Source organism: Oryzias latipes, chromosome 1, assembly GCF_002234675.1.
Source record: "Oryzias latipes chromosome 1, ASM223467v1".
In the NCBI taxonomy this organism is placed as follows: Eukaryota; Metazoa; Chordata; class Actinopteri; order Beloniformes; family Adrianichthyidae; genus Oryzias; species Oryzias latipes.
Window position 1 is genome coordinate 29,658,420 of NC_019859.2, and position 111,588 is coordinate 29,770,007.

At 44.5% G+C, this 111,588-nt stretch overlaps 10 protein-coding genes and 1 long non-coding RNA gene across 17 annotated transcripts; 6 read left to right on the forward strand and 5 right to left on the reverse strand.

Moving 5' to 3' along the window:
- Positions 1 to 4,344: 4,344 nt before the first annotated feature.
- taf5 (TATA-box binding protein associated factor 5) lies at positions 4,345 to 9,541 on the forward strand. 2 transcript variants are annotated; one of them, XM_011479526.2, is made up of 11 exons: positions 4,345 to 4,900; positions 5,814 to 6,045; positions 6,121 to 6,436; positions 6,513 to 6,676; positions 7,184 to 7,319; positions 7,396 to 7,516; positions 7,605 to 7,734; positions 8,210 to 8,374; positions 8,450 to 8,627; positions 8,924 to 9,101; positions 9,169 to 9,541. In XM_011479526.2, exons 1-11 carry the CDS (start codon positions 4,489 to 4,491, stop codon positions 9,381 to 9,383), a joined length of 2,247 nt encoding a protein of 748 aa, XP_011477828.1. In that variant the 5' UTR covers positions 4,345 to 4,488; the 3' UTR covers positions 9,384 to 9,541. The 2 variants fall into 2 exon arrangements, with proteins under 2 accessions (XP_011477828.1, XP_011477836.1); XM_011479534.2 differs by having other exon boundaries at positions 5,817 to 6,045.
- atp5md (ATP synthase membrane subunit DAPIT) lies at positions 9,542 to 12,977 on the reverse strand. Its single transcript, XM_004066188.4, has 4 exons — positions 12,864 to 12,977; positions 11,561 to 11,666; positions 9,709 to 9,802; positions 9,542 to 9,634 (listed from the first exon to the last, which is right to left on the reverse strand). The coding sequence occupies exons 2-3, from the start codon at positions 11,645 to 11,647 to the stop codon at positions 9,713 to 9,715; spliced, it is 177 nt and encodes a 58-aa protein (XP_004066236.1). The 5' UTR covers positions 11,648 to 11,666; positions 12,864 to 12,977; the 3' UTR covers positions 9,542 to 9,634; positions 9,709 to 9,712.
- Positions 12,978 to 13,076: 99 nt separating this feature from the next.
- Positions 13,077 to 30,391, forward strand: pdcd11 (programmed cell death 11). Its single transcript, XM_004066242.4, has 36 exons — positions 13,077 to 13,137; positions 13,419 to 13,534; positions 14,211 to 14,345; positions 14,425 to 14,589; positions 14,678 to 14,836; positions 14,912 to 15,032; positions 15,172 to 15,347; positions 15,424 to 15,531; positions 17,024 to 17,236; positions 17,330 to 17,454; positions 17,529 to 17,589; positions 17,804 to 17,950; positions 18,031 to 18,282; positions 18,353 to 18,478; positions 18,560 to 18,754; positions 18,838 to 19,008; positions 19,091 to 19,304; positions 19,617 to 19,766; positions 20,596 to 20,708; positions 20,817 to 21,316; positions 21,394 to 21,456; positions 21,652 to 21,748; positions 21,828 to 21,917; positions 22,114 to 22,216; positions 22,298 to 22,475; positions 22,898 to 22,954; positions 23,022 to 23,144; positions 23,212 to 23,334; positions 23,411 to 23,579; positions 26,518 to 26,667; positions 26,745 to 26,888; positions 27,347 to 27,597; positions 28,098 to 28,266; positions 28,863 to 29,016; positions 29,084 to 29,249; positions 30,037 to 30,391. Exons 2-36 carry the CDS (start codon positions 13,430 to 13,432, stop codon positions 30,206 to 30,208), a joined length of 5,445 nt encoding a protein of 1,814 aa, XP_004066290.1. The 5' UTR covers positions 13,077 to 13,137; positions 13,419 to 13,429; the 3' UTR covers positions 30,209 to 30,391.
- LOC101162101 (RING finger protein 122) lies at positions 30,387 to 38,986 on the reverse strand. Its single transcript, XM_011479543.3, has 7 exons — positions 38,263 to 38,986; positions 37,829 to 38,107; positions 36,898 to 37,051; positions 32,585 to 32,627; positions 32,193 to 32,234; positions 31,530 to 31,612; positions 30,387 to 31,177 (listed from the first exon to the last, which is right to left on the reverse strand). Exons 2-7 carry the CDS (start codon positions 37,851 to 37,853, stop codon positions 31,057 to 31,059), a joined length of 468 nt encoding a protein of 155 aa, XP_011477845.1. The 5' UTR covers positions 37,854 to 38,107; positions 38,263 to 38,986; the 3' UTR covers positions 30,387 to 31,056.
- A 5,614-nt stretch (positions 38,987 to 44,600) lies between these two features.
- On the reverse strand, positions 44,601 to 58,302 carry calhm1 (calcium homeostasis modulator 1). Of its 2 annotated transcripts, XM_020705564.2 has the most exons (5): positions 58,215 to 58,302; positions 54,712 to 56,238; positions 53,793 to 54,147; positions 51,007 to 51,594; positions 44,601 to 46,846 (listed from the first exon to the last, which is right to left on the reverse strand). In XM_020705564.2, exons 4-5 carry the CDS (start codon positions 51,550 to 51,552, stop codon positions 46,337 to 46,339), a joined length of 1,056 nt encoding a protein of 351 aa, XP_020561223.1. In that variant the 5' UTR covers positions 51,553 to 51,594; positions 53,793 to 54,147; positions 54,712 to 56,238; positions 58,215 to 58,302; the 3' UTR covers positions 44,601 to 46,336. The 2 variants fall into 2 exon arrangements, with proteins under 2 accessions (XP_020561223.1, XP_020561230.1); XM_020705571.1 differs by lacking the exon at positions 53,793 to 54,147.
- Positions 57,202 to 60,170, forward strand: LOC101155331 (inositol 1,4,5-trisphosphate receptor-interacting protein). The gene is made up of 2 exons (XM_004066244.4): positions 57,202 to 58,017; positions 58,230 to 60,170. The coding sequence occupies exon 2, from the start codon at positions 58,242 to 58,244 to the stop codon at positions 60,117 to 60,119; it is 1,878 nt and encodes a 625-aa protein (XP_004066292.2). The 5' UTR covers positions 57,202 to 58,017; positions 58,230 to 58,241; the 3' UTR covers positions 60,120 to 60,170.
- Positions 60,171 to 73,537: 13,367 nt separating this feature from the next.
- LOC101162345 (ras-related protein Rab-40C) lies at positions 73,538 to 78,789 on the forward strand. Of its 3 annotated transcripts, none has more exons than XM_020705580.2 (7): positions 73,540 to 73,685; positions 73,869 to 74,196; positions 74,282 to 74,342; positions 74,419 to 74,479; positions 75,447 to 75,524; positions 75,605 to 75,827; positions 77,585 to 78,789. In XM_020705580.2, exons 2-7 carry the CDS (start codon positions 74,043 to 74,045, stop codon positions 77,878 to 77,880), a joined length of 873 nt encoding a protein of 290 aa, XP_020561239.1. In that variant the 5' UTR covers positions 73,540 to 73,685; positions 73,869 to 74,042; the 3' UTR covers positions 77,881 to 78,789. The 3 variants fall into 3 exon arrangements, with proteins under 3 accessions (XP_004066238.1, XP_020561239.1, XP_020561240.1); XM_020705581.2 differs by having other exon boundaries at positions 73,545 to 73,668; XM_004066190.4 differs by having other exon boundaries at positions 73,538 to 74,196.
- A 115-nt stretch (positions 78,790 to 78,904) lies between these two features.
- wfikkn1 (WAP, follistatin/kazal, immunoglobulin, kunitz and netrin domain containing 1) lies at positions 78,905 to 82,720 on the forward strand. The gene is made up of 2 exons (XM_004066245.4): positions 78,905 to 80,140; positions 80,381 to 82,720. Exons 1-2 carry the CDS (start codon positions 79,874 to 79,876, stop codon positions 81,926 to 81,928), a joined length of 1,815 nt encoding a protein of 604 aa, XP_004066293.2. The 5' UTR covers positions 78,905 to 79,873; the 3' UTR covers positions 81,929 to 82,720.
- Positions 81,926 to 88,327, reverse strand: mettl26 (methyltransferase like 26). The gene is made up of 6 exons (XM_004066192.4): positions 87,995 to 88,327; positions 87,390 to 87,552; positions 84,376 to 84,435; positions 84,229 to 84,296; positions 84,053 to 84,131; positions 81,926 to 83,962 (listed from the first exon to the last, which is right to left on the reverse strand). Exons 1-6 carry the CDS (start codon positions 88,186 to 88,188, stop codon positions 83,906 to 83,908), a joined length of 621 nt encoding a protein of 206 aa, XP_004066240.1. The 5' UTR covers positions 88,189 to 88,327; the 3' UTR covers positions 81,926 to 83,905.
- Positions 88,152 to 90,431, forward strand: LOC111948213. The gene is made up of 2 exons (XR_002874175.1): positions 88,152 to 88,248; positions 90,226 to 90,431. It is a non-coding gene; the product is annotated as an uncharacterized LOC111948213 (long non-coding RNA).
- On the reverse strand, positions 88,435 to 109,529 carry LOC101155829 (girdin). Of its 3 annotated transcripts, XM_011479581.3 has the most exons (28): positions 108,471 to 109,529; positions 108,307 to 108,398; positions 107,009 to 107,114; positions 104,890 to 104,959; positions 104,557 to 104,615; positions 104,368 to 104,451; positions 104,140 to 104,280; positions 103,852 to 104,030; positions 103,178 to 103,259; positions 102,174 to 102,332; positions 101,816 to 101,962; positions 100,253 to 100,397; positions 99,623 to 100,177; positions 99,344 to 99,549; positions 99,081 to 99,275; positions 98,543 to 98,673; positions 98,322 to 98,448; positions 98,081 to 98,245; positions 97,801 to 97,962; positions 97,448 to 97,725; positions 97,218 to 97,361; positions 96,955 to 97,141; positions 96,340 to 96,485; positions 92,286 to 92,378; positions 91,755 to 91,924; positions 91,006 to 91,086; positions 90,029 to 90,094; positions 88,435 to 89,777 (listed from the first exon to the last, which is right to left on the reverse strand). In XM_011479581.3, exons 1-28 carry the CDS (start codon positions 108,543 to 108,545, stop codon positions 88,801 to 88,803), a joined length of 5,022 nt encoding a protein of 1,673 aa, XP_011477883.1. In that variant the 5' UTR covers positions 108,546 to 109,529; the 3' UTR covers positions 88,435 to 88,800. The 3 variants fall into 3 exon arrangements, 2 of the variants coding, with proteins under 2 accessions (XP_011477883.1, XP_020561244.1); XM_020705585.2 differs by lacking the exon at positions 91,006 to 91,086 and having other exon boundaries at positions 88,442 to 89,777; XR_002290771.2 differs by lacking the exon at positions 88,435 to 89,777 and having other exon boundaries at positions 90,054 to 90,094; positions 91,006 to 91,256.
- Between the last annotated feature and the right edge of the window lie 2,059 nt (positions 109,530 to 111,588).

The window sequence follows — 111,588 nt, forward strand, 5'->3', positions numbered from 1 at the left end:
TGCACACAAGAAGAACACAAAGAATTATGGCCGTCCAGAAAAAGACAGACTTGGTTCCAGTACTTACCGTAATCCAACTAAAAGTTAATTACGGTTTGCACTAAAAGTTGGTGAACCTGAAGTCTTTTGGAACAACTTAGATTGACCATGGTGGATCAGACCACCATTAACTCACACTTTACAGGTCAGTTGTTATCTGTTTGTTAACCATCTACTAATTCCAGTGAAGCTTCACTAGAACAGCAAATGGGTTGAACAAGTTCAAGAAATTTAAAGTGAAATTTAAAACTTTAAAAAATTGTATCCACACTTTTTTCCACGCAAAGGCTTTTCTGTGTGTTGTATTTTACCAAAGGACCAAAAAAATGGAGGCAGCCTGACCAGTCAGGGCCCCCACGATTGCCTCAGTGAAGACCCTAACCCACCCAACCTCCAAGGTCCCACACCTATAGTGGACCCCACCTCCCACAGACAGCACCCAGGAGAAGGCCCGCAACACCACAGCCATGGAAAGTGAGCAACTGTAGGCCCCAAGAGGGTATTGCCAACATTTCAACTGCAAAAACTGAAAGATCCTTTGACATCTTAGTTCCGACATACTTTCCTAATTTAGGGATACAGAAAGAAAAACCAGTCGTTTTTGTTTCTGGATCTTTAGATCTATCTCTGTATGTATTGAAGCGCTGTGATTTCCTCCCATGGAGATAGAAATCAACTTGTATAGTTGGAAAAACCCAGAAAAGAGTGGCCAGGTACAAAAACTTCTTAACTAGGGCCTTATCATCAATCTTTGTTACTCTCGCCAATCTAGATAATTTCCAAGCTACACTTTTGTTATTCCTACTACCACTTTCCCAACAGGGAGCAATAGCTCTTCTAACCACGTGTTCTCCATCTGCACTACCCTGTGTTGTCACCCAATAATTAAGCAGCAGATGTTTAGATCGGAGATTCAACCAACGGCAGTTCCCCCGTTTCAACTTGTAACGACAAAGCAGGAGTTGTCCTCATAGCCCCAGCACATAGTCTCAACTCCTGATTTTGGATGACCTCTACCTTATGCAACAGTGTTTTGTAAGCTAAATTGTAAACAATAATTGCATCATAAATAGCTGACTTAATCATTGTAATATATATATGTTTCAAAGCCCGTGAACTAGCTCCCCACCCAGTGCCTTTCAAGCATCTCATTATATCCATGACTTCCTTACACTTCCCTCTTATACTATCAATGTTCTCTTTTTCGTATCAAATATACCTCCAAGATACCTAAAGCTATGCACTTGCTCCATTGCTTCTCCATATCATTTTAAGTTTACAAGAGTTTTCTGTTTCCCTGTAAAAAACATGCATTTTGTTTTAGCCACTAAATCTTGAAGTGCCAATCAGAGGACTAGTTTTCCACCTCCGTAAAAGCGTCTTGCACCTTTCTCTCCACATTAGAATAGTCTGTCCCCTCTTCCACAAGGCTGCGTCATCTGCAAATAATGCCTTCCCAAATTTACATCTGATGGAATTATAGATATCATAAGTCATAATTGAAAACAGCACAGGGCTAATCACACTTCCTCGCACGGTTCCATGATCCACTAAGTTTCTATTAGAAAAAGAGTTTGCTGTTCTGACTTGAGCATAGCTAGCAAATAAAAATCCCTTAATCCAATTATAACCCTTGTGCTATCTCAGATGACCCCACCCTTGCATTGACGTGTTCTCCCTACCATGACAAAGGTGGATAAAGGTGGAAAGATTTCATGTAATCCATGGACACCAGTGAAGATCACAACTCATTGAAGAAAAAAGGTTCAGCGCACTGTCTAGTGGGTCTAGATGACCCAACTCCCAATGTTAAAGTGCCTAGGATGGCGCAAGGGTTACATGTGTCCAGTTAGTCCTAACCTACCAAGTTTTATAAATATACCCTCTTTCCAAACCATGTCATGTGCCTTTCCTATGTCAAAAAATGCTGCAACCAAATATTCCTTATTTACTTGGGCTTTTCTAATGTCTGCTTCTAGGCAGACTACAGGGTCCCTTGTCCCTCAACCTTTCTTAAAACCATTCTGATATTGGGACAGTATTGTTTTACTTTCCAGGTACTAAGTCAGTCTCTCAGTTATTATTCTCTCCATTGTTTTGCAGACACGTGTGCTGTAAGTCTGTAATTTTCTGGGCTGCTTGGATCTTTTCCAGGTTTTAATATAGGAATAACCCCAGCATCTTTCCAAATACTCTGTAATTTAATTTCTCTCCAGACTCTGTTATACATATCCAATAACTTCAACTTCATTTGCCCACCTAAACACTTTAGCATAAAATAACTTACGCCATCCCTTCCTGGTAGTGTTATTCTTGATTTATGTAGTGCTAGATCCAGTTCAAAATATGTGAACAGAGCATCCATAGCTGTCAAATACGTGTTACCATCAACATCATTGTTGTGTCGTTCCCTATTTTCATCTCTCCTCTCTCTCCTGTATCTAGATAAATTCTCCTTACTTTGACTTCTCACAAAGGTTTTAGCCAATATTTCAGCTTTGTCCGCATTCATTATTGCCAAGTCATTACCCATCTTTAATACTGGGTATTGTTACTCCCTACTTATCCCTTCATTTTTCTAATAATTCCCCAAACTGCACTAACCGGTGTAGTTCAACCAATTATTTCACAAAAAAAACTCCAATACTCTCTTTTCACCTTTTTAATATCTCTTCTCACTTGCGTCCAAAGTCTCTTGTAGTTCAACAGGTTCTCATAGGTGTGCGTCTGTCTTAAGAGTTTCAAACCCTTATTTCGATTTTTAACTGCCGTCTTGCAATCTTCAGTTCACCATGGTATATTTCTCCTTGTCATAGTAGCTTTGCTCTTTAGAATTGTCCGTTTTGCTGCTGCAATTATTACATTTTCCACTTTTTCTTTCAAATTCTATAGAAATATTGTCCATACTGATGTTTGAGTGTTCCTCCTCACATATATGAGTAAATTCACACCCCAATTTGCTTTATGAAAAAGCCACCTGCCTTCCCTTTCATTAATTGATGGTTCTCTATCCCCACCAACCCTAGAGAAAAGAGGATAATGGTCACTCCCCATGTGCTGTCATGTAAAGCCCACTAACAACACCCTGCCAATACATTCCAAACACAAGTGAGATCTAGTGCTGACATGTTCCCTGTTTGTTCATCTATCCTTGTCCCTCCCCAATCAATGAGACAGACCAAGTATAAATCATCCATCATGTCCTCCAGTACCTCACCATTAGCATCTGTCACCTTCCCCCCCCATAAAGTGCTATTTGCATTAAATCCCCAGATAAGAAGACATGCCCATTTTTCCTTTGAGTTTTTCGTTTATTTTAAGGTTTTTGCTCTGATCGCTTATTTCCCTCTGACTTTTATTTGATCTTTATGTTTTCACTTTTATCCCTCTTTTCATTTGACTATTTTGTTTATGCTCTTGTTGCTTTCTTCTCTTTGGTTTTTCTGTTCTTTATGTTTGTGCTCTGATTGCTTTTTTCCCTTTGAATTATCCGTTGATCTTTCTCTGTTGATCTTTATGCTTTTACTTTGATCCCTTTTGTATTTTTTTCGTTTATCTTTGTGTTTTTTCTTTGATAGCTGTTTAGTTTAGTTTTGCTTTGATTGCTTTTTTAACCGTTGACTCTCTTTGAGCTCTATGTTTTTGCTTTGATCCATCTTTTCCGATTGAATTTCCCTTTTGATCTTTATATTCTTGCTTAGATTAAAATTTTCAGTTGATCTTTTTGTTCTTAATCTGAACGCTTTTTTCTCTTTTTTACTTTTCCTGGGATCTTAATAGTTTTGCTTTGATTGCTTTTTTACCCCATTTGTTTCTTTCTTTGATTTTCATGTTTTCGCTTTGATTCGTTTTTTTTTGTTTGTTTATTCTTTAATCTTTTATATAATTATTTAAAGTTAATTTCAATCACAGAGACAAAAAAAACTAGTTTGATCAGAGGAATTTACCCATTTTAATAAAAAATATTAACAACATTGTAATATCAGCTCAACAAAGGCTGTGTCATCTGATGATCTCATGAGCACAAAAGTAGGAAATTATTAAAACGTTTAGGACCTCAAATGTATTACTTCTAACTAGACCACTATTTTATTTTATTTTGTTTCCTTGTATGGATGTATCATTTTGTGTATTTCTTAAAAAAATGTAGTCTTGAAGAAAAAAATTTGCTCAAGTTTTTATCATATACAGTTCTATCAATTTTGGCCTTAAAAATTGTTTTGATTTTTTTCTAAATCATAGACACAGTTTGAATGATAAAATGTCAATAAAGGTTTATTTAAAAAAAAAAAAACAAGACAAAAAAAAAACCCGGAACCGCACGAGCCGTCCAGGAGGGGGCCGGGCTTCTCACACACATGTCACTCTGAGAACCAATCAGATTTGCTTATCTTGCGCAGTCAGTTCTTCTCGTTTTTCAACCTCGCACATGCGCACTTCATTCTGAAAATGGCGGCCGTGCAGGGTGGAATGGTCGACGAGAAAGAAGAAGTCGACATAAAAACCGAACCGCAGAGCGACGGGCTCATGAACACAAATGCGACCGACGGGCGACAGCTCTCTCCGTCCCCGAGCTCCAGCAGCTCGGCTGGGAGCACCAAAAGTGCGGCTGGGGCGCCGGAGGACCAGCAGACGCTGCTGGCGGTTCTACAGTTCCTGAGAAAGAACAAGCTGACGGAGTCCGTTGAAATTCTGCGGCGTGAGGCGGGACTGCCCGAGGATGCGCTGGACACAAAGGGGGCGGACTGCAGTGCGCCCAGCTCGGGCGGCACCGCTGGCGGCGTGGACGGCCTGGATGCGGGCTCTCTGCTCAGCCGGGTGGCCGTGTCTTCCTCCGCTGGAACTCCGGCGCCGACCAAAGGTATGACGCTCCAAGCGGGACTCAGCCCGTCCACCGGAACTTTGTTCGCTCCTCATAAAGCGCGCGCAACAGTTGTAAAAGAATCGAAAAGACACGTTTAGAAGCTGCAAAAAGAACGTAAATTACACACACTGACAAACAAATGTGGACAAAACTTGATCGCAACATACGTCCCGGGGAAGCAGAGAGGTGGTCAAACTGAGAATCCAAATTAACAAGAACACAAACTAAAACCATGAATCTTTTTAAGTAATAAATATAAATAAGTCTAAATACTTTATACAAATATTTGTGTCTGTCACTGTTCGTTTTGGTCTACAGCTGACCTGATACAGTTTAGTGTTGCACACAAATAATCAGATCAATTGAGGTGATCAGGATCACACACACAGCAGAATATCCTGTGATGAAGTGCTTTAACAAGGTTCACACTTCTCAGTCATCTGACAACTTCCAGCATTTTCACACATTTGATTTTGTCTGTTTTTTACATTCAGAGATGTGGCTACTCAGAAGACAGGACAAAGCCTCATTGTTATTTAATGATAAATAAATGAAGATGGCAAAAGCAGATTTAGCAGATTGAAGAGCTCCAACTTTGAGACTATAGATGGGATTCATTAGATTCCAGAAAACCTGAAGTCTTTATGCACACATGATGTCAACAAACCCTGAGAATGGACTGTAAACCAGGTGATCGTTTTCCTGAAATATGTCAGAGTTGCTATCAGGTAAACGGGTTTGATTCTTAGACATCACCTTCAATTTCAATCCCAGTTTAGATGAGTTCATCCTGGCTTTACCGTTGAAACCAGGTAAGCTGCAGATCCAGCAACAGGTCCATAGTTGAAGGGTCTGTGAGTCTTTCTGGGCTGCTTCGCGGTGGGGGTTCATCACCTCTGGATTCTCTCAGCAGCAGTCGCAGACGATCAGCCCGACGTCAGTGTGGTGCTGTCAGCCTACAGCCAGCAGGGAGACCCGGCTCTCTACAAAGTTTACTACAGCGACCTGAAGAAGTTCATCGAGTCGGTGTTGGACTGCCACCGGGCAGAGCTGTCGCAGGTCTTCTACCCGCTCTTTGTCCACATGTACCTGGAGCTGGTGTACAACAATCATGAGAGTGAAGCCAAGGCCTTCTTTGAAAAGTAAGTCCCTTTAAGGTTTACGTTAAAAAAGTACGCCCTGCTCCGCGCGCCTTCTCGTCACGGCCTCGTCCGCAGGTTCAGCGGGGATCAGGAGTGCTACTACGAAGACGACCTCCGGGTTTTATCCAGCCTCACCAAGAAAGAGCACATGAGAGGCAACGAGACGCTGCTGGACTTCCGCACCAGCAAGTTCGTCCTGCGCATCTCCCGTGACTCCTACCAGCTGCTGAAGAGGCACCTGCAGGAGCGCCAGAACAATCAGATCTGGAACATCATCCAGGAGCACCTGTACATCGACATCTTCGACGGCATGCCCCGCAGCAAGAGCCAGATAGACGCCATGTCAGGCAGCTTAGCAGGAGAGGCCAAGCGGGAGGCCAACAAAGCCAAGGTGAGGGAAGTTCCCGACAGATTTAGCACGTTCCTCTGTAATCCCGTGAGAACAATGCCATCTGTTCTGGCTGCAGGTTTATTATGGGCTGCTGAAAGAACCAGAGATTGAAGTGCCCCTGGATGATGAAGATGAAGAGGCGGAGAACGAAGAGGGCAAGCCGAAGAAGAAGAAGCCAAAGAAGGACAGCATGGGTTCCAAGAGCAAGAAGCAAGATCCCAACGCTCCGTTGCAGAACAGGTGAGGTTCTGCGGTCAGCAGAGCAGAGCTTCTGCATCTTCAGGAGCTTCCGCCACAGGCAGGCTCTTCCTCTTTCTGTGGGAGAGCAGCTTTAACGTTTCCCAGGACGTTTCATCTGCTTCTGGATTATTCTGGTTTGTGTTTGGATGGCTTTAGTTTCTAGAAAAGCCCCGTCAGCTCCGTCCCCCTCTTACTGCTCACGGTGGGGCAAATAAGCTGCTGTTGAGGCGGGAATCCGTCTGAATGGCAGGTGTTACAGGACAGAGCTTAGAAAGTCTGAAAACATCAGTGAAAGCGGGGCTTTTGAGCTCTGAGGGCTTGTTTGGTTCACCTGCAGAGTTTCCCCTGTAGACAGTCTGTCACATGTGCACGTGTCCTGGCTGGACGATGTCACAGCTCCTAAACCGAAAACATTTCTGAAACATCCGTTTGTGCTTATTAGATTTCCAGAGTTTTCTTGCAGTCATTTCCTTTGAAAGTCTTGAGTAATCAACTTTTCATGGTCAGGATACCTCTGCCAGAACTGAAGGACTCTGACAAGCTGGACAAAATCATGTACATGAAGGAATCCACAAAAAGAATCCGTCTGGGACGGGAGAACCTGCCCTCCATCTGCTTCTACACCTTCCTCAACGCGTACCAGGTAAGCGGCGCCCACCGGCCGTTGTCTGACGGCTGCCGGTTCTCGTTGAGCTTTAGACTCCGTTGGACTTGTTCAGGGTCTGACCGCGGTGGACTTCACGGACGACTCCAGCCTGATAGCAGGAGGCTTTGCCGACTCCACGGTTCGGGTGTGGAGTGTGACGCCAAAAAAGCTGCGCAAGGTCAAGTCTGCAGCAGGTGGGTGTTGGGCGCAAACACAGGACAACGCCAGCGGGTGAATCATGCCGATACTTAACGGTTCTTCTTTTTGTTTCACCCCCTCAAGACTTGAATTTGATTGACAAAGAGTCAGACGATGTTCTAGAGAGGATCATGGATGAGAAGACGGCCAGCGAGTCGAAGATTCTGTACGGACACAGCGGCCCGGTGTACGGCATCAGCTTCAGCCCAGACAGGTACCACAGAACCGGCGCTCCTGACAGAACCGGCGCTCCTGACAGAGCCGGGCTTCAAAGTGTTCAACCATTTCAACTAACTGTGACTAGGATTCATGAGAGATCGTAAACGGATTTCCATCTCCTGCATGGCTGCTTGTTTTGCAGCAGAGTTTATTCCAGCTGTTCCATTTCCCTCTGTTTGAATCAATTACGTTTTTTATAAGCAGGAAAAACTGGTTTAGTAACAGAAATAGAAAACGTAGATGACCCTCCGAGGAGGAGGGTCTAAGAGCAGAGACGCCCACTTTAGTTTAGCTATCAGCTATTGGGTTTTATGACTGATTTTCTATTAGTGAAAACCCCTCGAGACAACTGTGTTGTAATAAAACTGAACTAATTTTTAGTGAGGTTACACCGAGCTGTAAATAGTCTGACCCAGTGCTGCATTGAAGTGGTTCCCTTTGTCCTGAGATGAGGTGCTCATGTCTTTCAGAAACTACCTGCTGTCCTGTTCTGAGGACGGCACGGTCCGGCTGTGGAGTCTCCTCACCTTCACGTGTCTAGTGGGCTACAAAGGCCACAACTACCCAGTGTGGGACACTCAGTTTTCCCCGTATGGGTACTACTTTGTCTCTGGGGGTCATGACCGGGTGGCTCGGTAAGCTAGCGCACAGAGGTAACGGGACGCTCCCGTCAAACAGCTCTTCACACTCACGAATCTCGTCTCCCTCAGACTCTGGGCGACGGATCACTACCAGCCCCTGCGGATATTTGCCGGTCACTTGGCTGATGTCACCTGCACCCGTTTCCACCCCAACTCCAACTACGTGGTTACAGGCTCGTCTGACCGCACCATCCGGCTCTGGGATGTCCTGACGGGGAACTGTGTCCGGATCTTCACCGGTCACAAGGTCAGCAGGGCTCCGTTTTCTGCAGAAGCAGAGTGAGCTTCGTCTTCTCAATGAGAGTTGATGGACTTGAGCAAACTTCTCTCCACAAAATGTTTCCTTTGCTGGGCAGCTTTAGTCTGTTACCCAGGATCAGAGCAGACCCCCCACCTGCTCCTCCACGTCTGCCGCCTTCTGATCCAGGCGGACAGCAGCTGGAACACAGCCGGGGGGGGCAGACGGAGGAGCAGGGCATCCTGTGTCCATCCTGCATGAACCTTCAGACGTTCCTCAGAAATCCACCTCAGCTCTGTTTTCAGGGTCCCATCCACACTCTGGCTTTCTCTCCCAACGGGAAGTTCTTGGCCTCGGGGGCGACTGACGGCAGAGTTCTTCTGTGGGACATCGGTCATGGGCTGATGGTTTCAGAGCTCAAAGGCCACACGGATACGGTCTATGCCCTCAGGTTCAGCAGGGATGGAGAAATCCTGGCCTCTGGTGGGTGTTCCTCAGCTGCCGCTGGTGTGCCGCGGCTGCAGAGACTCACTGCTCTTCTGACTTCCAGGTTCGATGGACAACACGGTCCGCCTTTGGGATGCAGCGAAGGCGTTCGATGATTTAGAGACTGACGACTTCACAGCTGCCACAGGACACATCCACCTGCAGGACAACTCCCAGGAGCTTCTGCTGGGGACATACATGAGCAAATCCACGCCTGTGGTCCACCTCCACTTCACTCGCAGGAACCTGCTTCTGGCTGCAGGATCTTATGCTGCATGAGGCGGCGGGTCGCCTGCAGCAGTTCTGGAGACTCACCCAGTGGGCTGAAGACCCTTTTTAGAAATCACTGCCATGGCTGCAGCTGAGCGGCTGACGGCTCTTCTGTATCATAGTATTTTTTACGGGTGGACACTGTAAATAAAACATGTTTTCTAGGATCTGGATAGAATGCTTCTTTATTTATTCAACACAGAGAAATCATATTTTCACACAAGCACGTCCAGCTGCTCTCCACTCCCAGATGTTTGAACCTGTCAGGGAAGAACATCTGGAGTTAATGTGATGGAGCTGCGAGCAGGACAGCGGATCATCAGAGAAAACTCACATGGCTATTTTTCTGTGACGGCCGCCTGTTTCTTGGGTTTCAGTTTGAAGAAAAGGACGATGGCTGCGATGCTGGCGTACGTGGCCAACACGCACTGAAACGAGGAGACATGACAGACGTTACAAGAAGAAAACATCCCTCCTTTCTTTTCATTCAAATCTATGTAATGTCTCAGAGTTTGACCGTTCCCACAGCTGCATAAATGACTAAACAGAGCAAAGATACGACTGCGCTCTACAATGAAACTAAATGCCTGAAGAAAGACGGCAAAGCGTACACTTCATGCTGCGTCATGCAAACACAATCTGTGCTGCAGCATCAGAAAGCCCCAAACCTTCAATCTAGAATCTTAAATTGTAGCAGTAAATCAGGAAGTTCATCTGCAGAACTCTGGACTACAAAACACGACTTTTATGGCATCAAAGTACGTCTTTGTGTTTTTGGAGCTACTCGCTCTTTGCCCTTTCAGTCTTTGGGGGCTGTAAGCTTTTGTGGGACAGGTCCTATTCAGGACGGATAGTCCAGTGTCTCCTCTGCTGAAGGACACAATCCTGACCAAAAATATCTGCACCCAACACTCCTCTCAGATCATTTATGCCAGATTATCACAGATCCATCTGCGGTGTGGAGTCTGTCTTTTGCATTGTCTCTGTTGCACCTCCGATCCGCCCCCCTCCCGCTTGGATTCTGTGGTTTGTCCTGCAGCACCCATGTCATCAACATCCAAACTCTGGCAAAAATCCTCTCCTCACTTAGTCCTGAAGTTTTGTTTTTGTACTTCCAAAATTAAACTTTAGTCACTCACAGTGACAGTGGACACCGGTGTTATATGCCGGGTCGACGTGTGTAATTGCGTGGGGATGTCGCTTCAAATATAGAATCCAATTTGATCAAGTTTTGTTTTGAAAGTAGAACATGAGTCGTGGGTCACACTGAACATACAGAAAAGAGAAATAAAGAAGTCTGTCCATTTAAATGAGAAAACTCGAAAAACAGCTGAAGACTACAAGATCTTCAGGTTTCTGTGTCCACTCTGGGAAATAAAGATGTTTAGAGCTCATGTCTCTCTACATGACCTGCTGGACGTGGAAGGAAGAGAAAAATTGGAATAAATTCTGGTGGATAAAGAACCCTGAGGAACTTCCAAATAAATTCCATCTGATCTGCAGAGTCCAACAGTGTCAGCTCACTCTGACCGTAACCATCTGACTGAAAAGGAAGAACATCACTGCTGCAACAAGGACATGATAAGCAAGAGTGGAGTTTAACAGAAGCACAATCCTGGGAAAACGTTCGGTCAAAAAAAACCCATCATGGTACCGTCTACAGAAAAGAAATGAGGCCTTTCAGGAAAAAGAAAAACCAAGGACATATTTTAGAATTCCTTTGCAGCTTCTGGCACTGGAAGCCTCAGCTGTGTGAACACAAGAAGGAAGTGTGACGGCCACCAAAACCTTCCAGGGAACAAGAGTCAGAAAGCTGCATCTCCACCTCATGGGTCTTCCAGCAGGACAATGAAGCTGAAACATCATCAGAGCTCTCTGACAGGGTTTCAAAAAGCTGAGAGTTCTGGAATGAGTCCAGATCAGAATCTGATGGAGGGATCTCAAAATCCTGAAAGACCTGCAGAAGTCCAAACTTTCAGCCGAGAGGGAAGAAACTTTTAGTTCTGAGTGTGGTGTCGCAATTTGAAGACAGAAATACAGGGGTGCAGATTGATATGTTTTGGTTATGACCTTCTTTCCATTGTAATATGCTAAAGGAAACCATTCTCTCTCTTTATAATGGATTCTTCTTACAGATTTGTTTTTTTTCCCCCCACTTCACATCATGAGAGGTTTCAAAAACTCACATTCCTCCTTCCTATGATTGTGTAAGAATTGAAGTATTTGGCAATTCCAGTGAACTGATGCTGCGATCCGGCGTCGTGTCCTCCCATGGTGAAGAAATTAATGGTCCTGCGGAAACACAAGTCTGATGCTTGAAAAGGCTTAAAAATACAAACTTTCTCTGGAGAAACACTGAAAGCTAAATCATTAAGATATTTGTGGGAAAGCAAAATCAGCGCTCTTCATCATCAAAACATCCTTTTCATTTCTTCAGCAACTACATCAACGTTTGTGTTTTCATTGCATTCATCACAGCAAATAAAATGATTTTTAAACCCAAACTACAACTAATTTGAAATTTATCATCAAGAATTTTTTTTTTTTTTATCTCAGAAATTCCTTGTCATAGTTTACTTTTTTGTTTACAATAAACAAAAATAATTAGAAAAAAAACAATGTTTCTAAATCGTTTAAAGTCTTTAAGCTGTTTGAAGGTGATTTCCTGCTTAAACCGTGTCTCAGTAGGGTTAAAAAAATGAATGTTTACTTTTTTTTTTTTTAAATCAACAAAAGCAAAATTCTGCAATTCCAACAAAGATTTCCTAAAACATCAGAGCCAAACTCAAAGAACAGCAAACGTTCATGTCTTCAGAGCAAGTTTCTGCTGCTGGAGAGTTTAGTGGTTTGCAGTCAGAGCTTTGGCTGCGCTCACTGGAGATCTTTGACCTCTAGGTCTCCACAGAGCATGAATCACGATCCTTACAGAAGAACTGATTGATTCGATATAATGAAAGAGGAAAAACTAAGTGTTGACATTTATGTTGCTGTGTTCTCTTATAACAAAAACTCCAGCGCGACAGGCGATTCTCTGATATTTGTGGAGCAAAAACAATCAACGTCTTTTTCTTTAAAATGTCTACTCTGATTTGAAGGGACTGGATCAAAAAAAAGTGACGTCTGAAAACGAGGGAGCCTTAGCCTAATTTGATAAATGTAGATGTTTGAATTTAATAAACTGTTAGAATTAAACACTTTTTAACTGCAAACTGCTTCAGCTCATCCAGCTGGAAACCAAACACTCGGATCGGAATGATACATTTCCTCACAGGTTCATTTTTATTATAGACATTTAAAAAACCCTGAACATTTAGTAAACGGCTAGCATGTTCGTTAGCATCGGCTAGCATGCAGCCTTTTCTGTCGGGTGAGTCGGGTTTGGAAGCAACAAACAGCAATTCGCAACAAAGACTTTACAGTTTAGCCTCCGCTAACCTACCAGAAACAAACTGAATGGCACAACTAGCTGGTTTACGAGTTAACGCTTACCTTTGCTACTCGACCCCTGCGTAAATTGAACCGGACAAGTGCCCTTCAGCAGAGGCCGCAATGCTGAAAATGACAGGAAGTCCCGCCCAGTAGAAACACCTCTACCTGCTTTGCTATTGGCTAAAATAAGCATCACCCAAAGACATCTTATAGCTCGATTTTCGAATGGCCTACTCAAATGTCAATCATCATTCTGCTTTGTGATTGGACAGAACAGAGACGCTCGTGGGCTCTTTTCTTCCGGGTCACGGTCAGGCGTGTTGCTGAACAACATGTGAGTTTTTGCTCGCACTACCGGAGACTAATCAAGAAATTGATTCCTTATGAAGCTTTTTTTTTAAGTTAACTATTTTTAAAACAATTATTTCATGCATCTGCGCTAGCCGCCTCTTTATTATTAGCTAACATGCTAACATGTGCTATTTAGGCTTTAGCTCGCGTGCTAACGCTGCACTTTAACCTTTTAAATCCCTGCGGCTCTTTGAATATATGTTTTAGATGTGTTTATCCCTGCTTTTAACATTAACCGCAGCGTCTGTGTTTGAAATCTGACAGTCAGGTAAATCATGGCATCAGCAGAGGATGACTTTCCCCGGGGAGGGACAGTAAAGAAGAAGTCTGCTGACAGTAAAATCGCGGTGGGACGAGCTCAAGTGGACAACCTGTTCCAGGTATACATCATTCTGGCTTCTGCTTTACCTGAAATCATTTTAGAAGCAGTAAGTCACACACCACAGATGCAGCATTTTTCAGCAAAGATGATGCTGGAGAGTAAGACCAGCACACCCAGAAGCCCCTCCCTCAGTCAGTGGTGTTCTGGTCCACCTTTGGACTCATACCCGCTGTGTCTGTATCCAGACCACAGCCCCAGTGCTAATACTTCTGACACGATGGGAGCATCTCTTAATCTGTCTTCATCTTGGATCTTCTTGCTTTAGACCAGGCAGACGCTCATCTGCTAGCTGCTGAGAAGATTGAGATCTTTTTTATCCTGATCGTTTTCGCTGATGTAGTTATACTCATCACTCAAAACGGATTTTTGGAAGGTGGTGCTTTCTGTTCCAGTTTGGACATGCTGGACAGGGTTGGTTGCAGTTGTCTGCCTGGTGTTTCCTATCAAGAAGCTTGACAAAGCAGTCTTTTTTTTTTTTTAGGAGTCTTTTCAGGCACACGTTTGTTTCTTTCTCAAACCCAGCGGGATGCAGAAGAATAGAAGCAGCTCACTGAGACATTCAGGAAGCTCTCTGCTCTCTAAAATGCACTGATATTTGGACGTAATCATGCGTGCAAAGAAACGGAGAAGCAAAGAGATGCTTGTATTTGTAAAGGATTGTTTTCCTGCTTCAGGTGAATGAACCAACAGAGAATAAAAAAAGAAAAGGACGAGCCAAAGATGAGAGCAAACCACTCAAAAAGCAGAAATCAGATGATGCCCTGATGCTCAATGCTCCTGCTAAGAACCTGGAGATTCTTCACACCAAGGTAATGCCCCCCTCAGGAACCGTCAGCATGTTGGATTGCTTTTGTGCTATTGTGCAGACCGCCTCTGTCGATCTTCCAGAACGTGAAGGTGGGCATGCTGATGCTGGGTTGTGTGAAGACGGTGGCAGACTTTGAGGTGAGCGTGGGTCTGCCCTGTGGCCTGCAAGGCTTCCTCAGCATCAAAAACATCTGCGACTCCTACACCAAGCTGCTCAGCGATCAGCTGGAGTCTGATGACGCAGAGGTGAGCCTGCAAACGGAAAATCCCACGAGTGTTGAGGGTTGGAGTTGGTTTAAAGATTTTCAGAGATGTTTGCATCTTCACCCTATAGATCTGCTCCCTGCCCCACCTTTTCCACCCCGGCATGGTGCTCAGATGTGTGGTCGCTCAGTTGGATGTCACAAAAGGAGGATCACTGAGCATCCAGCTGTCAATCAACCCAAAACTGGTCAACAAGAGTGTCACTTCCAGCTCCCTGAAGGCTGGAATGGTTAGGATCTGCCCCAAAGATTTCAATCTAATTTCTTAAACAAGCACTGTTTTAATAAAGTTTTTTGTTATGTAGGTCTTGAGTGGGTGTGTGGAGAGTGTGGAGGATCATGGCTGCATTATTGACATAGGTGTCAACGGAACCAAAGCTTTTCTGCCTGAAGAAGCCATGAAAACAGAACAAAACCAACTACGAGGTGTGTGTGAGCAAGCATGTGTGTGTGCGCCTGCATGCCTTCATGCATGTGTAAATGTACTCATTTGGTGTTAGATTTTTGGCTCCTCTGAGGTGGAGCATGTGGGGTCTTCTCATAGACTCTATGTTCTTTTGCCCAGAGCTCAGATTGGGTCAGTATCTGACCTGTTTAGTGGAGCGGGTCAAAAACGACGGACGCGTAGTCAGCCTCTCCGTGAACCCGGCTGCTGTCGCTCAGGCGTGTGCTGAACCCAGACAGGGCTGGAGCCTCAGCAACCTTCTGCCGGGCCTTTTGGTCAAATCTACCGTCAAAAAGGTGAAGCCATTTGGTCCAGAATGCTCACTCACATCTGAAGCTTCTTCATAAACAAATGTTCGCATTTGTCTACCAGGTGACCAAACACGGGCTGCTGCTGGACTTCCTGTCTTCCTTCAGTGGCCAGGTGGATTTCCTGCACATGGAGCCTGAACCGACATCTACCTACACAGAGGGACTTCAAGTAAGCTCACCTGGATCCCAGTGTGGGAAAATCGCGTGTCTTTTATACAGGCTGGGTAGCTCGGTTGGTAAGGTGAGAGGCAGGAATCCAGGGTTCGATTCCCGGAGGGGGATAAACAATGGTACTGGGTCAATTACCATATCAATGGCGAGCAATGAACATCACCCAGTGAGGGCCCTTAGGCAAGGCCCTTAACGCTACTGCCTCCCGAGCGCGGTTAGGCTGCAGCTCACCGCTCCCCCAGAGGTCAAAATGCGGAGAGGAATTTCCCCATTGTGGGATCAATAAAGTATCAATTTTATTTTTTATACCCCCAAAACCTAAAAGCTGCACAGAAACTGAATTGAAACTGAAAACTGAAATTCCATGAATTTTTGCAAAATGTGGAATAACTGGAGTTTTATCAAAGGTAAAATGTTTTGATTGGTGCTTTTTCTCCTGGTGTGAGTGTTAGAAAATATGAGTTGAGTTATAAAGCAGCAGGATCAGGACTCAAAGCTGAAACCAAATGCAAACATCATTCAGCTGCAGGAGGAGGAGATGGTAGGAGCTGAAGAACAAAAAGAGGCTCCATCAGCTGAAAACCTGCTCTTTGGAACATCTTAGCGGTGCATGCAGCCCACTCCCATGTCCCAAAAACCCCTTGGATGCTGCGCCGGTTCAGCAACGTCATCGCATACAGCGTCTCAGCTGCGGCTGCGCAGGAAGAAGCACAGATTTGATGCACTCCGGTGTGTTTGCTAGGATGCATGTGATGAGACGGCATGAATCGACGTCACAGGCAACCACCTGCTTGAGCGTGTCACAGTTCAGCAGCCGAACTGCTGCTGCAGTTGTAGCTGGGTCAGAGCCGCTTCAGTCATTTGATGAAACAGTCCCAGTTTGAAGCTTTTGACTGGAGTACGTCTGGACTCAGATCTCATTGATGTCTTCGTTTCGGTCGTGCACACAGAAAAGACACCAGGTGGTGTTGGAAAATGTTTTAAAAATATATCCTGAAATGTAGGTAATTGAAAAATGAAGGTATTTGTGTTTTTCAGTTGTGAATGTTGAAGTTGAAACATTTCTACAAAGTCTTTCTTTTGATTCGGTATCATGCAGTAGAAACTCTTTGGCTGTGTTGAGGAACATTGTTGTTTAAAAGGCCTATATCATGCTCTTTTCTTTAACTATACATAAGTGAGGAATGAACATTAAAATACACTTAAAAGCTCAAGAAAGTTAGAACTAACAAATATAAAGGTGGTGTGGCCATGAAACGAGGTGTCTGCAGCTCTCTAACATGCAGGGCTTTTGGTCTGCTGCTCTCGTCAAGGCTTCAGGTCTCCTCTTCATTTGCTGTTCAGCTTCAGCTGTTTGAGTGGAGCTAAAACGATTTACTTCTTACCCCCCGCACACACACACACACACACACACACACACACACACACACACACACACACACACACACACACACACACACACACACACACACACACACACACACACACAGGTGCAAGCGTGTGTTCTCTACGTGGAGCCGTCCTCCCGGCTGGTGGGACTCAGCCTGCGCAGACATCTCCTCCAGCCCAGTTCCGGAATCGAACCCTCTCCTGCTGAGGGGGACCGGATTGGGGAAGTGCTGAAGGGGTGCAAGTTGGCAGCCATGCACCACAAGTCCGGAGCTGTGCTGGAGTTGCCGGACGGAAGCCCAGCGTTTGTGCACGTGAGTCCTGACACATGGAGCAAATGGTGTGGTGCATTGAGGGAAATGCTGTGGGGGTCGAGTCTGAGAGCACGTTCCTTGTTGTTCGGACAGAGGAACCACCTGAAGGAGCCGAACGAGCCGACCAATGAGAACAGAGTGTACGCAGCACCTGAGCACACCTGCAGGATCCTGGACTTCAGTCCCATGGAACAGATTCATTTTGCCACTTTACGAAAGTATGTGCCCCCTCCCCCATTACACTGCTTGTGCTGCGGAGGACTGACGCTGATGGATGCGCCTTTCTTTACAGGAGCGTGATTGAGAAGCCCTTTTACAGATACCAGGACCTGAAGGCTGGTCAGGTGGTGGAGGTAAGAAACCCCTGTCTGCAGAGACTCCGTCAGAGGCCTTGTGAAAATGTGTCTCTGGTCTGGGATAGGGAGGCTGTGGGTTCCAATCCTCATTTGGGTTGTTGCATAGCAACCGTAATTGTGGCCCCAGAGTTACTAAAGTGCTGTCTGACGCCCCCTGTGGACTGATCGGCCCACTGTGTCCATCATTTGTCTCACCTTCTTCTCCTCTAAGGGGACGGTGTCGGTCCTCCTGAGTCATGGGATGGTGGTGCATCTGTCGGACCACATCAAAGGTCTGGTGCCTCGCACCCACCTCTCCGACATCGTCCTGAAGAACCCAGAGAAGAAGTATGCGCCGGGCATGAAGGTGAAATGCCGGGTGAGTTCAGTTCTCTCCTGAAAGTTCCTGCATCAAACCTTTGGGGCTTCAGGAGTTTTGAATTTTGTTTGCTGGTTCAGGTTCTGTCCGTAGATCCCGAGGGTAAGAAGCTGTACCTGACCCGAAAAAAGGCTCTGGTGGAGAGCCCCCTCCCTCTGTTCCTCACTTACTCTGACGCGCGTCCCGGCCGCGTGTCGCATGGCTACGTCGTCTGCATCAAGGATTTTGGCTGCATTGTCCGTTTCTACAACGATGTGAAAGGCCTGGTGCCGCTCAGCGAGCTCAGCTCCGAGCCCGTTGTCCATCCGGAAGATGTCTTTTATGTTGGACAGGTTAGAGGGGCGGCTGAGGCTGAGGTTTGTGGCTTTGTCGGGTATCAGAATGTTTCTCCTTCTGTTCCAGGTTTTAAAAGCTGCAGTTCTTCAGTGTGACCCAGAGAGATCCAAGATGATTCTGTCATTTAAGGCAGCAGTGGAGGGAGGTGCTGCCGAGGCCACTGAGGCTCATGTTGACTGTGACGTAGGGAAGGTGAGATGAGGGGGTGTTTGTTTGTTTGTGTGTTTGTTTTTCCTTCCTCACTTTTCCTTCCTGGATGTCTTTCCGATAAAGAGGCTGGAAGCAAAGGTGGTGAAAAAGTCTGTCAACGGTCTGGAGGTGGCCATCCTACCCGATGAAATTCGTGCCATCTTACCCACAATGCATCTGTCTGATCACGTGTCCAACTGCCCTCTGCTGTGGGAAAGCCTGCAGGAGGGGGACGTCATCTCGGACGCCGTCTGCTTCAACAGAATCAACCTCAACATCGTATCCGCTTTGCTGCTCTGTGAGCTCACAGGTTGAGACGGGGAGGGTTGAGAGGTTTTTTCCTTAACTGTTCTGCTCTGAAGACTCTCACCAAGAAGCCCGCGGTCAGGAGGATTTTGGAGGAAGGAGCAGTCGCCAAAAACTTCTCTGAGCTCACAGTGGGAATGCAGCTAGTTGGATGGGTGAAGAACATCATGCCCTATGGCGTCTTCGTGGAGTTCCCCTACGGCCTTCTGGGTCTCGCTCCCAAATCTGTGAGTGGTAGACAGAAGCTCGAAGCTCCCCTCCATTTTGGTTTTAAGCTCTTCCTCAATTCTGCTGTTCTTACACTTTCAGGCAATGAGCGACAAGTTCATCAGTGACGCGACCGCCGCCTTCCAGCTGGGCCAGACCGTCTTCGCCAAGGTGACCAACCTGGATGAGGAGAAGCGGCGATTCCTGGTCACACTGAAGATCTCCGAGGTCATCTGTCCAGAGGGAGACGTCTATACCAGACTGATCAACGGTCTGCAGGAGAGGAAAGCTGTGAAGGAAATGATGTCCTCCAGAGGTGTGCTCATGTACATTTGTGTGTGTGTGTGTGTGTACAGAGAAACTACCCTCCTGCACATCTGAGACACGGGCAGATCCCGTTTTTGGACTTCTTCCAGGCAGAGCTAAGCAAATTTGGCATGTTTGTTAAAACGTAAACATCACAAGAAGCTGGAGAGCATAAATGCTTTAATGTTGTTTGAGACCTTTCATCCAGAATCTCTGATGACGGTTTGTTTCCTTCATGCAGAAGAACACTGAGCTGCGTTTCGGGCGAGGAAAAGTCGCATTTCATGTCAGTCTTTTCACGATCCTCTCTCTGGCCTCTCAGACGGTGCAGAGCTTGCCCAGAGTCTGGCTGCGCTGTCAGTGGGCGAGCGCCTGATGCTGACGGTGGATTCTGTGAAGGACAGCGGCGCCATCTTTAAGTCAGACCGCCTGACCAGTGCCACGGTTCTGGCCAGCAAACAACACATGACGGGTAGGAACTGCAGCAGAACTCCTGACAGCTTTTGCATGGACTCAGCCACTCTGTGGCGCATTTGGACTCCTGTACAACGGACTGTCGGCTGTTTTAGTGCAAACTCTCTGTAACTTTGATAATTGTCGGGTGAAAGGAAGAGCCTTAAAGCTGGACTTCCACAAATGTAATTTTGTTTTTGATTATTAGGATATATTAACATAATTTTCTAAATCCCAACATTTTGTTCTATTTTGTAACTAAAAGCCAAAATAAAATAAAGCAGCATGAAGCTCGGGTACACCCATTGACATTACTTAGCCGCATGATGGTGGGTTCTTCTTCCTGTGGTTCATTCTTAATGTTAACTAAAGAAATAATACAGGGTCTGGCTAAGCTAAAGTTTGGCCTTCAGAGCTTCCAGATTCTTTTATACTGAAGAAGAAGCGATGCTTTAAAAGTGTTGATATGCTTCATAGTCTGATGTTTTTTGTAGCTCCATAATATGAAGCATCCTTATGTTGCTTCTGTTTTCTTTCCAATGATGTTCTTATGCACATCATTTAAAACAAGTTAAAAGAAATGCGGATAAAATGGTCGGGGCCACATCAGGTAAACAGACTTGAACATAGTGCGAGAAAACAAAGAGGGGGGTCTTTCCAGATTGTACTCCCCATTAACTGCCTGTCAGCCGCTTCAGTGAAATAGATCCGTTTGTCTTCTGTGGTTTTGTTTGTCTGTTGATTCGGTTTTCTGCTAAAATGACTGTCAAGTTTGCGGTTTCAGTGTGTCTCTTTGTGTGTAAGTTTCTCACCTCCGTAAACACAATGTGTCGTGTGATGTTTTCCAGGGGTGAACCTGACTGTCGGACAGAAGGTTTCAGCCCCCGTCCTTCACGTCGACCTTCTCTCTGCTTGTGTCTACGTGTCCGTCCTTCCCAAGCTGGTGGGGAAAAAGAAAACGGTTCGTTTCCCGTCTTTAACCTAAAATCTAAGCACCATCAAAGCAGCGTTTAGACTTCGGTGGGTCGTGTCAGATTGATTTTTCATGGGAGTCCTCCTGTTCTTGCAGCTGAATAAAGGTTACAGATACACTGCCACGGTGCAGCACGTCGACACCGACTTCGCTGTTGTTTCTCTGGGCGACACGGCACAGCTGGCTGTGATCCAGACCAGGAACCACCTGAACGAGGTTGTCATTCATGAGTCTGAAAAGCTGGACGTAGGGAGAACTTTCCCTGTTCAAGTGGTGGAGGCCAGCTGCGAGGAGCTGCAAGGCCTTCCCCTGGTGTCGTGGGAGCACAGAGCACCCCAACGCCAGCGCACCACCTCAGAGGGCCAGGCAGGCTCCCGGGGCCACCGCTTTGGAGAATTCCTGCAGGGCACGGTGCGCGCCGTGAAGCCCACCTGCATCCAGGTCACGCTGGAGGACGGAAGCAAAGGCAGTGTGCACGTGTCCCAGGTCGTGGAGCCCAGCCAAGTGCGTGTGGGATCCTTCCCGACATCCTCGGTGAAGGTGGGCAGCCGGGTCACCGCCAGGGTAATTGGGGGATGGGAGGCTTCCAGTAACAGGTAATGTGACACGCACAGTGGTTGAGGACAATCCCATAGAATCACTATTTAAACCCTCGCTTTAACTTTCCTTCCAGATTCCTGCCTTTCTCTCATCCCAGGTTTACTTACACCATTCCGGAGCTCACACTCATACCCAGGTAACTAAAGTTCATGGAGTTTTCTGTTTTCAGTCATTAATTGAGCGAAAAATGTTTGTCAATGAAATCCTAAAGTAGTACGTCCTCTCTAAAGGGGGTAAGAAGGAGGAAAAGAAGCAAATCTGTGTCTTTAAACTGTCATTTATTTTATGATTTGGTTGCACATTCAGCAGTTAATCGGTTTGTTTTCTGTAGCAAACTGGACGAGAACGTCGATTTACCATCAGTTTCAGCCAAAGAGAAGCTGGAGCTCTACAAGGCGGGTGATGAAATCACCTGCTTCGTGTCAAAGGTTAGACTCACAGAACCAAAACCGCCGGCGTTTGTTTGAAGGCCCGCCTTCTTTCAGCGGCTCTCCCTTCTGTCTCCAGTTTCATGCTGACCGGAGGTCGTTGGAGGTCACCACTGATCCAAGTGTCACCGGGACGGTGGAGCTGCTTGCCATGATTACCGACCCTAAGGTAGGTTGGTCCTACCACGGCGTGCACGCTGGGGGTAGGTGCCACCTCAGTACGGGGTTACCCTTCCATGATGTAGATGGCTGGTCTGCTTAAACCAATTAAAACTGCTGAAGTCAAGATGGAAGTTTTTTTTTGTTTGTTTGTTTTGCTTTGGGGGGGGAAGATCTTCAGATCCTAACCATTTCTCCCCCCTCAGGATGCTGGTCACCCCGAAAAACTGTACAAGCTGGGCCAGGCAGTACGTGCCAAAGTGGTGGAAGTGGGCGTCAAACCTTCTCGCTTCGTGCTCTCGCTCACAGGTACGAACCGCCCCCTGCTTTCTCCCTCACTTCCGTGATGGTCACCATAGGATCCATTGGCTCATCTCTCATGTTCTTCAGGTGTTCATAAACTGCAGGAAGGCAGCTCGAGTTTGGGAATAGTGACCGCCGTTCATCCACAGCTCGGTCTTCAGGTTAAGCTTCCCTTCAGCAACACCGGCACCGCTTCTGTCATGGACCTCACCGACGCCTACCGGCCAAACCAGCTGAGCGTGTTCAGCAAAGGTCAGCTGGTCAGGTCAGTAAATGCATCGTCTTTCCTCTGTGACCAGTGACCACTGCGATTCAGGTTCAGTTCAGTGAATTCTCTGGAGGCCGACCTGGAGACTTTTCGGATTTAGATATCATGCTTTTTCCTGATGGCTGGTTTCTGTCTTGAGTTTGTCTCCAAGTCCAGACTGAAGCTGCGTTTAAAGCCGCAGAGCTAAAAGATCCAAAGACGCTGAAACCACCAGGGAACTGGCTTCCTCAGGCATTTAGGCTGAAGGTGGTTGATCCAGATCCTGGGGAAAATGTCCCTTTTCCTATTTTCTTCTGATTCTATCTGAGATGTTTCTGGAGTATGTTTATTTAAAGAGAATGTTGTGGATGAAGAAGACCCGTCTGTCTGCCTGTGATGGCTCATACAACCCATAAACCCACTGTTTCCTGTCTGCTCAGATGTTTCCTCCTGTGTCAAGAAAAAGAAAAGTGGCATCTGTCTCTGCGTCCTTCAAGGTAAGAAGCAGCAGCATTTGTGGAGATGTTTGAGGAACCTTGATTTCATTGGAACCTGCCCCTCCAGGCTGAACTCAAAGCAGCCTAAGGCTGTCAAAGACCCAGAGGTGAAGACTTTGGACGAGCTCCAGGCAGGACAGATCATCAGAGGCTTTGTCAAGTCTGTGGGAGAGCAGGGAGTCTTCATCAGGTAACGGACGGAGCTCGAGCTCTCTGCATCGTTTTCTGTACGTTCTCTTCATTGTTTACCTCCTCAGGTTGTCGAGAACAATCATAGGAAGAGCCCAGCTTCAGCAGGCCACACAGTACTTTGTCAACAGCCACAGCGTGTTGGCAGAACATCTGCAGCCCAACTCTCTTCTCAGCACAAAAGTCCTCAGGTGACACCAGGAAGCATTCAGACTTTTCTTCCGTTACTCGGTCTTTGTTTTTTACCTATTTTCTTCATCCTCCCAGCATCGACAAAGAGAAGGAGTTTGTGGAGCTCTCCCTGCTTCCTGCAGACACGGGGAAGCCCGACGTCCTGCCAGAGTCCCTGGACCTGCCGCTGCGTCTCACTGGAGAGCAGAAGCAGAAGCACGACCTGAGGCAGAAGAGGAAGCGCCAGCTGTCTGAGGGTGAACAGGTATGGCAGCACCTGACAGCACTTTCCCGCACCTTTCACCAACTTCCTGTTTTTTGGAATCATTTATGGATTTAATGGAGCCAGAAAAGAAGGAAACGTTGGCGGATAATTGGTACCTCAGGGATTCAGGGTGTTTCCAGATTCAGCTTGCTGCATCATTTTTCTGGAATTTCTTTCTGCTGTTCTTCCGTCTTCAGATCATGTTCTGCTCCTCTGAGCCCCTCAGATCTGCCCTCCATGTTTTTATCCTCTCTTTTGTGGGTCTTTCAGTCAGATGGGCTCGTGCCTGAGTCACACAGTAGTCCTTGGTTTCCCTCGTGGTTCCTTCATGGTTCCCTTATGTCAATCCAAACCAGGAATCACTAAATTTTGCAGTTCCACCAAAAACCACTGGGGGCATTTGAAGATCCGTGCTAAAAATAAAAATACATTTTTTTTTTCATCGAGATAAAAACAAATAATTAAAGCCTCTGTTTTAATTCTACTGAATTAAGCCTAGAATTAGGCTTTAGAACTTTAAAACTTAACCTAAGCTAGGTTTTGGCTTCTAAAAGCCTTTTAGCTCTTAAAACCTTTAAAAACATTTTCAAATCAGGTCCACACAGAGCCTGGGGATCAGGCTAAGGTAAAATGGTTTTTTATTCTAAATTTCAATGACCAAAAGGAAATGTTTATTAAAGGCTGCATTTTGCCGTCAAAGACAAACAACATCCAAACTTTTGAAAAGATGGATGTGTGTATTATGCATATAAAAGGAAAGTGTTTTCGTCGATCACTACTTGCTCCGTGGAGAAAGGGCGTGTGTGTCAGCCTTGGGGCGGGGCCTTCAGCGCAGACTCTTCCTGGAAGAGGCTTTTCCTCATTTGTCTACATCACAGTGTGAGGATCCGCTCGTTTTCGTGGGTTGGGAGGGGCTGGTGCTCAGAACGCAGGTTGTTAGAGGAATACTCAGAAATGCATGAACGGATCTAAAATACAGTTTTTGAGGCTTCTTTTCTTGAGAAATGAACATGATAATTCACTCAAAAGCTCAAAATGTTGATTTTGCATGGTAAAGGCCCTTTAAAAGAAGGGTTATTGCAGATGAGCAAACAAATTTTTAATATCTCAAAGTGAGAAAAAGTAGGAGTGCAAGCAGGACTTTCTAAAAAGTCTAAATGATTTTTTAAAATGTCAAAGCCTGCTGGAAACATACATTTTTGTTCAGTTTGTGCTTCCAGATGAAGATCTTGATGTTTCTCATTACACACAGTCAGTGGCGGTTCTACACTAACTTACTCCCTGGGCGAGTAACCCCACCAGCGCCCCCCCCCCCCCCCACACACACACACACATACAAAATTTGACAACATCCTGCTGTGTTCCCTATCTTCTATTTAGCCATTTTACACAAAAAATGCATGAATTTTCTAGACTCGTATTACAGGGGGGTCAAACTCAGTCACACAGGGGCCTAAGTTAAAAACACGCTTAAGGTTTTGGGCCGAAGAAGATAAATGTTTACTGAACACGCTAAAGCTAAACTTTTAAACCTTTTAAACTGAACTTTTTGAACATAAATATGAATAAAAACAGGAACACAAGTTAAACCTTAAATAAGTTGTAATATTTTGTTCTCCATATAAATATATTCTGTCAAAATTATACAAATATGAACATGCTGCAGGACAAAAAGCAAAGAAAGCCTGGAAATATTAATAAGAAATTATATCAAATAATTCCATTTTTTTTGCTCTTTCATCATTTTTTAGAGAAATATTTTTAGAGCTGGACTCCTGCTTCATTTTTAGCAATAATTTCTTAATGTGTGACGTCCTGTGTGTGTCTTTGTGAAACATATCAGAGGGATTAGATCTAAAAAATAAAACTTATTGTGATTAATATGTTTAGGTCTTATAAAACATTAAAGACTAAATCCTAGAACTCATCAGTGGGATTACTCCAGAAATATTTGGCATTTCCCTAAATTTGTGCAACACCAGCAGCAGAAATCCTCAGAAAAAACTCAGTCCATAAAAAATGGTCTGCGCTCATCCCCCCTCCCCCTCCCCTTCCCTCTGACACACGCGGCTCCGTCTCTATGACGGGAGGCGCAGCTGCGGCTCAGAGTTGATTGTCAGATAGAAAAAGACTCCCAATCACCTGTTAGTGTGATTCAGCCAGCCACCGGTGAGTTGCGCTCCCCTCTCGAGTTTTTTGACTTATGTTCCAAAGACTACCGCAAAGAGGTGTGGCCGCAAGCGTCTTGCAGCAGAGGGCGGTGGTCACGTGCGCATCGGGTCTGCTGTGTCGGAGCAAAGAATTGTGGGAAATAATCTCCATTGCCTGCTTTTTTCGAAATTGGGTTGAGCACGGGTGTTTGTTCTGCCTATTTCCTTTTCATGTGCCTATTTTACGTTGTTTCACTCTGAGATATTCTTTTTTTATTTTTTTTTTTTTTTTTTGCACCATAAGTGTGAAGAGCAAATAGGAGGAAGACATTCTTAAGAGTCTGATGTGTCAAACTTAAAGCACTAAGTGTCGGCTGCTGAAGCAATTTCAAAATTAAAAGCTCCAAGCTTCCTCTTTGAATATAGTATGTAGCACATTAGGTGTAACGCCTCAGGCACGGCAAATGCCGCCCCCTATGAAGTGCCGCCCTGGGCGACCGCCCACATCGCCCATATCAAAAACCGCCACTGCACACAGTTCACACCAAACATCCCATTCTTTCAGGAGTCCTGCAATGTTGGAGGCTGCCTCAGGCAAATCTGAGATGAAGATCTTACTTCTCTGTTCCTTTGAGTTTTTGACCTTCTGACCTTGGGAAGGTCAACACATTCACCGGCTAGAGAAAATTTTTTTTCCAGATGAATTAAAGAGCAGTTCCTCCTCACTGTTTTGGAAACATGAACATTTCTCTCTGACAGAAGATCTGTTTGTTGTCTCCTGTCAACAGAAAGGAGAAGAGTCCCAGATACCAACAAAGAATAAGAAGAAGAAAGAGAAAAGGAGAGCGAAGGCTGATGGGGAAGACAGCGGAGTGGAAGTGTACTTCAGGGAGGAAGACGAGGATGAAGAAGCAGAAGACAAACCAAGAAGATCAAAGGTAAACTTAGAGGATGTTTCTGTGAAGAACACCTTCAGCAGCATCTTAAAGCTGGTTTCTGATTCTCTTGATCACAGGAGACTCCCGGCTCATCCGGTCCGTCCAGGCTGCAGGTGACGGCAGGTTTCTCCTGGGATGAAGGTTTGAGCGCCTTGAAGCCCCCGTCTGCTGCTCAGGATGCAGAGTCCAGTGACGCCGAAGATCAAGACAGAAGTGAGAAGGTAAAGCCCCAACATGGCTGTTTGGCTGGATGAAGCTCGTCTGCTGGACTTTATATATGTAGTTTTAGATTTAGATAAGTTAATTTTTCTCTATGAGTTCTGGTAAATCGTCTGTTCGTCCTGGGGGAGGATCCCTCCTTCATGTGGGCACCCCTGAGGTTTCTTCGTTTTCTCCGGAATCCGTTTTTTAGGAGTTTTTCCTTACCGCGGAGGGGGGACTAAGGGCAGGGATGCCAGTTTAGCTTCCGGTAGTCAGTTTGTTCATTTTAGTATTTTCCTGTTAAATTCTATGCATTCATGATCCTTTTGATTTTATGTTTTACTTTTATAATTACCGATACGAAGCCCATCGAGGCGACCGTTGTTGTGAATTTGGGCCATACAAACAAAATTGAATTGAATTGAATTCAAGTCTGTGAACTCTGTGGCCTCCTCTCATCCTCGTCTCTGTGGGGCAGACCCAGAAGAAGTCGCGCCGTGAGCTGGAACAGCAGAAGAAGGCAGCAGAGAGGGCTCTGGTTCAGCGTGAGGCCGAGCTGATGGACCCGAACCTGCGACCGCAGGATGACTCTGCCTTTGAGCGCCTGATCCTGGCCTCCCCCAACAGCTCCCTGCTGTGGCTGCAGTACATGGCCCACCACCTGCAGGCCACGCAGATCGAACAGGCCCGTTCTGTTGCGGAGAGGGCCCTCAAAACCATTTCCTTCAGGTATGCTCACGTCAAAATCCTCAAACTTAAGAAGCCAGACAAAAAAGTTTTTCTTTGTGAAGATTTTTGAATGGAGAACTTGTTTATTAGTATGTCGGTGCTTTTTGAGTTAGGAGTTCAAAAGGCTTAAAACATATCAAGAAAAGCAGAATAGCTGAACAGCACCTGAGCCCAAATCATGTCAAATGCTTTAACAAATTGATTAGATCAGAGGAGGACCCAGGAGTGTTGAAGGTTACCCGAAGGTACTGCATCAGTCAGAAGACGTGGAGTCTGTCGATAGAAGACAAGCCCGTTTTCTAAATAGCCGTCAAAATAAAAAATAAAAAAGTTTTTGGGGCTGATGGAAGGAAAAAGTTTTGGCCTTTAGGTCACAGTCTTACAGATGACACAGTGAAGCATGGCGGTGCACGTGTCATGATATGGTTTCAGTGGTTGACAGAAGGGCCAAGTTTTTCCAGTTCAGAGAGAAAATGTGTGAACTGATGCTGCCGGTCCAGGGAGGAGCAGGAGAAGCTGAACGTGTGGGTAGCCTTGCTGAACCTGGAGAACATGTACGGAACGGAGGAGAGCCTCAAGAAGGTGTTCGAGCGAGCCGTGCAGTTCTGTGAGCCCATGCCTGTGTACCAGCAGCTGGCAGACATCTACAGCAAGTCCAACAAAACCAAGGTAAATGTCTCAAGCTACGTTCACACAGGGCATGTGACGCGCGTTCAAGAACGTAGTAAATGCAGGTTCTTGGATCTTGGATACACGTTTAGCCCATGATATTTACACTGGATGAGCAGGGTGGGGTTCTTTACTGGCACATGTCCGCCACCTACAGTTGGAAGAGGCTTGGTGCGAAATGTTGAAGTGGTTCAAATCTTTCTCCAGGCTTTTTCTGTCACAGCTCTATTCCGATATGCCGTAGGATTCCGGCCGTGCACCATCTGTGCACCAATCTTCCAATGGTTGGAACTTCCGTGAATTAAAAGGGACGCCATCCATACGTCACTACTAAATCCAAGTCCCTGATTTGACCTGGTTTGACTTTCAAGCTGCATTTAATGGTCACATGTTTTGTAGGTAGAGCCCAAATAGGGCTGTAAGAACTAGAGCTATGCGGGAATCCGAGAGTTTTGAATGCAGAAGTCTACATGCGTATAGACTTTTCATTTGAAGTGGTCCTTTTAAATGCACGTTGCCATGAGTGCGTTGGGAATGTACCTTCAGACTTAACTGCAGCTTCTCACCCTAGTTTGTGCATTTCTTTTTACCTTCAGGAAGCAGAGAGCTTGTATAAAACGATGGTGAAGCGTTTCCGTCAGAACAAAGGGGTTTGGCTGAGCTATGGCACCTTCCTTCTGCAGCAGGGTCAGAGCGACGCTGCCAGTGCTCTCCTGCAGAGGGCGCTAGCGAGTCTGCCTGCCAAAGAAAGTATGTTCGCCAGGATTGACCATTTGGTGTTTCCTTCCGGACGTAACCATCACCGTCTCCTTCGCAGGTGTCGATGTGATTGCCAAGTTTGCTCAGCTGGAGTTCCGTTACGGCAATCCAGAGACGGGTCGGAACATGCTGGACAAGGTCTTGACGAGTTATCCCAAGCGGACGGACCTGTGGTCCATCTTCATCGACCTCGAGATCAAACACGGCTCCCAGAAGGAAGTCAGGTGAGCAACAGTCACCCGTTCCACGCGGCTGGAAGCCATCAGCCTGGATCTCTCGGCGCACGTTTGTGAGCCGGACTCTGCACAGAAGTCAAGACTTTCAGGATTGGTTGAAGGATGATCTTCTAATCTGATCATCAGATGTAGATGATGATGTGCGACATGTGCACACTCAGTGCTGTGTGCCTGTGGAACCCCAGAACCTTTAATTGAGAAAGCTGTTCGGTATTTATCTCATTCTGGTATTTACAAGCCTGCCAGTCGCTTCTGTTGCCACGACGACAACATGTGGATCTCCACTGTCAGACAGTTCTGGAGGCTGTTTTCATCTTTAAAAAAATAAACTGCACCGGTGACGGGCCGTAGCTGCAGTCTGTCAAGTTAAAGTTTCACTTTAAAGTTTCAAACAAAAAAAAGAGGAACTGAAGGTGGACTTAAAGGTTAATCCTAACGATTGACTTCTCCTGGATATTATTCTGCTCTAAAACAGATTACGAAAGGAAAAAAATCTCCACATTAACTAATTTCATCTGCTTTTCTACGTCTCCATGGCATAAACCGGACTTTAATGATCCTGTTGTGGTGCACCAAACCCTAGGAAAGTCTGACAGGACATGAGGAAAGTTCCAGTATAGCCGCTTGTCTTGGTGTGTTATCCAAAGCATGTTGAGGGGAATATCGCCACGATTCTTTGAGCGTGGGCAGCAGAGGGAGGATCCCGCCCTCACAGCTGCAGATAGCTGATCCCTGAAGGCACAAAAACCTTCATGAAGTTCTCCTCCTCTTTCAGGGCGCTCTTCGATCGGGTGATCCACCTCAGCGTTTCTGCCAAGAAGATCAAGTTCTTCTTCAAGCGTTACCTGGAGTACGAGAAGAAGCACGGCACAGCGCAGAGCGTCCAGGATGTCAAAGACAAAGCTGTGGAGTTTGTGGAAGCTAAAGGTGCGGAAGCTTCCAGCTGAAGGATCAAACTGGCTCCTCCGGTTATCGTTTCTGGACATGAAAGCTGGATATCTGCGTCAGATCAGACTTTTGAGGGCAGCTGTTGCTCTTTTTGTATGAGAACGTTTTTAAGGATCAAAGCAGAACTTCTGTAACTCCGACAGGTTTTCTATGAACTTTCTTTCAATAAATCCAACACATGACAGGACGCTTTATTTAAAATACAAAAAAACAATATATAGGGAGACGTTTACGTACAGTACACAGAGCCAAGACTAGTTTTCTATCTTTTTCTGTTTCTTTTTTGTTTTTAGTTTTCTGAGAAAGGAAAGGGGGCGGGGACACAATCAGAAACAACATCGTCTACGTAGAAGTTCGTCTTCCAGCTGGTTTGTTTCAGCCTGAAGTGGTGGCGGCTCTTGGCTGCCGAAGCGTTGGCAGTACTGAAGATGCATGCGTGGCACGGGCTGATGCGTTGTTGTCGTCGGGGTTTGTGCTGGCTGTTCTGGTGACGCCCCTGAGTTCGTGGAGGTTGGTCATAGTCCGGGCTCCTCGGCGCCTCCGTGACGTCTGTGGCAGTGCTGCACCAGCTCGCTGGCAGCCTCCTGTATCGTCTCTCTTCATTTTTCTGGTGAACTGTGCAACATGAAAGTACAACAAGGAACATTTTTGATGAAAGATCCTATGCTCTAACTTCTCCGTCCTCCTCTGAATCACGGCGGTTCCTGTCATGGCAGAAAGCTTGAAGGTCACAAGTGGCGCCTCTCAGACCCAACGTTTCCTGTCAGACGATCACTGTTCGTCATCCTTAGTGTGTTTGATGCGCGTGTTCCTGGAAGGGGGGTTGTCTGCTGTTTGCCCTGCTGCCTCACACCTCCTCGGGGTCCATCGGTCCCTCGGCACCCTGCGGGGCGTCGGGGTGGAGCCGCAGGATGGGCTTGTTGCACATGGGACACACGCTGCGGATCTCCAGCCACTTGAGCAGGCACCTGGACGGAAAAGAGCATTTGATTAAGAAAAAGAAAGAAAGAGATTGAGATCAAAGTTTGTTCTTTCACATGGGGGCTTATAGATGATGCAAACTATTTACAAATGTTTCTAAGCATTAGTGATGCAGAAACTGCATGTGTAGCCGATCTGGTTTGCACACCGACCAACTCCTACTCTTTAACCTCTTTTGCCCAAATGTGAACAACAGAAGTTAAATAATATTTTTTTTTAAAAACTGTGTAGATTTATTTTTGCCCTGAGGAGTTGAACTGGTTCTGCTGCAGCCGCTCATTTGCACAAATGAGTTGTTTTTCGCTTGCAGCGTTTTCTTCCTGGTGTGGCGCCACTCACTTCTTGTGAAATGCGTGTGAGCACGGACACACTCCCAGCTCATCCCGAGTCCTGAACTCTTCCAGACACACCGCGCACGTTTGCTGCAGGAACACAAACGCCAAGTTAAACGTCTTCGAAAGAACTGAAGCTCAAATGAAGCTGCTCTTTCACCCTTAAGCCACATCAGACGTACAGGCCTCAGAATTTACACGATTAGAAAGAATCTCAAAGAAAACAATTTTCTAAAATAATGTGCTTGCCAAGTGTTTTTATTTTATTTATAGTCATTCTTTGGTACAGCCAATGTTCAAAGGAGAACAGAAGCGATTGGACTTCTGCTTCACTTTCTGTTGGGGAGTTTCTGTCACTTCACTGCATCCCAATCACTGCTTTTTGCTTTGTTTCCAAGCAGCAAGACACTTTTGGGTTCAGACCCAAAGTGTGCTAAATAAAAGATGCCTAAAAAGTCTTTTCAGGGACAAAGGAGAGAGAACCTGCAGCGAGTTGTTAGTCCAGAAATGCAGACGATTTGATGGTAGAGATTTGCAGGGAGCCTCCTTCCTGTCAGTCTCATCCCAAAAGGGAGGGTGACTTAGTTCAATGCCCGCCTCCCCTCCCCATAATGACTCGTCTTAGTGGATGCAGAAAAGCTCTAAGCTTTGGGGTCAAATATGGACTTACTCCAAGAAGACTCAGTTTCTTGCTCGCTCCTTTCAGCACCACCTAGAGAGGGAAGAAGAAGGACAACCGGGTGAATGTTCCCGTCAGACATCAGACTCTAACCCTCCAGCTCAGTCTCCAGGCTTAAAGCGGTGCGCACTCGGACTGCGGAGGCGGAAGTTTAACCTTCCCCGAGGCTGAGCACATTTGAACCTCCTGTCAGCGCGCCGTCATGCCCCACTACCTTTTCACCGCAGCTGGATTAGCAGTTAGGAGCAGAGCGTAGGTAATGATACGCTGTCAAGGTCATCTATAAAGGGTAGCGTTCAGTTTCACAGAGTGAGATGTATTTATAACGCGCCTCAGAGGCTTGAGTTACAGATTCACCCGCAGCCACAGACTGCAGCAAATACCTCATTGTAGCTGAACTGCTCCCTCGTTCCTTGTTGTTTCAACCTGGGGGACAGACAGAACAAGCGTCAGAGGAGACCGTGCGCACCACGAGTCCGTGCACAGCATGAGCGTGACTCCGCCCACTGACACAGATCTGTTGACAACCTCAGTCAAACAGGGAATCAGTGCAGGGGTGAAAGCATGCGCCTGCAAGACACAGAGCAGGGTTTGGATGCTAAATTGTCCGCACTCTAACTTGGAACCTCTAAAAGAAAAATACAATATTTGTATCCATCTCATTCTCAGGGTGGACTGATTCATCTAATCTGCTGGTCACATGACTGAAATTCAGTGGAGAAAACTGGCCTAACTGGAATAATCTAGACTGAACTGGAATATAAATATCATGACAAATCCCAATTCTTATCTTGTGTACTTAAAAAGTAAATACAAATACAACAGTTTACCTTTTTCTAAATGTATCACTTGAAGAAACTTTTTAATAAACATTTAAGAAACCGTCTTCATTGGCTTTCTGTCTATGTATGTGTGTAATTCATTCTGATGCAGCACTTTAAATAATGTCTTCATGAAATTAACAGTTTTAGTTTCTTAGTTCTGTATGATTTTTAGGAGCCAAAGCGTCATGGCAGAACCTGCAGTACCACCAGGAACCACCAGGGTTTCCTTCAACCTAAACAGCAGCTCTGACTTCCTGATGGAGAGGTTGATCTACAAAAACAAAAATGGAGGCACATGCAGTTTACCAAGCAACTTTTAGGCATAAGACCGTTACTATTTACATTAAATGGTACAAATATTCACAAAATGTAACATGTTAACAAGGTTAGTTCAAAAAACAGTCTTTGTCACTTAAGTCAGTTATCACAGCTCTACAGAGACTTTTATTTAACCTTTTTTTTAAAATAATTTCCCGATTGTATTATTTTTTAATATAAGATAAATGTAACGTATATTTAAATATATCATTAAAAATATAATGTAAGATTAGCATTAAACCAATTTAAAAGACCAGGTTTATTTATTAAACTTTTACCAATATTGCCTGTAGGAATAAAATTACCTTTATTATTATTTTCAAATCAGTAACTTAATTTTCCAATCCTTCTTTTCTTTGGATCATAGGTTACACTGATTTTGAAACACATTTCTTTAAATGTAACGTTTTGCTTTTATTTAAGCTGCACCTTAAGACAACCCCTCCAATTTAGTTTTTTGTCCCCACGTCTTCATACTCTGGGTTAGAACCGGACATGTAACATGAAAGTGTTGGAACCCGCCCAGCAAGGCTGTTGACCAGTTGAGGATATGATTGTCACCTGTCAATCAAAAGACCACACCCCCTTTCATGAGCAACTTTGATCTCAAGTGTAAAAAGAACGACTTCCATCAAAAATAAAACAAAAGCAAAAATGAAGTAATGTTATTGAGCCTGATAAAAGTGTATTGTAGTACATCATGACTGCTTTAACCACATACATGTGTACGCTGAAAGGATTAACCATGGCATCATCCATTGGACTTGCATGGGGGGGTGTTAAGGCTGTGTTAAGAAGCACCATCACAGATATTAGAAATTTGCTTTGCCCTCCGCCCACCTAATTAAGGATACAAAAACTGCAGGAAAAAGTAAATTTTGGGAGAACTAACCTGCTGATCAGAAACCCGCCTTCTTAGTTAAATTGAAATTTGGTTCTTGATAAAATCCTTTTCTGTGATCAAATCAAAGAAATCACCTTAAACCCGTTTTCTGCCTTTTGGGGTCACGGGACTGCTGGAGCCAAACCCAGCCACTCATGTCCACGCCAGGACTACAATCACAAACACATACACACTCGCATTCACATCTAGGGACAATTTAGAGAAACCAATTCACCTATGAAGCATGGTGGGAACAAGAATTGCAAATTGGTTGGGGATTCTGTTTCAGGTCCCCCAGCCAGGATTCGAACCGGGGACTTCTGGCTGTTAAGCAAAATGACACAATAAACATTTAACCCTTGTGCTATCCTAGGCACTTTAGCATTGGGAGGTGGGTCATCTAGACCCACTAGACAGTGTTCTGAACCTTTTTTCTTCAATGATTTGTGAACCTCACTGGTGTCCGTGGATTACATGAAATCTTTCCACCTTTATCCACCTTTGTCATGGTAGGAAAAACACGTCAATGTTCTAAGATAGCACATGGGTTAAAAGTTTAAAAAGAGGCTGCATACTTCAAAGTACTGTTGTTCTGTTGGACTTGTTAACTACACTTTGGGTTCACAGGTTCACAGTTTCATGATTCTAGCCAAAACTATTTTGTCATAGTCCCTTATTTTTCATTTTGTTCATAAATGATATCTGCAAAGTCTCTACAATAATTCAGTTTCTGTTTCAATTATCCACTCCGGAGCAAATGGACCTAAACTAATGCTAACGTTAAAAGAAGAAATAGCCAAGGTGAAAATTGGTTTTATAAAAAAATAAGTTCATAACTTTTAGTAGCCAAACAACAAAAGAATTAACACTAAATACTGATCAAGTTAACATTTGCGCAATGAGGGAAATTAAATTTCTTGGGGTTATTGTTGGATAAAAGGTTAAAATGGAAATCCCACTATAATTATTTAAAAAAAGAAGATTAGTAAAAATATCAGATTTCTCTACAGAGTAAAGGATTTATTTAACGGTCAATATATTATATTGGTCATTTATTTTACTGTATTTCAGTTATTGTCTTGAAGTTTGGGCAAAAGCATATTCTATCCCTTATTAAACCTTTGTTTGACTAACAGAATAAAAAAGCAATCAGAATGATCAACAAATAAGGCAGCAAATAATCTGTTTACTGGTCCCAACTGCGGAATATTTAGTTGATTTAAAAACTTTATTATTCATGTTAAGTCATGTTGGAGCCAGTTTAGCTCGTGCTGGTTTGCGGCGCCTTCCGTCCGTGAAACCCGGGTTCGACTCCGGGCTGCTCCCTGTTCCCCTCTCTACCTCTGCCGGTTCCAAGCCCGGTTTGAGAAGGTTGCGTCAGGAAGGGCATCCGGCATAAAACATTGCCAAATTTTCCATGCGACTCGTTCGCTGTGGCGACCCCTGATGGGAGAAGCCGAAAGTGGAAGTATTATTCATGTTAAAAGCCTATTTGAAAACTCTCCAAAACAAAATTTAATCTTTTTTTTGTCCGCTCAACTTCGAGACAGACACGCATATCAGTTTATGAGGTCAATCTATGGAACTCACTGGGCATTGAAAGAAAGTACAAACATACTTTAGTTACATTAAAAAATATTTAAAGATGGGATATTAGACAGAGAAATGAAATTAGCATGTAAAGTAGCATCTGAGAAAAATGACATGGGTTACAGTTTTGAAAGATTCGTTGTTGTTTTTGTTGTTATTACTTTTCGCCTTTGTGTTTGTGTTAAAGGAACATTTGTGAAAAATTTTATCATTTTGTTCCAACTGATCAAGCCTAAAGAATAAAGAAGAGCCCATGTTGTATGTTTCCCTGTAAAACGGCACGAACAATAAACCTCAAAAACCTCAGCTTTGAGAACGCCATCTATGCATTTCTTCATCATTCTTTTTAATATACAAAAGTTTGATTAAAATAAAAGTAATCATCTTAACTGTGAAGTCTGTTTTGTTATGCATTTTTTATATTTTAAACTAGAGTAGAACACAATAGTAAACAATTAGTGTAGTTCTTTGTTTTGAGTATTTTATTTAACTCGATATGTATTAATGGGGAGTGGGGTTGGCTATGTAAACACATTCTGGACAAACACTAAGAACACCTGTATTTGAGGTAAGTTGGTGAATTGAGGTGGAACAGTTCATTTCATTTTTTAGCGTGTTTCGATCAGGAAGTCAAAGGGGTTGCTGCTCGGTTCTCATGAACTGCACTTGATCTCTTAAAAAAGGTCAAATGTAAAGCTTTACCTGAATAAACATTGACTCTATAATACACAGTTCTGGTCTGATACACAGTTTGTGCATTTTGTGCAAATACACACCAATAAAGCGGAGGTTACCTGCACATTGGTAAAACATTTGCAGAATCTCTGCAGTTTTTATGTTTTATTCAAATTGAGTTTTTTTTTTTTGTTCTCTGAATCCACATGTAGGAGCAGAAAGAGTGAACCAAAACACAAAGTTCTAAACCGATGCAAGGCCATGCAAACAAACCCATTCAGGGGGGGTTTCCACTGAGAACCACAACCGGAGCAGTTCCTGTGCTGCATGGCAGACCTTATCTTAGCGAGATGTGGTGGCAGATTGTAACAAAGAGGGGGTAGTAGCTTTGAAACCTTCCTCCCACCTGAAAAGGTAGCAGCAGAAGATGAGGCTGAGCATGAAGACGAAGAGGCCGATGCCCAGCACGATGACGTACACGTTGAGTGGGAGGTGGTAGATGTCTGACGTCATGCTGTAGTCGTGTTCAGAGCACTGACGACCCAAACTACAAAGGCATCCTGCCAGGAAGAGGGCAGCTGTTACCCGGTGGTACACGTACATGCAGAACACATCAACTCTTTCTGGCCGTTTTGAGATTTTTTGTAGAGGCAAAAACCTCATAACAAGACATTCAAGATGCTTTTTCCTTCATTGTCAGCCACTGGTACTTTTACTGACTTTCCTGCTCATTTTGTCTGCCTGTTTTGAGTCTAAACTGGAGCTTGCCGGTTTGTTCTGCAGCTCGGACTGCAGGAGGATCAAGGCGTCTGTGTGCAGCCGTGGACTTGAGGAGAAACTGGAGGAGTAATCAGAGTAGTTTTGGGGCTGGCAGCTGAGGAGCAGGTATGACTGCGCGTTAATTGGCTGTGAACAAGACAAACACCAAGGACAGAGACCACTTTCGTCACGCCGCCATCTGTTCTCTGGCTCTGCAGAGGTGAGGAGTGACTGTGTGTGTCGAGACAGAAGGTAATTTGTTAGGGGGGGGGGGGGGGGGGGGGGGGAATCCAGGGGGCGTGTTAACCAAAAAGAGCTGGAGGGATGAGGACCATTTGGTAAAACAATGGCAGAGGCTGCATGTGTTCCCATTGATGCTGGGGGATGAATGGGAGCAGCTTGCGCGCTTGTGGGGTGCTGGACTTGGACAATTTGACATCTACAATGCATGGTGGGGTGTTGGGCTGATGTGTGGGAGCTCCTGTGTTTGCAGGAGGAGGTTCTGAAGGACAAACATCTTGGATGTCTCTGTTTATGTGGCCGTCCGCAGCTCGAAGGCTGGACATCCACTCACTTACCGTTACTCCACTGGAATGGTTGCATGAAATTTGACTCCCAGGGCAGCAGCAGTAAATTCAGGCCCCGCTCGGAGAAGGCTGGAGGAGGGCCAAGCTGCCGGGCCGGAGCCTCGGACTCGGAGGAGTGCGCTCTGGACGCGGCCGCCCTGAGCTGCGTCTCTGTTGTTTGTGAATTTGTGCTGGCTCAGCACTTCCAAATCTGGATTAAGCGCTCTGTGGGCAGACTGGGAGATGATTTGTGGCTGGGCTCTGGGCCGGTCCTGGGGACCTCATGAGCTTCTTGGTCCCAACCAGAATGTTGTCATCACGGGGAGGAGAGGCAGACACAAAGAAAAGGCGTTGAGAGAAAGTGGCAGGTTTTCAGAGGCCTGTATTTGCTTTCCAGCGGCCTCGCTCAGATAAACACAGGCTGCTCTCTGACAGGAAATACTCACCTTTCCAGCAGAAAAAAGGTCTCTCTGACCCTCCAACTCACAGACCCCCAGCCAGCAGGATGACACTCCTCCCCAGTCAAGGTAATTATCCAACATTAATCTGTGCTTTGTCTTCTCTAAAGCTGCTTTTTTAGCAGGAGATTTTCTCAAGTCTCGCCCTCCTCTGCCGTCTCCTCCTCCTCCACTCCTCGGGTCTTGCGGTCCTCCTCAGCGCAGAAGGCGAAGCTGCATCTCCTTTAAAGCCCAAACAAAAGTGAGGAAAGCTCCATGCAGCCCCCAGAGAAGCTGCTATGTGTTTGCGGGGAGGGGGTCCTACTCTCCCTCTACCATCTGCTGCTTCGATTGAAGGAAGAAAAATCGGGGACAAAGGCGGAGTGTGCGCGCAGGAGTGCGCCGTGCCGCGCCGAGCGTCTCACAGCTCCAGCGCGCTTCGTCGTGGCAGACTTCCTCCTTCAGTCCATAATGGTGCTTCAGAGCTGCAGCTCTCCTTCCTCCCGTCGCTCCGGGTTTGTAAACAGATCTGAGCTCATGTGACCTGCCGTTTTGCCTCGCAACGCTCCTCTCTGTCGGCCCTCCCCCGCTGCCCGCGTCCTCCAATCTGCACGCGGAGGACGGCGCAATGAGGCTGCGCGGGCGAATGGGGCGCCTCCAGGCGCGCGCGTGCGCATGTGCGTGAGAGGGAGACACTCGAAGCAAAGTCAGGGGAGGCCACTGATGTGCTGACAACCAAAACAGAGCCATCTGAGTGAAATGGAGGTCAAGGAGGAGACGCAGCGCTGCGCTCACGCGCAGACACGGCGGGAGCATCCTCTGCCAGCGCTCTCACTAGGGAGGGAGGGGGGGGGTGAGGGGGACGTGAGGAGGCACGCCCACCACACCAGCAGCCCCCACCGAGGAGGAGGAGAACATCTGCCGGGCTGCTGGATAAGCTGCGAGACGGTCAAAAGGGAGTACTGCCCCCCCACCCACCCCCCGTGGGGAAGGGGAGGTGCACGGCATCCTCATTCATTCCCCATCCCACTCGCAACTCCCCAGCAAGACATTAGCCATGAGCTCTTAGGAACAGCTGCATCAGCTGTACTGATTCAAAAGTTTTCGCATGCGCAGTTGAGAATGTTGTGACTGCAGGCTTATTGCCAAGCTGCTGGTTCCGGGAGCAGCACGCCCTCTTGTGTAACGTGTTTATGTATAACATTAAAAAAATGGGAACTAGTTGTGAGGATGATTAAAGTTTACATGTGCAACATTTACCAGGTCGCCACCCCTGCTGCCTCATAGGAACATCTCAAAGGGCGGCAGTGGCTCAGGTGGTAGAGCAGGTCGTCCAATGCCCAAAGGGTCGGCGGTTCGATCCCCGCTCCCCCCAGCCAGCTGTTGGGCAAGACACTTCACCCTCCTTGCCTCCAGTGTGGCTCCACTGTTGTGTGAATGTGTGTGAATGATCCCGGTGATGGTCAGAGGGGCCATAGGTGCAAACTAGCAGCCACCCCTCTGTCAGTCTGCCCCAGGGCAGCTAAGGCTACAACAGTAGCTTATCATCACCAAGAATGATTGAGGAGTGAAAGAATAATGGACACACTGTAAGCGCTTTAAGCAACAACAAAAATCGAATCCATTATTATTATTATCCGCTCACCTTGATTCAGCTGAGCCTGAATTTGGAGAGTTTCTGCAGACAGGATCTACCTCTGCAGAGCGGCAGTAGTTCATCAGCTGTGGGCAGGACTATTGCTGCGGAGTGAGCCTGCCCTTATTTCCCATCATCCTTTCTATTTAAAAAAAAAAAAAAACCTTTCCTGCTAGCTTACAGCCTCTCATAACCCCAAGCTAACATCACCGGTGAAACAAAAATGGCGAATAACATTGGAGCTATCCACTCGTAGAGTTTTGAGCCTAATGCCAACGCAGACAAGAAAAACAAAGACGTACATGGATGTCTTTGTCTGCAAGTGGATGCATCAGAATGGAGCGGAGCAGTAAGCTTATGGCCTGTTGATTGTAGATTTTAAGTAACAATGAGTGGCTGTTTTTTACTGCTTTTTTTGTTTTTTTCCTGATTCACAACAATTTGAATAAAAAAATTCTCAGAAACAGTTTTAATCTTAATTTTCTTTATGTGTGTCCTTCAAGAACATGTTAAAACATCAACAACAATATTTTTGTATCTTAAACCAACACTGTGATGATCAAAAACGTACAAAACCACCCAATGCATCATATTTGATGGTTTCATCTAAAGAAAAATCTCCAAAATTGATTAGTGGATTTAATTGAAGGCTTTAGAAAACATTTAAAATAGCAAAAATGTTGAATTTTTTGTCCATTCTTTGACTTTGATGTTGTGGTCTTTCCAGGCTAAAGGAACCAGGCTACTATCAGTTTTCTGGACCTACTTTGTTTTTTAGGTTTCTTCCACTCGAGGTCAGTTCAGACAGATAGGGAACGCTGATAAATGCTGTCATGTGAAGCGCTCTCAGGATAGAAGCAAAGACTGACCATCTTGGAAAATTGCACAGTTATATCAGCTGTAAGCAATAAGAAAATTGACTTGACCCTCTACAACTCTGACTTTCATATATGAAGAAGCTCCTGCCGCTCCTCACTGCCAGTCCAGGACCAAATCTACCTGAGTGAATTCTCTATTATAACACCCCAACACCAGCCAGACTACATGTGTCAAAATCAGGCCCGGGGGCCAAATTTTGGCCTGCAGTGTCATTATAATCGGACCCTGAGATCATATTAAATGTGCATTAGAGCTGGCCCGCGGTATGTACTGTACCACAAATACTACAAATGTTGGCGCGCAGTCCAAACTGGCACGCGCTTCTTCTTTCTGTTGACAGTCATTGACAGCCATGCTCCAGTCACATAGGACAAATTAATTTCACTCTCAAAAAAATGGCCAAACAAAAGATGGACAACCAGATCTTTCAAGACAGCCCTGCTAAAATTCTAGGTTTCCTCAGCTCAGAGCATGACCCCAGACATCGATGATTTTGCATCTTAGAAAAGATGCCAGGTATCTGGCTTAGACCAAAGTGCAGAGAAAGTCAGAGTGCATCAAACTGAGCTTGAATACATCTGTCTCTCTTATGCACTTTTTTTTACTGCAATGCATGGTCTGTTAATAGTTGAAATGTTGGATTTTTATTCAATGACATGATTATCTTTGGTTCTTTTGTTGTTGACTTTGAAAGAGATTTACTGTAACCCTTGTGCTATCCTAGGCACTTTAACATTTTAACTGGTGTCCATGGATTACATGAAATCTTTCCACCTTTATCCACCTTTGTCATGGTAGGGAGAACACGTCAACGTAAGGGCGGGGTCATCTAAGATAGCACAAGGGTTAAAAAGGAACTTGAAAGGATGTGGGTAGAGACAGACTTTATTTATTTATTTATTTAAATAAGAAAAAAATACCACTGATGTGTCTTATATTTCAAATTTAACTTCTCGTGTGTTTGTAATATCAAGCTTTGGTGGTTCCAGATTCTGTGTTTAAGCAAAACTAAAGTTTGTTTCCATATGAAAAGGTTAAACATTACATATCAGTTGCATTTAATTTTTCAATAATTATTGAGTTTGGCCCGCAACTTTACTTCACTGCCTCATTTTGGTTTACTGTGAATTTGAGTTTGACACCCCTGAACCAGAGCGATCCAAGCTAGAAACATGTTTGTTCCACGTGTCTACATTCTTTCTGTCCAGCCCTTCATTCCCCAGAACAATGTATTCAGTAGGTGGCAGTATGCACTCCCTTTGTCGGTTATTCAACTTCTAATAAGAGAAGCAAGAAAGATTTGAACAAAAAAAATCTCACAGATTAACAGAGCTACAGGGTGAGAGGTTAAGGAAACCTGGTGAACTAAAGTCAAATTTTTTCTTAGGGAAATCCATTTTAGTAATCATTCTTTGATTTTAGGGTGAAACTTTTCATTTGCACATCACTCAACTTTCCGTAACCCTTGTGCTATCCCAGGCACTTTACCATTGGGAGTTGGGTCATCTAGACCCAGTAGACAGTGCTCTGAATCTTTTTTCTTCAATGATTTGTGATCTTCACTGATGTCCATGGATTACATGAAATCTTTCCACCTTCATCCACCTTTGTCATGGTAGGGAGAACACGTCAGTGTAAGGTTGGGGTCATCTAAGATAGCACAAGGGTTGAGGATTGGCCGGATAGAAGGCCTGATGATGTCCCTTAAGGCCCGTACATACCGGGACGAATATTCGCCAGGCGTTATTCGCCAGCGTTTTTCGCCGCGTTTTTTGTGTTCACACCCAGGCGATTTTCGCTGACGATGAGCCGAGCGAACATGCAATTTCATTCCCTGACATTAGATGGCGCTTAATGTAAACAGAAATACTCCTGTACACAAGGTGGCGCTGCGCAACTTTACGCTTCTTAAAGTCGCTTTTCGCTCAGAAGAAGAGAGCAAGTATTTACGCGCTTGTCAGAATCATACAAAGAAAACATGAATATTTCAAGCACCAGTTGGAGCAACTGGTGCTTGGTTCGGGGATATTTTAGAATGTCCGTCATTATTTCTTTGCGGCAGTGTAGACGCTACTTGGCGTCTATCTTCTTCGCTGGTATGTGTGCTCAGCAAGGAAGTTTTGTGTTTGAGCGCCCCCAAGTTGTGTTTTACTGTAACTTCAGAAGCTTCAGACACGTGTGCAAAAGCGCCATTCTCATTGGTCGAATAGATTTCGACGCGAGGCGTCAAAAAAAAAAAACGAACCCGAGGCGTTTTTTTTTTTTTTTGATGCTTTGATGCGTGGCGTTTTTTCGCGTTGAGGTGCACACTCTCATTGGTGCCTTTTGTTTAGTCACGAGGCGTTAAACGTCGGCGAAAATCGCCGGCGAAATTCGTCCCGGTGTGAACGGGCCTTAATGTGGGATTGCAGATAAAGAATGTTGTTGCTGATGCTTGTTGAACTCATATCTTTGGTTCACGTGTGGTTTCCCCTCAGAAGGTCGGCTACATGCAAACAACCCCAGTGTGGCCTGTTTTCTTCAAAACATTCAGTTGTAAACACATTTGAGAGCAAAAAAACCACCTCGACAGGTGTCACTGCGCACATAAGAGCAAATCAGATGCAAATCGTTTGCAGATATTTTGGTCCAGACTTTTTCTGTAAGTGTGACTCAAGTTCATTTCTAAATAAACCCAGAAGGAGTTTATGTTCAACCTCGAGTCCCGACTGCTCCCTAACGCTAATAGTTTTCATCATGAGGTTAATTAACCTCATGAGGTTAATTAACCTCATGATGATTAACCAAAGGCTGGGCGAGTTGCTGGTTGTTGCAGCCTTGGTGGGATCTGCTTGTGGAGCCTCATGGGAGGAAGAGCGAAGAAAGAGGGCCTTTCTAGAAACAAATTGGAGGCATCCTCCCAGTTCACAGAGCAGGGAAATGAACATGATTATTTTGATTATATTATTATTTATGACTATTTAGCAGTCGTGCATTCATGTTAATTATTTTTGTTTCGGTCTTCCTTTGTCCAATGAAAGACCAGCTCCCATAAGCTTTTGTGAAATGGTTTGAGTGTTTGTAAAATGGTCCGATCAGAATCTATTTGTTCTTTGTTGTGTTTGATTTTCAGATTAGCTATTTTCTGTTAGTTTGTCTGTTCAAATGGTTAAGTTAAAGGTTAGTTAATTTCCTCGCATGACTTTGTTGACTTCTATTTAGGCCCAAATGTTTTTGATTTTCTGTTTTCTTTTTTTTTTTAAATTAGATGTTAGTTTTTTGGATAATCTTCTGCTGTCCTCATTTGGCTGCTCACGAGTGGAAAGAGACCGAAACCTCAAGCTGCTCCTAATGGCCTTCCCCATATTTTACCATTTGGTGCCCTGTCATCCCCAACACCCCCTGAAGCCCAGAAATTTTGAGTTCAAATGGACATTTAATCTCTGAATGAGACAGATGCATTAGGATTAAATTTGTTTGACCACACTGAATAATTTGGGATTTCTACCTATGTTTTCTAAAATCATCATAAGCCAACTTATCACGCCAAAACCTCAAGAGGAGACCTAAGGGTCTCTCCACACGAGAGGATCTCAGACTCTTAGGTCTGTTCATTTCTCAGGTAGGTAGCCTTTGTCCTGCTTTCAAAGCGGCTGTTTCCTGCTCTCAGATTAGTGCAGTGAGAACAAAACATGAAAGAGTACATTATTATGTCAACTGTGCAAATTCACATGGAGACCACTGCAACTTCCTGGTTCTTGTAGGCACAAAATAGACTATGAGATTGTTAAAGTCATGAAGACAAATGTTCCAAAATGAACCTAAGGCATGTTTAAACTTTTTTCAATTTCCCTTTTTTTCTCATAGCCTTTTACACGGCCTTCAAGGTTGAAAGGCAGAACAATTTTGGCAGAACTAGATTTATGGTATTCAATAAGAAACTACTGTAATTTTTAATCATTTTTTTCAGAATTAATAATTTGTGTTTTATGACAATTGTTAAAAATATCTGTCAAGACATAATCCATCATCCAGCCACAAACGAACTGTGAATTGGATTCAGGCTTGACTTCTGAAGAAAAGCAATGATGTCAGGAAGATGGCCACGCCCGGAGTTCACAAAGATGAAACGTCCTTTTTCCCATTTCTCTGTGAACTATGGGTGTAGCATTGATTCATTTTCCTAATTTAATTTTTCAAACACGTTTTCATCCAAAGGAATAGCATTTTTAGCTGTTGCCGTGGTGACTTCATTTGATGGGAGAATTCTAGAGAGCTGAAAATGACAGCAGGTCGTCCTGATGGAACAACCTTATACCATCTGATGATCAATGCAACCACAGTCAAACAGGAATAAAACACAACTGGAAGGAATGAAACCTGAACACATTTGAAAGAGACCCTCTCTGACAAGTGCCTTGAGTTAACACAAAAACAGATCTGTTTCGTTTTAGAGCTTTGCCGATGTGAGTTTCATGGTTGATACACTGAAATGTGTTTAGATTTACATATCGTCTGTGTGAAGCAGATCCTGGCAGATTTGCTGGCTTGCAGAGGATCATTATCCCGTTCAAAGGTCCACTCTGAGTTTATCTTTCAGACAGATGACCTCACTTTGTCTTCAAGCAGTTATCCATTTTTACTCGTGAACTTTGTCCAGTATCCAAAGAATCAGGGCTGTACTTATGTCAAGTTACTCCGTCACAAACAGAACATGGGCGCAAATGGAAACAGAGCTGGAAGCTGAAAGACTGCTTTTGAAAATACGCGTTTACCTGATAGATGACAGGCAAGGTGGTGGCACCTTCATTTAGCATTTGCAGCTTATACAAATGTCTTCTAAAAGCCAAGCAGTGCTGACTGAAGAGTGGAAGAGCGGCAGTTGGCCCACTAGATTCTTTACATCAACACAAAAAAATGTAAGGTTTGATATCAAATTAAATGAAGTTCGCCCTTAAACCGCCTGATATGTTCTTGTAAAACTACATTGCAACCCATCACAGAGGCATCCCCACACCATGACATGCCCACTGCCGTGCTTAAGATCTGAGGAGTAAATGTCTGCTTCTGCACCAAAATCTTTTCTTCCAAAGACATCTCTCATTAGACGTCTCACAATCAAAAAACCTCTTTGGTCATTGAAAGATGAATCGATTTTGGATGAAGTGATCCGCTTCTTATGAACTTGTACAAAACGGCAGATGATTCAGTTTAATGTAAAAACGGTCAATTTTAAAACTCTAGGATATGTTTTAAACACATTGTAAATATCTTCAACACTTTACAGACTGAAAGTCTTTGTGAGATGAGAACTAACATAAAACGCTTTAAAAAAAACACCTGACATTGACAAGACAAAAAGCTACCCTCTGCGGCCTTCATTTCACACAAATATGACACTTTTACTATTTCTTCCTAAACATGTCTGTGCATTGAAATCAGACATTATCTAAACTGTAAAAACTATAGTGCTGCACACAACTTCTGAAGCTCCGGTAAGGTCATACCTGAAACAGAACCATTGCTGAAAGACATTCGTAACTGCCTGAAAGCTGAGTTTCCAGTCTTGACTGTTTTCCTGTGAACTATCTAGACCTTGCTGTAATACACCGCCCACTCTTTCTTTGCCACATCGTGGGTGTGTCCCTGTGCAAAACCATTTACAGCTCCGTTCATTGTCCCGTTTAGTTTGCCATTGCTTTCAGTATCCAAGTGGTCTTTTCTCAGGGCCAGAGCAGGTTTGCAAGTGTGCCAGTTCCACAGAACCTTGTTCATGTCCTCCTGGGCCTTGATTCCCAACAGCTTGTCTTCATCACTTCTCTGCTTCTCCTCTTCTTCAGCGTCGCTGGTGTCCTTGCTCTGGTGGCGGTGGAAGTTCTGCATCTCTCCACTGATGTTCTCAAAGTACTGGTGGATGCAGACTTTAGCAAAGCTCTTGGCGTGCTCCTTGCAGGTCTCATCAAACATCTTGCGCTCGATGTCAATGTAGTGAGACCAGTATTTGGTTTTTAGAAAGGCAGCCTGGGTGAAGCACGGTCGGATGGCTCGGATCAGAAAAGCGGTAAAGGTCATCATGAGCAGAAACATCCACCCACATGCCTGGAAAGAACACACAAGTTAGATTCAAAGCAGGAAAAGCAGCAGTGTGATTAAAACGCTCAGAAGAGGCAGAACACAGACATAAAACATGTTTCCCTCAGACCTTTTTTTTTTTTTTAGAAGAATCACACTCCTTTATGACTCTAGGGACATGGGACACAGACTTACAATTCCCATTTAACTGCTAACAGTTTCACTCGTGGCATGGACTCCTCAATGCTGTCTGCTGTTTACACCCACAGAACATAAGATTCCTGTTTTTGGCTCCAGGTAATCCAAGTTTAGTTTAAATAGTTTCTATCCAGTCACTTACAGTGATAAACAGCTGTCACTCAGTGTTCAAAATCACCATTCTTGCTCTGATACCTTTTTTAACATCTTCTTGCTAATCCTAATATTTTTTCACAACATTTTTTCTTTATCGTAAGTTATTGAAGTTGTACTTGGACCAATCAGATGCCTCAGTAAAAGCATGTGGTACCCACTGTCCCTCACCTCGAACGTTTGATTGACAGATTCTCCCAAGCCACTTTCAATAGAAGGGGTGTGTGTTACAGTTTTAGTTTCTTTGCTTTTGTGCTCTGGTTCTCTTTTGTTCTGTCATGTTTTGAGTTCAGTTTCCTTTCCATTGCGTTCAAATCTTTCGCTTCAGCTGCAGCCTCACACTCGCTTCCCTCCATGGAGGTTTTGCTTATTTTCTTTTTCTTGCCTGAGGCTGCAACACACAACCAAAGATTTACGAGTCTGAGCATGAGAGTAAAATCCAAAATTCTCTGTAGTAACACAGGTGCGTTCTTGGCATATCTACCTGGTTGCCACAGGAACATGTGTTGATGCACTCAGGCCCAGACAGGTTTGGACCTCGGAGGCATTTCAACGTTCACAGATCCTCTCCTGTGGGTTTTTAAACTCATGCTTCCTGCTGTTTCTGGTATGAAAACTTTCAGCTTCTTCAGGAGATTCCTGCCTGATAGTTTGAGGATGCTCACTTTAACCTTTTTTGAAACTTTAGACTGTTCTACTTGTTGAAAATAAATGGGGAAAACTTCAAATACACTTAAAAAGCTGTTTTTGTTGGCAAAGAACTTTATCACACTTTCTGATCCAAAGATCATTTAGGCCTCTGACAAAGCAGCAGACATTTAGCTTTTTTACTTGTACTCAGCTTTGAAAAATTCTCTTTGACTTTTAATTTATTTACAATTTAAGAAAAAAATTTGAGTCAAATTTTTATCTTGGCAACTTTTCTATCTACAGCCTCCATCTAAAATTTAAAGATAATTTATGATTCTTATCCCCCCCCCAGCCTAAAAATGTGGGCTCAGAGAGACTTCTGGATGTTAACCTCCACCTGCAGGTGTATGGCTGCTGAAAACAGGACTTGACAGGTGCAAATTGGGTTTTGGGTCTGTGGTCTGAACTTCAGATTACAGGTTTGAAACTCTTCCTTTGAACTTTTACTTTCTAAAGTCTCACTAATGCTGTCTGTTCAGTTTTTTCTTCTTTTGCTCTTTAAAGTTTGCAGATGTTTCTTGCTGTCCTCTACCAGTTGGAAGCCAGTTTTTCACAGCCCAAAGGCTTTTGTGGGGATGTCTTTCAAAAACTGTTTGTTTTTTTCTGTGATTGTCTGGACACCAGAGAAAGGGGGAAAAAAACAGATTCCTGATCTGCTATTTCCATTTTTTGCTGACTTCTCACAAAGCCTCCAAAAAGGTATTTGGAGCTTTAGGTTCACGTGTTCCATGGCCAAAGTTAATTTCATTTTTTTAACCAAATTTGTTTGAGGATTCTGTCCTAATTCTTATAAATTGAAAACCTTTTATTCGCTTATTGATGTTTTCTTTGCTCTGGTTCCGACAGTCATTTCATTCAAATGAAATGTCCAGTATTAACATAAGTCTGGAACTTCAAGCCATCTTTTATATTTAAAACATCTGCAAAGTTACCCTTTAAAAAAAACTCAGACTGTAATCTGAGATTAGGATTAGTAAATAACAATAAAGATCTGGATTATGTTTGACTGCCCTCTTCGCATGTCAGCCACTGGCTTTTCGCACTTCTTGCTCTGCTTGGAATGGGAAAAGCTTTTGTCATCTGGAGGTGAGAGTAAACATTCACCATGGCAACACTGAATTGAGATGGAAGCTCCAGTAATGTTCCTCTTGGATTTCATTTACTCTTTAAGCAGGAAAACAGATGAAAACATTGACGGGGAAGTGGTAGGTTAAGGCTTGCAAGTGTAATGGAATAAGAAAAAATATTTTTTCTCTGTGCAGACTTACTTTAGGGTTTTAAAATGAAAAAAAAACAGAGAGTAGCTCACAATTTTTTTTTAAAGTCTCCCTCTGATGAAAATCCTGTTTTTGAGTTTTTGACATACTTGTGTCATTTTGCTTGGGAAAGAGAACACCTAATAAGAAATGGTTTCATTTGCCTTTCTGAGCATTTCTCCTTTCAAATCACTGTCAATCGAACTGTCGCAAAGACGCCGGGTGTGAATGCTTTTGTGATGTCACGATGGTCCAACAGTAGCCAGGACGGGTTCAGACGGGTACCAAATTATGCCGCTGAAATCGCGCTGCTACCAGACCTTTGCGCTGCACCCGCTGCTCAAATCGCACCACGGGACCTCAGATCGCATCTGTACCATCGACTTAACATTGAAACTGGCTGCCTCAGCCATGTGAATTTCATTCATTGTGAACGCAGCTCAACCCTAACCTGTAATCCTAAACTTAATCCTTCTGGGCGACCAAGAAAAAAGTTCAGCACTGGCCACACATCTCTGGAAAATTATGTGGGATATTCAATTTCCTTCTGGCATCTCATTTTATTTGCTGGGCAGATTAATTCAACAATCTGCATGTGTTGGTGTAGGTACCATAACCATTTGGCCTGCAATAACTGTTCGGGGTCTTTTCGACTGAGGATAACGTAACACTACGGTAACCACACTTGGACAAACTACGTAGCGTGGAGATCTGCTCGGGCTCTACACATTTTCATTTCACGTTCCCTTTTGTAATCTAAACTTTTCCTTCATAAGTTGCATCTGACATAAATCATTGTAGTGTTTACAGAGAAATTTTGCCACAACCCACTTTGTAAAAAGATCTGTGGCTGTTAGAATGAACCTGCTGCTCCACACAAGCGAACCTTGTCTCTGAGCAGAGCAGCTGGAGTCTCATAGTTTCGTGTTCGTAGTCTTCGTGTTAGCAGTCTAAGCAAAGATGCCCAGACTTCCCTCGCCCCAGCCACTTCTATGACTTTGAGACATTTAGGTTGTGGGATTTTGTTTAAAAACTCCATAATCATAATTGAAACACCACTTGGAATGTTTTTATTTAAAAAAATTGTCATAGGGGGACTTTAAACCCACAATTGTCTAACAATTTAAGAAGAAGTAAAAAACTGTCATTAGCTGTGTTTTCCTTGACTATGAAATTAGACGTGGTTTTTGGAGCATATCAAAATTAAAATGTTTCACAAAACTGCAATGGAAACACTCTTTTTTAATAAAAAAGAAATAATAGTGTTTTCATTTGAAGCACATAGTGATGGCAATGTGCTTCTTAGTAGGAACTGACTGCCTTGGTCAATGCACAGCGGGCGCCACAAGAGGTCCCACAGCCTCACACAGCTCATCCAAAGTTGAGCGTGTTATGAAGAATTGTTGGATCCACAGCTCCTCTGTAAAATCACCAGCCACCATTTCCCAAAATCCTTTTATCATGCATGAATAAGACACTGACATCTCCTTTGATGGATGATGATGAGCGCTCGTGCCGTGGTAGAAATGTGAATGTATCTGCTGTGAATCAAAGTATTGTTCACATCTGTGGCCATGTTTTTGAAATTGTGTTTCTTTGACGTTTCTGGAATTTCACTAAGGTTTTGCACAAACCTGTCATGGAATGGAGGAATTGGACTTGTAATCTCAAACTGGGTGTACAATAGTCTCTGTTTGAAAAATAACTAGTTATTCTAGAAAACAAAAGTATGTCCTAGAATTGGAGATACTAGTCAAATAAAATAAAAAAGGTTCCTAACCTTCAAAACCTCTGCTTGCAGATGTTTGCAAAGACTGGTGTTGTTTAAAATGCTCAGGAGCTTTAAAGGAAAAACCTTCACAACAATCCTGGATAAAAACTGGAGCGTACCTGTGAAATACACTTGATGTATCTTGTTGCTGCCACTCTCACTTCATTATCTTCAAACAGGTCTTTACATGGAATCCTGGCCAGGAACTTCAGCTTCTCTGTCTCTGTCATTCCTATCACCAGACTAGCGTTCCCAAACTTTTCAATGTCCAGGTTGATACTGAAGGCACAGAGGAAGCTCTTCCCATCCATGAGAGTGACAGACACCCAGACCGCAGGAGCAATTAGAGATCTCTGTGTGATAGAACACAGCATGTAGCGAAGCACAGACGGGTCCTTCGTCCGCCTCCCCGTTGGCCTCTTCCACTCCTCTGCGAGCACCGACACATTATTGTTCAACACGAAACCCAACAAGAAGAACCAGATGGGAGGGATGATCAGAAGTCCAATCCCATACGTGTAGTTGTACTCCGGCATACAGGGACAGCTGAACTCAAAGGAAGAGTACATCTGTGCGCTTGCTAGCGCCATGATTCCACAGATCCCATTCATGAAGGACTCCTGATTGGACTGGAGGAACTGGAACATCATTCGAAACTTATCCATCTTGTGAGATGTGGTGGACCTTTGGTTCAGGAGCAGTTAAAACTGTGGGGGAGAGACAAACATCATCAACTAGAACACCTGTGAGCCTTCACTAATCTGACCCATCCTAAGGTAGGATTTTACAGATATATGAAGGTCTCCAGCTCTTCTATTAAACAACACAAAGAATGAAAACACACTAGATGAACAAACTGAGATGGTAAGGTTGTGAATGAACACCAATGAATGACCCTGAGAAGATGCTGCTGAAACCTTCAGAGGAAGGATTTTTAAAAAGAACTCAAAGAGCACATTTCCAGAAACTAAAACTGGAATTCTTTGGTTATAATAAACCATTTGATCGTAAGATTGCAGGTTCGATTCCCGCCTTGCACGCCCATGAGTCGAAGTGTTCTTGGGCAAGACACTGAACCCCACCTTGCTTCTGGTGGTGGGCGGGCGCCTGTCTTTGGCAGCGTAGCCGCCACCAGTGTGTGAATGTGTGTGTGAATGTGTGTGTGACTGGGTGAATGGGTCCGTGACTGTAAAGCGCTTTGTCCTTGTAGGAAGAAAGGCGCTATATAAGTATACGCCATTTACCATTTGGATTGGAAATTTAGAAGCTTTCAAGTGTCGGAGCACCATCACTACTTTAAAGCATGGAGGTGGCAGTATCAGGCTGCCTTCAGAGTTGGTGTTTTATATAGGGAGGAAGGAAAAGCGTGTAGGTCTGATGTAGAACTTACAATGGCAAACCACAAACTCCCTTACATTCTGATGCATCCACTTGCAGACACTGAGATCTCATCTGAACTGTTATCAGGATTAAAACTGCACAGCTGGCTAGCTCCATTTTGCTCCATATTACATATCGCTTATCTACGTTTTTGTTGCACCGGTAATGTTAGGTCGGGGGTGTGAAGGTTTGTAAGTTTGTGGGAGAGAATGTATACTTATGGATGATGAAAAGCAGTGGCAGACTTACTCTGCACAACTCAGAGGAGAATTTCTACCTAACTACTGTCGCTCTACAGAAACTATGTTCCTATACGACGCAGGTTTTTTTATTTAGCCTAAAATGGCATAATCATAATGAAAGGACCACTGGGAACACTTTTTTTTAACTTGCCCTGTCCAACAGCTAAGCAAGCAGATCAGAGCTGAAGGCCTCATGTCTTGGACAAATTTTATCTGTTATAATAGGGGTTTATGGATCTTCAAACAGTGTATATTTGTATTAAACCCTTTTGTGTTTGAGGCTAAGCTTTGTCTATGATAATTATATTTTTTATGCAGTCCTTGTTGGACCAGATGGAAAGAAAGAAGAGAGAAGGGGGGGGCAGTCGATAATAAAAGGCAAAACATAAGAATGTCATGAGTAAATTGCATGACTTAGTTCACACATAAACAACAACAACTGTTTACAGTTTGGAAGTATAGTCATACCTTCATGATGGACGATTTATCTCACTAGACTTATACAGACAGACAGACAGCTACACACAAGATTTGCATTACCAATATTCTTGAAGAGGGGTGTAAAAACAATACCCATGCCCATATTTGTGCAAAAGTGAATAAGCAGGTGGGTTGAATGAATCCCTGCTTCTTATAGTGCACCTTGATCAAACTGAATGCTCCAGCAAAGGCAGGAGACCCGGCACCCAGACAGGGCCAGGGGATGGTGAGCCTGAGGACCAGGCTCCAGTTGCTGCGAGCAACAATGAAAAAATTGGGGTGCCCTGGTATGCCCAAATAAGGGGCCCCAATCTCTTCCCGGGGGATACGTCCCACCCGCTCAGATGTTGTAGACTCCCTCTCTGCGTGGAAAAGAGCCGCAAGGTCATGGACGCAGGGGCCCCCACGACGCCACCAACACGCCGGCGTGAGTGTACTTGCGTATCTTGATGTTAAGTCTGTGGTGTGTGTACTAAGACGGGGTGCATTAACATTGGTGGTTGCTTCACCAATGATCCCTTCGTGTCTAAAGTGAACAAAGCTGAATTGGGGGGGGGGGGGGGGGGGGGGGGGTCTATTTATCCTTATTCATTCACTAGGAACACTTATACAGAAAATCAAAAGATGATGGGAGTGGTACTTAAGTAGACAGTGGCACACAAACCAACTCACAGCTAGCTGTTAAAGTGCTCCACAACAGTAAAGTTTAAATGAAAAACTGTCGCAGTGTCTGACTTCAGGCTGAAGGAAAGAAGAGAAGAAAACCCATAAACCGGACTCTAATCCAGCAGACGTTTCCTTACACGAAGACAAGTTTCCGTTTTTGTAAGTGATTCCTCCCTTGGTTGTCACTGCCACCTCTGAGCCTTCATCCAGGGCTAAAAGGTGGGGGGAGATGTACAAGAACAGACTTTCCTTCCTGGCTCCAGTCTGCCTTCAGTTTTCCGCTGGTTGATACATAAAATATAAGATAAGTTAAAAGGGTCAAAAATGAGCTGAAAAAAAAAAAGTCTCAAGAGGTTTCAGCTGGTTCGTGTTCACGGTGGCTTCAGGTTACCAGTCGCAGCACCTGCTTCATGTTCCTTCACTCAGTTCCACTGCATGAATCGCAAAAACCTCATCGCTGTCCTGGTTCAGCCCCATGTTCCCCGTTGGTCACTGTTTTTAAAGTCAGTGGTTTTGTTAGACTAAGACATGTCGCAGTTTCTGCAGTCTGTCACCTACAAGTTTAGGTTCAGTTTGTTTGAAAATGTATTTTTCTTTATTTTGCCTCGCATGTCATAAACGTTTCTATCGTTATAAAGCTAATGCAAAGTGACTCACATGACAGTTTGTTTCAAACTACTTTTTATACCACAAAACTGTTTTTTGATCATAAAATGACTGTTTTTTATGGTAAACCAACGACAACTAAAATCCCTAAATATATAATTAACCTTTACTTGACCAGGTTTGAGATTAAAACCTCTTTTGGAAGGGAGTCCAGGCCTTGAGGCAGCCACTGACACATTAAAAAATGTTTGGCTGGAATGCTCTGGCAAAGATCATTCCTTAAAATTGAGACATTGCGCAATCACAAAGGTACACATGCATAAATATGAAAAGCCACTTCACTAAATAAAATATTAGCCAGATTTTTTTCTAAATCAAGGAAATTCTATTTGACAGAAAAACGCAGTGAAAGATGAAAGCTTTGACCTGGAAGTCAGACTGTCGACTCACCTTTTTGTTTAGGATTTTTCCAGTAGATTAGGATGAATAAATCCTAGAGTACAAAAGCATTTTGTGTGGAATAGCCTTATGCGTACTGGACAAACGTCACACGAAAGTGTTTCTGGAACTCTCCGGGGGCGACCCAAGCGTCTGTCGTCATGCCCCTCCCTCCCCAGGCACCTGATTTGGTGTGATGTAAGAAAAGATTGTGAATTCAGAGCAAATATCTCAAAGGTAAATCAACTCAAGCGTTAGGAAGCGCTGACATAGTTTCCAAAGTCAGAGATTAGTGTGTTTATTTTGAAGGCTGACTTCTGTGTGTGCCGGTGTCACAAAGTATGTGAATTTGGAGGGTGCAGCTTTGCTCGTGTGTGGCTTCAAACAATCTAGACATGCAAAGGAGATTTCAAACTATTCAAATTTCTTTAGCTCTGGTTGGAAAATTTGGTTGTTGCCTGAGAGATGGTGGTGAATGAAGCCTGTTTCTTCCCAAGAAGAAATCAATGAAAGTAGGAACCATCTGCACAACGATTTCATCTGTATCGTGGTGGGATTAGTGTGTTTTGCTTTGAAGACATCTGCCTCAGAGAATGAAACAGAGCTCGACAAACCAGTTATGTGCCCACATGAGAATAAAAGGCAGGAGTTCACCCTTCTATTCATGGCCACCAACCCTTTAGTTTCCGTTCAGACTGGAGGACACTTTTTTTCTATCTACCATGAATGTGCATTTTTAGTATTGCACCATCATGTCAATGCACCATCATTGCATTATTAAATTCTTTTTAAAAAGTCATGCAACAGTAAATGGATACATCAGCTGGATCAGCTCAAGTTTCCCTTTGCAAAAGCAACTCCTCTACAACATTTTTTAATACAGTGACATGTATTGTCTTTATTTGAGCAAAAAAAAAAAACATCTTCTAATCAGGTTAATAAATGACTATAACCAGAGCTCCTACAATTTTCTTACATTCCTTCTAAAAATATAGCAATTAAGGAAAAATGTTCATGCCTGACATCAAGAGGAGCCTCCTCCCACTGATCTTTATCCTCTGAAACAGCTTTAACCTGTCACCAGTTATTCTGTTTTTCCAAGAAACCAACCACAGGAGAACCATTCTTTTTATTGTAAAGTAAGGAGGGGGAGGGACTATGATGTGGCCTTGTTTAGGATTAACAGGACCTTTATAACACTTTCACCCTGAACCTGACAATAAAAGCCAATCCGAAACGGAGTCAACAACAAAAGAGCGCAGCAGCCAGTCTGTGACAGACAGATGGAAAAACTTCAAAGCTTTGGAACATCCTGTTGAAGTGTGGTTCTGGTCCTAATTTAATGCTCACCAGAACTGGTTCTTCGGATGGTCCTCCTGGTTCTGCAGATGTGAACGCTCACCTGAACAGACCAAACGAGTGAATTCTGGTCCTGTTGAGAACAAAGATCTCTGTTCTGTTGCAGCTGATCTCTGGTGCCGTGTAGACTTTCCATGAACCAAAGAGAAGGGGAGAACCAAAGGCAGGAGATGCTGTGAGCTGTGTGTTTTGAGGAGAATGAAAACCATGAATTTCCATTTCTAATATTTTTACATTCCCCTTTATCTCTCATAATGTGGGGAGTAGGGTGTCTGGGGACTATGGCCATTTCTCATATTTGCATGATTTTGTGAAGATCTTTGTTTTGGCTTTTTTTTTATTTTGTAAAGCACTTTGTGTTACAAACATATGTGCTTTCTAAATAAAGTTTGATTTGATTTGAAGGAGCAGAAATCCCATTAAAGTAATTCTGTGTAACCTATAATAGTTTTTATCTTGACCTTTAAACTGTACAGGATACAGATATTCCTGTTTCCCATGGCAGCCTGTCAGTCATGGCGCTCCGTGTGCACCTGGACTGGCGGTGTGGGTACCGGATGTTCTCGGGTTGCCGAATGTTCTCGGGGTCCTTCGGGGTCCTTCGACCAATGATGACGTCACACTATTTGATTGGCTGTAAGTTGCCACGACCAATGAGTTAACGTTGCTAAGTTTTTTTTTAAAAAACTTTATTGACAATTGCGGTATCATACATTTGCGGTATCATACATTAACAATGACATTAACGTTAACAACGAACAATAACGATGTAATCAATATTGCCTCGAAGATCAGTCACCATTGCCAAATATAACATATTGACATAGAAAATAAAGAATAGAGGGGGAAAAAGAAACAATGAACATAACACACAAATAAATAAAAACATAAGTAAAATAAAATAAAGGAACATAGAAAAAATCTAAGTAGTTAGGGGTACTCGTGAAGTTTGTATTTCTGAACAAAACTAAGCAATTTCAAGCCATTCTTCTTTTTCATATAATGAAGTGATTGAAAGCAAAAACAGAGCTCTTTATTAAATGTTATAAAAGTGATTTGGTCTTCAAAACTTGACCTCACCAAGATGGCGGTGCTCTCCTCCCATGAGGAACCACGTGATGTGTCCTCTAGTGATATAACTCATTTGAAGGACCCTGAAGGACCCCGAGAATATCCGGCAACCCGAGAACATCTGGTACCTACAATGGCATTTCGCTCGTTTGGTTCGATTCTCCTGGAAGTCTGTCACTGTCAAACACTGTCATTTGAAAATTCAAACTACTTTGAATGTGAGAAAATGTGAACATCCAATTAACGGTGGATTTGATATCAATTCAAACTAAAGAATACAGGGAAATAAAGAGTTTACAACTCAAACATAGAGTTGGATCGTTTGAATGCATAATAATAATAACATGACAATTAAAAAAACATTATGAAGCTAGTCATTTGCAAAGATGGCCCCTGCATCAGGATGAATCAAAACTCTGTTCAGTTGATGTTGTTCAACAGGCACTGATGACAAAACAACAGTTTCACAGAACTTTCTTGTTGTTCTTTTGTCATTTCTGGTATTTTGAAGCTGCGGATGTTTGAACATGACATCACAACTGTGTGTGTTTTGTTTTTAAAGTATTTGTGCATTACTTTGGCTTGTTTCATTCTCATTTTTGGAAGAAAGCTTGCATGCGTGTGGATGACTGGGCATTTCTGCACTCGTAGCTGTGCGGTGCATTTCTACCGAGACGGTTTCAGTGACTCTGACTTTTAAACGGAAGTGTGTGCAAACCTTGGTTTGAGTGTTGCACAGGAAAGTTTCAGTAGAGAGCACATGGGCTGGGTGTGCAGGAAGTAAGTCACAACCCATATCAAGAATAGGAAGAGACATCAGAGGTGGTTTCCTCCTTTTACCTCCATGCATGGTAGCAGAAGCTCGTTTTATCATAGCCTCTCTTTTAGGTGCGTATCTTTCTTTTTTATTTGCTGCATTTTGAGATAACATAAATATAATTGTGTTAGAAGTGAAATGAGAAAGTCATCACATTTTCTGTTTCTTAGTATCTGCATGAATTCCTCTCTAAGGAAACAAATCTGAAACTGAAAGAATTTTTTCCTCCCGTCTTTATAATGTCAGAGGTGAAGCTAAGAACTGCTACCTGATCATTTTGCAGACTCTCCTCACGATGCAAGAGACTCTGCTCCGAGTGTTTGTGGTGGTTGTGGGACTCCTGGTGTGTCCGAAGGACGACCCCAGACTGCAGCAATGGGATGAAGTCTTAACTACCGGATTGCAAAAGCCTGAGGAGAGACAGTGGAGGGAGGAAGAGCAAACAGTGGCACCTGTCAGCGAGAAAACGCTGGCGGAATCTGACAAGAAGACTCAAGATTACACCAACAGAAATGTCGAAGATCAGAGTCTGTCAGGTACTGTTGCCAGAGAAAAAGTCAGCATGCCAGAGTTGAATGCTGCTGTCACTCAGCAGCTCCTGGAAGAAGAAATCCCACGTCTACAAGGAGAGCCGGCTCTGGAAGCCTCCCAGTCTGCCGACGAGCAAAAGAGAAAATATCTCCTGATTTACAGAACATCTGATGAGCCGGAGAGTCTGCAGGAGCCGGAGAGTCTGCAGGGGGAGCCCACAAAACCGGAAATGACCCACTCACAAGCTTCTCCTGTTCACACAAAGATGGCAGACAAGAAGAGTTCAGGGAGGGCTTCTGCACAGTTCGAGACGGAGTACCTGAAACACATCTGGAACGCATTCTCTATAATTTCCACAATTTGTTTCTTTTGGAAATACCTTGGAGGAAATATTCGAAAGAACCATGAGGAGCCCAAGGCCTTCTCTGGGACCAGCATGGCTGCAGAAGCACCACTGCCAGACGCCAGCGTTCTGCACCAGTTTTATGTCAAATGTGTTCAAGCACCACCTGAGAAGACGTGCAGGGAGGAGGAGTTCATGGAAGGCTTTGCTAACGACCTGCTGACAGCCATGAGGAGCGTCTGTGATGAAGATGGCAGAATGAGGGTTGAGGACTTCCACATAGTGAGTGTGAAGGAGATCATCATTCCCCTCGCTCCACCTGAGCCGTACGGTTTTCGGTGTCTGCTCTCGAATGATGAGGGTGGTGTCCCTCCAACAGAAATGCAGGTCTGTGGTCAGATCAAGCTGGTGGAGGAAGCAGTGGTCTTAAACGGCTGTCCCTGTCAGGCCCCGGGTGCAGATGGAGATGTGGTTTGTCTGGTCCACTGTGAACCAAAACCAATCAGAAAAAAAGTGTCTGACGCTCGCGATGGCCCTCTGTGCTCCAAGAACACTCATTTCCTGTCAAAATCCAGAGTTACCAGGTGGTTCCAGAGCACTCTCAAACAAGCGTGGGCTCTGATCTCGCACAAGTACGACTTTGACCTCATCCTTTGCTACATCGAGGCTCCGGGGGCTCTGACCATCCGGTTTCGGTCTGGGAAGAAGCTCAGCTTCAGGATGAACCCAGTAGTTCGATTCAACGCAGAAGCTCATTTCTTCATCGCCCCCTGGTCCTCGAGTGACCTGGATACTTTCTGGCCACTCTCCCTGAGCGGCTATGAGGAGCAGCTTATGCACAAGCTCTCCGAGCAGCTCCCTGAAAACTCCTGTCACATTCAGACACTTGAAATTACACTTTTCCTCCACAGAAGACATGCAACCTGGTTCGGAAGTACGGCACTGAGAGATTTCCACTTCAAAGCTGCGCTGATGCATCTGCTTCTGAAGAAAAAGCCGTCGGACTGGGGCCGAGGTGAGGCGGGCTGCCGGCTGCGGGATTTGCTGACCTTTGTGGAGAAAAGCCTTCAGAAGAAGCTGCTGAAGCACGTCCTCCTTGGAAACTCCTCCATTACACTGATGAAACTGCCTGCAGAGATCACAAAAGCCAAGCCTGTGAATCTCCTACAGCCTCTTGCCGAGCACGACTGTGTGTACAGAAGCACAGTCATGGGTTTTCAGGACATGCTCAAAAATGCTCACATGCTGATGAATGATTATGTTGCTCGGTATTATGAAGACATCAATGGCACCCTATGAAAAACCTTTCATACTACCAATACCCTTTTTTTGTTTTTAAATACATAACATTTAAATAATTTCAAAGAGTCTTCCTTTTAGCACTTCCATCAGAATAGCAGGACCATCTTTCTATCTCTTATTTAAGCCAAAGGTCCTCCTCACTGCTGAAGTAGAGGTTACAGAGGTGTTACTCTTTATGCATCGACATCATTTGCTTGCACCAATTTCAACTCTAAAACAGAGTTCTTCAGCTGGAGGTGACCTGTGAACTGTGTAGAATGATGTGATCCTTTTCATGAGGAAGTCTGAGCATGAGCTGATGAACGTGCGCTCAGCTAAAGCTCCTTCCAGCTGAATCCTAACATGCAGCTTGCTGTCAGCTTTACCACGTCTGAGCTCACCTCTGGGTTGACTGCTGCTGATTCCAGGCCCTGAACTCTGGGATGCATGGGGAGCTTCAATGAGAGCTTTTATTTTCAAACAAGGAACCACTCTGAATTTCCGTAGCATTGCACAGTCGCTGTGAAGCGGACGTCATCCTCAAACGTTTGCATTGGCCTGGTTTGCCAACAATAATAATAATAATAATAATAACTTTATTTGTATAGCACCTTTCCAGATAAAAATCACAAAGTGCTTCACAGTACAACACGATAAAACAACAGTAAAACACAGTAAAAACACATGTTAAAAAGAAATTAAGAAAAAGCTATTTTAAAAAGATATGTTTTTAGCTGCTTTTTAAAAGAAAACACTGAGTCCACAGATCTGAGGCTGAGAGGAAGAGAGTTCCAGAGGGATGGGGCCACCGTGGCAAAGGCTCTGTCTCCTTTAGTCTTTAAACGGGTTCTCTTAACAGCCAGCAGACCCTGGTCACATGACCTCAGTGACCTGCTGGGAGTGTATGGCTGCACCAGGTCTTTTATGTAGACTGGTGCTTGGTCATTAAGAGCTCTGTATGTTAAGACCAGGATTTTAAAATGCACTCTGTAGTGAATGGGGAGCCAGTGCAGCTGCATTAACAACGGGGTGATGTGTGAGAACTTGGATGAATTGGTTAAAAGCCTGGCAGCAGCGTTCTGGACAATCTGGAGCCGTTCTAGAGATTTTTTACTTAAACATGTGAAGATGGAGTTGCAATAGTCGAGACGGGAGGATATAAAACTGTGAATGAGCATCTCCATCTCAGAACGGGACACAACTGGACTCAATTTTGCAATGTTTTTTAGATGATAAAAACAAGAGCGAACGAGTGACCCGACATGGGAGTCCAGGGATAAAACCGGGTCTAAAGTTACACCCAGGTTCCTGACAGAGGGCTTGATAAAAGAAGCAAGTGAGCCGAGCTCATGGATTATCTTGGGGAGACAACTGTCAGGAGCACAAACTAGGACCTCAGTTTTGGCTTCATTGAGTTGGAGAAAGTTGTGATTCATCCAGCTCTTAACTGAATCCAGACACTTTTGCAAAGTCTGTATTTTAAAAACATCCTGGGGTTTAAAAGACACATAAAGCTGAATATCGTCAGCATAAAAGTGATAGGAAATGTCATTAAAAGAACTTAAAATATGCTGTAAAGGCAGCAGATATAAAATAAACAATAAAGGTCCCAAAACTGAGCCTTGGGGCACACCAGAAGTGAGAGGAGCAGAGGAAGACTTAAACTTGGAGAAGACAACAGAGAAAGATCTGCCAGTCAAATATGATGAAAACCAGTTTAAGGCTGATCCGGAGACCCCAACCCAGTTTTTCAGCCTGTCCAAGAGGGTGTAATGGTCCACAGTGTCAAAGGCTGCGGTCAGGTCTAATAACAGTAACACAGAGCATTTTCCTGCATCACCCTGCATCAGGATGTCATTAGTGACTCTGAGAAGGGCTGTTTCAGTGGAGTGAGCTCTGCCAAAACCTGACTGAAAATGATCAAGTATCCCATGACTGTCGAGAGCAGCTGTAAGTTGTTTGGCAACAACCTTTTCTAAAATTTTAGACATGAAAGGAAGGTTAGAAATGGGTCTAAAACTGCTCAAGAGGGAGGGGTCAAGCCCAGGTTTTTTAAGGAGAGGAAGTACAACAGCTTCCTTAAAGTGCTCAGGGACTTGACCAGACAGCAGAGACGAGTTCATTATTGACAGGACACAGGGACCAATGGACTGGAAGACATCTTTGAGCAGAGAAGTTGGCAATGTGTCGAGGGAGCAAGAGGATGACTTCATTGTGCCAACTAATCTGACTAGCTCAGGGAAGGAAACAGGCGAGAAAGTGTCTAAAATCACAGGACGAGGCGGACCAGGAAAAGAACCAGAGCCAGGACCAGCTGTGTGACACAGAGAGCTTCTCACAGATCTGACCTTTTCAATAAAAAAATGATAAAAACTTTTCACAGTCATCATTGGAATGGATGGGAACGGCAGGTGGACTGGGCATAACAATATCACTAATAGTGTTGAACAGCACTTTAGGATTACCTCTGCTTTTGGAAATGAGATTAGTGAAATATGCAGCCCTCGCATCTCTAACAGCATTGTTAAAAGAAACTAAAAGATCCTTAAGATGAAGGAGATGAACATTTAGGTGAGTTCTTTTCCATAAACGTTCAACTTTTCTGCATAATTGTTTCAGACGGCGAATACTATTGTTAATCCAAGGGGAAACCTTAGTGACAGGAGCCAGTCTAGTTTTAACAGGACAGACTTCATCCAAGATGGAAAGACAATAACGGTTAAAGTTACATAATAAAGTATTAACATCAGTACACGGAGAAAGGACCAGGTTAAAAGCATTAGAAAAGACCTCAGCTGTGGAGGAGTTAAGGATGCGAGAGCTGACTTCTCTGCGTACAGGCGAAAGTGATACAGAAAAAGATAAGTTAAAAAAAATGCAATGATGGTCAGAAATAAAAATGTCCTCAGAAAAAATAAAATCAATATGCACACCCAAGCTAAAAACAAGATCGAGTGTGCCACCTTTAACATGTGTGGGCCCAGACACATGCTGAGTAAAGTTAAAAGAGTCCATTAGGCTGATAAAACCACTGGCAAATAGATCAGAGTCATCATTAATATGCATGTTAAAATCACCAACTATGATCAGGTTAGACAGCTTCATAGTGGAAGAAAGAAAGTCGCTGAACTCCTGTAAAAACACACCATTTGATCCAGGTGGACGGTAGACAACGGCACAGTGAAGAGGGTACTTATTCCCGACTTTGATCACCTGGAGCTCGAATGAAGAAAATTGAACAGCGCTCACCGAGCGGCATAGGAGGCGATTCCGAAAGACCGCGGCGACTCCCCCTCCACGACCCGATGGCCGAGGCCGTCCGATGAAGGAGTAACCGGCCGGGCAGTTCAATGAGGGACGAATGGTCGGAATTCCGCTGCCAAGTTTCAGTCAGAAACATAAGATCCACGTTCCTGGAGTCGATAAGATCGTTTAGCAGAAACGATTTGTTAGCCACGGATCGGGCGTTGAGGAGCGCCATGCTCAGAGGGGAGGGAGCCCGGCGCAAGTTGTCAGCGACCCGCGTCAGGGGCCGCAGGAGCTGAGGGTTAGAACAATGACAGCACTGTGTGGATGTGGAGACAGAAACTAAGCACTTTTGGTAAAGTCTGAGCTTCTTATCTGCTGGGTTTCAAATAATACTATGTCTGATAAAAAAAAAAAGGTCTGCAGCCACTTAGTTTGCTAAGGTGACAGAATTCAGACCATCTTTGTTTTGCCATTCAATTAGTTTAATCTGCTCAACATGTGTGAATGCAAATATTGTTGTGAGTAAATAGAATATTCTTAAATAAAACTCTAAAAGCTGAAGATAAAATCAGTTTCTGTGTCTGTGTGAAAACAAAAATGTTTAAAAGTTTTGCATCTTCGTGGTGGATTGTTCTGGTGGGTCAACTCTTTTGTTCCTCAGAGGATCATGCTGTAACCCTTGTGTTATCCTAGGCACTTTATCATTGGGAGTTGGGTCATCTAGACCCACTAGACAGTGCACTGAACCTTTTTTCTTCAATGATTTGTGCTCTTCACTGGTGTCCATGGATGACATGAAATCTTTCCACCTTTATTCACCTTTGACATGGTAGGGAGAACACGTCCATGTAAGGGTGGGGTCATCTAAGATAGCACAAGGGTTAAAAAAAAAGTTTGCTTTTTCTCAAAAAATATTTAGTCAGCCACCAACTGTGCAAGTTCTCCCACTTAAAAAGACGAGAGAGGCCTGTAATTTTCTTCATAGGTATAACTCAACTATGAGACAAAATGAGAAGAAAGAAATCCCCAAAAATGTTGTTCACCACAAAAAAGCAAGATTTTTAGTTCTCACAGACCTGGATCTTCTTCTGTAAGAGGATCCTCTGTCCTCCACTTGTTACCTGTATTAATGCCACCTGTTTGAACTGCTTATTAATATGAAAGACACCTGTCCACAACCTCAAACAGTCACACTCCAAACTCCACTATGGCCAAGACCAAAGATCTAAGGCTGACTAAATACTTTTCGTCCCACTGTAAAAGTTCCAGATCTTGAGTGAAAATCGAAAACCTGCTTTTCAGTACTCTGTAGAGTGTGCCTTTGGGTAGAGTTAAATAAAAATAACAGCTTTATAAGATTAGAGTTAAACAAACTTGCAAAGAATTAAAAATAACAGGCCATTTGGAAAATGTTCAAAGTGTTTAGAAACGTTGTAGAATAAATTTAAAACAGTACAACGTCTCTGTTGCATTAGTGAGCGTGTGTTTCCCCTAAAGGGGTCTGCTGCACTGCAAAAGCATATTCTAAATTTTACAGTAAAAAATTAGATCTGGGTTTGACAGAATTTCACCGTAACAAATAAGGTGTAACTTTTAATGATGCTTCAGAAAATACATATTTTTTCCAGCTCTTCTCTAGCACACTTTCTAAACTTTACTGAAAAATAAACTTATTTGCCCTTAAAAATACAATCTAACACTATGAAATCAGCAGAGATACAAAATTAATTTTACTGATCCTGAAGGAAAGTACTGGAAAAAAAACTAAGATGTGTGGAAAAATGTCAGTTTTCAGTACACAGTGAAAAAGGGACAGTGGTTTTGGCTCACATTTCTTGTCCATGCTACAGATTCAACCCCCCACCACCATCTCTCCGGCTTTAGATCTTGTTTGTGATCACTGAAGCCACCATTTTCACTCCATCTGTCTCCAGCAAGGCTGCAGCAGTATATGCTACCCAGCAATCAGGAGGGAAGTCCAGCTGCAGCAGATGGCAGCCGTGAGGCAGGCGATGTGAGTCATATCATTATCTTCATTTATTTACCAACATCTAAAACACAAACTAAAAAAAAAAAACACAACAGTATTATGCCCTCAAACACAGCAGTAAATGTCAAATCTTGTTTCAACTAGTTGTTATGTAAAAACGTCATAGTAGTTATTAGTAGAAGCATTCCTAAATTAGTCAGGAAAATATTAAATTGTTATTAAGTTACTGAAATGATTTCGTCGTTGATTAACGTGGTCCACAGTAGGGGTCCCAACCCCCTGGGCCACAGACCGCCACCGGGCTGCAGAGAAAAAAAAATGTACACGCTGACTTTGATTATTTTCATTTTGTTTATTTTCTGATACTGAAGTAAGTTTTATTTTGAAAAACTACTGGATTCATTTCACCACATCCTTCTGTCTTGATGCAACACGTGACTTTAAGCAGCTGCTAAGTTAAAAGCCTAAAGCTAAATAGAAAAAAAAAAAAAAAACTTAACTTATTTGGAAAGTTTTTGGGGGAGAAAAGAGTCAGTGAAGAAACTGAAGAAGAGCCTTATTTACAGACAGAACCAGGAGTATTATGGATTTATTGAGACAGTTGTCCGCTCATACCAGAACAGAAGCCGTTCTCTGCTCTGCCTAATGAGCAGCGTCTGACTCCTGAATGTTTTACGTATGCAGATAATAAAGTTGCAGACATGGTGGATTCACGTTTATTATGTTTAGAAAATACCAGTTTTACGATGGTTGCGTTGTTTCATTTTGCTTTATTTATCCGTCAGACCTTATCCGGTTGTTAGAGGATCTGAGCTCAAAGTGTTATTATGGAAAATAAAATCGCGTCCTTTTTCTTTTATTGAATTTTTTACAAGTCTTCTACCAAATCTCCTACTTCAACAATCAACAACTTTGTTTCATTGAATCTTTGTCATAATTTAAAAAGAAAATGTTTTTAAACTAAATTTCTTGTACTAACATTTTCATTTGAAAAAAATTGTTAAATATTAAATGTAAACTTCAGCCCCGTTCGGACCGGTCAGTAAAAATGTTGTCTGACATTAAACCGGTAAAAGGTTGGAGACCACTGGTGTAGAGAAAAACTACGATTTGCTCTTATTTCCTCTCTGTTTTGGCTCTTGAAGGAGCCTTTGATCTTTGGGGCATGGTTGGACATTTGTGATGACTCCACCCCTGGACTTTAGTTTACCCTTTGCAGGTCTGGAGTTCTGACTCTGGAACAGCTGGTGACTGCAACAGGACCTGATCTGACGGATGCCCCGGTCTGAAAGATCCCCCCTCTCTCCTGGACCGCTGGAGAGACTGGCTAGATGCAGGGGAGAAGAGGCTCCTGGCTGATTACTGCAGCGGGACCACTCCTCTTGTCTGTGATGAACTTTATCCTGAGGTGTAGTTGAGGCCTGATGTGGGTGGTCTTGCTGGACAGCTGCTTTGTCCCTTCAGTCCCAACGGGCTGATTCTTCACTGTGCGGACTAGAGGATCTTGTACATAAACTGTTTGAAGGCTTTAAACAGGACTAAGTTGCAGAACCGCCATCCCAGTGCGTGGAGGGGAAGATGGACCACATTGGAGAGTTCTTTACAAAGCTCCCATACGGAACAGAACTGGAGACCTTCAATGGCGGATCTTACATGGTGCTGTTGCTTAGAACTCTTTTATCTCTGTTCTCAACCCCACTGTCTCTGACCACTGCCCTTTTTGTGATCCGAGGGAGACAATTTTTCATGTTTTTAGTGAGTGCGAGAGGCTTTCAGGCCTTTTCACGCTTCTAACACGTGTTTGCTGTTTTTAATGTGACTTTGTCAATTTGTTGTGTTATATATGGAACAGGGTACAAGAAGATAGACAAAGAGAAGTGACACCTGCTTAACTTCATTGTTGGTCAAGATAAACTTGCAGTTCATGTTGGCAAGAAGCACAAAATAGCAGCTGAACCTTTTGCTGATGCGGTCTCAGTCTGGCTCTGCAATGTTCTTCCTTCAGACTGTCAAACCGTTTGTCCTGTTTTAAGAAATTGTGGTGCTTTAATGATGTTCTCTGTTCTGTCTGTCGGGGAACTATGTTACGCTGCTATTTAATGTGACTGTTTGTATTCTTGTTATCTTTGATCCTTGATTACATGGGTGTTTAAAAAAATATTCTTCTTCTTCTAATAGTTTCCGGCAGGCTGTACAATAGTGTGTGCAATGCTGCCCCCCACAGGTGTTCATTAGAACTTATTTGTCATTGTCATTAAAGCATGAACAACGAAATTGCGTTTGGAGCATTGACAATCACCCTATTTGTTTTAAAGTGGGAAAAAAATCAGATTCACCACATAAATACCCAATAAATAAATAACTAAAGTGCAACTTATTCTTTCTCTTTCGGGGTCGCCACAGCGAATCATCCTTTTCCACCTCACTCTATCATGAACATCTTCTACCCTAACATTAGCCAACTTCATGTCCTCTGTTAAGACATCCATATATCTCCTCTTTGACCGTCCTCTTGCCCTCCTGCCGGGCAGCTCCATCTCCAACATCCTTCTACCAATATATCCACTATCCCTCCTCTGAACATGTCCAAACCATCTCAGTCTGGCTTCTCTGACTTTGTCGCCAACACAGGCAACATGAGCCGTCCCTCTGATGTACTCGTTCCTTATCCTGTCTAACCTGGTCACTCCTAAGGAGAACCTCAACATCTTCATCTCCGCTACCTCCATCTCAGCCTCTTGTCTCTGTCTCACTGCTACCGTCTCTAGCCCATAGAGCAGAGCTGGTCTCACCACTGTCTTGTACACCTTTCCTTTGAGTCTTGCTGACACTCTTCTGTCACACAACACTCCTGACACTTTCTTCCACCCGCTCCAACCTGCCTAAACTCGCCTCCTCACCTCTTTTCCACCCCCCCCCATCACACTGAACTGTTGACCCCAAGTACTTAAACTCCTGCACCTTCTTCACCTCAGCCCCCTGTAACCTAACGCTTCTACTTTGATCCCTCTCGTTCAGACACATGTATTCTGTCTTACTACGACTGACCTTCATACCTCTTCTTTCCAGAGCAAACCTCCACCTCTCTAGCTGTTCCTCCACCTGCTCTCTACTCTCACTGCAAATTACAATGTCATCCGCAAACATCATTGTCCAGGGAGATTCCTGTCTTACCTCGTCTGTCAGCCTGTCCATCAGCATAGCAAACAAAAAGGGACTCAAAGCTGATCCTTGGTGTAGTCCCACCTCCACCTTGAACTCCTCTGTCTGACCTACAGCACATCTCACCACTGTCATACTTCTCTCATACATGTCCTGAATTACTCTGACATACTTCTCTGCCACTCCAGACGACCTCATACAGTACCACAGCTCCTCCGTCGGCACCCTGTCATACGCCTTCTTTATATCTACGAACAGACGATGCAGCTCCTTCTGACCATCTCTGTACTTTTCAATCAACATTCTCAAATCAAAAATGGCATCAGTGGTGCTCTTACGGGGCATGAAACCATACTGCTGCTCACAAATCTCCAGCTTCTTCCTAAGCCTGGCTTCCACTACTCTTTCCCACAGCTTCATTGTGTGGCTCATCAACTTTATTCCTCTATAGTTGCTGCAGTTCTGCGTGTCACCCTTGTTCTTAAAGATCGGGACCAGAACGCTTCTCCTCCATTCCTCAGGCATCTTATCCCTCTTTAGAATCCTATTGAACAAACTCGTTAGAAATTCCACTGCTGTCTCTCCTAAGCACTTCCATACCTCCACAGGTAGGTCATCAGGACCAACGGCCTTTCCGCTCTTCATCCTTTTCAGAGCCTTCCTAACCTCATCCTTCCAATCTCTGCTACTTCCTGCTCCACAACAACCACAACAGCGCTTCCTTGTACTCCTGTCTACCTTCCTCAGTCCTTTCTACATCCCACTTCCTTTTAGCCAACCTCTTCCTCTGGATGCATTCCTGTACTTCCTCATTCCACCACCAAATGTCTTTACCGTCTTTCCTCTTTCCAGATGACACATCTAGCACCTTCCTACCTGTTTCCCTGATAATCTCTGCTGTAGTTTCCCAGTCATCTGGAAGCTCATCCTGACCACCCAGGACCTGTCTCAACTTCTGCCTAAATTCCTCACAAGTTTCTTCATTCTGTAGCTTCCACCACTTGGTATTCTTTTCTGTTTTCCCTCTCTTCTTCTTCCTGACCTCCAGAGTCATCTTACACACCACCATGCGGTGCTGTCTGGCTACACTCTCTTCTACCACCACTTTGCAGTCATTAACCTCTCTCAAATGACCTCGTCTACATAGGATGTAGTCCACCTGAGTACTCCTACCTCCACTTCTGTATGTCACTCTATGTTCCTCTCTCTTCTGGAAGTAAGTGTTGACTACAGCCATTTCCATCCTCTTCGCAAAGTCCAACACCATCTGTCCCTCCAGATTCCTTTCTTTCACACCAAACCTGCCCATCACCTCCTCATCACCTCTGTTGCCCTCACCAACATGCCCATTAAAGTCTGCTCCAATAACAACTCTCTCTCCTCTGGGGATACTCTCTATGACCTCATCCAACTCACTCCAGAATCTCTCCTTCACTTCTAACTCACAGCCAACCTGTGGCGCATACCCACTGACTACATTCACCATCACCCCTTCAATTTCTAACTTTAGGCTCATCATTCTGTCTGAGACTCTTTTCACCTCTAGAACACTGTTTACAAACTCCCCCTTCAGAATCACTCCTACCCCGTTTCTCTTCCTATCAACACCATGATGGAACAATTTTTATCCTCCTCCAATACTACGTGCCTTGCTGCCCTTCCACCTTGTCTCCTGCACACACAGTACATCTACCTTCCTTCTCTCCATCATGTCTGCCAGCTCTCTGCCTTTCCCTGTCATTGTGCCAACGTTAAGAGTCCCTATTCTCAAACCTATGTTCCTGCCTTTTCCCTTCTCTCTCTAGCAACGGACCATTCGGCCTCCCCTCTTTCTTCGACCAACAGTAGTCAAATTTCCACCGACACCCTGTAGGTTAACAGCATCGGTGGCGGTCGTTGTTAACCCGGGCCTCGACCCCTCGACCGATCCGGTATTTCTAAAGTGTTGTGCATGGTTATTCTGGCAATTTTTACACCGGATGCCCTTCCTGACGCAACCCTCTCTATTTATCCGGGCTTGGGACCGGCACAGAAGTAACTGGCTTGCAACCCCTGTGGCTAGATTAACTAAAATAACTAAAAAATGACTAAAGTGAAACATCAGTACAAAAAACCACAACAAGCACTAAACAAAAATAAGACATTCAGTGTACACAGGTGTTGAGTCAATAGCAGCTTGATGTTAACGTGCAGCAAAGCAAAGTCCAGTTCACAGTTATTTCGAGGTGGATATAGTTATGGTGGAGAAGTTGTGGGGTACAGTATATACAGTCTGTTGGGATATGAAGCGGGGCATATGTTCATAGTGTACTCAGATGAGAAGGTTGGAGAGGGGTGAGGGCGGTTGGTACCCACTGTTCAGCAGCCGTACAGCCTGTGGAAAAATGCCGTTACTCAGTCTGGTTGTTCTGGTCTGGATGGACCTTTACCTCCTTCCTGAGGGCAGCATGTGGAAGAGATGGTGGGCTGGATGGTGCTCGTCACACAGGATGTTGTGGACTCTCTTTAGACAGCGGGTAGTGCAGATGCTACTCATCTCTGGGAGAGTGGTCACAATGATTTCCATCAAATAATATGATACAGACCAGTTTGACGGGGAAAACGAATGACTGCTGGTCTCACTGTTTCATTAGAAACACATACTGATATAAATAATAATAATGGTATTAGATTTATCTGCGCCTTTCCAGACGCTCAAAGCACTTACAATGTATGTCCATTATTCGTTCTCTCCTCATTCATACTTTTTGGCATATGGACTGACATAAAAAAGTGGAAATATTCAAATCACTGAGGCATTCATACAAATGTTTCCTTTCTTCCCTATACTTATTCCAATTGAAAATGGCATGAGTAATGGACTCCTGCTCCCCACAATCACAAAGCCCACTGTCATGCTTGTTTATTGTAAACAAGCAGTCAGCCAGACCAGTGTCCCAGTCTTGTTCTGCTGATTACAACCTCATTTTTACGGCAGGAGGTTTCCGGTCGGCTCGTTTTTACAGACTTCTGACATGAATAGAACATCCTCCCCCTCTTCTCCTTGTCCTATTCCATCTGCCACTGACTGTCTAGATGTTTTTTCATATACTAAAGCATTAATGTATACCCAAAGGCATTAGCACATCAACACTATCTTTAGAAATTCTCAATCTCTTTTATCCCAACCTGTGCTGGAACCCAAATAAACATAACACTGCACACCAACCTCTTCACCTCGTAAAGACATGGCAAAATTATAAAAATCAGGTTGGGATGGGCCTCTGGTTCCCTGTGACGAATGGTCAACAATTCAAAAGATGAGACAGAGCATGCAGGGGTTTGGTCTTCCATGCAGTACAAAGCCCACAAAATAACCAGAGAACACAGACAGTTTGTCACTCTGACACACATACTATCTTGCATCCCATCAACAAACACCCAAAACTCAGTGTTTTGTGACCCACTCTCCTTTGACCCATCAATAAAAGAAATTACCGCCTCTCCTTGTTTACTAAGATACAAGCCCAACTGCTGACATCCAATCCATTTATCTATTCCAAGCAGATCCATATTCACATCCGGTTCTGGTAGGCACTACAGGGGCACTGGAGGCCACATAAACCCAATCAGAGAGTCTCTCCTTACTCCCTTAGGGTCCAATACTCGCATAATGTCTGTAATAAAATTAACTTTCTTATGGATGATCCCAAAGTCCCAGCAGTCAACAAGAAGACATTTCGCAGTCAAATCACCACTATATCCCGCCACCCTAGCCCAGTAATGTAAACCGAAGTTTCAAATGTTGCAGTTGCAATTGTGAATCTTCCATCTCAACCAACAAAGCTGGAAGTGACAGCAGATTTTTAAAGCTTTTGCTTGAATTCTTTCCAAATAAAAAAGACTGGTCTTTGCAGCAGCCCCAAAAAACTTGACAGCCATAGTCCAAGACAGACCTGACCATGGCTCTATAAAATTAACAGCAAAGTAGATCTTTCTGCTCCCCATTTGCTACCTGACTGGTTCCTCATAATATTAATGACTTTTTCACATTTAATCACAACTTTTTCAGTGTGTGTTCTCCATGTAAACCTCACAACAAACCACGGTCCAGCAAATTTGATTACTTACAGTTTCGTATTCATACATGTTAAGAGTCAAAGGAGGAACCTTTTTTGAGATTTATAAAATATGTACGTTCTTTCCAAAACTTGATTGTAATATTAAAGTTCCTATAAGGTGACTAATAGCAATCTGTTTTTTTGACAGTCAGTTAACAAGGGCTATTTCGTATTCAAAACAAAGAAAATGGTATTAAAAATACCTGGTAAACATAAAACTAAATGTTGTATTCTTATTTTTCTGCACTTAATGTAGCCCACTTAACATTCGATTTGCTCTTATTCTTCGGATTCACTTCAGGACTGCGTACAGGGGGGCGGGGCCAGGCCGAATGTTACGTTCGAGAGCAGTCTTGGATATGTAAACTGTTAAAAATCCGAACACGCGCAAAAGTGGGAAAAAATGATCTCTGCTGTATTGATTCTAATTTAATTACTAGTGAGTAACGAAATTAACATGTCGGCTGATCTAACTATCTCGCCACTTGTTTATTCAAAGAAAATATTCGCTTAATTTCTAAATAAATTCATAAATTCAAGACCCGTTTCCTCCCTTGTGGATGGACAAACGTTCCGAGGAAGTCAAATGTTAAAAGTTGACCCCCCGCCCCCCCCCCCCCCTCCATGAAGTTTTGTTAAAAATGAATGATCAGGCAAACTGAGACTGTTAAATTTGATCGTATTTTAAGGACCGAATTTCATAGTCATTTAATTGACATAACTTAAAAATGCTCGCTTCGTGTCTGTTTACACTCAAATCTTCAGATTTAATAAAATAGAGAAAATTTAAAAGAAACTCAATAAAACCAAAAAAAGAGTAATATCCTATATTTATGTATTTATTGACTTTTTAATGAATTCTTGAAGCTCAAATGTTGTAATTCTTATTTGACATGTTGTTTTAGAGACAGTTCTTCCGGATGTGACGTGGGCCAAGGCGTAACATCCGGGTGTTCCAACACACTGTTCTCGTATGTTCGTAGTGTTTTTGGAGTCTTTTCGTTCTTTTGGAGCAGTTTTCCTTCATGATAAACTCAAACGTTGCTGATTGCGCTTACTCTGCTTGGTTGGTGTCACGCATGGGTCGGTTGTTTGTTAAAGAATGCGATTCATTTGCTGATGTTAGCAGTCTGGCTAAACTAGCAAGCTAGAAGAAGCGCTTGTTGTTTTGATGAATCGTTTCGTCAAAATTATCTGTATTTACAAAAAGCCTCTGGGATCTTTTGCCAATTTTGATCAATAAGGCGCTTGTTCATGCTTCTAGAGACAACAAAACCCTAGTCGGTAATTAACTCCAAAGCGGCGTCTAGCCAAATTTGTCCTCCGACACCGGCGGTCTCGGAGCCTTCGCTGCCCCCGCGGGGATCTCCTATTGTTGTCCCGCCGCCTCGATCAACACGTTCGTGTCGAGCTGAAGAAGCTCTCTGGGAACCGGACCCAATGCGTGGAATGATGGGAGCTCAGAGCAGTCCCGTGAAGAGCTATGATTACCTCCTGAAGTTCCTTCTTGTGGGAGACAGCGATGTTGGAAAAGGGGAAATCCTGGACAGCGTTCAGGACGGATCCGCTGAGTCTCCATACGCCTACAGCAGCGGTGAATAACTGTCTACGATCACCTGAGAGCAGGTAAAAAAGCAAGGCCAAAGAAAAGTAATATGTGCGATTTTCTGTGCTTTCAGGGATTGATTACAAGACCACAACAATTCTTCTAGACGGTAGAAGAGTGAAGCTAGAGCTGTGGTAAGCTCTGATTACTGCATGGATGATAACTAAGCCAGCTGTTGGGACACTTCATTCTGTCTTTTTTTTTTAACAGGGACACATCGGGGCAGGGAAGATTTTGCACCATCTTCAGGTCGTATTCCCGTGGAGCACAGGTGATTTTTAATAACTTTTTTTTTTCTGGTTTATTGCACAAACTGGATTGCAGCAGAGCCATGTTTGAATGAAACTCTTTGTAGAAGTTTGTAAATGTGACCATCTTATAATGTATGATCTAAATTTTCTGTACAAACAGTCAATATGTTTAAAAAACAAACAAACAAACAAACAAGCTTAAAGGCTGAGTTTCTGTAAACTTAACATTGTTACCACATTGAGGATTGAAATTGTACCACCTGATCAAGTTCTCAGCCTTATTGCATGATGGGAAATGTCTGTTCTAACAGCTGATTGGTTAAAATGTTTTCTCAACTGTCAGGTAGAGGAGAAATGTAAGAGTGATTGGGAGTTTTTTTGTTTCCAGTGGTTTTTGTCTTTATGGATCACGTGTGTAAATGCATTTTCAGTAACAATGAAGGCATCATTCTGATAGATCACAAACTAATGCTCAACTTCATCAAACTGTTGCTTACACAAACCCACAGGAGATAGTTAGTCAATCAGAATGATTGTTGTTGGGACATTCACTTCTGCAGAAGTTGAACCATTGGGCCCTTTTTTATTTTAAACAACACAGCTCCGACTGCCTTCATTTCTCTGCCCTCTGTCAATAAAGGTCATTTATGTGATATTCTGATTCATAATCAGAATTGTTGTTGCAATCCTGTGACATTAGGCTACTTAAAATTGTTTTCAGATGACTACAACTACGTCTTGCAAAGTCTTCAGTTTTTAGAAAAGTTTTTGAGTGGTCAGTTTAAATATAAACAGTTTAAATATATGTTGAGTTATCTGTTTGCCAGACTCTTGGCTACTTCTGGACTAGGCCTCAGTCAGAAAGGCCAGTTTTGGGTCGTTCCATCTGTATTATCGTGTTACTGTTTCTCCGAATCTGCATTTTCGTTTTCTACGACTCGGACTGTTTGAAAAGAGCTCAAGTGAAGGTGTCTGTTTCCTCCACAGGGCATCCTGCTTGTTTATGACATCACCAACAGCTGGTCGTTTGATGGGATTGATCGTTGGATCCGGGAAATCGATGAGGTGATTCTCTATCAGCTTCTGTCAGATATTCAGGTGTGCTGATGCAGTGTGTGACAGCAGAACCTCATTTCCTCCATCAGCATGCTCCAGGTGTGCCCAAGATCCTTGTGGGGAACCGCCTCCACCTGGCCTACAAGAGGCAGGTGCCAACAGAGCAGGCTAGAGCCTACGCAGAGAAGAACAGCATGACGTTCTTCGAGGTCAGTCCTCTCTGCAACTTCAACATAGTCGAGTCCTTCACCGAGCTTTCCCGCATTGTGCTGATGAGGCACGGCATGGAGAAGTTCTGGAGGCCCAACAGAGGTGAGGCTGGTCTTTTTTTGCTCTTTTTATCAGTTCAGTTTTTACGACGGAACAAATGTGGGTTTAAAATGGATTTCTGGAAGATTAAAGGGTCTTGTGTTGAACTAAACAGAGCTGTGACAGGTATGGATTCAGCGTTTGGGCAGCAAACTCTGCTCCAGTCATAGAGGGATGAGACTGATCAGGCTCTTCTATTCATTTGAGTTGAACTGACAATTAGCAAAGATAATGAATAACCTGTGTGAAATAATCGTAAAAGAGAGACGGTCACTGCAAAGCCTCTTTAAAGAAAAGGGATCCCTTTAGTTCTTTTCTGCTGTTTTCATTACAATGTTCCAGTTTAACACAGATATCATGAATGACAGACATTCATTTTTGAGGTTTTGATTATAACATTTTACTACTTTAGTCACAGTTACAAAATGTAAAAAAAGAAAAAGAAAATGAAGACAAGAAGGAAACAAGGACCCAGATGTGCAATAGTCCCAGGGTCACAGGGGCCATTTTTGGGTAAAGGCAATTTTCAGGACCATACAGTCACACACTTCTAGAGGTGATTCCCAAGTAACCCATACAGGATGTTCTTGGACTGAGGGAGAAAAGCTGGAGCGCCCGGAGGAATCCCAGGCATCCACGGGGAGACCGTGCCAACCAGAGCATTCCCGCTGTGAGGCGAGAGCGCTAACCACTGTTAGGCCTTCCATGTGGTTGTTTTCAAAGACTCACTCCAATGGAAATTGTGTTTTGGGTGTTTTTAGCATGTTCTTGTAGCATTTATCTCAAGGTGGAGGACAATATATGATATAATTTCAGATCAACCCTAGAACACTTTCACTGTAAAAAGTTATGCCATCACTTTTGCCGGGTGATTTTTACCTGATATAATAGCAACAAAAAAGTACTTGTCATGAAAAATAGATCAAAACATGACGACACATGATCAGTTAGTGGTTTTCTTTTATTCAACTGTGGGATGTGTGACAAAATGAAAAATAAGTTCCTAAAAACATGCTCAAAAATGACTGAAAAATTAGGAATTTTGAGAACAAAAAACAAAAAATCCTAAAAAATAATGAAATAATACGAAAAACTTTGTCTTTGGTCCACCCATTCCTGGGACATGAGACTTCCCTGGTGAAGGAACAGACTCCTCGACACGCCACATTGAAATTCATGTAATGAGTTTTGCTCGAGTGAAAATCACGCAGCGATAGAGCTCAAGGGTTAAGATTTCGTCTTCAAGTTGTTTTTTTTTTTAATATGATGAATCCAGATGAAAGCAGATGGAAAAAGTGTTATTTGGAAAAGCTCTCAAGTGTGAAGTAGAAACTGCAACGGGCGAGCCAAAGTCTCCCTGCTCCTCTGCATCCATTTGTGGACGAATAGCTCCATTTGCGTCTTTGTTTTCCTCGTCTGAGCTGGAATCTGGCTCCAAACTGCGTGGCTGCATGGCCCCAATATCGCTCGCCTTTTTTTTTTGCACAGCTAATGTCAGCTGGGGGTTGTGAGGGTCGGTAAGCTATCATGAGAGAATGTAAACAAAGGGATGATGGGATATCAGCGGAGGATTAGTCCCGCCCACAGCTCAATGGAGAGTTTCTGATGAACTGCTGCACAAACAATGACCTAGAAAACGACACAAGTTTTTGAATTTTGCCTAAAAATGGCAAAATCCTATTTCAGAGACCAGTTGGACAATAGATCAAGAGATGATGGGAGTGGCTAATAACCAGCATGCTTTTCTGTTTGCTCTGCAGTTTTCAGCCTCCAGGATCTGTGCTGCCGCTCCATCGTTTCCTGCACGCCGGTTCACCTGATTGACAAGCTGCCACTACCCCACACCATCAAGTCCCACCTCAAGTCCTTCTCCATGGCCAATGGCATGAACGCCGTCATGATGCACGGACGCTCTTACTCTGTGACCAACAGCGCCACCTCTGGTGTGAACAGCGCTGGAAGCAAAGCTAACAGTCTGAAACGCTCAAAGTCCTTTCGGCCCCCCCAGAGTCCTCCCAAGTACTCGTCCTCCAAGGGGAACTGTAAGATCTCGTAGTGGAGCGTAAAGCTGGTGCTGCCCTCGTGGTCAGTATTCTGCTGTTCTTGCTGGAGGGATGGCACAGCTGGAGGAGAGCGCAGAAGACTTCCCGCCATCTTCATCAGTTACAAAGAACTTTTTTGGAAAGCTGCAGTTCCCTTGGTTCTGCGCTTGCTGGTGCCGTCCTGTGGATGTTGTTCTCCTGTACCCTTCCCTGCAGAGGCTCGCTCAGATCAAGTAGAAGTCCTTGGGATGGCAGGATTAACCCCCCCTCCAGCTCTGAAGACACTACATGTGACTCCACCCAACGTGGAGCAGGATTGTGTGTTGTAAAGTTGTGACTGTGTGTGGAGGATTGTCTGTGTGGAGGATTGTCTGTGTCCAGAATGTTCCGATGTCTCTCTATTCTGCAGCTAATATTTCCTTTGTGAGTAGACTTGGTTTGATGGGGCTTTGGGTCAGTGGGATGGGATTGTTTTGCACACAAATTCAGTTTGTAAAAACAAAAAAATGTTAGCATGTGTGTGGGGGGGCTTTGACCTTTTTCCCTCTGGGGGGGGTTCAAACCCACACGATCCGTTGTAGTTCTGGTGGAGTTCAATGTCACACTTTTGTACAGATCCATTTCAGTGTTTTAGAAGGTTCTCGATATTCTCAGGATGTTTGTCATGGTCGCGTTTTCTGAATGCGAGGCGCCTGGAGCTCCTGGACGTGAACCGCTGAGTTTTTCCTCCTGCTGCTGTCGCTCCTGCAGCTCCGGAGGTCACATCCATGGCACCTCCTTCGTGTTATGCATTGAGACCAGGACAATGGGCTACAAGTGTTTGGTGAACGTTCAAAGCACCACAGGTCTGTGAACCTTTGATCGGCTTGTCTGGCAGAGGGCCGGGAGAACCGTCCTCCATCTGAATAAAGAGCAAAACTCCAGAAATGCGTTTGTGTTCCATCTTTCCTCTTAGCGCAGACTTTGTGGGAACTGTGGGGGTGTTTGTCTTCTGCTCTTTGTCCTGCCCTGCGCTGCTTAAGTGCATTAAAGGGGGAAGGGAGCTGAATTGATTAGCTGCTCTGTCGGTATTGGCCGGTCTGGGATGGATGAATGGCGCCCGGTCAGAAGTCACGGAGGGGTTGCGGGGTCACCGCCGATGAAAGGATGGGGGGCGGGGGCTCCAGCCTGGAGACCGGCTGCTGGTGTAAGGTGACGTCACGGTGCGATCACTGCGCTTTCCCACCTGAGCGCGGCAGCGAGAGCTGCGCGTGCACGATTCCGCGCGGTAAAGTGACCCACGTCTAGACACGAAGGGCGCAAACAGCCGTGTTTTCTAGAGACGCGAAGCGACACGCCCCCTGCGACGTTTGCGCCCTCCGAACTGCTTTTCGCAGTTTCACTCTAATTGGCGCAAAGAGAAACACATGGGAGCATAAATGTGCTTAGAATAGACCCCTCAAGGGTTTGTTGAGTAGGATAATTGATAAAAAGCAACAACTCGTCAAAAAGCGCCAGTTTCTCGGAATGCCTGGCTCCGCGCGGATGTTGGAACAGCTTGCAGCCACTGCCGTGTCGTTTTCTTTGATGTTTTTACGATGTTTGTCCAGTTGCGCCTTGCATGGTGCGCCTTCATAAAGTCTCAGACACTGTTCGTCCGGGGGGGCGGTCAGAGGACCCTCTCCACCTCCTCTCACCCTGAAAGGCTGCGTCTGCATCCACCCCGCTCTTTGTGCGCCTCCGCTCGCTCATGTCTCTCCTTCGCCGCCTGTAGATTTTCTGGTTCTCCAACGGAAAATCTTTGCAATCATTTGACGTAAAACAACAACCAAACAACAAACATTTGTTTCGCTAAAAGAGCAGCGCGCGTGGACTTCCCTTGGTTGCGTGGAACTCCGCTCTGCGTAAAAGCGACTGGATTTACGCACGAGACGGCCGAAGATCCGGTTCGTCTTTTGGATTTGTCTCCTGATGACTTACAGGAAGGGATGGACTCACTTAAAGGGCACCTAGAGGAAAAACGCAACCATGTGTGAAATCCCGCTTCAGCTCCAGGATCAGAGAAACTCTGGCAGCACAACAGGATGGGGTTACGCGCACAGCCCCAGGAATCTGTGGGGATGGACACGTGCCTGCTTGTTGGTTCTCCTGGTAGGGGATTTTCTGGAATTTTCTTCGTGCTCGAGCGAGGCAGGAGCCCAAGCTGCACACGAAGGATTTTGTCCCAACAAGCTGAACTCCAACCTGTGGGTAGATGCTCAGAGCACCTGCGAGAGGGAGTGCGGCACGGATGAGGTGAGATCCTGGAGGACTTTAGAGCAGATTAAAGGCTGCATGCTTCTGGGAGCATAAAAAGATGACTAAACTCAGCTTCAGACTTTCTTAAAATCACATCTGATCAACAGCCTAATCTGCTCATTTGAGAATGGGTCATGACTTATGACCCCCCAGATCTTTAACTTGTGTTCATGGATCTTTAACTTTCATGTGTTTTCAGTAGGTTGGTAAATTTTGATCCAGTGTTTGGTGTTTCAGGACTGTACTGACTTTGAGAAATGCTGCACCAACGTGTGCGGCCTCAACAGTTGTGTTGCTGCTCGTTTCTCTGACGGCACCCCTGCTCAGCCCGACGGGAAGGATGGTGGGACGGCGGCCCCCAACTCCTCAGCCACCTGTGAGGGCTTCATTTGCAGCCAGCAGGGTGCAACCTGTGACATCTGGGATGGACAGCCCATCTGCAAGTGCCAGGACCGCTGCGAGAAGGAGCCCAACTTTACCTGCGCATCAGACGGTCTCACCTATTTCAACCGCTGCTACATGGACGCTGAGGCCTGCATCCGGGGAGTGACCCTGACCGTCATCCCCTGCCGATTCTACCTGCCCGGCCCCCACACCAGCCCACTGCCCCAGGGCACTACAGCCTACCCAACCCCAACATCCTCCCTAGAGGATCCCATGCCCCCCACGCTGTACACCAATCCCCACCACCAGTCCATCTACGTTGGAGGCACGGTCAGCTTCCACTGTGACGTGGTTGGAGTGCCCAGGCCTGACGTGACCTGGGAGAAGCAGAGTGAGCGACGTGAGCGTCTTGTCATGAGGCCTGACCAAATGTACGGCAACGTGGTCATCACCAACATCGGACAGCTGGTCATTTACAATGCCCAGGTGTGGGACACGGGCATCTACACCTGCATTGCCCGGAACTCTGTTGGAGCACTTCGTGCAGACTATCCACTGTCTGTCATCCGCCGGGCTGAGGATGATTTTTCTGAGGATCCAGAGATGCCCATGGGCCGGCCCTTTTCCCCGGCAGACTGCTTGGCTGAAGTGGACCTGAGGGTGTGCAGCGCGGAGCGTCACGTGGACTGGTACTACGATAGCAAGCTGGGCTCCTGCGTGACCTTCAGCAACGGGGGCTGCGATGACAGCCGCAACCGGTTTGAGACCTACGAAGAGTGCAAAGCGTCCTGCCAGAGGGAGGGGATGGGAATATGCTCCCTGCCCGCTGTTCAGGGTCCCTGCAAAGCCTGGGAGGCCCGGTGGGCCTGGAATTCCATGTTGAAGGAATGTCAGCCGTTTGCATTTGGTGGCTGCCAAGGGAACGCCAACAACTTCCACACCAAGAAAGAATGCGAAGCAAACTGTCCCCAGCCCAAGAGGAGACCCTGCAGGACATGTCGGATGAAGGGGAAAATTATCTCCAGCTTGTGCCGCAGCGACTTCGCCATTGTGGGCCGGCTGACAGAGCTGGTGGAGGACCTGAACTCTGGGCTGGCTCGCTTCAGCTTGGATGAAGTCCTGAAAGATGAGAAGATGGGCTTGACCTTCTTCAACACTAAAAATCTGGAGGTGACCATCACCACGATGGACTGGAGTTGTCCCTGCCCCAACATCACGGTGGAGGAGAACCCTCTGCTGGTGATGGGCCTGGTGCATGACGGCATGGCCATCATTCAGACGGACAGCTACGTCAAAGCCATAACAGAACGCAGGCTGCGACGGCTGCGCGCTGCTCTGCACAAGAAGCCATGCGAGCCTGTCCAAAGCCTGGGAAAGACCAGCGGTCCCACAGAACACTAAAATATTACATTTATTTGTTTTTGTTTAGCAAAACCCACTTGAAAGTCGATCATCTGGTACATTTATTCATCGCAATTTCAACAATAACAGTTACAAATGGCTGCACGGTGGAGCAGTGGTTAGCGCTCTTGCCTCACAGCATGAAGGCCCCGGTTCAAGTCCTGGCTGGGGGAGCTGAACCAGAACACCAATGGGGGACCTTTGTGTGTGGAGTTTGCATGTTCTCCCCGTGCATGCGTGGGTTCTCTCCGGCTTCCTCCCACGTCCAAAACATGCTTCATAGGTTAATTGGTCAACTAGGTGAGAGTGCGTGGGTGTGTGCGTGCGGACACTCTAGCCTGCGACAGACTGGCGACCTGTCCAGGGCGTCACCTGCCTTCGCCCAGAAGTGGCCAGGATAGGCTCCAGCAGCCCCGTGACCCCCAAAGAGAATAAACGGTAGAAGATGAACCGTTACAATTTTAAAACTACGTTATTTAGCCTAAAAAGTAAAGAAAAATAATGTAAAAATGCTTAAAGTCCCACTCAGATTATCTTTTGAATCTGATTGCAAAGGGTTCACAGCGGTCTTTTGATTATTACGCCAACGCCTGTGTTTTTTTGGGAGAAATGTCTGCAGAGCGGCAGGAGTTTATCAGAAGTTGTGGGGGGGACTTTTGGTGAAGAGTTCTCTTTTTCTCCCACAATTTTCCCTGGAGTGGGTCTTTAACATCTTTAGGTTAATGAGCCACAGACTAATAAATGGTAATTTAATGTTTTTAACCCTGCTTGATTAAAGAAGCCCCTCTTTTATCCACCGTCTCAAATTTAATACTTTGTAACTTCTCAATGCAGCAAGGAGTCATTTAAAATCTAATAGAAAAGTTTTTCTCACCATTAGGTTTTGAAAATTAGCAAAACCTTTCCCGCCAAAAGTGTTTTTTCATGGAAATTTTCATGGTCATTTTTAAGAGAAGCCCTTCTACTGCCCCTAGTGGAATCATGATGCAGTACAGGGCCAAGGTTAGACGATGGGTTCTTGAGAAAGGTTTTGATCTTGCTAATGAGATAGGAGTCTCCGAAATGCATTTATCAAATACAAATAGTTATATAGGATTAACAAATATAGATTATAAATCACTTTAGTCAAACTTTAATTCATTACTAACAAATTAATATGCATTTCTTTTTATTAGATACCCTGATTTAAGATACCCATCAGAATTCTCAAGTTTTTTTTTATGGAACTTTAAACAAATTATTCAGTTAAACCAAAGTATTGGCTAATAACCATTTGTCTTAAATTCTTGTAAATGTCTGAGAAAGATGGAACATTTAACAAAAAAAAAAAAAGATTTTATATCTAATCTCTGAAAGAACAAAGGAAACAAATGTTTAAAACAGAGAAATGTTATCCTTTTTTTTCAACAGAATGAGCTGTCTTCAAAAGGGAACTATTGTTGGACAGGATCATGGTTACCATGGTTATTGTGAGCCCAGATTACCACTCGTGACTTGAACATGTAGTTTTCATTTGACTTAATGGAAAAAAATAACCCCCCCCCGCCAAACTTTTCCACATTTGTTTTGTCACGTGGCTCGATTTATACCTGTGATAGAAACTGCTTTAAATGTACTTTTACATGGTGATCTAAATGTGTTTGCACTGTAAAAAGGAAAGAAGCAGCCCAGCAGTAGCTTTATGTTACATTTAGTCTTTGCTCTTCACTTAAGTTCTTGCTTTACAAAAGAGATTTTAAACGAAATTTCTTGATTTCATGCGTTTGTTTTCTAAATTCTCTCTGCAAAGCACTTCTGCCAAATAATCTACTGTAATCCATTAAACCAGACAGTGTTGTTGTGACCTTAGTTCTCTCATTGGCACAGTCAGACCAAATAACTGCAGCCTTTCTGTCCAAAGCAGGTCATCAGAGCAGAACCACACAGGCTGATGTGATAGAGGAGAAGAAGGAAGCTCCAGCAGAGACCTAAACACGCTCACACCACGCTCTCCTTCCTGAAGAGTAGACATTTGTTGTTTGCTGGCATGTCCACCTGAAGGAGAAGCATTTTTCTGTCAGGAAAATTCCACAACTTCACTCATTGATTTCATATTGGGACTGTTTCCGTCAGCTGAATGCTCACCGTCTTCTCCAGGAACAAACCGTTTTTCTGCGCCAAAGAGCGGAGCAGGGAGATGTCCCTGAGTCCCCATTCTGGATTCCTGTGGGACAAAATGATGCAAAGGACAGATCTGGTTTCTCAAAGGTGAACATGAAATCCTGGGTTTTGGCTTGGACTGACGGTCAGGAGCGCCTCACCTCTGCCGCAGACTGCGGTCAAACTCTATGTTGCTTTGGGGGCTGATCTGCCCGTTCACTGCGTACGGCTGAGAAAAGCAGCAGTGAGTTATTGTGCGAGGTCCCTGAAACGCTGTCATGTGACCATGGCGTGCTTTTGGGCCTCACCCCGTACGTCAACAGCAGACCCTGCAGCTTCAGCACGGCTCCGGCGCCTCTGAATAAACCCTGAAAGAGAGAAAGTGACTCTGGTGCTTCAGTCACTCTTTCAGACGGCGTGGTGGGGGATGGCGGTGGCGTTTTTCCACTCGATGTGGCGTGAAGAGCAGGGTCGCTCAGTGCAGAGATAGAAGGCATCTCCTGTAGCCACTCCTACTAAGGTTGTGGAAACTGCTGTCTATGCCAAGTTAAGCTTTGGTTACATGAACAAATGCTGCAGGTTCTTGGGTTGTCCAGGCTAGCGGAGGTCATAGGGAGGAGCAGCTGCATCTAATGGGGGCCACGGGTGTGTCTTGCAGTTCTCTCGAGGCTCGTGCGGCCACAGAGCGGGGCCACCAACCTTAAAAATGGAGCGTACGATTGGTAGGTGCATCGTGGAGCATTTGAAAGGCTAACGTAAGCTGCACGCAGTTATGGGTGATGCAGTCAAACAGCTAGTGATGTGGGTCCGGCAGCTCATAAAGTGAAACCGTGTCGGTGCGCGCATCACTTCACGAGAAGTCACGTGACCAATGCAGCCACTGTGTCACAGAAGAGTCACATAAAGAAGTGCATCTACCAGCAGCGCTGCCAGATCCTGCGGGTTTTTGCCCAGTTGGGTGGTTTTGGTTCTAATATTGATAATTGGGTGTGTTTCGGGTCAATCTAAAACTTTAGTTAGTTTTATTAAGAGTCTAAGCTAACTTTTATTTTGAAAAATATTCTAAAAAAAATTACCAGATTTTCTCTTGTTACATTTCTGTCACTTGGGTACTAAATCAGTCCAGCAGCGAGTTTAACAGAGTTGGACAAAAACAAACAAAAACGTTTTTCATGCCCCGGATCCGCGCCCAGCTTCCAGCTGCTGAACATTCCTCGCACTCACGCACCCCCGTTTTCCCCGCCCACCTGTGTTTGGCGTTTAGTTTTACTGAATCTTTCCTTAAAGTGTTGAATTGGGTGTTTTAATGATGTTTGTGGAATTATTTAATAGTGTTTTTGTCCCCCCGTTCATTTCCTATTTGAAATTTATCATTTTACATTTTGGAGGTTAAAAGTGGCATTTTCTTCAGCAGAACTGTCAAACTTAAAAGCCCCTTCTTAATGCCGGGGGGAGACATGGGAATGAGGAACTACAATGACAAATATTGTGTTTACACTAGTTTATTCAGTCAGTGTATCAGTGATCTTGGTTGCCTGCAATGATGTTTCGGTCCAGCAGGAGTCAGTGTGGAGTGACACAGTATCAACACAGCATCTATAAAGTTTTGCCGAAACGCTTCACGAGGCCTCATCTACCCATCACTACATGCGGCGCCCGTACAACTTTTTTTTTCTCTCTGTGGTGAAATGAAGATAAAGAATCCTTACACCACACTGTAGTCCAGGGCTGATCAATCCTGGTCCTCATGAGCCTCAACCCTGCCTGGTTTCCAGATCTCCCGGGACTGCTTGCTGCCGACTACCTAAACCAGGTGTGTTCAGTCAATTAGGATGTGGAATTACTCGAGTCAGCCAATCAGTAGAAAGATGGTGAAGGAGGGCTGGAAACCTGGCAGGATTGAGGCTCTTGTGGACCAGGGCTGGCCAGTCCTGCTCTAGTTGTTTGTAAGGTGCGAGTACTGGTCCTTCCCGACCGCCTGCGAATGCCGCACGCACAAGGTGATATGCAACTACCTGTAGGATGCCCACATGAACTACTCTTATTGTCCAATTTCCTCATTTTTAACAGTCAGGCTACTACTGAGCTCCTGTCACATGAACAGCCCCAATGGGCTGCAGGATTTGTACGTCAAGCCTGCGTCTCACCCATTTCACCCTTGAATGCTGTATAAATGTTTGCTACAACTTGTCGGCCGCAGAATCCCTGTAGAAGAAAATGTTCATGAACAGTTGGACTTTATGGGCTCACCGAACGCTCTACAACCTTGATATTTTGGGCAGGCCACGTGTGTTTGCCCATTTTTTTGCGCCACAGACGGCCCCTATAAAGCCATAGGGGCAGTTGTGACTAACGTCCAACCGCTTCACTGACGGGGGTTTGTCCGGGGGGTTTAAGGAGGAAGCTGGGATGTGGTCGACCTTCCTTCGTGGCAGGTGATTCTAATAGGCGATTAAGAGGTTAGAAAAGGCATCAATGCAGCCAAATCCGAATTGAATTAAAAATAAAAAAGATCTGAGTTTGTTGGCATTTTGGTTTAGATTCAAAATGAATTTTTAAAACTTTTACAGAAAAATTCCAAACTTTATGTAATTGGAAGAATTAACTGTGAGATGAAATATTTTTTTAAAAGTGTAACATGGGCTTCTCACGAGAGTGACAAGTTGTTTCAACCGCACAGACTTCCAAACTCACCTTCAACCTTGGAGTGAAATTCCGGTCGGATCAGAGCCGGGCCAAAGCAGACCCGTGGTCAAAAATCTCCCCAAATACTGTTTGGATTCATTTAGGGAGTTGGATGAGAAAACTGAATTTTAGGGAAAATATTATTTCTACATGTCGTCAAGGAAATAAAAGGTCTCAAAAACTGGATTTAATTCGGTGTTGGGAAAATCCAGGATTGCACGTGATGATCTTGTTTAAACCGTTTTTAGAAGGTCTGGCCTGCTGGACCCCGCTCTGTGCGAATGTTAGGAAAGTGCCAGCAGCTTGGAGAGGAAACGTTTAACCTCCATAGAAACCTCAAGCTGTGACAGGAGGAAAACTCTACGATTTACCTTTACTGAACTGAAATCTGAGAAAAACTTTAACAAACTTCTTTCTGGTGGTTCAATGTGACACATTCTTCCGTCTAATTTGGACTTCGGTAAGGTAGCAACTTACATTTATGGCTGATGCTCATCCAGGGACAAAGACGCAGTTAAGAATATTTTGCAGATTCTGTTTGAACTCTCGCAGTGATTGGTGGGTTTTGGGGGCGTGGCCTCGACATCAGTGCTTTGGTGAAACCCTCATGATCAGATGTGAAGGTCAGCAGACCCACCTCAGTACAGGCCAGGGGAGAGATGTGCATCATGTTGATGTTGAGAATCAGATCCAGGCTTTCCGGCCGGATCCCGGCCCAGCTCTGATGGGGAAGAGATGCATCCAGGAAGACGGCCGGCATCACATTGTCCAGCTGGTAGTGAGCTCTGTACGCTTCGATGCTGAGAATGGAAGGAAAAAACAGTTTTTACAGACAGAAACACAAGCCAGAGGATGAATGTGCTCCACACATTCTCCTCTGTAGCTCTGATGGCTGCAGCACCAGAGGCTCAAAGATGGAGAAGGCTGGTTCGGGTTCTGGTTCTGCTCTGGAGCCTCAGAAGCCAAAGAATGCTTTGAAAGACGAGCAGGATCATGTAAAACCTTCATCCTCTTCATCAGAATCTCTTCAGTAAGAGGCTCCTTCAGATCCACAGGTGGAACCTCAAACAAACGGCAGCTGAAGAACCTGACGGGTTCTGGTCTCGGGAATAAAACGAGTTACACCTGAATTATTGTAGAGATAAGTAACTCCCTTCTTTTCACCCCATCTATCCATGTTTGGTGGTTGTTAAGGGACGGGAGCAGCCCGCTCAGACAGTCACGCGGGCCCAGATGCGTTACCTGCTCAGGGACTCGCGCTCGTACTCGGTGGGCTGCCAGATGATGTTCCGCAAAGCTCGTGCGAAGTGGGTCACGTGCTGTCCGGTACCGGAGGAGATTTCCAGCGCGTGCAGCGGTCGGTCGGAGGGCACGCTGTGCCGCAGAACCTCCAGGATGGGCTCCTTGTTCCGGTCTGCCGCGGGGGCGCTCAACATCGCGTCCACGGACGAAGACACGCGGCTGCACGGGCCGAACAGTTTCCGGAACCTCTCCAGGTGGGTCAGGACAGGTGAGGTCCTAACACGCCAAATTTACGTCACAAAAGTTCGACTTTTCCCTGAAAATCGACTTCTTCCGCGATTCTTCACGTGACTCCTCTTTCATCCAATGAGAACAGTGGGCGGGCACAAAAGCATGAGACGTAATATCACGCAAGCGCAGTTTGAATATAATACCCCCCCCCCCCAAATTTATTTGAGAAAATACTCGTTTTTGTCACAGTTCATTCTTAGAAGAAATATAACAAAAAAATACAGTATTAAAGAAAGAACGGGAAAAAAACAACAGATTTAAACATTCAGAACACAAACACGGTGGGAGGAGAACGTCCAGAAGTGAGGAAATAAAGTTTTCTGAATTTGTACAGAATTAGAAACGACTTTTCTTAACATCAAAGCACTTTCCACCTTCTTAAATAAATAAATAAAAGTCATAATACATAAAAATCAAAGCCATAGGTTTACATTTAGGTACTCACTAAATCAAGGAGAACAGATTCAGTGTGTGACTGCAGTGATGTGAGGGAAGCTGTGATGCTACAGCTGCGCTCATGCGTCCTTCTGAGCCGCTGCATTCTCACTCTGCTGCCTCTCAGAACCAAGCAGCGTCTGTGACCCGCTTTCAGAAGACGTCTGGCTCTCAGGAGGACAAGTCTGAGTCGGGTTTGGGCTGAGGAAGATTTGATCAGCGCTGAGCCCGTCCAGGCAGTTTGTGTTCGCCACTGCATCGCTGAAGATCGTGTTTGAAAAGACAGATGTGAAAGTGAACGGAGAGCCAAGTGACTCCTGCACGGGAGCTTTGTGCTGTTCAGATGGAAGAAGAACAGCGGGATCCCTGGGTGGTTTGAGTGGAGGAACGGGTCCAGGTGGCGTCTGCGGCTCCTCTGTTGAAACCTGCTGAGGCCCGGTCCTGCATGTGCCCCTGCTGCTGAGGCTGGAGCGGCGGGACGAGCCCTCTGCTGTGGAGATGACGTTGCTGGCGCGTGGGAGACTGCCAGGGGCCCCGGGCCCCTTGAGCGGTCTTTCCTTAACCAGAGGCGCAGAGAAGCAGTTGAGGCAGCCAGACATTGAAGATGACTTTCCCTGAACATACAGCACTGTGATTGGAGAACAGGCAGAAGACTGGGCAGTTTCAGATTTTGAGCCCACCCTTTTAAGCCCAGAGTTAGTTTTGGCCCCTAAATCTGATGACCGACGTGGAAATTTCCCTCTGGATCCCCTCCGGATGGTTTTTGTGCCTCTGCTGAGCCAGAAATCCTGAGGCGGCACAGGATCCAGCTGAGTTTGAACAGACTGGTTATCTGTGTTCTGAGAGTGGTGATTGGACACAGGAGAGGCCCTTTGGCTGCAGCCCTGCAGCTTCATGTCCCATTGGTGGGTGGAGGTGTCACTGGGTGGTTGGTTGGAGGAGGAGGAGCGGCGAGAAGGAGGTTGCTGGATGGGACTGCTGCCATTCGACCACGGCTCATTTTCCAGGCTCAGGCTGAACTCACCACTGCTCTCACTTTGGGCTCGACTTTGGACTCCTGGAAGGAAACAATCACCTCATTATGAACACATAATCTAGTGTTAAAAAGAATGTCATCAGTACACAATGTGGACCAGTAGAGGGCAGCAGAACAGGATTTCCAGCAGCAGATGTTGGCTTTAGTCATCAGCTCGCAGATTAATATGAAACAAGGTCAGGCTCCGGTTTGGTGGCTTTACTCTAATTCTTGAGCTGGTTAAACATTTGCCTGCTGGCCGAGTTCTCTAAATGAGAGTCCAGAGGTTTTACCGTGATTCTGCGCCATGTCGTTGTCCTCACATCCAGATGGTAAGCTGCTGGCATTGGAATCTTTGCCTGTGGAGCAGCAAATCACAACTTTACTCTGTTTTTATACAGAAATTGACTTTCCTTCATTCTAAGATACAGCAAAGAGGAAAATGAAAGATAGCATTAACTTCTGGATGTTTCTATCTGCCTTTCCGCAGGTCAGAAACATCTGGAAGAGGGCTGAAACGGCAGGAAGGGGTGAAGGGATGATGAAGGATGTAGGAAGGATGTAATGCTCTGCAGCGGCATTCTGGCAAGCTTATGGAGCACCTTCCTGCAAGGCTGCGTCCTGGAATACTACTTCCTGCAAGGCTACTGAAACCTTAACTTTAATATCCAATGAAACCTTAGACTGAAAACACCAGATGTTACAAAGTGTGTATGTTGTATATTTTAGTTTAAATTAATTTGTTTTAAGACAACAACCCAATAGTCAACATTTCACTGAAAGAGAAACACTTGTTTGTAGAAAAAAACTAAATGCAATCCATTTTTCGCTTGGTCTGTGGACACATTTATTTGCTTATGTTGTTGTTCATTTTCAGCATATCTCTTCAGTGATCACCACATCAGTTTCACAGATTTGCTGTGGTGGTTTTGGCAGAGATTTTTTACGCCGGATGCCCTTCCTTATACAACCCTGTATTTTATCCGGGCTGGGGACAGGCACAGGGGGACCTAGACTTGGGCTCCCTTGTGGCCACAGTTAGGCTCACCCAAGGACCCATTCCTTAGCTTTGGTGTATTTTCTGAAGACAAGTCATCGTAATTTGATTTGAAATGAATCAAGCAAAGAGTAATTTTGCCACAAAGCCTTGGAGTTAGGAGGAGTGAGCCACTGACTTAAGCTCCAGTTAAAGCAGAAGCATGAGGCACACATGCAACTGAATTGCTACTGCATGATCAGAGAAGGGGAGGCGACTTCAGAACTTTCTTACACGTGGAGCGACGGAAGAGGAACTTGACTCTGTCTCTGTCCTTCAGCCTGCTCTTCAAACGGGGAAACTTTTTCAGAGGAGCTATTTTAGCATCGGGTGAGGAATGAGGGACAAACGGGAGGGGTGGGGAGGGCAAGGGAGGAAGGAGGGGAGGACGACAAGGAACAGAAGGGGAGCCAAAAGGTGAGATGTCGGTTGAAGGAGGAGCTGACACAGCTCATGCGTGAGGGAGGATGATGGTCGGCACATTTCTGAAAAAACCAGAATATTCTTTACTTCGGCTCCGGTTTAAGATTTTGGACAGGAACTGAACCCTTCACTGCAAAAACTCAAAATCTGACCCAGAAGTACACCTGTCTTCTTTCTAGTCAGATAAACCTTTGTAAAAGACCACAGCAGAAACAGGTAACATTTGACTTAAGCACAGTTTTCAATTATGGTAGGAATTATTTTTATTTTTATGGAACAAGTGACAAATTCTTAAAAACAATCTAAAAACAATTCATCCTCCTAATTAAACGTTACCTGTGGACCCTATGTCTCTTATAGATTCATAAAATAATTTACAGGAGATGAGACAAATATACGGACAGGTGGACGTGAGATGGCTCCCTTAATGAAGCTTAACCGGAACAAGTTCACATTAAAACACGTTTAGTCAAGTATTTCAGGTGTCTGAAGCCCATCCTCATCTGGGAATCTGATTGGGATGGAGCCGCTCCTGCAGGGTCTGCAGGGGTCGTACTCACTGCTGTGCTGGGGCAGGGCGGCGGAGGCGGAGCCTCCAGAGCCGTCAGAGCTGATGAAGGAGCCGCTCTCCTGAGAGCAGACGTGTGGCTCAGCCAGGCCTGCAGGTTCCAGCTCGCGGCTGCCGGATCTCATCAACTTCCTAAGCTTTAGGGTTATCCAGTTCCCCCGTCTGTGATGGAGATGTGGAGAAATGTAAAAATCTGTAAAATGTTAAGATAACTACACGTGGTGCATTATGGGATTTTTGTTGAGAGGACATATCTCCCTTTGTTTAGCTCGCCTGTCCAAGTCATGTACAGCATTTTCTGATTTTTCTCAGCTTTTGCTCTGCTGCATCTGTTTCAAATGCAACTTCTTCACTTTCTTCTTGCTGCTTTTGTTTAACTGTGAAGCTCAGATTCAAAGCTGCTGAAGTTTTAGCTTCCAGAGCTGATTCTGTGTACAGGAAAGCACATCTTCTGGCTGCCAACTGGGGATCACATTAAAAAAGAAAAGATCCAGTCATGTTTCAAGTCCAAGTGTTGACTTGCCTGCGAGGAGGTGACGGCTCGTACAACTTGTACTGGTCCATTATCTTTTCCTCCAGCTTCTCCTTCTGCCTCCGTAAATCATTCAGCTTATCTCTGAATGGAGAAAGAAAACTATTATCAGCTCCTTGGTCTGTCTGAAGATCATGAAGGAGAATCTCATCCCGTCTCTGGTGGAGTTCAGCTCATCCTGAACACACAAACAAACCAAATCCTCATTCTGTAGGATCAAGTAAACATCACAACTTCATGTCCTTCATCAGGTCGGATAGTACCTGAGGATCCCACAAAGGTATACCTTCTTTATTTTAGTTCATAGTTTGTTTCTGCATAAATAAAAAGTTATGTTTTACCTGCAGATCAATAAGCTCTTCAGGAAAACTCACTTTTTTTTTTAACTTCATGGTCACATTTGAAAGAGAAAGTAAATAAAGTTTAAGTGGAAAATCTGTATGAACACCCCCTCTCAAAGGAAAAATCACCCTTGTTTTGGACTAAACCACGTAAACCGGGCTTTTGAGTCAGATCTGATGATTGCAGTTATTTTTTACTCCTAGTAGTACTCCGGGTCGGCTGATGCTTGGACCCGAATCCCACATTTCATTCCTGAAACTAAAGCCAACCAGGAAATTCCAAATGTTGCAGTTCCTCAAATCACCACAAGAGGCAGATTTCCAAACGGAAACATTTTTCCTTCTTTTTAAATCAATTTTGATAGTAAAAAGTAGGGAGCCGGTTTAGCTCGTGCTGGTTTGCGGCGCCTTCCGTCCGTGAAACCAGGGTTCGACTCCGGGCTGCTCCCTGTTCCCTTCTCTACCCCTGTGCCGGTTCCAAGCCCGGTTTGAGAAGGTTGCGTCAGGAAGGGCATCCGGCGTAAAACATTGCCAAGTTTTCCATGCGACTTGTTCGCTGTGGTGACCCCTGATGGGAGAAGCCGAAAGAGGAAGTAAGTTTGATAGTAAAAAGTCCAAGTTTATATGGAAAATTTCACTAGTTTGATGTTTATTGCTTTATTTTCTATTCCTAACAATAATGGCCAAAAAGAACCAAAGTTCTAAAAAAATTTCTTGTAGCTCAACTTTGTAATGGGTTTGTCCGGAAAAGTTGGTGGACCAACAAAACTCTCACTTTCCTCTGCCTACTCAAATGCCTAATTTTGGAACATTATTGACATGGGCAGAGCAAATTTGGGTCAATATGAGCGATCCACTTCAGGTTTAATCGAAACCATTTAGAATCATCTAGGTGACATCAGATAGTATTTATGTATTTCTATGGTTTGGACCAGTGGGAACCTGGAAGTCCTGCTCAACCTTGACACAGATTCAGACCAGCATTCTCTCCTTTTGCAGCAGATTTTCAGAATACTTCAGAAAATTTGAGGAAACCTCCAAAGTAAAGTCTGCACTAAAGAGCTTTATTTTGAAATTGTCTTTTGGGATGATCTCTATTAGATTTCTTTACATGATAAAAGGATTTTTTGTAAAATATTTCAAGAAAATGAAGGTCGGGTGTCAAGAAAAAAGGTTTTGCATCTTTTAAAAGATTTTCTGCATTAATTTATCATAGTATTTACTCTAATATTGATTAAAAATATTAAAAATTATACATAAAAATATTAAAAATTATACATATGAAATGTGTATTATTTCAATGTATATTTTAGGAACTAAAACCTGGAAGTACCATTGGAAACCCTTCAGTTAGTGACTTAGAATCCCCTTGAGTCAAATGTTAGCTTTCTGAATATGACAGTGAACCTTTTATGTTTCTTCCACACAAAAGTAAACACAATATGCTCTGCCTGAGGCTGGAAAGACTTTCAATGGCTTTACAAATTCAATGGTTCACAGTTAGACACATGGACACTGTGGTCACTCCACCAAAAGTGCAGGCAGAAGACCTCAAGAGCACAAGGAGGACAAAATCTACCCTGGGAGGCAGGCAAGTATTTGATATTTGTAACTCTGCAGCATTTAAAGCTTTAAACAAGCAGAGTGTGTAGCAGCACGATGCAGTTTAAACCAACATTCTTGAATGTCAGAAATTCATGAAATTCATAAAATATTTGGAAAGAACATTTGGCCTAAAAATGCAATAAATATCATGATAAAACATCTTCCTAACTACAAAGCACGGTGGAGTAAAGATCATGATTTGAGCGAGCTTTTCTGATTTTTGGGCCTAAACTTGTGATCATGTAATAAAAGTAAATCAGCAGCATGGTGTTGTAAGGACATCAGCTGAAAGCCGGTGGAGACTTTGAACATCATTGGAGCAGGTCCACAGCAGAAAAAAAGCCAAGTCTAGACAAAGTGATGCTTTGAAGAAACTTCAGCGGACCCTTAAAAAAAAACATTCAATGAATTATGATAGAAATAAAAGATCTCTGTTCGGAAGAATCCATCAAATGTTCTTCACAACGTTGCAGAGGTCTGATGAACAGCTGTGAACTTCTGTTCTGTAACAGTCAGGGTTTTGAGTTTGTCTACACATGTTCTCGTTTTGTGGCAATTTCTAACTTAACTTTTTTGTCTTATCTTTTGACCTTGACTTTGTCTGTTCTCTGATCCCTAACTTCTCCATTGTGAAACTTCTTTTTTTTGTTTTAGGATTTTGATTTTTTCCATCTGCTTTCATTACTGCAGTTACTACTCTACACGTCTGACTACAGATGTTCCAGTATTTTTCTATGTTTGTCTATCTTCAGTTGTGGAGTCTGGTTCCACAGGAAGGTTTTTCCTGATTCTCCTTTTAGAGGACTTTTCCTTCTCACTGCTGCCCTTCTGTGTGCCGGTCCCTAGTCCAGAGGGTTATGTCAGGATATAAAACCACTGACTGTAAAAACAACGGACAGCCCAACCCCTCCCTTCTCGTCTTCCCAAACAGGGAGGTATCATTGATAACCAGTCGACAGGGATTGGTCTGAGTCATCGTATCTATGGCAATGGCGACAGTCGATGCCATAGATTTGATGACTCGGAGCGACTCGGACCAATCACTGTCGCGTGATTTCAACATGGCGGCACTTGTATCAGGAAGAGGGATTTTGCCTCATTTCATGAGAGACGGCCGTACGGCATTTTCTATGAGAGACATCACACTTCAATTCGTCCGTTGTTTTTACTTTCAATCCATGAAACCAAAGACAAATCAAACATGGAAATAATCAACATAGACGATTATGACTGTAGAGAGCAGGCACAGAGGAGGATAAAAAATGAAGCTTTTTGATGTTCTGCACTTTGACACAAAATCTGGTGGTTAACTTTCTACTTTTAACTCCACCTTTCTATTATTAAATAAACTGAATTGATTTCTACTGAAATCACTTTTTTTTTTACTTGTCCTGTCCAACAGCTAAGCAGACAGATGAGAGCTGAAAGCCTCTTGTGTTGGACATATTTTACTGTTACAATAGGGGTTATGAAACATTTGATACACCAGGTGTGTATTTAAATAAACCCCTTTTGTAATAAAGGCTAAACTTCATTGATCTTACTCATATCTGTAACAGTCTTTTGTTGGACCGGACGGAAAAGAAAAGAAGGGAAGAAGAGAGAGGGATGCCCGGGGGAGGGGGGGGGGGGGGGGGGGTTAGGAGGGTGATTAAAGAGGAGGAGGGGGGGTATTTCATTTAATCACTCAAACTATTTGTGCAAAGGTGAGATAGCACATGTGCTCGAGTGGGTGTTTATGTTCTTCTAAAGTGGGTGATGGAATGGAAAAAGAAGGAGGGAGAGTGCCGAGCCTTCCCCACACCGAGACCCCCGCCGCGGCAGTCCTGAAATCACTTCTGAATTTCATTCCTTTTCTATTATTAAAATGTTGGTTTAATTCTTAAAGGTCAATTTTTGTTTTTATCAATATTTAAACACAATGTTTTTGTTTATTTTATTGAAGATCAAACCACATGTTGTAGAAAACTCTGAACAGGTGGTGTGATCCTTCACAAATCAGATCAGTTCAGAAAAAAGTCCTTTGACTGTTGGAGAAAGAATGGTTACATCCATGACAACATTAAAGAGAAAAGCCAGCAGGTGTTTGTCTCACATACATGTACTGCCGCTCCTCAACATGAAACAGATCTTTGCTCTCCATGTTCTGCTCCAACAAGGTCCGGTTCTGCAGCATCAGGGTCTTGATTTGGCTCAGCAGGTGCCGGTTCTCTTCATCGAGGTTTTCCTTTAGCTGACTCAGAAGCTAAAATGGCAAGTGGAGCAAGAGCATGGACATCTGCGACATTCATTGATGAGCATTTGGGTAGAAAAACTGCTGACTAGGACCTGTCAAATATTTCTGTCTAGCCATCAGACACAACAAAAGCGAAATGAACTACTCTGCGACCACACTGTATGGTCACATGACTTTGCTAAAGTGTTTCCGCACATTGGACTGTAATGATGGTTTGATCATTTTTTGCTGCCATCACGTGTGGGTTGTCCACTGTGATGTCACTTGTTTCTGAATGATAGTTCATTAAACCCAACGTGCCACAATCCAAATGGTATTTTCCAATATCGAATATCGATTTACTTCTCTGTGAAACGATTTTAGAATGGTATAGGTAGATTTGATAACCAACTCGCCTCAGACAGATCTATCTGGTTGGATCGCCGGAATAGAAATCGATTCATCTATTAATGGTTACCCCTCTACTCTGCGTTCATACCTCACACTGGTTGGAGAGCTTCATGGAGGTGATGTCCAGCTGCTGCAGCTCCGTCTTCAGCTTGGAGAAGTCTGCCTCCAGCCAAGTCTTCTCCAGCTTGATCTCGTTCATCTGGGTCTTAAGCTGCTTATGGTCTGCTGTCAGAGCCTCGTTGTCCTTCACGAGCTGACAGTAAACTTGGTTGAGCCTAAAAAAACAACAACACTCATTGGAATTCATGTTTGCCTCAAAGCATGCCTTCGTGCACGTCAGAGCCTCCTCACCAGTCCTTCTCATCGCGCAGCCTGCTGCACTCAGCAGCCGTGCTCTGGTGCTGCTCCTTCTCCAGACCTATCCTCATCTGCTCTTCCTTTAAGGCTCTCTCCAGGTCCTCCAGCTTTGTACGCTGCTGCAGCAGGCTATTACATCTATATGCACCCAACACATATGCAGCAGCATCAGCACATGTTGCATTCTAGGATTCAAAGGACTCTGGTTATCTTCTCTCCCCCACCTGTCCTGCAGTGTGCGATGCTCTAGCTCCAGCGTCCGATGGGTGTTCTTCAGACACTTGTGTTTGCCCATCAGGGCCTCGTACTCCATGGCCTGCCGTTCATGCAGAACCACCAGACGCTCGTGGTCCCGCAGCAGCTGCTCATGAGAGCTGCGCAGCTCGTCGCGCTCTCGCACCACACCGTCCCGCTCACTCTCAGTCCTGGACTGCTGCTGCTGGAGCTGAGCGTTTTGGGCCGTAAGGGCCGCACTCTGGGAATTTAGAGTGGACATCTCCACCTGGGGAGGGGAACCAGTTAGAATGAGTACTCACAGGGAGTGAGCAGTGGTGAAGCTCAGAGAGGGCGGGGGCACCTGTAGGCTAGCATTGTGTGTCTGCAGGGCGGTGTTGTTCTCCTGCAGGGAGGCCGCCTGCCTCTGCAGGGCTAATATCTGCACCTGCTGGATGTGACTCTGACCTTCCAGCTGCTTCAGCTGCACCTGCACAGCCTGCTGCTCCGCCTCCAGCGTTGCATTCTGCCCAGGGGACAAGGAGGACAAAGATAAGGGATGATGGACACCAACAAACTGTGGACTTTTAACCCCCAGAATCTAGAGGGATGCTGCCTTCCGGTACCAGAAGCAAACTGCTTACATTTCTCTCGACCTTTATCAGGTGGTCTTTGACCCTGAGCAGCTCCTTAGTGGCCTCCTGGCTTTCTTGCAGCCATTTGCTCACAGCTTTGCAGCTCTCAGCCTCAGAGCTGGAGCTGGACCACTCCTCTTGTGTCTGCTGCAAGGCGTCGCAGCTCAGCTTCACCTGTGTGACAAAGAAAGGTTCACACTTGGTGACTGAAAACTTGCTGGTCTCCAAATAGGAACCTGCAAAGACTGACAGTCTTCAGCTCGTGGCACAGTTGCTGATTGAAGGAGGAAGCTTCCCTCAGACGTGCTTCCAGCATCTGGTCATCTGTATCTTGCAGAGACTTCTTGAGAGAAGACTCCAGCTCCAGCATTTTGACCCTACAGCATCAGTGAAATTAAGATAAATGAATCATAAACCCTACATTAATGTGTTGTTGGTGGAGACTTCTATCTCCGAGTGTCACAAAGGTACCTGCCATCCGATGTGTGTGCTTCTGGCTGCTCTGCGCTCTCCTGGTTCAGGACTCTCATCTCCAGCTCATGTGTCCGCCTCCGCAGCTCCGCATCTCTCTGCTGGGTGCTCATCTTCTCATTCACCAGCTCCTGAGGACGAGCAGCACAGTTCAGTGTGCTTTCCCTGTCCCCGATGGTCAGATGGACCTCAATGGAGCTGTCATGTTTCTTTTTCTAATGTTTGCATCCAGTTCTCTTTTCCATGCAGAGTTTTTGTATCAAAATGATGTCACATTTAGCGTGGCGTACTCCCCAGAGGGCAGAACGCCTTTTTTGTTAAATGCTAGAGGGTTGTTGTGGCATCAGATGGAATAATCACAGATGAGACCTTTAGCCAGAGAGGGGGGCGGCTTCAGGCTAACATTATAGACCCGCTAGTGTCTCCAAGCAGAGCAGACCAACAGAACTTTGTTCAAAACACAAACAAAACATGTGTGTGTGGCCTTGGACTGCTGACTGAAACCATTAAGTGTCACTGCAGACACAGGTGAACTCACCTGCCTGAGCGTTGCCAACGTTTTCTGGTCGATGGCAGCTTGCTTGGCCAGCTGTCTGTTATCTACCTCCAGGTTTTTGACCCTCTCAGCTGTTTCCCTTAGCCCCTCCACCTCCTTCACCACACCACGCATCTCTCTCTCCAAGCTGCTCATGCACACATTGCTGTTGTCTAAGTTCGCCTCCAGAATTTCCACCTGAAAAGACGGAAGTATGTAACTGCAGGCCGTGTCAGTTTTGCGGAGAGCTCCATGTTTCCTCCTACCTGCTGCCGGAGCCGCCGGTTCTCCTTCTCCAGGTGGCGCTTGTTCTTTTCCAAGGAGGCCGTTTCCTGCTCCAGACTCTGCTTTTCAGATTCTAGCTGCTCCAGGCGTCTCACAGAGATCTGAAGTTCCTCTAAGGAAGTCTGCAGGGTCTGGTTCTCTGCTTCCAGCTCCTGAACCTCCTCCTCCAAAAGTGCAACCTTTCGATCTTAAAATGAGAGCAAAAAGCTTAACAACCTTGCAATGTTTCAGTGCACATTTTGAAGTTCTGCAGAACCCACCTGAGCTGTCCAGAGACGTCTGTAGCTGCAGATTAACTGCATCCAAAGCCCTGACCTTGGCCTCCAGCCGCTGTGTGTGCTTGTTGGCATAGGAGGAGCGAGCTGGCAGACCCGTGAAGATGCCGTCATGATGAAGCCTGCTGCCATTTGGGGTCTCTGATCCATCCAAAGCATGCAGACCATTGTGAACATTTTCCAAGGCTTCCAGATCCGACATGGTTTCTTGTAAATCCTTCCCAGCACCTGCATCCTCCAGCTGTCTGCTCTCCAGCCGACAACAGTCTGCAGTGTTAAAAGGGTGGGTCCGTGTTTCTGCATAGAGGTCCTGATGGCAGTTTGACCCTCCGTTCACGAGCAGCTCTGAGTTTTCTGTGACAGAGCAGCAGGCTTGCTTTGATCCGTTGAAGTCAGTGAAGCTGCACATCTGGTGAGAACTTTCTTTGCTTTTGGTGCTGAGCTCCTCTATGGTCCTAAGGAGACTTTGGTTCTCCTTCTCCAGCTTCAGCAGCTGACTGCGAGTCCTCTCAGTGACCTCTTCGCTGAAAGTCTGCTGCCCTTTAGAAGAACACAACAGCTGGTGACTTGTGTGATTAAATGTCTCCATTGGCTCTTACCAATGGTGGCTCTTACCCTGCGAGCTTTCCGATGTCTTGGACAGCTGCTCCAGCTCCCAGCCCAAGAGTTGAGACTCGTCCATGCTTCTCCTCTGAGCCAAACACAGAGCCAGGTTCTCCTCCTGAAGCTCCTTGATGCACTTCCTGTCTACCTCCCTCTCCTGGAGAGAACAAGGAGTTGACAGAAGATTCCGCTGGTTCCCAGACTGTTTAGTGCTGTCATTATTTCAGACATGACCCGTTTATAGTTCCATCTCCACAAATATTTATACGTTCAGTGTTTCTACTGAATACTAATGGAATGTTAAAATTGAGTGACAACAGCACTTTGATACATCTTTGCGTCTGCCGGTTTCCTTTCATGCATGTCTAAATGGCTTTGAAAGAAAAGTTTGACCTTATCAGATTTTTTGGTTGCTTATTTGTGATTAAAAATGATCTCTGTTCATTAAATAGTTTAACGTTGTCAAAGTAAAGATTTTAAACTCAATCATTTTGGGTTAATTTGTGCTGATTTTCTCCTGTAAGTCAAGGAAGCACAGAAACCTGCAAGCCTGTCGTTTCAGCCTCAAACATCCCATGGTGTGACTTTATGCGATGTTTAACCCTTGTGCTATCCTAGGCACTTTAACATTGGGAGTGGGGTCATCTAGACCCCACAAGACAGTGCGCTGAACCTTCAATGGTTTGTGATCTTCACTGGTGTCCTTGGATTACATGAAATCTTCACCTTTATCCACCTTTGTCATGGTAGGGAGAGCATGTCAATAGTCATCTTGACCTCATGGGATAGCACAAGGGTTAAGGCACTTTCTGTAAAGAACTGTCCAAATAATGAGAAAAAAAACATGAAAATCGGCCACATTGTTCTTTTGTAATAAAAAAACTAGATGGCATCAAGGAGTATTATCCCAACAGGTGGCATGATAGAAACAGGAGGCTCTCTCTTCTGGTGTCATCCAATTTTTTTTTTGAATTAAAATTAATGCAATATAAAGAAAATGAATAACAAAAATATCTGCAGGAACACACATATCTGCTGTTTCATGTTTGATAAGTTTGTATGACAGGTGGGGGTTTGTCTGATTTGAAAAACTGATGTTTTAAAAAAGAAAAAATTAGGAATGAAATGCTTTGAGTCTGTAACACCTGCCTGTCCAGAGATTGTAGGTGGAAATTTGCTTAAATCCCCAAAACAAGGTTTTGTTGTGTGCAGGAATGCAGGAGGGGACCCCCCTCTATGTGGGGGGGAGTCATAATGAGCTTTGCATCAAACCTAAATGTTGATTATTAACTAATTAACAAAGTGTGGCAGAAAGGAATCAACTGAATACGTTTCAATCCTCTGCATATGTTGGAGGTTAACATTTAAATATTTAAAAGTCAAATTAACTGCCTTTAAACACAATTAAAACTCATCATCTTAATGATCAACTATTAGTTCAGGGAGCCATCTTCCCTGAAGATTTTTGTTTTTCATACAGTCGGAGATCCAGCTGTGGTAACGATTTTTCTTCCACCTGCAAACCTGCCTTCTTGCCCGACCCGCCCCCCTACTGAGTCTGGCTCTGCGTCTGACCTGCTCCATGTCCTGGACCTGGGCCTTCAGCAGCAGGATGTGCTTCTCCAGCTGGTGGATTTTGTCTGTGCGAGCCCTCCAGCTTTCCAGCTGATCCTCCAACACGTCCTTGGTCTCCACCAGAACCCTGTTGTCCTCCTTTAGCTCCTGATTTATAAAACACACTTCAGGAGTTGAGGTAAAACATTATTCACATTACATCTGCTAAAAAAACTGAACACACGTCTTTAACTCTTAACCACGACTACAACCAAGCACTCATCAGTTTGTTGTTTTTGTCAGAAACCAGTAGCTGTATTTTGAACCCACAGCAGACAGTGTAAAGACAAATCAGGCAGAGTCTTTGAATGAGTCCCACCTCCACTTTGGCCTTGTACAGCTCCATCTTGTGCAGCTGCTCCCGGTATCTCGCCACTTCGCTCTCCAGCTTGTCCGCCTTCATGGCCCTCTCCCTCAGGGCATCCAGCTCGTCGCGGTACGTCCGGGCAGAGCGAGCGTCCACGAGCAGCCGGGAATTCTGTTCACAGACAAAAACCATACCGGTACCTGAACTCTTCCGTTTGACCATTTTAGCCAACGTGTCGCTGTTCGCCAGCAGGCTTAGACTTAAATTTACAATAATTATCTGTCATTGATTTTTCCACCAGGCTGCAGTCTGTTCAGGACCGCTGGAGACCCGCCCCATCCGCTGAGAGACCCCAGGCAGTTTTCCAAACCACCACAGAGACTCAACTAGATTCCGATGCCGACCATACAGTGTGTGCATGTGTTTGGACTTGGAGGGGCAGGATCTGTGTTCCACTGAGCGCTAAAGAACGAGCTAATTAAACCCAGAAAGACTTTAACCTGGCAAAAAACACGAAATGAACATAAATTTACTCAATGATGAGAAAAAAAAGAATCTCCTGTCACAGTTTCTGCTCCGACTTGCTGTAATATTTTTACTTTAAGATTGTTCTGCTGTAGTTCTCTGACAATTCGTTTCCAGAGGTTTTAAATTATCTAAAGAAAGAAGATTTTAGGTACAGAAGCCTTGACTCAACTTCAAGACAATGTTACCCGGATGAATGAGAACCTTTGCTGGCCTTGTGAAAAAAACATTCATCATTCATTCGTCTTCTAAACCCGTTTTGTCCCTTTCGGGGTCCCGGGGCTGCTGGAGCCTATCCTGGCCACTCGTAGGCGAAGGCAGGGGACACCCTGGACAGGTCGTCAGTCTGTTGCAGGGCCACAATCGCACACCCATACACTCTCACATTCACACCTAGGGGCAATTTAGAGTAACCAATTAACCTATGAAGCATGTTTGAAAAAAACAAACAGTGAAAATAAAAATGGACTGGACTCAGTTAGGCTTGGTACCTCCTGCTGGATCCTCTTCAGCTGGGCTTCCATGTTCTCTAGCTCATGTCTGCAGTCGAGCATCTGCTCTCTCCTCTCCTCTCTGTGGTCACAGGGTTAAGTAAGGGGTTAGGGTTTGTGCAGCCACACAGGCAGGAGATGGTCACTCTAGCCGTTTTGAAGAAAAGGTGTTCTGTCAAGCTAAAATATGTCCTGCGGTCAGACGGATTCTCTGTGTTTGGCGAGAAGCAACTATGTGTGAGAGTGAGGGCATCCTAACGACGAGCACAGAGAAGCAGCAGCAGCAGAGAAGGGCAGAGGCGAGATCGGATCAGGGCTACTGCTTGTGTGTGAGGCTGCAGCACAAATGTGGGTCAGCTGGGATCCACAGCCATACAACCTGCCAAGCAAGCAGCAATGTGGGCCAACCTCCGCAGGGCGTTTCTTATCCTGAACCTCGTCTGCCGCCGCTCTCCACATGACTACAATGTATTCATATTTCATCTTAGATTTAAAAAAAATGAATTTTTAGGATTTCTTTTTGGTGAAACTTAAAAAATTAAGTTCAGTGAAAGACAATGTGTAGCAGTTAGAATGAGTCAGGTTTGTTTCTGTCATGACTTTAAATCACACAATGATATTTAGTCTCATATCAAGTACATAACTAAATCTCAGCAGAGTTTCATTTTGCTTACAGTTCTTGTCTAAGTCGTCTGATCTTTGCCTTTGAGTCTGCCAGATCCACCACCAGGTGCTGCTGGGTTCCAACCTGCTGCTGTTGCATGCTGGGAGAGTAGCCGGCAGGCAGGGGCCTGGAGGGGCCGCAGAGCGAACCTCCAGCCGCCTCCTTTTCCTGCATGAGCTCTGCTATAGCCTGCGGAGAAGAAGGGAGCGAAAATATTCTCTCAAAGTTTTTAACGTTTTTATTTGAAAGCAAAGCTGAAACGTAAAAAGGGGCTGAACATGCAAAGTTGATCATGGACCTCCAGATGAGCATCCCTCTGCTCCAGCAAATGTCGGAGACATGTGGCCACGGTCCTCACTGCTGCCTCCATCTCCTCTGGGTGCATGTCACCAGACTCCAGCTGCTGCAGGTCCAGCACATTGTCCTGACTGTGAGTCAACTGGAAAACAATTTTGGAAAAAGACTGTTACACCATGAAACCGGCATGGACACTGAAGCCTAGAAGCTCATTTCATTCTGCCCATACCTCTTGAATATGTGCAGCAATTGCAGCTTTCGTATCAAAATCAAGCGTCTGAATCTTCTCTATGTATTCCTCTTTTTCGTCACACTGAAATTCGAAAAAAAACAAACCAAAACAAAAAGAAATACGACAAGAAATCCTTTAAAAAAATAACCAAACATGAGAGTGGAGAAACTGGAGGACACTGATCACCTGGACGGCACATCCCAGCAACAGCAGCAGAAGCTTCTTCATTTCATCCAGACTTTGTTCTAGAGGAAGACAGAGTAGAACATGTGGGTTCTCCTTCACACACATGCCATGAGCGAAGAAGAGCCGCTCTGGGAGATTTTTCTGCTGACCTCTTTCAAAACCAAAGTAGTTTTTTTTCAGTCTGATGCTTTTATCTAAAAACTGTTTCAAAATATTGTAATCTCATTTCCTTTAATCAAACAAGACAAGGCAGCAGAACTGTCTTAATGCCAGCTGGACTTCCAGCAGTAAACACGTTGAAGTCCTGAAAGATGATGAAGATGAAGAGCGTACCACAGTATGGCGTCCTGCCGAGCAGCAGCACGTCCGGCAGAGGGATTGCGATTAACTGTCTCAGATTGTCCTACAGAAAGCAGACAGAGGAGGGGATGAGTCACAGAATGCCGCCTTTTTGTGTCGAACTGAAACAGAAGAATAAAACACCCATTGAGGCGCAGACAAAGTGCTTGGAAGGCCGCGGATTCATAGATGCGTCGCGCTTTGATAAAACTCCTGCACGGAAGCGCATCCGGATAAAGTGCGGCTGCTCTGAAAGGGTAGATGAGGGCGCCGGTTTCCCTGGAGCAGAGCTGTACCCCTCCAAAACTGCGTGCTCTGGCCTTATGTGCTGTTACAGCTCAGACACAGGAGTGTGTGCAAAGCATGCGTGAGTGCTGGTGAGCATGCACGGCTGACAACAACACAGCAAACACCAAAAAAAAAAGAAAAAATGATCAAAAGACACCAGATCCAGCTTGGACGTACATTCAGTTTTAGGAGCATTGTCCTGGTTGCGTATCAGTCTGAAAACAGTTGAGTGTTTTGCAGAAAGAAGCAGTTTTCCCAAGTGACATGAAAATGCACAGATGATCTGAAGCAGCTGTTTAGAAAGATCTTCTGTATCATGTGACCACAACCACAATTAATGCTTCATCAAACCAAATTGGAGCAAATCAGAACACTTCTGGAACAAGGTTCAGAGGTCAGATGAGAAGACATGTTTGTCAAAACCCAAATGCAGCTATCCAGGTAAAAGACCCCATGAATCTCTGTGATGGAACCTTAAGAGGTAAACCTCAAAGAAATAAGACTCAGGACTCCTCCTTAACAAGCATGGATCTGCACTCTGCTCTTCTTAAAGATTTATTAACTTGTTTAAAAAAGATGCCTGTTGCTGTCGGCAACAACAACCTCCATCATTAGTAGATTTATATTTCCTCTGATGACTTTGGTGGTGGTGGCATCTCCAACAGATCCTCAACTATCAATGGGCCACGATGTCATCAGCAACAGCCGCTCTTTGTGAAGTTCCTATGTTGACATGCAGCTTTTTTAAATGTGGAAATCTGTGACCCCCCAAGTGCTGGGGGGCCTCCGTCAAATCAACAACTGTTTCCATTCCACATCACAAAGCTGAGATTGAATGTATGATCAGTATCAAAGATGTTTCCAGTTTTTGGCCGAACTCAGTTTTGGTTTGCTATGAAAAAGAATTTTCACAGAACTGTTTGCGTAGACTTATATAAAAACCAACAGGACGGTTGCTGTGAGGCACAGGTAAAGAAACGGCATTAAAGAAAATCTAAGGACCTGATATGGTTCCAGCCCTGCACACCACGCTGCAGTTCTCGAGCCAACCCCCTCTCCCCCCAGCCTGACACAATCGATACATCCGTCATGAACGCTGCTGCGAACCTGCAGCCAAAGTGCACTTTTCACTGAAGTCCCAGACCGGAGCCCCAACACAAGCAGACTCAGATCATCGAAATGTCTTTTTGTTGTTTTTCGGGCAGCAGAAGAGCGAAAGGATCAGTAAAACCTGAACTCCATGTTGGTTTCTGGCCCACTTGCAGAATGTAGGGCAGCGGTGACCAATCATTTCAAAGCAGGCTAAAGCTCACAGACACAGATTCTGAGGAACCTAGAACAAATGCTTCAAGGTAGCATTACATACTGGAATGAAAACCTATAATGAGAACATTTCAAATAAAGGTCAGGAAGTTCAGAACCTGTGTGTTCTGTCGTAGCTGCTGGTCTGGATCAATAAAGCCTATGGATTTTGACTGAAAATGCCCCCTGGAAGTGTTTTTAATTTCTTTGACAGACAGTTCTGGACTTCAGCATCTCTGGCACAAGCTCAGCCGGGTTATGTGTTTGTGTGGTTGCACTGCTCTGGCCTCTGGCTGCGCTGCCACCCGGCATCTGTGCCGATTACACAGATGTTCACACGGCTCATATTTAGGACAAACATCATGAGGAGAACAAGTTAATCTGTTGCTGCACAACAGCATGCACATCTGAACAATCCCAACTGGATCATAATCAGATTTAAAGTGCGATGGAAAGCTCCGATGCCTAATATAAAACAGGAGCACTGACTCAGAGAAGCATAGCGGAGCCTCCCAACACTTACCAGATAATACGTCTTGATTTGCTGCACAAGGAAGTTCAGGTTCTGAATCCTTTGACTCGGATCCCTGCAGACTTTGCTCACAACTCGAGGTGCAGCAGGAGGATTTCTGGGACAGGGAAAAAAGAAATGATTTCAGGCAAACTTTTAAAAACGAAAAAAAAAAAACGTAGCTTTTTGTCGTTACTGTAAAATATATTTGTTTTAATTTAATTTCTGAACCAGCAGAAAACGGCTTGTGAATTAAAAAAGAGAGTGAGCTAATCTCTTGCTTTATCATCAATTTTTTTTCAGAGTTGCCGGACCTTCCCAGCTGGGAAACATGGGGTGGCAGTATCATGCTGTGGGAGCAGCTAATGCACTTGACAAATGTACATAACTGTGATCAGATAAAATCATAGGGATGAACGAAAGACGTCCCTGAGAAGTGAAAAGATGGACTTAGATGAGAGAAATTCCAAAAACAGGATCCCAAACATGGCCCCATGCAGCTCTGTCCGATAAATCAAAGGGACCCAAAGAGTTTCAGTCGAACTCGTCTGTAAATTTACAGACGAGTTTGAGAAATTAAGAAATGTGGGGGACAGACTTGACTACAAATCCTGAGGCTTAACTTTAGCCAGCATGACACCCCTCCTCCCAACCTGCAGCTCCAGGGCCAAATGTTCACCAGGATCTGGAGTCAAGTCCTGCTGTACACATCAGAGTTTTTTGCCTGGAACCTGTACAAATATTTATGTGGAAAAATGCAGGCAGAGTGATTTAGATGTTCTGATGCAATCTAGGACCCCCCCCCCCCCCTTTCCATCTGTGTCCCACAGGCACTAAAGGCCCTAATCTCAGAGGGTCTCCCAATCCAGGAGATTATCCCGCCTCTTCCCCTCCCTTCACTGCAGCATTGTTAAAGCACTTGGACATGCTCATGATGGGGTGATGGGGTAAGTGGGATGACTGACGCCTGTCTGGGCTGCATTTTTGACATGTGTGCTGACGTGTCATCACTTTTTACTCCTAACCTTCAGATGGAACTCGGCTGCTCCGGTGTGTGTTCCCGTGTACCAGATGACAGTCACAGCATCACACCGTCAATCATAATCTCTTTAGCAGCATCCTGATGGCTATGATGCCGCTCTGCTTCCCCTGAGCCTCTGCAGCCAGTGCAGCCTCTAACCTTTCCTGTTTATTCTGGGATGTCTACCCTGTAAGGTTTTTTGTAGCTGCTGTTGTTAAACGTCTGCAGCTGACTACAGAGATTCCCTGCAGCAGCAGCAGCATGTGGCTGCAGCAGTGGAGGGACTTACAGCTGAGCCATGATGTTGTTCAGGAAGACTCCATCCAGCAGGTCCGAGAAGTCCAAATGCTCGCCCCCATCATCAGGCGCAAGTGTCTTCACCTGGACAAAAAGGTGCACCAATGAGGATGACATCCTATTCCCTGTCAGCCCACAAAGCCCTGCAGCACTCACCCAAGTGACAAGTGGACTGAGCATGAACTGATCCAGACAGTTCAGGAAAACTCCGCTCTCCATTCTCTCTATCATGCAGGAGTCCAGAGCATCCGATCCGCAGCAGGGAGGAGCGCAGCTCTCACGCCATCTCACGCTGCCAAACACCCGCGTTCGGTCCCGCAGCAGCAGCTCACCCGCATCCTCTCCGCCGGTCCTCTGCGGCAGCGGCAGCCGCCGCCAATCCCAACAACCCGGCCTCTTTCTGCTCCTCCTCTGGCTCCTCCCCCTCCTCGTCACAGATCCCGTTTCCGCCAACAAATCAATACATGTTGGTCCAAGTGCGGTCAAAATAACGTCAAAGATTTTACAGCAAATTATTCTGTTTCCATGATGATGACGGCATCATTATCGTCCTTAAAACTAAAGAAAATAAAACGTTAAAATTTCCCGGTGTGAACACGTCCACCTGTCGTCTGTCTTTTCCCCCCAATAAACTTTATTGCACATTTTTCAATTTACAGGAATTCACATTTAGTTGCACAATTAAACAATTGTTAATATCAAACACACATATAAGACCACCTGCCGTCTCAGCTGAGTCACGTGGAGCTTTGCCACGTGGGGTTTAGGTAAGATGAAGGGGTCTGACGTCTTGACAGAAAATCTACAAACTCTCTAAATTAAATCATGAGAAACAAACAAACAAACAAAGGACGAATTAAATACTCAAGCAAGCTCACGAGAACAGCAGAAAAGTCTTTTAGCCAGGGAAGACACAACAAAACCATTTCTGCCAATCAACGATGGGATTGAAGTCATGTGATCATTTTTGTGGTTTCCTGATTTTCACCTGTGGCACGCGGGAATATTCATGTCTTTAAAACCATTTTTTTCTCTTTTTCCAGAGGGGGGAAAAAAAGTTTTGAGGTAAGAAACTAAACTTGTACTTCAATCATCTGGAAAATTTTAAACTTAGGTTTTTGGGCAAAATGTGAAACTTTTTCCACCTTATCAATTCAACCCTCTTAGCTTATGCAACTGGCTGAACAGTAACTGACATTAACGGGTGACGTTTGATTTATTTTTATGATTATTTTAAGTGTCTTAAATGCATTTTAAACAAAAGAAACTACTGTAATTTATCAAAATATTTCACAACTATTTTTTATTTTAAGCAGTCAAAATCTGTGCTCCACTTTTCTGTTTTAGAAATGGCAGAATTAAGATCCTTCTGCTAATCTGATCCAATTTTTAAAATCATGTACATTTTCAAATGAAAAGAGATGCTTTTGGCCACATTTCAAACATTTAATCTTCTTATATCAGCAGTTGCTTCTGCTGGAATCTGAAGGACCTCCACATTGATGTTGGGTCCTATGTTGCAAATTGATTCAAGTTAAAGTAGAAACTAAACAGTCACCCATCTCAGTTTAAACTAAAAACGAAACTATGTCCTTGACTTATAAAAGACGAGTTTGTTATAATTGCATTATGGTTTATGTTCTGGGGTGTGCTAATCTTAAAATGGACAGACACAGCAGGCAGGGAATTAAAAAAGATTTAAAGAAAAGAAATTTTTTTAAATAAATAGGTTTGTCAGTTTTAACCAGTGTTTTCTCTGTAGATAAAGACTGATTTATTTTTGAAATCATTGTACTTGCAGGACCGTGTCTCTGAATCTGCAACGATGAATGAGCCTCAGAACAAATACGTTTAAAGCTGCAGTTTCTGGTGTGAAGCTGCTCAAATCAGCATGACCAAACAGAATTGGTTCATGTTCATTACTCATCTTGGCAACCCCATTTCCTTTCATTTGTAGACAGTAAGTTTGAGAGAAAGATGGTGCCAAACAGAGACTCTGGGATCCAATGGAGGCCAAAGCAGGAGTCCAGGTGAAAGCATGGCAGGAAGGGAAACAGGGAGGAGAATGGGGTCATAGGGACTTTGTGGGAGTGGACTGTCAGAGTGAAACATTAGGGAGCATAGACTGGTAGGAGGAGGTTGAGGGAAAGATGACCTGGTCTTTAAACTGGATAGCAGGGCTTCACCACACCCACCTCTTTATTCAGGCACTTTATGTGCTCCCTGCATGCATGGGGCATTTCCAGTCCCCTTTATGTTGAAGGTTAGGAACCTTTGACCACATCTTCAGCAGCTGCTCTGTGGTGCTTGGTGAAAGATGGAGGCACAATTGTTTTTTTTACATAAACTCTGAAGCTGTCGGCAGAACACAAAAATGTCCTCAAAAAAAGATCACCCTCGTAAGATCAACTCCTGCTGTCAGGTGAACATCTCCGGGCATCCTGACCATTGCAAGAGACTGACAGCTGGGGGTGGACGCGAGCTGCAGCTGAAAGTCTCAGCTCACACTGCTGCTACCATCCTGGATCTAGACGTCGTGCTTGTGTCTGAGACCTGAGCACTAAAGCAGACGTGGTGCTGAAGCTGACAACCGCATTGGAAGAACAGATGATTGATCTTTAATAACTGAAACTTTTGACATACGCAGGACAGTTTTGCAGCTGTCATCTTACTGAATGGCGATTGTGGTGTTTCCAGTGGAGGGGTGGTGCAGAGGTTTTGTGGCTTGATTTTTAAGTTTTGCCTTCCAGAGATTTGATCATAGAGGAAGAGAGGAGACATTCTAGAGTTTATCAAAACAGCAGGAAGGGCCTCCAGATGAAGGTACCTCAGAAGAGGAGATCCTTGAAGTCATGTCAGTAACTGTAATCCACCTAGAAAAAAGCAAGATCTGATGATTCCTGACTGGATCTTCCAGAGGAGGATGTACGATGATGAAAGACCCCAAACACCAGGAACATCCCCGACAAAGTATCCAGAGACATCTCTTGATGGAGATATAAGATATCTCTAATAAGACTTGACTGACACCATGTGGCCGAACACAGTTATGATCAAATGCTCCAAGCTTCAAACTAATGCTCACTGTCACCAGAAATGCTGCTCCATCTGCCTAACAGTAAACATCTTGTTGAACACCTAATACAGACAATCAGACAATTAATGTTTTAAAAACTCACACCGGTAACTTTTTGACCTAAATTATTAATTAATTTTATCTGGTAAAAAGAAATTGACATAAATTCAAGAAATGTTTAAACACAGAAGAGAGAGA

Coding starts and splice junctions, on each gene's coding strand:
- calhm1 (XM_020705571.1), bottom strand. CDS start 51,552: ATGGATAAGTTTCGAATGATGTTCCAGTTCCTCCAGTCCAATCAGGAG. Junction 46,847..51,006: donor ACATCAAGTGTATTTCACAG/GTACGCTCCAGT, acceptor TGTTCTTTCCAG/GCATGTGGGTGGATGTTTCT.
- LOC101155331 (XM_004066244.4), top strand. CDS start 58,242: ATGCAAGAGACTCTGCTCCGAGTGTTTGTGGTGGTTGTGGGACTCCTG.
- mettl26 (XM_004066192.4), bottom strand. CDS start 88,188: ATGTTGAGCGCCCCCGCGGCAGACCGGAACAAGGAGCCCATCCTGGAG. Junction 87,553..87,994: donor GAGCGCGAGTCCCTGAGCAG/GTAACGCATCTG, acceptor TTCCATTCTCAG/CATCGAAGCGTACAGAGCTC. Junction 84,132..84,228: donor GACCGCAGTCTGCGGCAGAG/GTGAGGCGCTCC, acceptor TTTGTCCCACAG/GAATCCAGAATGGGGACTCA.
- LOC101155829 (XM_011479581.3), bottom strand. CDS start 108,545: ATGATAGAGAGAATGGAGAGCGGAGTTTTCCTGAACTGTCTGGATCAG. Junction 102,333..103,177: donor TGAAGAGGATCCAGCAGGAG/GTACCAAGCCTA, acceptor GTCTGTGAACAG/AATTCCCGGCTGCTCGTGGA. Junction 99,276..99,343: donor ACCGGCGGCTCCGGCAGCAG/GTAGGAGGAAAC, acceptor CCGTCTTTTCAG/GTGGAAATTCTGGAGGCGAA.
- LOC101162345 (XM_004066190.4), top strand. CDS start 74,043: ATGCGTGGAATGATGGGAGCTCAGAGCAGTCCCGTGAAGAGCTATGAT. Junction 74,343..74,418: donor AGAGTGAAGCTAGAGCTGTG/GTAAGCTCTGAT, acceptor TTTTTTTAACAG/GGACACATCGGGGCAGGGAA. Junction 75,525..75,604: donor GGATCCGGGAAATCGATGAG/GTGATTCTCTAT, acceptor TTCCTCCATCAG/CATGCTCCAGGTGTGCCCAA.
- taf5 (XM_011479526.2), top strand. CDS start 4,489: ATGGCGGCCGTGCAGGGTGGAATGGTCGACGAGAAAGAAGAAGTCGAC. Junction 6,437..6,512: donor GGGAGGCCAACAAAGCCAAG/GTGAGGGAAGTT, acceptor TTCTGGCTGCAG/GTTTATTATGGGCTGCTGAA. Junction 7,517..7,604: donor CAAGGTCAAGTCTGCAGCAG/GTGGGTGTTGGG, acceptor CACCCCCTCAAG/ACTTGAATTTGATTGACAAA.
- atp5md (XM_004066188.4), bottom strand. CDS start 11,647: ATGGGAGGACACGACGCCGGATCGCAGCATCAGTTCACTGGAATTGCC. Junction 9,803..11,560: donor CAATCATAGGAAGGAGGAAT/GTGAGTTTTTGA, acceptor TCCTCGTTTCAG/TGCGTGTTGGCCACGTACGC.
- wfikkn1 (XM_004066245.4), top strand. CDS start 79,874: ATGTGTGAAATCCCGCTTCAGCTCCAGGATCAGAGAAACTCTGGCAGC. Junction 80,141..80,380: donor GGGAGTGCGGCACGGATGAG/GTGAGATCCTGG, acceptor TTGGTGTTTCAG/GACTGTACTGACTTTGAGAA.
- LOC101162101 (XM_011479543.3), bottom strand. CDS start 37,853: ATGCAACCATTCCAGTGGAGTAACG. Junction 32,628..36,897: donor TTCTGCTGCTACCTTTTCAG/GTGGGAGGAAGG, acceptor TCTGTCCCCCAG/GTTGAAACAACAAGGAACGA. Junction 32,235..32,584: donor AGCAGTTCAGCTACAATGAG/GTATTTGCTGCA, acceptor TTCCCTCTCTAG/GTGGTGCTGAAAGGAGCGAG.
- pdcd11 (XM_004066242.4), top strand. CDS start 13,430: ATGGCATCAGCAGAGGATGACTTTCCCCGGGGAGGGACAGTAAAGAAG. Junction 17,951..18,030: donor GCATGAAGGTGAAATGCCGG/GTGAGTTCAGTT, acceptor TTGCTGGTTCAG/GTTCTGTCCGTAGATCCCGA. Junction 18,283..18,352: donor ATGTCTTTTATGTTGGACAG/GTTAGAGGGGCG, acceptor CTTCTGTTCCAG/GTTTTAAAAGCTGCAGTTCT.